The 144,179-nt window shown below is 38.9% G+C and overlaps 1 protein-coding gene and 1 long non-coding RNA gene across 18 annotated transcripts in view; both read left to right on the forward strand.

Moving 5' to 3' along the window:
* Positions 1-10,607: 10,607 nt before the first annotated feature.
* Positions 10,608-84,628, forward strand: Rbm26 (RNA binding motif protein 26). 17 transcript variants are annotated; one of them, XM_021227239.2, is made up of 24 exons: positions 10,608-10,748; positions 29,980-30,098; positions 30,589-30,725; positions 35,029-35,117; positions 36,012-36,229; positions 37,531-37,791; positions 38,430-38,669; positions 39,047-39,217; positions 39,555-39,695; positions 44,590-44,701; positions 45,878-46,037; positions 47,132-47,296; positions 47,786-47,917; positions 49,094-49,165; positions 54,106-54,231; positions 54,560-54,634; positions 56,146-56,313; positions 58,309-58,413; positions 62,861-63,061; positions 67,374-67,460; positions 74,343-74,456; positions 76,052-77,218; positions 77,814-77,872; positions 81,541-84,628. In XM_021227239.2, the coding sequence occupies exons 1-22, from the start codon at positions 10,678-10,680 to the stop codon at positions 76,139-76,141; spliced, it is 3,054 nt and encodes a 1,017-aa protein (XP_021082898.1). In that variant the 5' UTR covers positions 10,608-10,677; the 3' UTR covers positions 76,142-77,218; positions 77,814-77,872; positions 81,541-84,628. The 17 variants fall into 17 exon arrangements, with proteins under 17 accessions (XP_021082898.1, XP_021082901.1, XP_021082899.1 ...); XM_021227242.2 differs by having other exon boundaries at positions 81,544-84,628; XM_021227240.2 differs by having other exon boundaries at positions 77,817-77,872.
* Positions 84,629-90,995: 6,367 nt separating this feature from the next.
* LOC110340899 overlaps positions 90,996-144,179 on the forward strand; it is a 73,882-nt gene continuing 20,698 nt past the window's right edge. Inside the window, exons 1-3 of the long non-coding RNA XR_005874829.1 lie at positions 90,996-91,125; positions 134,662-134,739; positions 142,987-143,111. This is a non-coding gene — a long non-coding RNA (uncharacterized LOC110340899). The remainder of the gene's footprint in view (positions 91,126-134,661; positions 134,740-142,986; positions 143,112-144,179) is intronic.

Genomic DNA, 144,179 nt, shown 5'->3' on the forward strand with positions numbered 1-144,179 from the left:
CTATAACTGAATATTGAGAGTGAAGGTTCATGGAAACATGTTGCACCTTACATGGAACCTTCCTTCTGATGATTAACTGATCAGAACTTCGAAGGTTGTGGAGAGGTTGGAAATATGCAGGCCAGAGCCCAGTTGCAATTCATCTTGGGCTCCCTTAGCCTCTCAGTAGACATTCCTTCTCTACCTCTGTGTTGTCCCTATGCTCGTGGCTATCAGATGAAACCTTTTACATTGCACTCACTTAGACTATGAGATTCAACCAAACCAAAAGCTAAGAATATCATCAGACACCATCTGAGGCCTAGAGCAAGAGTTCCCTGCCTTGCTGTAACTAGTTCTTCTTCCCAGAGATTGGGAGTCCACGGCCATCCTGTTACAGCCAAGCTGACAGGCAATAATGATTAACCATCCCAGAAAACAAGCAGTTGACGGAGTTCATGAAATACTCCCAAGTGTGACACCTAGAGGACTGTCATAGTTCCAATGAGAATGGCCCCATGGGCTCATAAGGACTGGCACTATTGGGAGTTGTGGCCTTGTTGGAGTAGGTATGGCCTTGTTAAGTATGTCACTGGAGGCAGATTTTTGAGGTCTTAGAAGCTCAAGCCATGCCCAGTGTAGCACTCTGTTCCTGCTGCCTGTGGGTCCAGATGTAGAACTCTCAGCTCCTTCTCCAACACCATGTCTGCCTGCCTGCCACAGTGCTTCCTGTCATGATGCTAATGCACTAAACCTCTGAATCTGTAAGCCATCCATATTAAATGTTTTCCTTTGTAAGACTTGCTGTGGTCATGGTGTCTCTCCACAGTAATAGAAACTCTAAATAAGAAAAGGACCTTAGAGGTCTCCAAAAGAATGCAGGCTATTGCCGTTACTCTTGATTACCAACCATAAGTGCATGGCTATGCCCTATTGCTGAAGATGCTACACACTTTAGGTGCAGGACGTGGAAAAATCCATTTAAAACCATTTTCAACTTCAGTCCTTGCTGGCTAGTTTTTGTAGTGCTAGAAAGTACTATTCAGGCTCCTAGGTGCTACAAGTTACCTAGTGGTCTTGCCAGGCATTGGCTCCTGCATGTAATTAACACCAACTTGTCTGGCAAGTTGGCATGAATAGTGGCATGGCTGCTATGGGGTAGCAAACCGCTTTCCAGTTGGATTTGAAGTCTGTTCCACAGGAGGGAATTCAGGAATGGTAATGTAAACCTGGTCAAAAGTCCAATGCTGAGAAATATGTAAGTCCCAAGGTAGGATCAACTATTGTCATTTTGATAAACAGTCATATATTCAAGTTACACTATTAACATGTAAATGAAGCTCTATATTACCTCATGAATACTTTTGTTTATACTCTTAGACCTGGGCTGCTCTTAGCCTTGATCAGAGATGCTTCTCTTTGGCAGTGGGCAGCAGTCAACCAGCCCGAGTGTTGAGGATAAGCGACTGTGAATGGTCAGTCTGAAATAGCTTTATTAACTCCTACCACACCCCCCACTGTGGCCAAACCGAGGCTCAAGGCAGAACTACTGTTAGAAGAGCTGGGGTGCCCAGGGGTGCTTTGAAATGCCACCTTCTGGAAACGGCAGGGCTGCTGCACTCATAAACTCACACAGCAGCTGTGGTTACCTGCATGAGACCTGCACAAGATCAAGCCACCTAAAATTCTAGCAAGGATGGGGGAGGAGCTCATGAAACCCTATCTCAAACTGGGGAGCTATTAACAGTTGATAGCTTCTAAAGCAGGAAGAACCGTTATATTGGGGATGCGTTTGGCCACGGGTAGGTTGTCCATGCTCCAGTGGCTAGTCCCACGTGTATATGGCCATCACTAATTGGACTTGGGTTATTTAAAAAAATAAGAAAAATTCGTGAAGTTTGGAGGGGATGCTTTGGGTGGGCATCCAGAGTGGGATAGAGGGGAACAACTGAGGGTGGACATTGTGGTGGTTTGAAGGAAAATGGCCCCCATAGGCTCATACGTTTGTATGCTTAGTTCCAGTTAGTGGAACTGTTTGGGAAGGATTAATGGGTGTGGCCTGGCTGGAGATGGTGAGTCACTAGGGGTATGCTTTGAGGTTTCCAAAGCCCACACCAGGCCCAGTCTCTTGCTTTTTGCCTGTGACTTGCGGATCAGATGTGAACTCTCAGTGCCGTGCTGGCTTGCCTGACACCCTCACTCACTGCCACAATGTTCATGAACTAACCCTCTGAAACTGTAAGCAAGCCTTCAGCCAAATGCTTTCTCCTCTAAGAGTTATCTTGGCTATGATGTCTTTTCACAGCAATAAATCAGTGAGTGACTAAGACAAGCATGGTCATATTTCTTATTTATTTATTTATTTATTTATTTATTTATTATTTTGCCCTTTTTAAAATTTTTTAAATTTAAATTAGAAACAAGGTTGCTTCACATGTCAATCCCAGGTCCCTCTCCCTTTCCCTCCCCTCCTCCCATGCCCTTCCACCACCAGCCCTCAATACCCCCTCATTTCCCCAGTGAGGATGAGGCCCTCCCTGGGGGATGTCCATAGTCTGTCATTTCATCCAGGGCAGGGCCTAGACCCTCCCCCAAGAGTCCAGGATGAGAGTGCATCTCTCATTGTGGGATGGGCACTCAAAGTCCATTTGTATGCCAGGGATAAATACTGATCTAATACCCAAGGCCCAATAGATTACCTAGGCCTCCTCACTGACTCCCACATTCAGGAGGCCTAGTTTGGTTCTATGCTGATTCCCCAGCTGTCAGACTGGGCCCCACTTGCCCAGGCCAGCTGTTTCTGTGGATTTCCCCAGCATGGTCTTGACCCCTTTGCTCATCCCTCCTCCTTCTCTACAACTGGATTCCAGGAGCTCAGCTCAGTGCTTAGCTGTGGATGTCTGCATCTGCTTCCAGTGCAGGTCTATTCTGTGGGATGCCTATGCACACACATGAAAATGTTGTGTTCCTGTTAGTTTATACTATGCTAACCTAAGAACTTTGGAAGTCACAATGTATTTTAAAGTTAGCGCTTACCACATTTCATACTACTTAACCACATCCCAGGTGCTACGTGGCCATGCATTGTTGAGGGCTATGACAGTAGACAGCGCAGCTTTCAAACCTTATGGACAACATCTCACGAGAGCATTTAATTTGGCCAATATGTGTCATCTCACGGTTACTGTTCTCTTCTGTTCAGGTTCTGGTTTTCAAAATAATGGCCTTGAATATCAAAAGCCTTAATTTAGGTTCTACATCATTACCTTCGTAGCAGACAGTTCCGTCCTAAGGCTAATGGAAACCAAGAGTAACATGCAGAGGTGGACTGACTTCAAAAGAACATTTAGTTATTTCCCCCATTCAAATTAGAAAGGGGGGAATGGAAAGGAAGCCCCTGGGTAAAGTTTTTACCTTTTGATGTTTCAGCTGTTCTTGGCTTAAAACATGGAGGCACTGCACCGTAACTATTTGCTGAAAACTAAGAAAGAAACTGTTCGGTAGAGGCCCTAGAAGCAACTCTATAGGTTTCATGTGTGCCAGCCTGTGAATGGCTACTTGTCATGGGATCCCATGGTAGAAGGGCGTGTTTAGCTTTCTTTGGGGAATAGAGCTTTTTTTTCTGTCTTTTTTGAGGGCTTCTTCCTTTTTTTCTTTTCCTAAAAACAGGCTCATGGTGTAGTTTGGCACTCCTTAAATCAAGGGTGACCCCATTGGAGATCCTGACTCTACCCCCAAGTGCTGGAGTTACAGGCATGAGCCACCATGCAGGGCTGAACTATTTAAGTTTAAAGCTGGACAGATGGCTCGGTGGCTAGAGTGAGCCCTGCTTTCCAGAGGCCTTGAGTTAGGTTCCCAAGCCAGGCAGCTCACAGCTGCCTGTCACTTTAGCTCCAGGTAGATCTGATGCCTCTGGCCTCTGAATGCACCTGCACCCACACACACATATACACAACACATACACAATTTAAAAAAAAACATATAATGGGGGCTGGTGAGGTGACTCAGAGAGTAAAGGCACTTGCCTAGCAAACCTGATGATCTGCGTTTAATTAAAAAAAAAGTAGAGAACTAATTCCTGAAAGCTCTCCTTTGTCCGACCTCTTCATGTATGTCATGGCACCTGTCATGTGCCTACACTCACACATACATATCACACACAATAATAATTTAAACACAGAGAGAGTGAACTGTCAGATGCGACATGGCGGTTTCTCAGAATATTCTGAGTGATCAGATTCGCTCACAAAGTCTGAGCTTTACTCTCTAGCATTACTTCACTTAGTATGCAGGGAGAGCCTACTGTGTGTTTGGCACATTTCCCAGCACTGAAGACACAGTAGTCCTCAAGAAAGCCAAGTCTCTCCTTTCATGGCCCTTGAACTCCAGCCTTCTCAGACTCTGTTTTTTCGGTCTCTCTTCCTTAATAAAGAAATTGAAAAGCCTTTCTTATTATGGGACCTTCAAATACACTCAAAATCTGAAAGAACCTACTCTTTCCTCATCGTACATTTTCATCAGTCATGAATTCATGGCCAGTCTTGTTTCCCTGACAGCTTACTCTTTCTACTTATGTTCTTTCAAAGGATTTTCACAACAAAGGCTTTGCACCACTTCACTGACAGTTGCTTTTTAATGCCACCGCATTTTCTCCCTTGGTTACTAAGATTTATACTTCTCTGGCATCCTTGTGAAAGTCTGTACACTAGACCACGTGTAACGATTGTGAAATATATGTATATACGCATCCATGCAGCATGACACTCCTGAATTAGGGAAGCAATTGTTTCAGTTTTCCATGGGCAGGGAGAGAATGCCACTGAAGAGCTGATGATTGCCCTTAAGCCTCTTATACCGGAAGAATCACAGTCCTGCGAGGGGGAAATGACAGCTTGCCTTCTGAGTCCAGATTACACCATCAGCAAGCTGTGAAGTCCTGTCCTTTGCATTACTTATGTCTGCTGCTAGTATTCAGGCATCCGTACTGGTCTGTCCTTGGGGTTCTGACAGGATAAATCCTCAGCTGCAGCCACTAAGAGCACCACCTGTGCACATTCACTATGCTCCCATTTAAAAGGACCCTGCCCACCTCCCACCCTTCTCTCTCTCTCTCTCTCTCTCTCTCTCTCTCTCTCTCTCTCTCTCTCTCTCTCTCTCTCTCTCTCTCTCTCTCTTTTTCTCTCTCTCTCTTCTTCTTCTTCTTCTTCTTCTTCTTCTTCTTCTTCTTCTTCTTCTTCTTCTTCTTCTTCTTCTGTCTCCCCCATTCCCTGTCTCTCTTTTCTTTTCTGCTAGTCCTGGTCCTGTCCCAGAGGTCAATCTCCCCTCCCATCTTTTCCCATTCCCTTTTCCCTAATTAAAAAAAAAAACCCTCCACGCTCTGTCACATGGCCTCTTTCCCTCTTGAGCTGCTTTTCTTTTATATATTTAATTTTATTTAACTTTTTACCCGTGTTACTCCCAGTTCTCTCTTCCTCTCCTCCTTCCCCAGCCCTCTAACCCTCCCAAGCCTCCACTCCATCCCTCCTCCGCATCCCAGGGAGGGTAAGGCCTCCTTAGCTGCTTTTTAAACTACAACACTCACCACAGAAAACATTCTTTTTCTTTGCTAGCTAGCAGCAGTCAGTCTGATTAAGAAAATATAGTCCCATATGTATATACATATACCTACACGTATAAATATGCATATATGTGTGCAATGACAATTAGTGAAAAAGAGACCATGAAGTTGAAGGAGAGCAGGGAGGAATATCTGGGAGGAGGGGATGGAGGGGAGAGGAAGGGAGAAAGGTTTCAATTAAATTATAATCTAATAAAATAAAAAATGAAATAAAGTGAGAAGAAAAAGAAAAATACATTCCCTTTATAAATATGATGTTGACGCCGGGCGTTGGTGGGGCACGCCTTTAATCCCAGCACTCGGGAGGCAGAGGCAGGTGAATCTCTGTGAGTTCGAGACCAGCCTGGACTACCAAGCGAGTTCCAGGACAGCCTCCAAAGCCACAGAGAAACCCTGTCTCGAAAAACCAAAAAAAAAAAAAAAATATGATGTTGACATTATTTACAGGTAAACAAAACCTCTGGTATTATTATGCTGAGTAACAGTTTGCCTAGTCTAAGGTTCAGCTCTGAGAAGTATGTGGAGGTGTTCTCATGGCTTCAATTTGCCCTACAATTCTGTGTATTCCTCAGTAGCATCTCACTGCAGCAGCCAGTCCAGAGAGATCTTGGTACCCTTTTTAACCTCACAATCAACTCAGTAGCCATTCTCCTCCTCAACCCAACTTCATACTTTCCTACTTCTGAAACCTTTTTAAAGACCTTGGCTTTTGAGTCCAGCTGTGGTGGCACACATCTTTAATCCCCACACGTGGGAGGCAAAGGCAGGTGGATCTCTGTGAGTTCAAGGCCAGCCTGATCTACAGAGTGAGTTCCAGTACAGCCAGGAATATAAAGAGAAACCCTGTCATGAAAAACAAAGCAGCAAAACAACAACAACCAAACCTAACCAACCAACCCAACACACAAACAAAAAGATCCTGACGTTTATTTGTATCAGGAACATCCTACAAGCTATCATATAAGCCTGAAATGTTCTGGTATGTACTTTGCTTCACCTGGATAGTTTCTTTTATTAGCCATCTTTTTTTTTTTTTTGGTTTTTGTTTTTTTTTGTTTTTATGAGACAGCGTTTCTCTGTATTGTTTTGGAGGCTATCGGTCCAGCCCGGCCTCAAACTCACAGAGATCTACCTGCCTTTGCCTCCTGAGTGCTGGGATTAAAGGCGTGTGCCACCACCACCCGGCCTTAGTCATCTTTCTTAATCATTGAAAGTTTCCTATCCTTAAAGAAACTGTGCATAGCTGGTCAATGGTGGTGCACTTGGTTAGTCCCAGCACTCGGGAGGCAGAGGCAGGCGGCTCTATATGAGTTTGAGGCCGGTCTGGTCTACAGAGCTACATAAAGAAAACCTGTCTCAAAAAAACAAACCAACAAATCAACCAACCAACCAACCAAACAAACAAACCAAAAAACCCAACAGTTAAGAAACTGTGCATGAGCCTTCCTTGTCTGCATTGCTGTAATGATCTATATTTTCTTCTATGCCTGATGTCTAAATATTTGTAAGATTCAAGGTTCTCATTTAGCCAGGTTTAATTTGAAAAAGAAGCACAGAGAAGAGGCATTTACACAACAGAAATCAAACAACACATTACTGGTGTAATCATAGACAAATTGACCAAGTGATTAGGAAGCCATAACCTCAGTCATATGTAAGTGGGAATGTAATATGTGATAAATAACACTTCCCATCGATGTTGGAATAATAGGCTACCGAGGGGCACTGCAGAGAAAAACTAGTTCCACTCCAGGACAAAAAAGGAGGCCGATGGCAGTGTCCGCCATCTGCAGGATGCCCCACTCCAGGAGAATAAACACTTACATGTGATTCTCCAGAGACAATGAAGAGCTGTAAGACGAAATTGAAGAAAATATAGATTATCTTTCTGATCTTGAAATGCACACTGAATTTTTAAACAAGGCTCTAAAAGCATTATTGAGGGGATGAGACTGCATTCACCACCTACGTGAGTAAACTGTAACTGTGACAAGTATAGCCCTCTGACTCCTGGGAGAGGGGAGGGAAAGACTAGACAATTCATGACAAAAGAGACTAAAAAGATACAAACCTGTAGAAAATGTATCGTTCTCTCAGTAGCTGAAACAGTTTCTCTTCTGTTTCTTTCTGACCTAAAGGGAAGCAAAGATCTTTAACATGTTTTTGTTGTTTCAGGTACTGTGCTAAGTCAAGAAACATAAAAGAGAATTGATGCTCAACATATTTGAAGATGATTAAGATTAGAAAACTAAATAAAGACTGTAGAAACCAAAAGACTGTTAAGATCATTGCCTGGGCAGTCAGGGAGGAAATGGAATGTGAGCAAGGAGGGATATTATCCTTTGCAAAGAAACAACATCAACAGTGACAGGGTCTTGCAAGAGCAGCATATGTTGGAAAATGTGTAACAACAAATGCTGGGTTCTAAGATGTCCACGCTGGTGGTTAGTAGTAGTCTTTGAGGAGTACAGATTACCACATTAGCCAAATTTCTATGTTGGAAGATAGTCTAAAGAAAATGAAGCAAAGAAGTAATACAGATTGAGTAACAATCTGGGAAGCCCAGCATGGGAGCAGCAGTGATTAACTGCAGAGTGGTGACAGGCACCGTCCCTACAGGAGGGAAGGAACTGCCATCACTCTCAGGAAGTTCTCCTGGAAGTGTAGGGCTTCCTTTTGTCGGTCAGAAACACAGTTGACCCTTGTTACTCTTTAGAATTTAATTGGTAGGTTTTGCAGTGGATATTTGTGGCCAAAGGCTGAGTGGTGAAAACTTCAGGTTCAATGATGTGTATGTTCTCAGCTGAGGTTGGGCAAGGGGAATATCCTGCCTCCTTTTTAGAGTTCACACAGTGGAAACAAGTGCTCATTTTTGTGATCTACCTGGTGCCGTGTTTTCTTTTCTTCAGTTATGAGCTTTTTGCTGATGATTTCACTGTTTAAAATGTCCATGTACTCCATATGCAATAATGAACTACTCTCCATGGTCCCTACATAAGAAGGGTACGATGAGAAGCCAGGAGGTAGTGGTGCAGCCAGGTGGTGATAGCACACACGTTTAATTTTTAATCCCAGCATTTAGGAGTCAGAGGCAGGCAGATCTCTGTGAGTTCGATGCCAGGCTGGTCTACAGAGTGAGTTCCAGGACAGGTAGGGCTGTTACACAGAGAAACCCTGTCTCGAAAAACCAACATCAACAAAAAAGGATGTGATGTATTTTACAGAGAAAAGTACATGAATTATATGGGCTTTGTTCAAACACGTGTCACAGTGCCAGGGAACATGAATTCAATGTTAATTAATCAACAATACTCATAGAGCCTTTAAAAAGGAGCACATGATTCTCAGCAATATAACATTTATAAATAAATTTTATATGTAACCCAAAGTTTATCATTTTGATAGTTGTAAGAGTACAACTTTATGGTATTAGATACAGTCAAACTGTTCAGCCATCAACACCACCCATCCCAGAACTCTATTAATCATTCCTAACTGAAACTGTACCACTAAGACAAATTTTCCCGATTCCCTTCCTCTTTGCCTCCCTTTCCATCTTTCACTCCCGGCAATCACCATTCTACATCGTCTGTCTCCTGCTCCCTCTACAAGGTCATCTATCTTTCCATATCTGGCTTATTTCCCTTAAATCACTTCAATCAATAACTTGGTTATTCATTAGTTTGGTTAAATTAACGTCTGGCATAAGACACTGTGTTTTAGAGCAAACGTCTAGCTTTGTATTTTATAGTCTCAGTTCATTCTAAAGGACACTCCACTCCAGCAAATGATAAATTCTGTCTCATCAAGAATTTCTTTTTGGTTCATCGTGTCTTTAGATTGTTAACTATTTTCATCCCACTTGTAGTCTATGGACTTTAGTGTCTTTGCTAGTCTCTTAATAATATTAAATAATAAAATCAAACTTGTTGGACCACCCATGACATATGGGATGTTGATTCCGTAAGCTCTGCTTTGGTACATTGTAATGTCTTGGACAAAGTGTTGAGTCTTTTTCTAAAGGAACAGAATTTAAAACGTAACAAAATTGTCTTTAGCGAGGTAGGAAACCCTCAAGGTTAACACCTGTTTGCGGGGCATCCATGGGTCAGTTACACCTTTGCCAAGAAGCCTTGTACTTTAGGCTAAGGAGGCCAAGCCTCTGGGGGTCTCAGCGGGTATCGGGGCAGTCTGTGTTGACCCGCCGTGTGCACAGGACAGCACACCCGGAATCCGGTGCTGGGGGAAGCGCGGAGATTGCTAAGGCAGGCTGCACGGCGCAGGCAGACACCTGCACACCGCCGGCCGCCATCCCGCCGGTTCATCCCTGCAGACGCAAGCACCATCCTCCTGGCGGGAAACGCTTGGAAGTCAGTGGCCTTTCCACGCTCGGGACCTGAGACGGCGCCGTGGTCACTCATGACCGGGGCCGATGGGTTAAAAAAAAGGGACTAAGGCCTCAAACCGGGAGAGTACGAACCCAGACGCCCGCATCTGCCCCAGCCGGCCGTCGGGCCGAGCTTGCGTCTCTTCCCAGCATGCTCCGGGACTCGCCGCGAGAGTTGAATAAATTCTCGCGAGGTTTACCGGCAGCCATCTTCTTGGGGGTGCTGGAAGCCGGGAAGACCCCCCGAACCGTCCCCACCGAGGCGCCCTCCGTTTTCTCCGCCCGTCTCCCCCCGCTCGGCTCCGCCGCGTTGCCAGCCAGCAGCCCGGGACCGTCGCGAAGCCGAGAGGAGGAGGCCCCCGGGGTCGGAGCGCGCGCGCGCGCGGCCGGTCCTTCGGGAAGATCCAACCCGGGGGAGCCGGGCGAGGGGGAGGAGGGCCCCGGGGAGACCGTTGCCGCCTCAGCCCGGGCCGGGCTCCGCCGGCGGGAAGCTCCCGGGGAGCAGGCGGGCGCGCGGCGGCCCCGGCCGAGCTGCTCGGCGGGCGAGGAGGAGCGCGGCTCGCGGGAACCCGCCGGCGGCGGCGGCGCCTCCCACCGCGGCCCACGCGGACGGCGCGCGGAGGAGGGGGCGGCGGCGGCGGCGGCCGCGACCCGGGCGAGCGCGGCACGGTGAGCGGCCTGGGCGCCGCGGTGGATGGTCTCGAAGATGATCATCGAGAACTTCGAGGCGCTCAAGTCCTGGCTCAGCAAGACCCTCGAGCCCATGTGAGTGCCCCCCTCCCCTCCCCACCCCCGGGGGCAGCCGTGCCTCTGCAGGGCTGGCGGGGCGGGCCGGCGGGCGCACGGAGCCGGGCGGGTTTTCTTCCCCCTCCGGTGACCGCGGTGGACGCCAGGACGGAGAACCGGGGTGGGGTGGGGGGGTCCTAGGGCTCTGTTGTCTCCCCCTCCCTCCGGCCTCGCGTCCAGGTCCGAGGGTCGCCAAAGCCGGCGCCGTGCGCTGTTTATTTTTATTTACTTATTTGTCTATGTGTTTATTATCCTCGATCTGACCCTTGAACCGGCGTCCGCTGCTTTTGTCGTCCCGTTACGTGGGGACCGGTAGCGCGCTTCGCCATACACCTGTGCCTCCGCCGGCCCGCGGGGTCGGTGTCTTTGCTGTCGGTGAACGCCAGCACACGGTCCTGGCCGCAGGTTCTCTCACGTCGTCTCTTTGGACCAAAGGGAATGAATGGCTTGTACTGGGCGTCAGGGCAGTTGGAGCTGAAACTTGAGGTTTCCCCTAACAGCCCTTAAGGAAGAAAGGCCACGTCTTCCCTGTGTCCGGCTCACACGCACCTCTCTGAACTGATTGAAGACGTTAACAGGTGCGAATGTGCCCAGCAAAGCACCCGCCCCTTCCACTCATAGACCTCACTTAGAGAAGGAAAAGAAAATCAGGTCTCTATCCATATGGAATATTAAGCAGTTTAAGGAGGAATTCAGTAGTTCGACTGTTGAGTTGTCTTAGATTGGAAAATGCAAGGGACGTTTTGCGGATTTGTTCAATGAAAAATACATCGTAGATGAATTTCTTTTCGGTGCGGTTGATTTACGGTAACAACAAAATACAGCGGCAGATGATTCACCCATTTAATGTATGTATAAAGTTTTTTTTTTTACAGTGTGCTGTGGGAAGCTTCGGGACTAGTTAGGATTCCCAGGTTAACAAGATTCAATAAGGTGGCATTATAGATATGACCACTTATGACCATTGTGATAGTAGGGGTCGTGTAATCGTGGTTAGCATAGGGGCTGCACTTGCTGGGAGTGTCAGCACCGAACGTTTAGCAAAACTTTCGGACCCTTTTGAGCTAAGAAGTGTTCGCAGAATGAAGAGCAGATGGAAGGTTCCTGTGGTTTGTGTAGAGGGAAGACAAGTAGAAGTAGGCGGGGCCAAACTGAATGGGAGCTTTTAGGTCAAGGTCAGGAATTAAGATTTTATTTAACACGTAATAGAAAGATGGGTTATTTAAAGCAGGCCAGGACGGGTTTGACTTTAGATATGTCTGTTTTTTGGAGACTTAAGGGGATAAGAGTGAAATGAGGGAGGCTATTTGATTGCTGTAGAAAGAGACGGTATTGGATGATAGCGGAGATGGAACCAAGTGTACTTCACAGAGAGATCTGATGAAGCTTGCTGAGAGAGCCGATGTGGGAGGCGGGGAAAGGAAAACCAAGTACGGTGCCCCAGAGTTAGTTTCAGAAGCTCAATGATGATGTAGAAGGTTGGGGTGGGGGTTGGTAACTTGATCAGATTCTCCAGACCGGTGCGGTAAGTTAGAAGCTCTGAGATTTGGCAAGGTAGTTGCCCGGAGAGGAGTAGAGAGAAGCTCTGTTTCAGGGAGCTGGAGAGTATAGCCTAGTGGTGGCATGTGTGACATGCAGAGCCATAGATGAAATATTCAGGACCCTCCACCTCGGAATGAACAGAAAAGACATTTTCCTCCAGTGGATTGGAAAGTAGCATGTAACAGGTGAGAGGGAGGATCCTAGAGCCCGTGACTAACACCGAGCGGTGCCACTACTACTCACCCACCTGTAAAGCGGGGAAAATAATGAGTGTATTTAAAGAAAATCTTAGACTATTGCCCAGTTTGTAATCAGCACTTTTCAAATCAACTTTATTGCCATTTCATGGTTTTTCACCAACCTAAAACTATAAATACTTAGTGTGTATGTCTCTAATTTTTTTTTTTTATGGTTTATTCGACACAAGCTTTCCCTGTGGCTTGGGAGGCCGTCCTGGAACTAGCTCTTGTAGATCAGACTGGATTCGAACTTGGAGAGATCCACCTGCCTCTGCCTCCCGAGTGCTGGGACTAATGGCATGCGCCGCCACCACCACCTGGCTCTCTAATTTGTTTTTAATTAAAAGAAGCATAGTAATTAGATGTCTGTTACTTTCCATGATTACAATAAACAGTTCTACTAGTAGAGTCTACACAGTGACCCTTTCAAATATACATTGCTGTACAATTTAGCTCTTGTTCTTGTTCTTTTAATTTGCTCGTGTTCTCTATTCTTCTTAGGTGATGACTACAAAAGCTCAGTTATTTACTGCTGTTGGTTCCTACATTGGTGCCCCCCCAAACACAAACAGTGTTTCTCTGTGTAAGAGCTCTGACTGATCTGGTACTTGCTTTGTAGACCCGGATGGCCTCAACTCAAAGAAATCCTCTTGCCTCTTCCTCCTGAGTGCTGGGATCATAGGTGTGTACCATCACTACCGAGCAAATGTCTTTTTGTGGTTTTCTTTTTTTTTTTATGTAAAGAATTTTTTGCTTACTGTTAACATGTAATTATAAATTCATACTATTTGAGGAAGGATTATATGAAGGAACTTTATGTAGTTTTTAGCTATTCACCATAGTGAAGTCACTTTTTTTTTTTTGACTAACCTGAAGTTTGAATGTATTGACAAATTTTTGAGTACTTTGTGCTGAGAGTGAGGAATAGAATGTGGCAAGGTATAAAATAACTGTTGTCATTTGTTAGGGAAGAACGATGCTGAGCAGGGAATTATAATACCGTGTGTGGTAAAGAAGTCCAAACTGCTTTGGAAATACATAGGTGGGGGTCAAGAAAGGCTTCTTTGAGATGGTAACATTAGATCTCAGCTTGGATGAAGAGCAGCTTTCTAGGTTTTGGAGAACAGATTGTATGAATCTTAAAATGCGTTGGGGGAAAATTGTTTGGAGGAACTGAAAGAGATTGAAAGAGCAAAGGAAGGACTGATCTGGTTAGGGACGGAGGGGCCAGGCCACACAGGACTTTGCGGAGTCAGGTTCATCATTTTGTGGTTATTGAAGCTTTTTTAGGAAGCCTGGGAAGGGTTTAGGGTAGGTGAGTTAGAGTGATGGAGAATGGGAAGCCGGGTTGCATTTCCAGCTTGAGTGGCAAATGTGTGCATCTGTTTATTCCATTATAAGATTTGTAGTAGCAGAGCTCTGTTCTTTTTCCACAAAAGTTTAGATATTAAAATCTCCTCCCGAGGAACTTAGAATTGATGTCTTTTGATTTCAGCCATTTACTTATTAGTCAGTTCTTCCTCCATTATTAGTGTCTTTTTGGTAATGTGAAATACAATATATCTCCACCTCAGTGATTCAGCCTTAAAGTTAGCATATAAAGCAACAGACTTTATCATGGCATTTCCATGTATGGATGTACTTTGTTTTTATTACCCCTGGCTCTGCCCTTGACCCCACTCTCCCCATGTTGCTCTCTCAGCTAGTCTTCCTGTCAGTGGGCGTGTCCTATAATCCTTTACCTCCCTTCCCACCCTCTTCCCACCTAGAATCTCTCTCTCTCTCTCCCTCCCTCCCTCCCTCCCTCCCTCCCTCCCTCCCTCCCTCCCTCCCTGTCCCTCTCCCTGTCCCTGTCCCTGTCCCTCTCCCTGTCCCTCTCCCTCTCCCTCTCCCTGTCCCTCTCCCTCCCCCTCCTCTCTCCCCTCTCTCACACACACACACACACACACACACACACACACACACACACACACACTTAGATTCTGCTGATGAGAGAAGAAAATAAGCAGTCTTTCTCATTCTGAGTCTGGTCCACTTCACTAAATACAGTGATCATGTTTATTATACTTGATGTAAATGTACCACATTTTCTTTACCCATTCACCTGTTGGGTAGTTGGCTGGTTCTGTTTCTTAGCTATTCCTAGTAGTGAAACAGTAAGTCTAGATGTGCAGACGTCTTTGTGTTGTTTAGTTAAAAGTCCTTCTGGTGTATAGCTGGGTCATACCCATTAAGCTCTTCGGGAACTTTGTGCTTTCTTCCATAGGGGCTGTACCGGTTTACATTCCCACCACCATGTAGATGATTTGTCAACTCACATCCTCACCAGCATTTGTTGTCACTTGTTTTCTTTATTTATCTATTTTATGTATATGAGTACTCCATTTGCTTGTATGCCTGTATGTCAGAAGAGGCCATCAGATCCCATTATAGATGGTTGTGAGCCACCATGTGGTTGCTGGGAATTGAACTCAACCACTGAGCCATCTCTCCAGCCTGTCATTTGTTTTGTTTTCTCTTTTTGAGACAGGGTTTCTCTGTGTAACAGTTCCGGCTGCCCTGGAGCTCACTCTTGTAGATTAGGCTGGTCTCGATCTCACAGAGATCCACCTGCCTCTGCCACCTTAGTGCTGGGATTAAAGGTGTGTGCCACTACTGCCCAGCTCATTTGTTTTCTTGATCCTGGCCATTCTGCTTGGGGTGAGCCCGAAACTGGATGCCGGTAGTCCATATCAAGTATGTTTTCCTACTGCTGTACACTTTATGTTTTGAGACAGTCTTTCATCGAATCTGGAGCTCCTTGATATGGCTAGGGCTTGATGGCCAGTGAGCTCTAGGATCTACCTGTTCACCACCTCCAACCCAAGCTCTAGTTTATGTCTTCATACATTTAAGGCAGGCATTTTACTGATCTCTCCAGTCTCCTGAAAGTATTTTTATTTGTTTCTGCGATGGCTAAGGTTATTTATTGGTCATTTGTATTTCTTCCTTTAAGAACCATCAGTCCATTTATTGGTTGAATACTTTGTGGGGGGGAGGTTGGGTTTTGCAGTCCTTTATAAAATCTTGTTATTAACCCTGTCTGAAGTATAGCTGGCAGTTCTTTTTTCCATTCTCTAGGTTCTCTCTTCACTCTGGTTATTGTTTCCTTTGCTGTCCCTCCTAATTTCAGTTAATCTCATTTGTCATTTCTTGGGATTATTTCTGGTGTATTAGAGTCCTTTTCAGAAAGTCCTAGCCTATACGTAAATCCTAAAGTGCTTTTCCTCCAGCAAGACTTCAGGTTTTTTTGTTTGTTTTTGTTTTTCGTTTGTTTTTGTTTTTTGTTTTTTTAATAGAAAAAATTTCCTTCATTAGTATTTTGTGGGCTTATGTGATAATTTTAAAAATCAGATTTTTTTATATGAAGGGATTCCTTAAGACGCAGACAAATCCTTTAATTTTTAAGAGGATAAAATTGAGAGACAGACTTTGGAGTTTAGTTGTAAAGATGGGAATGCCTTCGTTTTTGCTTCTGCAGCTGTGCATTGCTGTGAAAGTAGGTTGTGTAGTGGAAAAAAGCAAACTTCTTGGCTTCATAGGTCAGTACTCTGATTTCTGCCATCGCTTAGCTTAGTGATCTAGGCAAGTGAACCTTCCTTCCTTTACTGACATAATTGGGGAGAGTTGTTTCCTTGTATAGTTAGAAGAGAAGAAGCCACATTTAATAGTCTGCCACCTTCCCTTGTTCCTTAAATGCTGTGTGACTGAACACAAATAGCTTACATGACTACTGCTGCTGCCATTAACATCTGCACGTATCCCTAGTGTTTCCATCCCTTTTATTTGGTGAGTGCTATCTCTGCTTTGCAGGTGATGATGACTGTGAGGCACTGAAGTGTGAAGTAAAGATGCTAGTAGCTCACAGTTAACTAAATTCAAGTCTTATTTATACTCTAGAACAGCAGTATTCAACCTGTGGATCTTGACCCCTTTGGGGGTTGCATGGTCCTTTCACAGGGGTCATCTAAGACCACTGGAAAACAGGTCTTTGCATTGGATCCATAGCAGTGGCAAAATTACAGCTGTGAAGTAGCAGTGAAAATAATTTTATGGTTGGGGGTCACTACAACCTGAGACATTCTTTTAAAGGAGATTGAGAACGGCTTTATTGAGCAGAACATGCACAGCTCCAGAGCCCTGCATGTTCCTGATAAAACGTTGCTGCATGGTAGTGTGGATAGTATTTTCTTTCCAGTGTGGCATACTTTCTGTTTCAACTTTCATACGCAGTCACCCTTTTGAAAAAGAACGAGGTTCTAGAGCATTACACACAGTTTGGGAGATTCCCCCCCTGGAGTTTCTGTAATACTTTTTTTTCTTTGCTTATATATATTTGCTACTAACATGTACTTTAAAAAACTCATTAAAATTTACTTTTTATTTTGAATTATGAAAAAATTGTTCTTTTGTGTTTGCACAGTGATCTTTTTACCCCTTAACCTCGATTAGATTTTCTTGTTAATTTTTGCCCTACTGCTGAGTAGTTCCTTTGGCATAGTAATCAGTTTGCCACATTAAAGAAGAAAGTCAAGCAAAAATAGCAAAAGTTTTACTGTAATTTTCTTACAGTTGCATTCTTGCTAGTTACCACTTACAACCTATTATTATGAGCATCTAATTTCTGCCAAGCTAAACTTTGTTCTGTATTACATTGTTTATATTGGCCCCCTTTCTCCAATTTTTAAATAGTAAACATTCATTGACAGCTTATTCTCTTTTGATCATTTTGTCTTTATTGAATGTGAATGAGGTTCTGTTAAAGATGACAAAATGAACTTTAGTTAGCACACCTTACTGGCTACGAATTACGTTTATCTCCTTAACTCTCAAGACCGTACTCTGTTGGCACCATCCTATATGAATATAGCCAGTAAAGGATGGCACAGACTCCAAAAGAAGACATTTTGGTTCTGAAGCCTTGTGTGGTGGTGCTTCCTGACTTCACATCTTTTCTATGTATGTGTGTTGTATGTCAGTACTAAAATAGAGATCTGATGTGATCCCTTTCTGTCTGTTTGGGTTGTGACTCTCCAGCATAACTCTTTAATCACTTGTGTGTAACTTATGACATGAATCACATGTAACATACATGGTTAGTAGTTAACTGTTACTTGGTTTAGCATCATTGTTGACATCTGGCAGGTGAAAGCCGACTTTGCCTCTTACAGTTGGCCTTCCTGTTCCAGGTAGCACCTAGTACACTGTGTGTGATGTATACTTCAGTATCGAGTGTATTGATTGAAATGTCTTTGTTAGCTGAAAACCTGAGCGGCCAGCTCGTTTGTATAAAACTAAAATCCACACTATGTTACCTTAACTTTCAGAGTAGTTGACATGAGCAGCATTAGAAATCTATTCTTTGGGTCTATTTTCTCTTTTATTTCGGCATTTTCAACATCTTTTTGTTTATTTGTGTGTGCTCAGGCACTGGCACATGGTGCAGTTAAAAGATGACCTGTAGGCAGGTCACCAAGCTGGGCGGCAAGCACCTTTTAGTGGCTGGCCGTCTTACCACAACCCTCTTTACTTCATAGTAATATCAGAGTCAGAATTTTTTTCCCATTTTGTTTTGAGACACAGTTTGACTTTGTAGCCTAGCAGGCTGGCTCCAGTCTTCCCAAAATCTGGAATTTACATGTATTTGCCACTGTGCCAGGCTAAGATTAGAAATTTGAAGCTTAAATTTAGTTAAAATAGTTTAGTGTTTTTTTGTTGTTTTTTTTGGTGCAGAGCACTGACATTCATGTTTATTAAAGAAAATGTTGAATGTATTAAAGAAAATGGATCTTTGCACAAGATAGCCCTATTCATGGAGCTGGACAAAAATATTGGCCATGATACTTATGTTCATTACTTTCTTTATATCCTTGACTTGATAAGTGGCTCTCAAGACCATATTTTATTGCTGAATCCTATTTGAATTTTCCATTTGAATTTTGAGTTAACTAAATTTAGTGGGGTTCTTTTTTTTGTGTGTGTGTGTGTGTGTGTGTGTGTGTGTGTGTGTGTGTGTGGTACTTCTCAAATAAAATTACTTAATATCTGTAAACCACAAGATAGGGAAAAGTATTGGTAGAAAAATGGATGTTTCCTTGTTTGGTGTATACATGTTGAAAATGGCTAAGTCAAGCTTGAAGGTTTTTTTTTCTTCCCTTTGTTCCAAGTTTTTTTCTTCCTTCTTTTGTTCCAAAGAGAATGAATGAGATGAAGTGGGTGATGATTAGCTTTTCTTACCCTCTCAGTACCTTATTTTTGTGAGAAAAAATTATTTTTAATGTATGTCTTAGTTAGGGTTACTATTGCTGTGATGAAACATGACCAAACACAACTCGAGGAGGAAAGGGTTTATTTGGCTTACATATCCTGAACTATAGTCACAGTCGATGGAAGCCAAAGCGGGAACTCAGACCAGGTGGAAACCTAGGTTGCTTAGTGGCTTGCTCATAGAACCCAGGGCCAGCAGCCCAGGGAAGTCCCCACCTCCAAAAGGTTGGCATCCCCTGTTATCACTAAATAAGACCTGCTTTCACCTAGTTTCACAGCTGAAGTCCCCTTCAGATGAATGGCCTGTCAAGTTACCCTAAGACTACCCAGGACAGTGTTCAGATAATCATTTGTTACCAAGAAAAAGCTTATTTTTAATTTGATTTCTGTTTGTAAACAATGGAGTAAGTTTGAGATTTTTTTTAGTGCACCTTTCTGAAATACTTAGGTAAAAGCAATTATTTTACCATTTTCTCTGGTGAGGTCTTACAAAGGTTAGATTTTTTTCCATGTCTTATAACTAGCATTTAACACTTTCATTTTGCAACTGCTAGTAATATTTATAAGTATAATTGAAATCTATATAGCTCTGAACCGTTTGGCTTGCTTTAGATTGGCTAAGATGGCTTCTTAGTGGGCTGTCTTTTGGTCGCTAGAGGTGCACTCAAAGGAGACAGTGGGAACTCAGCTCCTTTTTCCTTCTTGTTCACTTCTCAGTCATGAGGGAAGTGGGCACCTCCTGCTTTGCCCGGGGGTCTCACATGATGTGCTACCCTGCGTAGGACAAAAAGCCTCTTCTGCAATTGTGTGGGCCTTCCTTAAGGTACTCATTAACCATAATCACTTCTCAAAGGCCCACCTGGTTCCACCTCCTGACACCTCGCAGTGAGGCTTCATTTCTACTTTGAGTAGAGACACGTAAGCCATAGCAGGTGAAAGATGTTTTAATCACTGTACAGTAAGAATGAGAACGTCCTTGAATGCTTTAGAGTGAAAAACAGTGCTTTTCACATTTTGTCCTTGAACATTCAGTACCTACGTACTTTTTCTAATTTTTAAAATTAACAAAATGTAGTTCACTATCCCACGGTTTACATCACTGTTTTGTTCTTTAGGTTGTTTTCTGTATTTTAAGTATACAAATAATTCTGCAATGGACATCTCCTATGTAGTTTCTATGTGGGTACATATTTTATTAGGAATTGGTTGACTAATGTGCTTTTGAAAACTTTATTAAGACAGATACTTAAACAGAGCTGTGATGGCACACGCCTTTAATCCCAGCACTGGAGAGGCAGAGGCAGACAAATCTCTCAGAGTTCGAGGCCAGTCTGGTCTACACAGCGAGTTCCAGGACAGCCAGAGTTGTTATACAGAGAAACCCTGTCTCAAAAAACAAAACAAAGCAAAACAAAAAGATGCTTGAAAGCTGGGCCAGGTACTTTCTTGATTCTTTAAGTCCAGCAGTTCAGGTAAACTTGTTTTATGACGTTACACATTTTATCATGGTCAGTAAAGTTCTCCTATCTTCTTATAACAGTCTATTTTTGTAAGAAGTGACAGGTGATAGTGTGTCAGTATAAATTATAGCCTAATTTGAGTTTTCAAAAATTTCTGCATCCTGCCATTCCTGCACTCCCCCCTGCTGCTTTCCAGTCATCTTTTTCAAAAATTGCTAAGGAAAATTTAGTAAATTTTAAGTGGAGTCATTCATTACAAGCGGGGAAAAATGATGATTAAAAATCTAACAAACATAAGCATGCAGTTCAGCAGATAATTATGGTCTTCATAGCACCTCTTCTAAATATAGTAACATATGATCTTTAAAGATTGCAAGTGTGCTGGCCTTGGTGGTTCATCTTTAATCATAGCAGTCTTGGGGGTGGGGTGGGGTGCAGAGGCCAACCTGATCTACACAGTGAGTTCCAAAATTTGAGGTCCTGGCGGGGAGTGGCAAGGAGTACCTAACTAGTGAATAAAATACAAATGACTACAGACAGGGAGCCTTAAAATCCCAGTTATTTTTGGAGTTCATGCTGCTGCTGCTTTGTCCTCCCCCTTCACTAAACACTAGACTACTTCAAGGAAAGGCTAACAATACAGTTTAGTACTGAGTGAGCTAGACAGGATATAGCATCTAAAAGACAGCAGACTTTTTTAATTAAAGCATTGTCTTAGGGGTGAGTAACTTTTATCAGAGCTCATTCTTTGGTAATTCCACTTATTGCTGTTGAGACAGGGTTTCTTTGTGTAGCTCTGGCCACCATGGAACTTGCTCTGTAGGCCAGGCTGGCCTGGAACTCAGAGATCCACCTTCCTTTGCCTCTGAAGTTCTGGGATTAAGGGCATGTACCATCACTGATAATTCCCAAATATTTTACTATGCTTGACAAGTTAATCAAATGCATTCTTACTTGTAATTCCAATTTGGCAGAACATCTGTTTTCTTATAAGAAACAAGATTAATATCCTATGTCTTGAGATTTTTTAACTGAAAAATGCCAAATAATATTTAAAGTAAAAAATATTTATGCATACAGATGTTTTACCTGCATTTATGTCTTCACACCATGTGTGTGCTTTGACATTGGAGACCAGAAGAGGGATGTGGAGTTACAGATGACTGTGACAGCAATGTGGTACTGGGAATTGAACCCTGATCTTCTGGAAGAACAGCAAGTGCTCCTAACTGCTGTTCTCTAGCTCTCAAAACAAAACTTTTTTTTTATTACATCTATTTGTATATGTGTTTGGGTGTGGTGTGGGGTGTGTGTGTGTGTGTATGCTCAAAGCACATTATATAACATAATTATATGAGATTGTGACAGAACAATTTTAAATGCATATAAAAACATCTGTTTATTTGATCTATAGTGGGTTTGTCTATAAACTTGGAATGAACAAATGAAGAAATCACTAGCTGATGGATGAATGACAAATTGTCTTCTAGAGACATTGTTCATTTTCTGTTTTACAGTAGTTTTGCAGATTTACATATTGTATTTTGCTTTGTTTCTTTTTTTAATAACATTATTCTTTATTGATTTTTTTTCTTTTTAGGAATTTCACATAATGCACCCAATTTCACTCACCTCCCATTTCCTTCATATCTGCCCCTGACACAGGCTTCTGGAATGCTAGGCAAGCACGCTACATACTGAGTTTTATCTCCAGTCCTTGCCTTTATATTTTAGTCTACAGAACCATTTCCCTTGGATAACTTTGCCTTTTCTTCTTGGCATGGTAAAATGCTCTTAGTCTTTTCTCTCTCCTTTTAGTTCCTGAAAAAAAAAAAAAAAGGATTACCTCTTAGTTTCTTTGATAGTTCAGGAGAATGTTAGCAAACTCTACAGGAGACAGTCTTCTTCATCTGTGAATGGGGATAAAAACTAATATATACTAATATATACCTAGAGTTTTGCTTTGGACTTTGTAGTGGCTTGAAGAATTAAGAGGTGTTGTTTTGTTGGAGGGGTGTGCCAGTGAGGGTAGGGTTTGAATTTTCAAAAGGCTTGTCACCATTCCAGGTGTCTCCTGCCTCCCACTTGCAGATCAAGATGTATGAGCACTCTCCTGTTTCTGCCACCATGCTTTGCTCAACCGTGCTTTTGTTTACCCGCGGTAGACTCTAATCCTCTGAAACCATAACCCCAATGAAAATTTTTTTAAGATAAGTTGCCTTAGTCATGGTATTTTGTAGCTACCCAGTTTTATCTTAAGAGTGTGGTTATATTATGTTACACTATTTGCATTTACTTTGCAGTTTGTGTGTGTGTGTGTTTTTTTTTTTTCGAGACAGGGTTTCTCTGTGGCTTTGGAGGCTGTCCTGGAACTAGCTCTTGTAGACCAGGCTGGCCTCAAACTCACAGAGATCCGCCTGCCTCTGCCTCCCGAGTGCTGGGATTAAAGGTGTGCGCCACCAATGCCCTGCTTCAGTTTGTGTTTTTGTTCTTTAAAATTTTTTTTGAGATTGAAATTAGATAATTTCTCCCTACTCTTTCATCTGTCTAAACTGTCTTATGTAGCCTCCTTCCCTTGCTCTTTAAAGTTCATGACTTTTTTATGTATATGATTTCAGGACTGACCTTGAGTATTGGATAAGCAGTTGTCATGCTCTTTCTTCCCTGGGGAAGACTATTCCTCCTGTTACCAGCATTCCTCAGTTGTCTGTAGTTCCTTGTCTGTTTTTGAACTGAACTGTGTAAACTCTGACATTGATTTTTTTTGTGGGCGTGGGTGGGTATTGTCTTGGAGTTAAACTTTAACTGTAATAATTTATAAACCCGCGCTTCTCAGTTGTGGTGTCAAGTTATTTACTGAAACTCTTTCATGGTTTTTATGAGATCTTAATTTGACTTCTTTTTTTCTTTTTACCCAACTATATGTCTGCAGGACCAGATTTCCTTTCATATATGTCCATTAAGCCAGCATATCACAAGAGATTAAATATAAAACTATACAGCCTGTATTCTATTAAGCCAAGCCTTTAAGAATATGTGCAAAAATATATGAAACACTGTTACTCTTCTCACTTTTTAAGAGATAACAGTATTTAATGTCCACTGAAGTTGTCAGTCCTGGTGTTCTGAACATCTCTTTAGCCAGCTGCATGTAGAGTCAGTACTACCTTTGGATTTACACTTATTTGCACCAAAGACTTCTTTCTCTTAATTACTGAAAAGTGTTTATGCTAATGTTATTTTTTTAAAAATATTGATACTGGTAGATAGAACCCTTAAGCTCTTTGGAGTTCTAATATTTAAAGCAGAGAGATGCTTAGAAAGCATTTGAAGAACTATTCTTATAAAAATAAGGAATCACCATTTCTTGGGACGATTTAGGAGAGTGAAAGAACTGACTAAAAGCTTATTGTGATTACAAGAATTATGTCATAATTACAAGAATTGTGATAAGCTTTGATAGTGAATTTAGTGAAAACTGTAAAACACTGAATGCAAGTTGAGAAAGACAACAGAAGATAAAATGTCCTTGTGTTTACAGATGGGCCATATTGTTGTAAAAATAGTACATTACCAAAAGCAATCTGCAGATTTAACTTAATAGGCATCAAAAGTCCATTGACATTTCTTGCAGAACTAAAAGAAAAATCCCACAAATTTATGTGGAAGCAACCTGAGGAAAAGGGGAAAAATGGAGGCATAACAATACCTGATTTAAAATTATACTCAGAACTACAATCAGCATAAAAAACCAGTACGGTAATCACAGAGGTCAATTTACATAGCTATGACCATCTTTTAACAAAGGGGTCAAAATTTTTTGGTTAAAAAATGACTCCTCATTGTATTGAAAAACTGATTAGCCACATGAATAAAACTAGGTCAAGTTTTTAAAAATATTTTATTTATTTGTTTGTTGTGTATGCAGTCTTCTGCCTGCATGCCAGCGGAGGGCATCAGATCTCATTCAAGGTGGTTGTGAGCCACCATGTGGTTGCCGGGAATTGAACTCAGGACTTCTGGAAGAACAGTCAGTGCTCTTAACCTCTGAGCCATCTCTCCAGCCCCTAGATCAACTTTTATTATATGGTATATATATAAAAACGAGATGACCTAATGTAAGAGTGGAAATGTAGAAACACTAGAGGAAAACACAAGCAACATATTTCAAGATCTAGGCATGGGCAACAGTTTTCTGAGGGCAGGCTTGGATAACAAGAGTTGACAAACTGGGTGGCATGAAATCAAACTTCTGTATAGCAAAGAAAACAATACAGTGAAGAAACAGCCAATAGGAGGAGGAAAAAGTTGCTGCCATGTGTATATCCAGTGGGATTAGTATGCCTAATACATAAAGAACTCAGATCACCAAACACCAGAAGAATAAATAACCCAGTCAGCAAATGGTTGAGTGAATTGAACAGTTCATAAAAGTACAGGCTTCTTGGTCCACTGAGATTTTAGCAAGCAAGAGCTTTTGCTGCCACAAAGTAGTCTACCACCATACCTTCCTCACCATGATAGACTGTGTCCTTTAAACCAGGAGCTGGAATAAACATCTGCTTTCAGTTACTTCTTTTCAGATATTTAGTCACAGAAACAAGGAAATAACTAATGTAGAACAATCAGTATCAAAGAAATGGAACTGTTGCTGCAAAAGAACCTGATCATGTGACTTAAGCCTTGTGTACTAGTTTGTTGAAAGAATGCAAAAAGAGTTTGGACCTGCAGGCTGTTGAAGCTGTAGAATACTGTAAGCGGTGCTTGATGGGTTGAGTTCAGAAGACCAGAATACCAAGAGACATGGGCAGTGGAAACTAGGGGAATTAGGGTAGTCTGTTTGTAGTCTGATAACAGCTACATTCTGCTTGAGTAAAGCTGGTTTCATAGCTCTCAACCCCCTCAATTCTGACACTCCTTTTTGCAACAGAGACCATTTCAGTAAACTGCAACTTGTCAGAAATGCAGAGAACAACTAATTGTGGGATGCCTAGCCAGCTCCAGTGGATACATCTACAACACAGCTCTTGTACCTAATCAAGGAACATCTTGGAAGAGGGGATGGAAGGATCATTAGAGCCAAAGGACCCCAAAAGCTGCTGTGAGATTGTGTCTCCTAAAAATGACAGCAAAGCCTGCACTACGCTACCTCGACAGGATGGCTGCCTAAACTGGGCCTGAACTAGGAACAACACTAAGTAGACAGGATAAGGTGGAAAGGCGAAATCTCATGGAACCCTACCCCCAGAGAAAGAACGATGGAGGAATGCTGAGAGCAGGAGAGTTAGGATGAATCTCTTCCTTGGTTGCTCAATATCAGGTGATGAGTCCTGAAATCATTCGTACAAGTAATATTAATTAAATGGACTCATCAGGTTGTATCTGTGTGTTACTTACTGTGTCTGTACGTGTATGTAGCAGTAAGAGAAAAGGGTCCCGATCTGAGGCACATGGAGGAATTGGAGGGGAAAGGTGGAGAGTAATCAGAGATGACACCTGCTATCGACCCCTCTCCTCCACATACCCGCACTCATGCAGACTTACACCGCACAAAGAAGTGCTGACTCGGGTGAATGGCAGGGTAAAGAAGGACTATGTATTGCTAGTCTTGCCATTACGGAAGTCAGTATGGAAGATCTTCAAAAAAAACTAAAATAATACCATAGGGTCTTCCTGTACAACTCCTGTCTATGCCATCAAAATCAGGAGTGATGCTTGCAATGCCCCTGTTATTGGAAATACTAACTGTAGCATATTACAGCATCAGCCTGTGTTCATCAGTGGATGAATGGATGATTTGGTATTTATATAAAGAAGTAAGTTATTCAGCAATAGAAAAGAACAAAATTCTGTCATTTGTAGGAAGATGGGTGGAACTGAAGATTACATGTTAAGTGAAGTAAACCAGACTCAGAAATTATTACTGGTTTCCTGTCTTATTCAAAATCTTGTTTAAAAACTAAGCCTGAAAGTATCTTGGAAAAGGAAGGAGATTAGAAAGTATATAGAGGGAGGGGAACGAAATGAATATGATCAGATTATACATTATGCATATATGAAAATGTCAGTGAAATCTACAGTTAATATGTCAAATGGATTCTGATGGTTATAAAAGAGTATATAAATGTATTTTATAACCTTTGTGATGCAGGTGCTTCATAATTCTTACAGCCTTTATTATAAGTGAGTTTATGTGTAAACATTTTGCTTTATTTGAACAAAACAGTATAATAATGAAGCTATAGTAATTAAATTTCATATTCCATGTATTACGCCTTTTGAGTGAAAAAAATTTGTTTTTGAGATGAATTTCTTGGTGTAGTCTTGGCTGTCCTGGAACTTTTCTCTGTCCTAGAACTCACAGATAACCACAAGCGTCTGCTTCCCAAGTACTGGGATTAAAGGCGTGGGCTACCATCACCTGGTTTGAAATTTGAGTTTTTGAAAGAGTAATCCGAGTATAGAATATAGAATTATGACTTCGATGCAAATTAGATACTTATCATGAATATACAATAAAAATTGATTAGAGCAGATGTGGGTTTATATCTGTGTTCGTAAGCTATTAATATATTGAAGTTTTCATTCCCACCCCCCGGTAATCTTTCTTTGAAGATTATTGAAAATGGAAGCTTGGGTTAAATTCCATCAGTGTTCTACTGAAGTTCTAAAAAGTTCAGGACGGTTGAACAGGACCTTTTAAAAATATTGTAGCGGCGCCGGGCAGTGGTGGCGCATGCCTTTATTCCCAGCACTTGGGAGGCAGAGGCAGGCGGATCTCTGCGAGTTCGAGACCAGGCTGGACCCATAGCCTCTGAAACAATACAGAGAAACCCTGTCTCGTAAACCAAAAAACAAAACAAAAAAACACACACACACACACACACACACACACACACACAGAGAGTAGTGGCAGCTGAGTGGTGGTGGTGCATGGCTTTCATCCAGCAGAGGGAGACAGATATCTGAGTGTGAGGTCAGCCTGGGCTACATACAGTGTGAGTTCCAGGACAGCCAGGGCTACCTAGAGAAGCCCTATCTTGAAAATGAATAACAACAACAGCAAAATTACAGTAAATGCCAATGTTTTTGTACTGTCAGTACCAGTCTTACATCGTTAAGCTAAAATACAAATACGATGAGCACGTTAGAGGATTGCTTGCAGCTTTTCTTTTTAGGCTCAGTCAAAAGTCACTGAAGCTGTTAATCTGGTACGGAATTCAGATGTTTTATGTTCATTTTACTGAAATCTTTCTTTAGTGTCAACTGTTTTCCTACCTTGGGTTCTTCCTGGTCTTCTGCTGGCCTGGGCTGTCCTTTTTACAAACAATCATGACGTGTGCTTACATTCATTTCTGATCCTTGTAAGAATTCAGCCATCATGTGGGTAATGGGAGTTGATCTTGTTAACCACTAAGTTATTTCTCTAGTCTGAAGTAAGTTTTGAAAGAAGTTTTCATAACTAACTTCAAGTCCTGCTTAAAAATGGAAGTAGAATTATGAGAAAAATTGATGTGTAGTTATTAAGTAGCAAGATGTTACCCAACACTTAGCAACAAAGCAGACATTTATGATTTTTGAAGTTTTCTTTTCTTTTTTTTTTTGGTTTTAGGAGACAGGGTTTCATTGTATTGTTTTGGAGGCTACTAGTCCAGCCTGGCCTCGAACTCACAGAGATCCGCCTGATCTTTGAAGTTTTCTACATCTGGGACTTAGGATTAGGTTAGTTGGCTATTGCTGTCTCTCTTGGGATTGTGGTCAGACTGTTATTGGACATAAAGCTTTAGGTTGTTCTTTTGGGACTTCAGAATCTGTTTCCAGACCTATTTACATGGACTGTTTGCAAGTTCCTTGCTAGCCATTGCCTAGTGCCTTCGTTTCATTGTCCTGGGATAGTCTGCATGATGCTGCTTGAGTGCCCTTGGACATTGAATATTCAGATTCTAAAAGTGACAGGAAAAAAAAAGCAAGGGTAGGCCACAATGCCATTTTCACCCCTAGCCCAAAAGTGAGACACGCCATAATGTCTGCCATGTTCAGTTTATAAGCAGGTCTTTAAACTGACCTATTCTCAAGTAGGGAGAGAATTAGGTGGTAACTCCAAAGGGAGGAATGAGGGGTTATTTTGAAATTACCACAATGATGGAGACTGAGATTTCCTTACAGTATAGGAAACAAATGTAGTTTCTGGTGTGGTGTGTATGTGTGCGTTTCTGTGAGTGCATATTGCTTGTGGTGGCTGTAGGTCTACGTTGATTGTATCTTTCCACCGTATTTTCTATTTTTAGTTTTAGGCACAGGATCTCTCCCCACACCTGGAGCTCATTGATTTTTGTTAGGTTGGCTAGCTGGCCACAGCTACACAAGTCTGCCTGTGTCTGTACCCACAGTGCTGCAGTTCTGAGTATGGCTTGGCGACATGTTTTTGCTTTCCTTTTATGTGGGTGCTGGGTATCTGAACTCAGCTCCTCTTGCTTGCACAGCAGGTGCATTGTGGACTGAACCGTTTCCCCGTTTGTTTTTTGTTTTGTTTTGTTTTTGTTTTTAGACAAGGGTCTTTATGTAGTCAATCCTAGGCTGACCTTGAACTCAAGAGTTCCACCTGCTTTTGCCTCCTGAGTTCTGGGGCTAAAGGCATGCAAAGCACACCTAGCTAATCTCTTGTAACTTTGATCTCTTAATATATATATTTAAAAGTTCCTGTTAAATTTTGTATTGCCAGTATCTTTAAAGAAAATCTACTTACATTGTTATGAATTAAGTAGCTGTTTTTGTGCTAAGCCTTCACGTTAGATTTAAGCTAGGTATCTGTTTCTAGGATTTTATTAAATGGATATTAGAAGGATCCTGGAAGCAAAGGCCTGGGTTGTGTGAGTTTGAAAAGTTTAGAGGCTTTGTGAAACAGTGGTCTTTGAAAAAACGAGCTGGGTAGCGTAGAGTGCAGAGCGTCAGCTAAGGCAGCTGACTTGGGTTGCAAAAAAGACTGTTGAGAGGTAAAGCTACAGAGGGTTTTTACAGAAAAGAATATGGGAGGTAGATAGGAGTTTGTGGTGGTAACACTAGGCATTTAGAGAAATAACGCGTTGCTGTCTGGGTTCTGGGCATTTCTTTGTAAAGTCCTCCATAGTGGTTAGAAGTGTGAGCTTTAGAGTAGAATATTTTTGTTTTAAGTATTGACTCATTTACTTACTTGCTTAACAGTCTTAGGAAACCTGCTTAGCTTTTTCCCCACTCCGTTTTTCAGTGAAGTGAGAGCTTTCCATGTAATAGTAGAGCTGGCCTGGTTTATGGAATAGAATGAGTTCAGTAAAGCTAGCTATTGCTATTATTTTGTTGTTTCATTTGTAAAGTGATCCTTAATTAAATAACACATTTTATTTAGGTGCTCTTAACCACTGATCTATCTCTCCAGCACCAGTGACATGCTTTTAAAAAATTATGTTTTTAAGAAGTGATGCAGCATGTAAAATGTATTAACATAAGGAAAATATATTCATTCAGGGCCTTTCATGAGTCTGGTGTTTATATATATATAAACAATATATATATATATATATGAACTCAATTATATGTCATAGTTTGCAAGTTTTAACTCAGTTATAGACTGTGGAGTTATTTATGGGTAAGTTTCATTCAGCATTATTATTGTTTTTTTTTCTTTAGCTGTGATGCCGATCCATCAGCTCTAGCAAAATATGTTTTGGCTCTGGTGAAGAAAGACAAAAGTGAAAAGGAATTAAAGGCATTATGTATCGATCAGCTCGATGTATTTCTTCAGAAAGGTAATAACCTTTGGTTTTAAAATACTATTTGAGTAAGTTATTTAAAATAAGATTATGTATAGAATACTAAAGGAATTTAGTTCCTAGTTGTAACAAAGCTTTTAGCTGTAACAATGTTGAATACACATATTACTGATTATATAAATGGCTTCTTTCCTCAATATCTTTTATACTTGTTACATAGATGAACAAACATACTAAGAAAATGCCTATTTTAGACAATACTAAAGAAACTTCTTGGAATGTTGTATAGGGCATGGTTTTCAACTTTGTTGTACACACACATATACAGAGAGAGTCATGGATGGCAGCAGCTGACTAAGGCTTTTTTCATTCTAGTCTTGAAACTTGACTGAAGCATTGTCATGGGGCTTGTACTGCTTGATAAGCTCTTGGTCAGGACATTATGAGACTGAGTGTAGAACTGGGGAATTAAGTCTTTCTTATTAAATCTCTTTTGTTCTGAGCATGCTTTTGGTTTTATTTTTAGAGACACAAATATTTGTGGAAAAACTTTTTGATGCTGTGAATACAAAGAGTTATCTACCTCCTCCAGAGCAGCCATCTTCAGGAAGCCTGAAGGTAGACTTTCTTCAGCACCAAGAAAAAGATATAAAAAAAGAAGAGGTGAGAATTTGTTATATTGTGTTCATTCCTTAAGTTCCTAGAAGGAGTAATCAGTTGAGTTTTCTTTTCCGAACTTTTGTATTAGGTGTCCTAACTTCTCCAGGAGTGTTTAGTAAACTTAGAATTTAGTTGTAATCATGACTATGATATAGTTAATTCAAAAGAACTAAAAGTAGCAAGGAAAAGTGGTTTGAGAGGAAGTCTGGTGGAAAGTGAGTATGGGCATCTAGACTCAGTGGAGTCCTATGGAATGTGCTTATGAAAATCCCCTAGAAATGAATTGTAGCAGCATGCATTGTAAGGAAGAAGCCAGAGACTTAGTGCTCTCTTTTTTGAATAAAAAAAATTCATTCTGTTTGTGAGTGTTTTGCCTGGGTGTTTGTGGACCATGTATGTGTGTGCCTAGTACACATAAGCCTCGAACTGGAGGTATAGGTGGTTGGGAGCTTCCATGTAAGTGCTGGGAATTGAATCCAAGTCCTCTGGAAGAACAGCAGTGCTCAGTTTTTATTTGCAGTAGGCACCTTGCTCCTAGCTTAGAACAGAATTCCAGACTCCCAAAACAAAAGTAGAAGCAAGTTTTGTAAATCACTGTGTTTTCACAAGCAAGTACAGTGAACCATTCTTATCAGGACACTGTAGTTACCAAAGTTTGCAGAAGATGGCTGAGGACCAGTCTTGTAAGTAGGCCCTTTTAAAGCGTAGGGTTCCCGGTTTGCTTAGAAGTCCACTACACTGTTGTGGAGTCTTGTAGTTGTGTTCATTGGGATGACAGGAAATTTGTGTCTGCCCATCTTATGTCTCATCAGAGAATATTTTCTTTTTTTTTTTGTTTTCATTATTTAGAGAATACTTTATTAGTTGTTGTAATCAAACCCATGTAGATATTTACATATTTAAACGTTGCATATTTAATACAGTGCATTACCCTGTACAAATGGAATAAAATTTAAGTTCAACATTTCTAGACCAATGTGGCTGTTAATTTCTGTACAATGCCAACTCAACACGGTAAACTGGGATACTTTTTTCCAAAGTTGACAGCACAGCTGAAGTTTCTAAAAAATTCAAATTATATATGTATGTGTATATATGTATGTGTATGTATGTATATATATATTTTTTATATAGAAGAACAATAATAGCTGTATGTTATGCGTCAATAGCAGCAACAGCTTTTCCAGGTTCTGCAGTCATTTGAACAAAATTGTAGAGAGATCCAGCACACTCCATTAAAAAAAAAAGTATAAAACAAAATCCCAGAAAACAGCACAATTCTGTTACTCTTGTGGTACCTGGCACCATTTTGTTGTTGTTGTTTTTTGTTTTTTAAATTAGTTTCTCAATCATCATCTGGAAAGAAAACATTCTGAGCAACATCATTAAAAACAGCTCTAATAAATAAAGCACAGTCACTACCTCGTATTATAAAGCAGGCACAAGCTATTTTCCATTTACAGAGGTGTGATACAGTACTGTCCTACATCTGTACCACTAGAGGATACAATTTGAAAGGCCTTATTTGAGATTTGGTTCTGCTTTTCCCGCAGAGGGCCCAAAGGATGATATGACACAGCTCTGTAAAGGGCAGTTAATGGGAACTTTGACAAAGCAATAGAAATGACTTCATACTTCAAAAAATTTGGAAGTTTTAAGTTGAATTTTGTAATTTGTATTTACATTTGCTTAATAACCTTAATAATTTAGATTTTCTCACTTTGATGAAAATCAAGATGACTGAGGATGGTTGTGCCAGAGAAAAAAAATAGTTGGCATTCATACCAAATTGCTTTTTTGTATTCAGCTAGTTTTAGTTTGGATGAGTGTTGGTTTTGGTTTTCTTGGGACAGGAACTGCCCATTCCTGTCTTGACTGGAACTGGATGATTCTGCCTCTACTGCAGTTGTATGTCGTTCATACTTGTGTGCTGTGTGTGGGCATTTGCATGTGAGTGGCAGTGCCCACGGTCAGATCTCCTGAAGTTGCAGTGACTTGAGTTGCCTGATGTGGGTACAGGGAACCAGGCTCAAGTCCTCTCTACAAAAACAATATATGCTTTTAACCACCAAGCCACCTCTGTAGCTCCTACATACCAACCAGTCTTACTGCAATTTTGGCTCTCTATATAACTACTCCATGATGTTGAAAATGTTAATTTCCTTAGCTTAGTTCTATTTGGCAGTGACATGGAAATGCTACAAGTTATGGGGAAGAACAAGTAAAATAATGTATGGACAGCAATTGGTATAATAATTGGCACAAGGCAAGTTCCTTAGTGAATGACTGTGCTGTCACTATTGGGAGACCCTTAGTGAATGAATGACTGCTGTCACTATTGGGAGATCCTTAGTGAATGAATGACTGTGGTGTCACTATTGGGAGATCCTTAGTGAATGAATGACTGTGGTGTCACTATTGGGAGACCCTTAGTGAATGAATGACTGTGCTGTCACTGTTGGGAGATCCTAAGTGAATGAATGACTGTGCTGTCACTATTGGGAGACCCTTAGTGAATGAATGACTGTGCTGTCACTATTGGGAGATCCTTAGTGAATGAATGACTGTGCTGTCACTATTGGGAGATCCTTGTACTGTGGGAGACGTGAATGTGACTTTTGTTTTTTCTTTCCTTCCTGCTAATCTGTCCTCAGGTAAATAAGATAGCTTATTGTATAATGATAGATACATAGTAATGTGTAGTAATTCTCAAAATTATTTTTACTCTCTGGACCTGAATATATATTTTGCACACATGCACACACACCATCCAATTCAGTTTTATCTGCAGGAGAGGATCATAATATACTCTTAAAATTGTTTTGTAATGCCTGACAGTATAGTAGATAAAATGTAAGGATGACACCATTGTACTGATTATCACTTTGCCCACAGGAGACATAAAATGATTAAATTTTTGCCTGCTGGTAGAAGTTTGGTTTGCTTCCAGTTAATTTCGTATGTGTACTTAAATGTCCATATTTACATACGCACATTCCTCTGGGAAGGAGGAGAGTGTGAGAGATCAAGCAGCACCTGATACTGGTGACATTCTATGTCAGTTTCTGACACATCTGGAAGTATAGGTGCATGCCACTATAGGTAGCTTTAAATCGTATTTTAATTCTTAAGAACTCTTGAGTTTATCTGGGCCCCTGTCTAGTACATGATGATGGCAAAGGCTTAGTATTCTTTTTTTTTTTTTTTTTTTTTTTTTTTTTGAGACAAGGTTTCTCTGTATTGGTTTGGAGTCTGTCCTGGAACTTGCTCTGTAGACCAGGCTGGTCTCGAACTCACAGAGATCCGCCTGCTTCTCCCTCCCTAGTGCTGGGATTAAAGGCATGCACCACCAACACCCGGCATAAAGTTGTTATTTTTAATATTTTTCTCAACCATTTGTGACAGGTTTTTGTAGATGAGTTTTTAGAATTATCAAAATTGCCACATGGTGTGAAAACACTAAAAATTTCTGCCTGGGCATGTATTATAGTGTGTGTGTGGTGTGTAAAATATATTGCTGTGAGTGTATGTAAGATGGAGTGTTACTTGTTTTACTTGAAAGAATACATTATGGCAAATAGGAGGAGGAACATGTACAAGGAGATTTGGATATCCTAAGACACATACCTGCACTTGAGGCTGAGATATAAGGGTTTTAAGTTTCCAGTCAGCCTTCGCTATATAGTGAGTCTAAAAGTTCTAAATAAAACTGCGTCTGATAGGTTTTGTTATACTTGTTTCTTGTAGGGATTGGCAAGAGAATTTGAAGTGAAAAACAACTGATGGGGGCCAAATTGTTGAAAGAAGCATTTTTCCAAGTTAGGCTTGTAGAAAACAGTAATAGATAGTTGAATGATGCTCTAGAGTGACTCTCATTTTGTGTGGTTATTGGTATGTTATACTAAAAAACAGCTTCATTTCATGGTATTTTCTCTGTGTTTGTTTATGACTTGATTACTACTGTGTTCTGTGTTCTGTGATGTGAGACCAAGTCCATGAAACAGAAGCATGACTGTATGTTTTTGAAATAAGGAAGACATTGGCTTTCATATGTTAAAATGAAGGCATTCGCTTAAATTGTCTTTGTGTTGCTATTATCTAAAGGATTTATGACTTTACTGTTCAGTTTTAACTTTTTGACAGTTACAGGTTATAGGTTAAAGGGTTGTATTTGGTAGAGAAATTAATTTTGCTTGAATATTTGTGAATAATTTGTGTTTCTATTATACAAATTAAGCTTAATATTAAGTCATTAAAATAGTAACGTGGCAAATAATCACTGTAAAATGTCCATTTTTTATATTAGCTCACAAAGGAGGAAGAGCGAGAGAAGAAGTTTTCCAGAAGACTGAATCATAGTCCTCCCCAGTCCAGCTCCCGGTACAGAGACAATAGGTAACTTATTGAGACATTCTTAATGTTTAGGTCTTCTTCTTCCTTCTTTTTTGTTTTTTGAGACAGGGTTTCTCTATTGCTTTGAAGGCTGTCCTAGAACTCACTCTGTAGACCAGGCTGACTTCACACTGACAGAGATCCGCCTGCCTCTGCTTCCCGAGTGCTGGGATTAAAGGTGTGCACCACCAATCCACCAATGCCTGGCTGGATTTCTTCCTTTTACAATGACCATATTTTACATAGGGACAGGTAGCATTTACATTTTCTTTGTTTTCTTTTGGATTTTTTTTCTTTTTGAGATAGGACTTTCCCAATTGGGTGGTGTACAATTCATGGCAATCCTGCCTCTGCCTCCTGGGTGCTAGGATTATATTGCAGGCATGTGCCATGGCTATTCTCAGCACTGCTATTCTTTTATTGGTCCAGGAGAGTGTAACTAGGTCCTTTTCTAACAGGAACATCTAGGTCCAATGTATGTGCGAGGGGTAAGATTTAGAACAGTGCTTTGTGTATTCGTTGCTACTGACACTGCTCTTCCTCCCTTCAGATCCAGTGGCTCCAATGAGAGAGTCTATTTGGGACTTTAGGTTTTTGGGGGAGGAATTGAAGGCTCCCTTTAGTGTGATTATTTTTTTCTGTTATGGTGTCAAAAGTATTAGGAGTATGATACAAGTGATACTAGCAAATGTGATTGTAAGTATAGACTGTTTATAAGATACATATTCTATATAAGAGTTAAGAAATGAGTTGATTTACTTTTAAAAGAGATTTTAGCATAAGTGAAGTTGCCTGTGTATGTATTATGACAATGACACAACTTACATATTTGGAGGTTTTTTCCCCCTTAGATTTACTTCAGCATTATTCACATAATGTGATGATACATTTTTTTAGAAGCCGTGATGAGAGGAAAAAAGATGACCGTTCTCGAAAAAGAGATTATGACCGAAACCCTCCTCGAAGAGATTCCTACAGAGACCGGTATAACAGAAGGCGGGGGAGAAGTCGCAGCTACAGCAGGAGTCGGAGTCGGAGTTGGAGTAAAGAGAGGCTTCGTGACAGGGACAGAGACAGAAGCAGGACGAGGAGCAGAAGCAGGACACGGAGCAGGGGTTAGTGATCCGTGTGTTTGTGATTTGGTTGCAGTTCTTTACTGTAAAAATCCTTCCATGAGACTCGGTGTATTGTCTTTTATCTTTCCTGTCCACCTGCCTCTGCCTCCCAAGTGCGAGGAGTAAAGGCTTGTGCCAACCCTGCCCTGCCCAGCCTCCTACCGTGACTTTTGAGAATGCCTCTTTTTCTTTTCTTTCTTTTGTATACAGGTTCCCACTGTGTAGACTTGACTAGCTCAGAACTGGTTATGTACACCAGACTCTCCTCAAACATCCAGAGATCTGCATGCTTTGCCTCCTGGGTACTGGAATAAAAGGCATGCTCCTCCATGGCTAACTTCTGGGAATACTGCTTTAAAAAACTTTATTACTTATTTTTGTTTTTTGTTCAAGACAAGGTCTCACTATATAGTTCTGGCTGTCCTGGAACATACTATATATAGAACAGGTTGATTTTGAACTTAACCTGCCTCTGCCTTCCAGGAACTGGGATTAAAGGTGTGCACCACCAAGGCTGGCGTGTGAATGCTCTTTAAATTTTTCTATATAAGATTTTTATTTCAAGTAAATTGACTAATCTTGACACAATGTATATTTATTGAGCAGTTTTATTTTTAAAAATTTAAAAACACTTCTTGGTAATACGTAAATACAAAATACTGTTATACTGCCAGCTCCTCCCACATCTATTCCCCTCACTCTTCAACCTGATGTCTTTTTAATATTTTAAATAACCCACCAAGTGAAATGAGTGCTGCCTGGATGTGCATGAGTCTACATCACAATCCATTGTAGCACAGCCAACTTCTCCTAGGCGTGCTGCTGAAGTAAACTTCCTTGCCTTGCAGCCATTGGCCTCTGATAGCTCCTGAGCTAAGAGTGGGGCCTCCTGAGTCCTCCTCCTCTCCATGGTGGAGTTGCCTTGATTGGCAGGCAACCACATTGGCTGCGAGTTCATGAATGTAGTGGCCTTATGTTCAGAAGGCATTATTTGACATCAGTCTTCCTTGTTTTCTGGCTCTTAACAATCTCCTTGAATTGTGGCTCTATATACAGTCTTTCTGTCTCCTTAAATACTTGGGAAAGGCTGTGACATAGCTGTCCCATGTAGGACTTAGCACTCCAGTTACTTATTTTCTGCACTTTGACCAATGAGTTATTAAGTAACTTTTAAAAGGAGAACATTTGTGCCTAGTTTAGACTATTCTATATGTTTAGCAAAAACTGTCACTGTATTTTTAAGATCTGGGTATTTTTTTTATGAATATAGTTTCATAAGTTATTTCTATGTTTTCTTTCAGAAAGGGATCTGGTGAAACCTAAATATGACCTGGACAGAACAGATCCACTAGAAAATAATTATACACCAGTCTCTTCGGTGTCTAACATCTCATCTGGCCACTATCCTGTGCCTACTTTGAGCAGCACCATAACCGTAATTGCTCCTACTCACCATGGTAATAACACTACTGAAAGTTGGTCAGAATTTCATGAAGACCAGGTAGATCACAACTCTTACGTGAGGCCACCAATGCCAAAGAAACGGTGTAGAGATTATGATGGTAAGTTACTCAATTATTTTATGATGGATTTGTTTGTATTTTCACCTATTTTATTTTGTGTCTATATTTTGTAGGCAGACATTTGTATTTCTGCCTAAATTATTTGTTTAGATTGTATAATTCAAAAGGAAGGAGTTACTTAGTGATATTAGAAAGGATAGGTTAGCTTTTACACTTTATGAATTTCATAATATCTTCCATTAGTTCGCTGCTATTAACAACTTAGATTGTTTATAATATTGTTGGGGTTGACAAAAAATACCATCTGAGTTACTTTTCAAGGAGTTTGCTCACTTGAACATTTTTGACCAAATCATTCTTTAGAAATCAATTATTGGAATATATGTAGGGCCTATAAAAGTAAGCATATCCCATGTACAATTTTTCAAAGAGAATCAAAGATGTTTAAGGATTTATGATAAAAGATTATGTTTAGTATTGAAAGCATAGTTGCAATGTGGTTTTAGTGTAAAACAAGAGATTTAAGAACTAGGTGTATTATCTAATGATAAATATCTGACACAGTTATGTAAGATTATATTATATTACTTAGTATGCTTATTTGCTGTTTGTTAGCTCAGAGATAATTGTATTTCCAGAGCTTTTCACATTTATTTGTAACAATCCTTTGCTTACAGAAAAGGGGTTTTGCATGAGAGGAGACATGTGTCCTTTTGATCATGGCAGTGACCCAGTAGTAGTCGAGGATGTGAACCTGCCTGGGATGCTGCCTTTCCCAGCACAGCCACCTGTTGTTGAAGGACCACCTCCTCCTGGACTGCCTCCCCCTCCCCCAATTCTCACACCCCCACCTGTGAATCTTAGACCCCCAGTTCCACCTCCAGGTCCATTACCACCCAGCCTGCCACCTGTCACAGGTCAGCAGATCAATTTGTTTCCTGGTATTTGTTTCTTTTTATTAAATTAATAATTTCGTGCTTGTTAACAATTTATGAAGTAAGCCCATTCATGCCTGGTAGAAACCAAGTGTACTCCCATTTGGAATGAACAGTTCAGCCTTTAATGAACTTGTTACTGTGACTTTTAAAAGCTTGTGACTTATATACATTATGATCTGCCTATAGTCCTTCATAGTTTGCAGCAAAGGCTGTTTTGGAATAGATTAAGAAAAGAATACTTAGCATAAAAAGCTAGTTTACTTACAAGAGCTTGCTCTTTATAGAAAACCTTTTAATTAATAAAAAGAATATTAGGTTTGAATATATAATAATTTATTTCATTTGTTTGCTTTCAGATGATATTTCTTATTCTTTGGTTTTGACAGGACCACCACCTCCACTCCCTCCTTTACAGCCATCTGGCATGGATGCGCCCCCCAACTCTGCAACCAGCTCTGTTCCTACTGTCGTTACAACTGGCATTCATCACCAGCCTCCTCCTGCTCCCCCTTCCCTTTTTACCGCAGGTACGGTTTTGGTCCCCTCTAAATTCGTAATGCGATATAGTTTTAAAGCAGAGCTTTAAACGTATCTAGTGACTTAAAAATACTGGACAAAATTTATCACTAAAATTACACAGTACAAGGTGGACTTGATGAATTAATAGTAAATCACTCAATTAAGGTCTTTGGAAGATTTCTATTGGTAACATTTTTTGTTATTATGTAACTATTATACTTAAAATACATTAATTTTATGTTTATTAATGATAAGTTATATTACTTTTGTATTGTCAGTGTTTAAAAGTTATCAAGTGATTTTTCTTCTGTAACTGTTATTTAATTACAGTTTTTGTGTTACCAGATACATACGATACAGATGGCTACAATCCTGAAGCGCCAAGTATAACAAGCACTTCCAGACCTATGTATAGACACAGAGTGCATGCGCAAAGGCCTAACTTGATAGGACTGACGTCAGGGGATATGGATTTGCCACCCAGAGGTATTGTGAGCAGCCTTTATTTACTTCACAATGTGAATGGTGGTAAAGCAGCGTGGGGTGTAGCGTAGTAGCAGGGTGCTTCTTATCATGCACATAGCTCTGTGCTGATCTCTAGGCAGGTAAACAAATGACAGAGAGAGGGAAGACATAAGAAGGTGTGGTGATGGTTTGCTCCCTTGGTTCTCTGATCTGTCAATTTCATTTTATGAAATTCCCCCAAAGCGTGTATCTCAGATATATTGTTTGTTACAGTTTGATTCATTTGTGATCTCTCTGATTCACTTAATCCAGAGACTTACAACCTGTGGGTTATGATTCCCTTTGACAAACCTCTATCTCCAGGAGTTTTTATATCACAATTCATAACAGTATCAAAATTACAGTTACAAAGTAGCAACAAAAATGATGTTATGGTTGGGGGCTAACCATAGCAGGAGGAGCTGTATTAAAGGGTCACAGCATTAGAAAGAGTAAGAACTCCTAGTTTGGATAATGAAATTATGTGCTCTATATGCGATTTGTACACTTGACATGCTAAAATTTGACGCTTTTTAGCACAAGGAAATGTGGTCTAGCAGTTAATTCATCTTCTGTATTCTAGGACAGACAGATTTTTAGCTAAATTATAAAGAAGTTAGAGTTTAGACTGAGGCAGGCCAGCAAAAGTTCTTTAATAGCGTTACACTGTGGCAGTAGTTCAGTTTGAAACAGTGTAGTAGATAACAAAGGACATGAAAGATTGTTAGAAAAAACATCATGGAGGCAGAAATAGGTGTTTTATTTTAATCATGCCATTTGAATTTGCTGTCTTACATAGAATAAAATATCAAGACTTTTCAGTTGCATATACATGTCCAACTTAAATAACTACCTATGTAGAGTGCTAAATTTAGGATTACTTACAATTTGAGGTTTTGTGTTTATTTATTGGAGTCTGTCGGATTCTGAGTATCTTCCTTCTATATTTGGAAAGCATGTTGTGGTTGGATATGATATGGAGAACATGTCTAATTCAAATTTATATCCTTTGAGGTATCACAGAATCTGTTCATATGTTTACCCTCTTTGAGAGCCTTAATGTGTATGTTTCTATCCAATATACTGTTAAATTCTCCCTAAGGTAATCCAGTAATTAATCATCAGTGGTAGCAGGAAAAAAAAGTTTCCTTTTTTAGTTGCTTCTATGTATGAGACATACACATTGCCTATAATGGAAAAGTAGCCCCTTAAGATTATAGTTGTTTGTAATGTTTACTAATCCTCTGAATTTCTCTCCTGCCCTGGTTAGTTTACAGAAACCTTTCTTTCTTTGGGTCAGTTTAGCACTTAGAAAGAAAGAAGTACTTTTTAATGATGTGTTAAGTACACGGATATGAATGTGAATGGATGTGCCCAAGCAGTCCAGCAGAGGGTGTTGTTTCAGGTGCTAGAGTTACAGTGGTTGTGAGCTGCCCTATGTGGGTACTGGGTACTGAACTCAGGTCATCTGCAGGTTAGTACTCCCTTTTAGACACTGAGCTCCCTGTCCAGCCCTATATTTTCATTAAAAATTCTTTCAAGATTCCCTGGTTTTACTGGCAACTCCTACTTCATTCCTGTTTTGCTTCTTTGGATTGGCATAGATGTGTTCTGCTAATGAGTAATAGTATTTCTAAATCCAGTTCAATGCCAGATTGATTTCTAGTTGTGATTGAGGGAAGGAAGAGAGACCAAATCCTTTGCATGTAACTTTTACCACATAGCCATTGGCATTATGGTAATTTCAGTTATTTGTGAATAATGTTGCATGATTCAAAAGTGCTCTTATTGGGGGGCTGGAGAGATGGCTCAGAGGTTAAGAGCACTGGCTGCTCTTCCAGAGGTCATGAGTTCAATTCCCAGCAACCACATGGTGGCTCACAACCATCTATAATGAGATCTGGCGCCCCCTTCTGGCCTGAAAGCATACATGCAGACACAATACTGTATACATAATAAATAAAATCTTTTAAAAAAGTGCTCTTATTGAGAGATAAAATATACACTTAGTTAGAAATATGAATGTATTTTCTCATAGTCATAGTTGTATAATGATTATTTTAATACTGTTCTAATATAGTGTATATTGTGTGATAGTTTGGAAATGCATTTTGCTTTAATAACGTGGCTTTTATTTGTCAGCTGATTTAGGAACCCATTTAAATTGAGGGTTGTTTGTATGAATGCCATGTCTTTTTTCAGTCCTTTTTGTTTTTCATCTCAATATATTCTTACCAATCCCCTTTTTAGGTTTCAAATTTCTTATTCTGGATTTATACAGTTGTATAAAAGGCTTGTAGTAATATGATTTATTTAATTATACACTTCTGGAAGCCTGAACCATGGCATTAATTTACCATGGGATATTTGGTAATCAGGCATAGTCTTCATACTTTAAATCTTGGTATGGATTAATCATTAAATAAAACATTTTGGACCCTTTTGATGCTATAGAATTCTAATATAAAAATGACTTATTTGCTCTCAAAATTCTTTTTATATTTCTAAGGATGAGAACTGGATAGGTGTTCCCACAGGTGGATATAGGCAGGAATTATCCTGTGTTGTCAGTCTTAACCAGAACAATAGTATAGAACTGATAATAGTAGTGGAAATGGTATGTGTATATTATTAGATACATTTGCTAGTTGCATATCATGAGGCACTTTTGTTTTTAATACTTATTTTCAAGTAAATCTTAATGAAAGTGAATCTGAAAGAGAAAATAGAGGTGTAGCAAACGCATCAGTTACTGGGTGAAAAACACTTTATTGTGTTTCTTAGCTTTCAGATAACAGAAGTATGGTAAAGTGGAAAAGGATATCGGATAGCTCAGAGATTCTACAAAAGAGCCAGTGAGCTAAGTATGGGAAGCAGGACTAAGACAGTCCTGCTGGAGAGCTGGTCATGTGAGTGCACTACCACCTACAGAAAGCACAGCTTGCACTTTGGTCCTTTCCCACTGAGATCAGTATGGCATGGTGTTCATACAAACAGTTCAGACAATACACTGACAAGTCAGTCAGCCAGAGCAAGGGGACAGTGAAAGCATACACAACTTACACGTCTGAGAAACTCAACTCTCTGTCTCAAAAAGGAAGGAGGAATTGTCGGAGTTCACAGGACAGTGATGACAGTTGAAGAATTTTAAAACAGGTGACAGAGCTGGTCTAGAGTAGCAGCAGTGGGAACTGAGAAGATTTATATTTAATAGAGAAAATTGACAACATGATTTACTAAATGTAAAGGCTGAAATCAAGTACTAGTTTCTGTGTTGGCAATTGGCAAGTGATAATACCATTTGTTACAAAAAGAACAGATTGGTAGAAAAATTGTAAGTCACCTATTAGAAATACCCGATTTGAAGTCTGAGATAGATGAAGACAGCTGACTAGAAATTACTTATTTTGGAATCGTGAATACGGAAGTAAAGGATATTATGATCCACACTGACTTCTGCATGGTTGACGACCAGAGGAACAGTTTTTGTCTATTTTCAGGTCCTTCCCCCCATTACCCTGAACTCTGAGAAAGCTGGGAGAGATAGATGAAAGAAGGACGTTAGGGAGATACTGGAGTGAGATGAGGGCGGGAGTCATGCTTACATGGGGGCTGAAAGCAGTAAAGCCCAAAGGCCACAGACTAAAGGGGTTCCCGAGAGCCCTAAGAGGGAACGTAGTCAACACTAGCACATGTCTCTTGGAGGCCAGTTAAAAACTGACAAGTAGGACTGCTCCTGCAGAAGACCAGGGTTGGGTTTCCGTCCCAGCACCCACGTGTACCTCACATCTGATGCCTCCTTCTCTTCAGGCACTAGGCATATGCACAGTGTACGTATGTGCAGACAAAGTACACATACATAAATACTGAAATAACCCTGAGCACTCATATTCTTAAGTGTCAGAACGTGATATCGGTTATTTCTTTTTCTTCCATGAACAAGTGTAGTAATTTGAATGGCTGCCAATTTTCAGGACTAGTGAATGAGTGGGTGTGGTAAGGAAGAAGAGATAGTGAAATGTAGGTATGTCTTGTGTGTATTTTAGGGGCTAGCTGTAGTATATGGAGAGAAAATAGAGCAGGGGGAAGGAGAAATTTAGCAAGTTTTCTTCTTAAGTATGGAGTGCTGGGAATGTCGAGGGATGTAAGCTGTAATAGCAAGTGTTGATGGGATGGGATGTTCCAGTGTCACAGGAGAACTAGAAAACTGAAGAAAGCAGCGGGGCTTTGGGACATAGACTGGAGCCTCTGTCTTTATGTTTAAATACACGACAAGAGAAATCTGGAAGTAGAAGCCCAGTTAAGACAGCAGGCTACATAACAAGTAAGGCAAACTTGTACTATAATTGCTTTAGTACAGTGTTTGTAAAATACTGGTTAATAGATGTCTGTAATGCTCTACAACTACATTCAGTCTTAAATATGTCTTAAAATATAGTTTCAGTTATGTTAGCACACTGTTATTTAAACAGTATTATTACGGTTTGCCAATTTGCAAGGTAGTTTGATTGTTATGTTTGAGCTTATAATTGTGCCTTTGATTTAAAACTATGAACTTAAGGTCTCAAGGTGACTTATTTGTATATTTATATTTTGGTTTTATGATGAGAGTGATGGCAAATTGGAGGAGTGGCATGGATTTTTCTTTTAAAGAAGTAGCCTACAGAATCACATTTAGCATAAGTCTTGGAGCTAAGTGTGAAGTAAAAATATCTGAAGTAGACTAAAATTCCCTTGAACTACTGTATTTAAATGTATATTTACCCTTTTGCTTATAAAATATGTTCATTTGGATAAAAAGCCTAAACACTTTCATAGAAGTAGCTGACATAAACACAAAAAGTATTAATGCCTACTTTCTTTTGTTTTGACACAGAAAAGCCTCCTAATAAGAGTAGTATGAGGATAGTGGTGGATTCAGAATCAAGGAAAAGAACCATTGGATCTGGGGAACCTGGAGTTTCTACAAAGAAGACATGGTTTGATAAGTAAGCTGACAGAGTATTGAAAATTCTTGTGGAACATTGATTATTGCTGGTTTATTATTATTATTATTGGTTTTTACGAGACAGGGTTTCTCTGTATTGTTTTGGAGGCTGTTGGTCCAGCCCGGCCTCGAACTCACAGAGATCCGTCTGCCTCTGCCTCCCGAGTGCTGGGATTAAAGGCGTGCACCACCACCGCCCGGCTTATTGCTGGTTTATTATAACCATGTAATCTTTTCTCTTAAAAAAGTTAGGTTGTACAGATCTGTAAGCTGTCCTCAGCTATAATTTTATTTTTCTACAAGTTTTAGAGTTTGGTTTGGCACTACAAAGCTATTTTCTTATAAAAGTGGCATGATAAGTTTTTACTCTTTCCTCTTTCACCTCAGGTAGAAACAACTCCTTATACAAGTTAGATGTATTATTGAGTAGAAGATGTATACAGGATAGTTATGAGCCTTGCTCCAAAGAGAAAGGATGTAGAAGATCTTAGTGGAGACTTCCTCACCATAGGCACTTCCTACTAGGAACTGCAAAGGGCTTTGGGGGGCCTGGAGAGGTTGAAGAAGGTACTGAGTAGATCAGAAAGAACTTTGAAAAAGGAAGAAAGTCGGAATATAAGAGGGTGTAATATTATGCATATATTTGCATATATGAAGAGAGATTAGGGCCACATTTAATAGTGCAGAAGGAGTAGTTTTTATATCTGGTTTTGTGATTAAATCTGTGGTAAAGGGGAAGAGATCATTTCATTGGGTCACAGATAGTGTTTCCCCTAATTTTATTTCTTCTTAAACTAGAAACAGGTTGAGGTGTCATCTTTATATCAAAAATTAAAGTTACAAAAGTCTGAAAATGAAATACCTTTTAGTAAGCTAACTTGTAGAATAGAAGAATTGTATGTACATTTTGACTAAATGCAGGTAGTAGTATCTTTTTGGATAAAAATAATTAACAAAAAATGAAAATTGTATAAATAAAAGGCTATGGTAAAACTTCTCATATGACTTCCATAAAAGACACTAACTACTAATTTGGAAACTGAAAGAAAAAACTTCCAATTTTGAAGAAAAATTGGTTATATTAAGAATATTCATTGCACCTGTAAAAATTTATTCCTTTGTAGTAGTTGGAATCAGGATTTAAAAATATATTGACCAACTTGATTTTTGCTTACAGACCAAATTTTAATAGGACAAACAGCCCAGGTTTCCAAAAGAAGGTTCAGTTTGGAAACGAAAATACTAAACTTGAACTAAGGAAAGTTCCTCCAGAATTAAATAATATCAGCAAACTTAATGAACATTTTAGTCGATTTGGAACATTGGTTAATTTACAGGTAAGAGGTGTGGAATGGTATTGTCAGTAATTATTTAAAGAGCTTAAGAAAACTTTAAATTAGAGAAATTTAAAGAATTTGTATAAATTGTTTGTTACTATGATGCAATGCCTGAAGTAGGCTAACTTAATAAAGAAAGGAGATATTGTAAAACAAAGTGGTGATGCTGCTGGTTTGGCCTCTGATAGATGGATGGGCCAGAGGATTCAGTGGTCAGACTCACTTCCGCAGTTTTCTCTTGGGAGAGCTCAGGCATCTCTGAGAGCTTGTGTCTTAGTTAGGATTATTGCCTTGATGAAACACCGTAACCAAAGCAACTTGGGGAGGAAATGTTTTATTCAGCTTATGCTTCCACATCACAGTTCATCGTCGAAGGAGGTCAGGTCAGGAACTCAAGCAGGGCTTGAATCTGTAGGCAGGAGCTGTTGCAGAGGCCATAGAGGAGTACAGCATACTATCTTACTCAGCCTGCTTTCTTACAGAATCCAGGACCACTAGCCCAGGGAGGATCCCACATCCTTCCACATCAGTCATTGGTTAAAGATAATGCCCTAGAGGCTTGTGCACAGCCTATGGAGGCATTTTTGACATTCCTTCCTCTGAGATGACTGTAGCGTGTGTCAAATTGACGTAAAACTATTCAGTACAGTTTGTAATGGCAGCTCCTCTAAATGATCTGGTAACCTACCACTGGCCTCACTTCTTCAAAAATTCACACCACATACCAGCATTGCTGTTGGCACTAATGACTTGCTCTGACCTGTCTTTGTTCTGTAAAACTAAAAAATCACAAAACTGCTTCCACATTGAAATCTAAATCTTTGTTTCATGGTCACTCAGATCTGGGCCTCAAATAAAGTTTTCTCTTACACCCTTAAACAAACAAGTAAATAAGTACAAAGAACCTTCCCATGTTATTTGGAAGCAGCTATGAGGGTGACCAAGTTGGCATGTTGTATGGCTAGCATAGGTATAAGGAGCTGTGATGATAAGCTCTTCAATGGAACAATCAGCATTTCACATCCTGAGAAAGTGACTGTCTAAAGCCATGTATTCCTTTAGAAGTAAACTGTCCTCAATATGCTGAATCTTAGGTTGCCTATAATGGTGATCCTGAAGGTGCCCTTATCCAATTTGCAACATATGAAGAAGCAAAGAAAGCGATCTCAAGTACAGAAGCAGTATTAAATAACCGCTTTATTAAAGTTTACTGGCACAGAGAAGGAACTACTCAGCAGTTACAGACCACTTCCCCAAAGGTAAGAGAAATTGGTGTGAAGTCTTGATTTCTTGGGCTCTTTTAACAGAGTTTAAGCAGAGGCTTGTGAGCCAAGTGACACCTGGTTTTACTACTATAGAGACTTGAGACAGTTACTTCTCCCAACTATTCTTTCATTAGTTTGTGAGGCTAGTCTTAGTTTAGAGAATTACAAGATGGTTGTGTAACACATCTAGAATAGTTCCTGGGAAGTAATCATTCATTAAATGATGGCTGTGTATTTCATAAGTTTACCCTATACGGTCATCTTAAGAATTCTTTTTTCTTTCTCTTCTACCCCCCCACCCCTGAGATATAGAATAGTCTAGTTTTTTGATTGTTTAAACAACCAATCGAAAGATTGTTGAATTTGATTATAAAGCTACATTTTTAAGCTTTCTTTATATGGTTATATAAGTACAAAATCACCCTGTTGGATTTTATCTTCCTTTACTAACTAGCTTGTTTTTATTTTTTCTTTTGTTTTGAGGTAATACAGCCGTTAGTTCAGCAACCCATTTTACCTGTTGTGAAGCAGTCTGTCAAAGAGCGGTTGGGTCCCGTACCTTCAGGTACTGTTGAACCAGCAGAAGCCCAGAGTGCTACTACAGACCTTCCCCAGGTAAATAGAAGGTTTTGTCAGCAGGTCTGTTATATATTAATTTTCCTTTGTAACTAGAATTATAGTTAATGATATGTGTGCTGCACAGAAATATGGTATTTATATTTTTGAACTCCACCTATAAGTTAGTTTTACCATAACATTTTCATTGCCTTCTGCTAGAAAATTTAATCTTAAATTCTTTTTCCTAGTTAATACTTACAAGAAAGGTCTCTTTTTCACTTTGTGGAGGTGTATTTAAACAACTTTGCCTGAGTAATTTTCAGTACACTAAATCTTATTTTTTTCTATTATCTTTTTACTTAGAGTTCTATCTCCGCTAATTATGCAGTAGAGTGAACAGAAAACATTTGAGAAGGGAAGACTTAAGCCATCAGGTTACATGTGCTTGATTGACAATCTGTTGCTTTAAGAACTCACTTGCCCTGTTTAGAACTTTGCATCACTTATTACTGATTGGGATTCTCTTCTCCTTATGTCATTTCTTTTCCAGTTCCATATTTGAGTGCCAGTTTCTTGTTTCTACACTCGCTGTCTCAGAGATTTAGCTTGCCATTTTCTCCAGGTGTTTCAAGATTTGCTGTACAAAATTGGGTTAGGGCATAGCATCTTACTTAGCTAATGGATGCCATGGCAGATGCTGGTTTTGATAATTCTTGATGAATAGAGTAAGATGAGATTCTGTAAGATGGTTCAGAGTGCAAATAGATGAACTGTTATTTTTAAATTGTATCTAAGTAATCACTAAGTATAGTGTATTTAATTATAAACATACTTCCAGAATGAATGACCCTTGTTTTTAAGCTTATGAAGCAAGCTCATACTTTAAATGTTCACATCTATTTTAAAATGTACATACTCTCTACTAGTTCATATACAGTTCCGGGAGGAACTTTAAACTACTTGAGGACATACTTTACATTGTAATTTTTTATGGTTAAAATTAAAGACTGTTTAGAATTTCGATACATATTTCCTTCTTATCCTTTTCCTTTCCCCATCCTCTTCTTTCTCCTTGTTTCTTTCTCCCATTTTTTTTTAAAGGCCCAAGTTTCTGTGGCTAGTATTGTTATGCATTATCTCAGTATATATTAGTAGAATCAGGATGTTCAAAGTCCCAACAGACGTAATATATGTTTGGGGAAACACTGAACATGTCCGTTTTAATCTTTTTAGAGTGTAACTAAGTTATCTGTGAAGGACAGGTTGGGTTTTGTATCAAAGCCATCTGTTTCAGCAACTGAGAAGGTAAGAATAGCATGATGTGTTTGTCTTGGCTTCATAAATGTTTTTCAGGTGGCATCTTCATTTTTAATTTTTTTCATAGCTCCAAACTCCTGCTTCTTAATAGTATTGATAGCTCTTACTCATACCTATTTGCTGAAAAAGAAAAATATTAGCCTAGCTACCTTCTTTTTTACATCAACATTTTAATACTTGCTTCCCTTATTCCTGTGTGCTTCATTCTTCGTTTTCTTTTATATTTACTTTCTAAAGAGACATTGTGCAATTTAGCTTGAAAACTCTGATAGTGAATTAGAAAGGATCATGAGCTAGGAATATTACCACAATTTGACACCCAGCTCTTTGTTTACTAACTGCATGGTAATTGGCAGTGCATTTAATATTTCTGAATCTTTTTACTTAATGGTAGACTGGTGATGTTAATGTGTCTGTATTTACTTAAAAGTAATTTGTAAGTGGGAAGGATGATACTTTATTTTGACTAGTTTAAAGTTATTGCTGACAGTTATTTATAAGAAGGTAAATACAGATTGTTAAGACTGTTTATGGATTTCCTGCATAGACATGTGGTATGTTGTTTTCATGTTGAGGTAGGGTCTTTGCTGCTAACATTGTTTTGTTTGAAACCTGTGAAACTATAAGATGTTAAAGTTGAATGATCTAAAGAGCAACTGTAACAAAGCACCAAAAGATTTGTTTCTCTAGTTTGTAGCCCATGTTCTTTCTAGTCGGAAGACTGCAGAAGAAATGAATGTTGAAAATGAATCAAGCATTTAGCCGACCTGCCATCCATTTGTTCTTTAGAGTACTGTTTTATTACTTACTCAGTAAAGTTTGGCATTGCTAGAAATTTGAACCTCAATCTGCATCAGACCTTCCTCCTGGGCATCTCAGTGCCTAAAATGAATTATTTTCCATACAGAAGCTGATTTTAGTTTCCAGTCCTTATCTTTAGAAATAGTTGTCTAAGTAGTATAGTCCTAAAGCCTTTATTTATAGTATTTATAGTCTACTACTTTTTCTCTACTGCCTTCAGTTTTCTGGCTTTTGACTTATCTTAGCTGGTGTCTTATTATTCTCCTCTTGAAACTTTTTGTTGCCATTCTGTCAGTACTATTCCAGTGCTTATTTATTATAGGGAATTTGAATTTATTGCCTACAATTACTTTGTTTAGTTCACAGTTCATAGACTCCCTTCCCCTCCCAGTAGTTATTATTACTTCTGCTGTGCAGTGTATGGTATCTTCCTTGAGTGACTTTTTGTGTATTGTCTTGGGCCAGTTTCTTTTCTAGCTCACCCTTTTCTCTTTGTTTATGTTCTACCTCAGTCTAGCTCTAGCTTTCCCTGGAGTGCATTTACCCTGCCAATCAAATTTCCTGGTGTCCAGTATACCAGTTTTAGATACTAATTTTGTTATAGGATGTTCCTTTTTTTAAGTATTATTATTATTTTTCAAGATAGGATTTCTCTGTGTAGTCCTGACTATCCTGGAATTTACTCCATAGACCAGGCTGGCCTCAAACTCAGAGATCCGCCTGCCTTTGTCTCCCGAGTGCTGATTAAAAGCATGTACCACCACCGTCTGGCTTAATATATTTTTTAAAATCTGAGATATATAGTATCCTGTTTTCATGATGGAAGTTAACATTTGTATTTGGAATTTTTCAAAATGGGAAGTTGTATGGTATAATTGAGCTACATTTCAGTTTTTCATTTAGCCATTTGAAATGACATTGAACAAATCCTCTTGACTCTAAAAGAGAGGTGCTATAATAGCCTTTTGATTTTAAATTTTGATTTGATGTCAGTTTTGCTGATGTAAATCCAAAGATTGATAGAATACATAAACCTTTTTTCTCCTATGATTTTTCTAGTATATTGTCCTCTGTGAAGAATTCTTGGGCTTTTTTTTTATTACAGGAAAATTTGACTAATTTAAAAGATGGGCTGCACTTTCTGGGAACTATAGTTTATAGGAAAATTGATTATGAACTGTAAATAATTTTTCTTTGTTTGTTTAAAATGTTTCTAAGATAATTCTTTCATCATATGGAAGATCAAAAAGTTGAACTCATGGGGCAACGTAAATGATGGTTGTTTTTAGGGTGAGGAAGTTTTGAAGATAATGGCTAAAGGTTGTGACATAATTTCAGAATTTATGTACAAAATGGTACCCTCCATTAAAGATTGTGGTTTTAAGTGTTCTCAAAACCAAATTATCAGGCAGTGCAAGTGTTAGTTCAGTTCAGCCATTTTACAAGAGATATACACACACACACACACACACACACACACACACACACATATATGTATATATGTACACATACAATGTATTATGCATAGCCTATGTAAATTTTTACAAGTTTTTTAAAACTACCTAGTATTGTTGAGAAAAAAAAATCCTGTTTGGGGCTTTTTTTTTTTTTTTTTTTTTCCGGAGACAGGGCTTCTCTGTGTAACAGTCCTGGCTGTCCTAGAACTTGTTTTATTTATAGACCTGCCAGCCTCTGCCTCCTGAGTGCTGGAATGAGTGGCGTGTGCCAGCATTGTATGGCTCATCAGAATACTTTATAAATGAAACTTTGAAATCTTGTTTTCTCATCAGAGTCCTCCACTCGGTCAGTGTTGTGGAATGCACAGTGCGCTGTGATAGAGTATTGTAGATAGGCATCATGTTTTGCTGAATGAATACTTAGTGAGAACACTGAACATATTAATCTTCCTATCTATATAGTATAGTCCCTCAGATACTTTTAAAGTTAAACCACGTTTCTTTACTGCTTTAAATGCCTGCTAGAGCTACTTACTTTAACATGTCTGCATTCTTTTATATTACATTTCAGTTGGAGCATTACTTATTTTAGAAATGAAGCTTAGATGACTTCAAAGTAATCCTAAATAGTAAACAATTTTGTTTTTTACAGAATAGTCTTTCCCTCCCATTGTAGTAAGAAAAATATTTGCTTTTTCTGCTTACTAATACTAGAAGTAGAGATGTAGGAACTAGAGAAAAGGCTCAGCAGTTGAGCATTTATTGCTCTTATCCATGACCCAGGTCTGTTTTCCAGAACCTATGTGGCAGTTGCCAACCATCCTAACTTTAGAAGGTTCAGCAGATCTGGAGCTCTCTTCTGACCTCCTTGGAAACCAGACATGCACATGGTGTATATTTCTACCATACAAGCAAAACACTAATACATATAAAATACATTTAGACAAAAAGGAAGAAAAATGAATAAATGGATTATCTTTTAACAGTTTATAGAGAATTGTCTTTTGTCTTGGTCATAGGAGATATTAATAAATGCATATCACATGATAGACCTTTTAATTCATCTTCTAGGTTTATATTTGTTACTAAAACCGGACCAAGGATATGATAAGAAAGGAAAATTACAGACTAATACCTGTTATGAACATAGGTACAAATACTCCAAATAAAATATTAGTAATTTCCAGTGTATGTAAGATACATAATAATACATCATGGCCAGGAGCGATTTAGTCTACAAACTCAAGATGATTTAACATCAGGAAATCTGTTTAACTGACTATATTAGCTTTGTAAGGGAAAAGGAAAACCTTGCATGACTACTTTGGTAGAAAAATGTTTGGTGAAATAATTAATACTCTGCACAGTGGAATAGATAGACTTCCTACCTTGCTGAAGAATGTTTGTACCCCACCTACCAAAACTAAGATTAAGCGAGTGCCTCCCATGTGTCAAATTCAGGAAACAAAGATGTCTAGTCTAATCACTTTCAGTTTTTTTCTGTAGGATTTAACCAAACCCTACAAAAGTAAACCATTATAAAGATTTGAAAGGAGAAAATAAAACTTTATGGGTGACATAATTATTACATGTGTAGAAAATCGAAAATAAACTTTGAGACCATAGGTGAGTACAATTAGATCTTGAGAACGTAGGCTACTATTATGTCACCATATAAAATTACAGTACATGAAGAAAATTGGGAAACAAACATGCTTCATGCTTTGTAGTCTTAGAAATTGTAACTTAATATTGCCTGTTGGATTTATTGACTTGTACTGTTTTCATTTTAAATGTATTAATTTATTTATTGATAGTGCTAGAGGTCAACCTGGGACTTTGAGAATTGTAGTAATGCCTTCAGTTTCATATGTAGTTCTAAGGCTGGTCTTTAATACACTGTCGGTGCTTCTTCCAGATCCAAAGTGGTGGATTTACAGGCATTTGTCACAAGGCCTGGATAAATTTTAAATCTTGAAAAATGTGGATATTTTTTACTATTCTAGTACTTAAACTCTAGAGCTAAGTAGATTAAAATAAAAAGCAGTAGATTTTTGTTTTCAGGGTCTTACTGTGTAGATCAGAAGGAAGACCCTACCATCAGTTTTTTCACTTTTTAGATAGTTAATGTTACCTAACTAATGGTATTTTTATATCATGGGTTAAGGAATAAAATTGTAAGTGGGCAGGAAAGAAAAATGATTAGTGCTTTGGTTTGTGCTACATCTCAGCTTACCTTAAGAGGTTAAGATCACTTTAAGCAGAAAAAATGTGGCCTTTATGGGATGGAGAATGATTGCGACATGTATTTTGGAACTACCAGATTGTAGGATGACACTCAGTTGTTGTTGTGTTTTAAAGTAGAGATAGGCACTAATGTACTCACAAACATTTCCTGAGAAATACAGTCATGGCAGTGTTCTTTCCCCTTTGATTTCAGGGTCTACATGTTTCACTTGGCTTTTTGTGTTATAGGTGTATTAAGTCATTTTTGTTTGTTTTAGGGCTTATTATTCACTCATACCATTCATTTCAAGTCATGAAATGTAATTATGCATTTAGTTCAACATGCTAGTTTTAGGTAGAAATGCTTTGAAGTTTAAGTTTCTTAGAAAGCAAGACTTAAATTAGGAATATAACACTTCTAAGAGACTGAATTTGTGTTGGTAGGTGTTGTCTACATCTACTGGCCTCACAAAAACAGTGTATAATCCAGCTGCTTTGAAGGCTGCACAAAAAAGCTTACTGGTTTCTAGCCCTGCAGTTGACACTAATGAAGCACAGAAAAAGAAACAGGTAAGCACAGATAGTGTCACACACAAAGTCTGCACACAGGAAGACACATCCTTCTGCCCGCTTGTGCGTTTGTGCTTGTGTGTGTCTTAAGGAACTTACCACAGGTAAGAGGGGGGATTGATCTGTGTGTAGCAATAAATACCTCCCTTCCCCCAGCTTTTCTGTGAAGGGATGTTTCTTTGATCTTTGACACTTTCATACATAGTCTACCCTTTTCACATAGAAACTTAGTGTATTGCTTTTGTTGGGACGCTTCTTCATTGAAACCCTCTTCTTTTGTATTGCTTTGTCTTTAGATGTCACTCAGATGATATTTTGATTCTTTTAGGAGGCACTGAAACTTCAGCAGGATGTAAGAAAAAGGAAGCAAGAAATTTTAGAAAAGCACATTGAAACACAGAAGGTAAAATAGTAAAGTATTTGGCACAATTACTAATGTTCTTATTTTTAGTAAATTTAATCGAATTAGTTCATATTGAGAAGCAGATTTACTGTAATTGGTAGTGGTAAAAGTGAAAAACTTAGTATATCATTTGTTATGTATTGATTTATTAGCATTGGAATTGAAGAAACTTATGAAGTGTGGGTACAGTTTATGTGGAACTATTCATTAATGTGAATTGAAAATAAGTTTATTTAGCTCTGTTACTTTATAGTAGTCTGGTCAGTGAATGTTAAAATGAAATGAAGTGTTTTTCTCATTGTTGATACGATCTTCACTAATTTGGGATCCTCTACTCCTGCGTTATACAATAGAGTCGTCACAAACCACATCCAACTCCAAATTGAGGTGAAAATGATAGTTACATATCAGATTTCAAAGATGTAGTATGATGGGGAAAAAGTCTCAGAAACTTTTTATTGCTGTTGAAATGTACATTTTGATACTTTAGGCTAAATTACTGAATTAATTTTTCCTCTAATTTTTTTAATGTCATTGATAAACATATTATGTGTAGACATGGAGAGATGATTCAGTGGTTAAGAGTATTCACTACTACTATTCCAGAGGACCCAAGTTTGGGTTCCTACACCCATGTCATGTGTCTCACAATTGCATCTAATTGTAGCTGCAAGGTACCAGACCTTTTAATTTTCTTTTTCATGACAGGGTTTCTTTGTGTAACAGTCACGGCTGTCCTGGAACTAGCTTTGTAGACCAGGCTGGCCTCGAACTCACAGATATCTGCCTGCCTCTGCATCTTGAGTGCTAGGATTAAAGGTTTTCACCACCACCGTCCAGCTAGACCTCCTTCTCTGACTTCCGTGGGCATCTGTCTGCAAGTGTGTGGCACAGGCACACACTTGTATCAATTGTAAAGTAAATCTTTAAAACTTATGTGGCTGGGATTTCTTGGTTGACATTTTTTGGGGCAGATTGCTCTAATTAGTTCTTGGTGTATTTTGTGATGAATATTAGTAGAAACATGTAAAGATACAGCAACAATGTTTTGTTGGCACAGTGGTGCATTACTATAATCTCAGCACCTGGGGAGGCTGAGGCTGTCAAATTACTTAGTTTGAGGCCAGCTTAGGCTACAAATTAAGATTGTCTGAAAAAAACTTGCAGTAAGATTAGAAGATTATTTTGTATATACTTCAGTAAAGCGAAATCACAATGCTTGATATAAAAAACTGAAGCTATCTTAACTCAGAGAACATAATTCCATGTGATCTCCCATCCCAGTTCTCTTGTTCAGAGCTTAGGTTCTCAGAGAGCCAAATAATAGTAAAGTTCTTCACAAAGTAAACTTGTACTTATGCCACTCTTAGCTATCAAGTCTGCTCTTCTGTCTTTATACACTTAGACTTTGTCAGGTACATTGAGAACAATAAACTAGAAATAGTGTTTGTTTTAACTGTTAACTGTATTTGCTTTGTTGTCTCTTATGTTTCTATTTTAAAATTTACCAGATGCTAATTTCAAAACTAGAGAAAAACAAAACAATGAAGTCTGAAGATAAAGCAGAAATAATGAAAACATTAGAGGTTTTGACAAAAAATATTACCAAGTTGAAAGATGAGGTCAAAGCTACATCTCCTGGACGCTGTCTTCCGAAAAGTATAAAAACGAAGACTCAGGTATTGTTTTCTTATCAATAGGACTACTTGTGAAGACTCAAGCATGGGTCTGGAGAGATGGCCTAGTGGGTAGTGCACTTGTGGCTCTTCAGAGGACCTAGGGCCAGCTCCCTCTCTTTCGGCCTCACAGCTGTGTGTAGCTCTAGTTCCAGAGGACCTCATGCCTTCCTTCTCCCACAGGCGCACCGAGTGCACTTAGTGCACAGACGCCACACCCGTTCATAATACACACAGGCAAGTCTTCACAAAAGAAGGCTTTAAGGTGAAATCTCAACAAAACACCCATGCATAACACACAGGCAAGTCTTCACAAAAGAAGGCTTTAAAGTGAAATCTCAAACACTATTTTTAAGTTGTTAATTTAGGATGTATACTTATTCTTCATAACTCTCCTACTTTTTTGTTTTTGTTTTTCACCTTTATTTTGTTTTGTTGTTTTTATTTAACACAGAGTTTTTCTTTGTAGCCCTCAGTGTCCTAGAACTCAATCTGGAGATCAGGATGGCCTTGAACTCACAGACATTCACCTGCCTCTACCTCCCAAACTTGGGATTAAAGGTGTGCACCACTACTGCCAGGCAACTATCCTACTTCTTACAGTTGTGAAATCTGCTATTAGAAAATGATTATGGATAATTTTGGAAAGATAGTTTGGGACAAAGTGATAATGGGTACTTGATAACTAGTTAGTGATATAAAAGGCTAATGATGCCGGATGGTGGTGGCGCACGCCTTTAATCCCAGCACTCGGGAGGCAGAAGCAGGCCGATCTCTGTGAGTTCGAGACCAGCTCGCTCTACCGAGTGAGTTAAAACAATACAGAGAAACCCTGTCTTGAAAAAAAACAAAACACACACCAAAAAAACAAACAAACAAACAAAAAAAAACAAAAAAACAACCAAGGCTAATGACAGGAAGTAACCTAGCATCACAGTCTAGAAGAATTTGCAATGGGAAAAATTCAGGTGTATTACTTTGAATGATCCAAACAAATAAAGCAAGATGTTTTCAGATGGTTACAAATGATAAAATAGAGGTGGTATAGTATTTTCTACTCCATATGTGTGTATACACGTCTACTTCATATATATATATACACACATATATCTCCACAATATTTCTAATTTTAATCTAAATCACATGCTTATTCTTTTTTAAAATTCAGTTTTACTGCCAGTTTCCATAGTGACAACTTGGTCCCATAACATTCATTCAGATAGACCTGCAATATATTCGGAGTAGTTCCAAAATTATTGTAGTACTGATATCAACAATTAATTGGTTTCAAATTTTATTTTCATTCTTTACAAACCAACTGTATTCCATTAGATATTAGGTCATATGCTATCATATTGTTTTACTTCTCGGTGTTTTTGTAAATACTGTTAAATAAATTTAGGTCTATTTCTGTTAGTTTTCAGTTTTGTTCTTTTGGCTCCAGTTTTTACTAGATTCAATTTTTTTAATAAGTAATATTAACATGGTTCAAAAGTACATAAAAAAGATAACACATAGGAGACTTTTCTCCCACTTTGAGCCCCTGACAATCCCTAACAGCACTCCTTGTATGTAACCATCAATAGTTTGTGTTTTATCCTCAAATCTTAGATATATGTATTTACCTACATTAAGATGTACTATATATTGCTTGCTAGCCCTTTGGGTTTTTTCCCCCTACAGAAGTTATTGCATTATTAATTCATAGAACTCATACCTTAGCTGTGGTATAGACAATGGATTTTAGGGAAATGAGTGAGAATAAGAATTAGGATATTTTTATTAGAGTAATATTACACGCAGTAGAAGAGAAATGTTGGTTCGCACGGTGATACATACCATTAACCCTAACATTTATGAGGACAACACAGGAGAATCTTGACTGTATAACTGGCTGGGGGAATGATACAAGTAAATATGAGAAAAAGCATCTTGTAAGTAAAAATTCTACATAAGTTCAGAATATTCATTGTTATTTCAAACATTAATGACTTTCAGATGCAGAAAGAATTGCTTGACACAGAATTGGATTTATATAAGAAAATGCAGGCTGGAGAAGAAGTCACTGAACTTAGGAGAAAGTATACAGAATTACAGCTGGAGGTATGTTTATTACAACTACACAGTTCACTTCAAAGAAACATAGAATTGTGGTTAACATGAAAATTCGGGGGGTCTAGTTAACAGTTACTACCGGGTGTGTGTGTGTGTGTGTGTGTGTGTGTGTGCATTTGGATAGGTGGGAGGAACTAGACTCATTGATTTTTACAAAACTGCTAGAGAAAATATTTTCAGAAAAACCATTTTGCGCCAGGTGTTGGTGGTGCACGCCTTTAATCCCAGCACTTGGGAGGCAGAGGCAGGCGGATCTCTGTGAGTTCAAAGCCAGCCTGGTCTACTGAGGGAGCTATAGGACAACCTCCAAAACAATACAAAGACACTCTGTCTTGAAAACACCAAAAAAATTTTTTTGCATAAACTTGTTTATTCATTTGCATATGAATGTCAGAGGACCATTTGTAGGGTGTATTTTCTTCTTTCACCATGTGGGTCTTGGGCATTGAATTCAGTGCTTTGGAACCCCTTGCCCCCGCCCCCAGACAACTTGCTGGCCTGGGAAAACTTAACTGCTTTTACCTATGTACCCTGGTGTCTCCATTTCTAGTGATTCTTATTTCTTTTTTGGCTTTGTTCTCTTTTGCTTCTAGGGATAAAATACAATTAAAGGCTTTTTAGGTATTTATATGGGAATAGTTTTTATATCTTTAAAGTCATATAGGCATTGTGTTGACTTGCATAGAGCTGTAAATCTGTTTAAACACATGCTTATTTAAGTTTTGCCTATAGATGGTGCTGTGGGTGTTTTAAAAGAGAAAATAAAACTACGTAATTTATAATTTAGTTACATGGTTATATGAGAAACTCCTACTAGTGAAATTGATCTTTGTTACAAAATGTGGATGGTTAATATTCATTTAAAATATTTAAAAATAAGTATTATATCACAAAATATAAAGCTATATTAATGCTACATTTACTATTGCGTGACACATCTAAGGTCTGTTATTTTAACATTTTAGGCAGTTTTTGCTTAATTTGATTATACTTTCTTAAAAGCTTGTTGACACTTTTAGCCCCCCCCAACCCCCCACACCTTACAATGCAGTAGAAATCTGTTTCATGCTATGCAGGAATTAAATACTTGACTTTTGGCATCTACTGGACGTGTCCTAGGCTACACTTATCTGGGAGTTAGTAAAAGGTGTGAAATATTGTCCTAAATATGCATACACTTGCATTTCTTTGAAACATGATCTGGTTTGTCTCCGTGTTCTACCCAAAACAATGGGTTTCTTATATTAATTTTAAAATTGTTTTCTCCATGTGAATATTTCATATCATTAGTGATGTATAAAACAATAACATTGCAAAATTTCTGACATAATTTTAATAGATAACACAAAAATGTACTATTTCATGTGTTGCTTGTTGTAATTTAGCCAAAGGTGAAATGGTATTTTCTGATCTTGTATGGCTTTGGTTTTCAGTAATAGTTATGTATGAAGTAGTGTAGTAGATGTCAGAATATGCTCATCATAATAATTCTATTGTCATTAATAGAGACTTGTGAGCAAAGATTCTTAAATACATTTTGAAAAGGTCATATTGAATATGTTGTTTGACTATAGGATTTATTGGAGGCTTTTAGTTTGAATTTCTAAATTATAGGCTTGATGAAGCTTAATTTTCACAGAATATCTTTGTGTCATTAATACTCTGTAGGGCATACTTTTGATATGTTTAATTTTAATAACCTTTCCACTTTCAAGTTTATTTTAATTTTTTGATTGACCAGTTAAGAATTGTATGTGTATAGTATATAATATGATGTTTCAACATATGTACATCATGGAATGAGTTATCAAAATAATCTATCCATCACTTCATATATTCAACCTTTTACGAAAATGTATTTAAAATTTTTCTTAGCTTTGCAAATACATCATCTGTTATCATTTGTACTCACCGTGCTGTACAACAGATGTGAGAATTTATTCATTGCACATTTGATTAGCGTTTTCCCATTCTCACATAGTCCTTGGTAATAACCATTCTTCAATTTCTGTGAGAGTGCTCTTTTAGATTCTGTGTGTAAATGAAATCTTGCAGTAGTTGTCTTTCTGTGCCTGGTGTATTTTATTTATCATTGGTTTTTGATTTTATGTTTATTTTTGACACTTACGAATTTGATGTTTTTACTTGGGTATCAAATATCCTTATCAGCATGTTCATCATTTTGCCTATCTTGCTTCTAAAGTTTGTATATATAGTTACTCAAATTAGAAATATGGATGGAGTCTTGATTGATCCCACCCTTTGTTCAACTTCTGTATTCAGTTAATTACCAAATTTTAGGTGAGTTGCTCCCAAATTTTTTTAATCTTACCTTTTGAATGAGTGTTTGCCTCCATATATGTGTGTATGTGTCCCACATGCATGGATAGTACCCATGGAGACCAAAAGAGGGTATTGGATCTTCTGGAGCTGTTGAGTACCATGTAGATGCTCACAGCCGAACCTAAATCCCATGCAAGAACCTAACTCAGTAATTTACCTTTCTAGAAATTGAGCTTGGGTATGTGGTTTATGTGTATTTGTGTTTATGTTGCATGTGTGCATGGTGCTAATGCATGTGTGGAGGCTTGAAGCCGAAGTTAATGTTGGGTATCTGCCCCAAGCTTCACTGTTCTTTTTGTCTGTCTGTCTATTTAGAGACAAGAATTCACTGAGTTTAGAGCTCACTGATTTGACTGGCCAAGAAGGCCCAGGGATCTGCCTGTCTGTGTCTCTCTGGTGCTGAGATTACAGAGGTACACTATGATGTTGTCATAGTCAGGGTTTCTATTTTTGGGAAGAGACCATGGCCATGGCAACTCTTAGAAAGGAAGTCTTTTCATTGGAACTGACTCACAGTTCCACGCTTTAGTCCATGGAGGGAAGCATAGTGGCATGCAGGTCAGCATGGCGCTAGAGAGATAGCTGAGCAGTCTGTCAGGACCTGAGACAGCAGGAAGACACAGTGACACACTGGACCTGGCTTGAGCATTTTGGACCTCAAAGCCCAACCCAATGACACATTTCCTCTAACAGTCCCATAGCTGCTCCAACAAGGCAATATCTCTTAATAGTGCCAATCCCCATGAGCCTACGGGAGCCATTGTCTTTGAAATCATTGCAGATGCCCTTGTTATACGGTGTTAGGGGTTGGACTTAGGCTCTCATGCTTACATGTTAAACACTTAATGACTGTGGCGACTGCACAGCCTGAAATTGTAGTGATATTTCATTTGTAATCTAACAGATAAAGCTTTTCTGGAGATGAGAGTGCAGAGCTAAGCAACTAGTTAGCCACATACCTGGCCACTAGGTAGCCATAGAGGACAGGCAGTGGTGGCCACACCTTTAATCGCAGCACTGAAGAGGAAGTAAGGCAGGAGCTCAGGGCAGTCTGAGCTTTACTGGATAGCAGGTGGTCTGCGGACAGGATCTGCCCCTCTTTGGTCTGAGCCTTGTTAGAGGTAAGAGCTTTCTTGTGGCTTAGCTTCAGCTTGAGCCCCAATATCTGTGTTTGTGTTTTTATTATTCGTGCTACGTGAAACTGCACTTGAGATTAAGGCCTACTAACACAGGTGTTGCTGAGATGTTTGTGAAATGAAGGAATGGTGTTCTACACGAAAGCAACGGTGTGGTGGGATACTAACGTTCTGTACTCTGTGCTGTGTAATGCATTGGAGAAAACTTACTAAACCAATTGAGTCAACAGCAAAATAGAAGCGTTTGTTTGAAACTATATAAAGCTTGAAGGGTTAGGATATAGTTCAGTCTAAAAATGTCTTTATTATTTATGAAGGTCACACTTCAGTCTGTATTAACTAGACTTTTCAAGGAACTAAGAAATGCAGAGTTACACAGTCCTGTGTCTTTGATGGCCTAGAGTATGAACTTAGTTTGAGAGGGAAGAGGGCTGAGGTGGTAAGATGACTCGGTGTATGAAGTTGATCTGCCGACTGATGACTTGAATTTGTTCCCTGTGACCTGTTTGGTGAAAAGAGAGGAAATAATGTAATAAAATGCTAAATGCTTTTTAAGTTGTTATATTGTGAATACTTTTAGAAAGAGTACATTTAATTTTTTTTCTTTTTTGGTTTTCTGAGATGGGGTTTCTCTGTGTAGCTTTAGAGCTTGTCCTGGAACTCACTCTGGAGATCAGACTGGCCTTGAACTCACAGAGATCCTTCCTGCCTTTGCCTCCTGAATGCTGGGATTAAAGGTGTGCGCCACAAATGCCTGGCTCATGCTTCTTGAATTTGTCGCTAATTTTAGAATTTTTGATGTTATATAATTTCTAAATACTTTAACACAGGTGTAGTATTCCTAATTTGAAACTTGTTATGCTCAACAAGGAAAGAAAGTCAATGCAAATATTTCAAAATATGAAACTCTAAACTCAGAAACACAGTTATCACGTGTAACCTCTGCTGTTTTCTAGGCTGCTAAAAGAGGAATTCTTTCATCTGGCCGAGGTAGAGGAATTCACACAAGAGGTCGAGGTGCATCTCATGGCCGAGGCAGGGGTAGAGGTCGAGGGCGAGGTGTGCCTGGACACGCTGTGGTGGATCACCGACCCAGAGCATTGGAGATCTCTGCATTTACAGAGAGCGATAGAGAAGATCTTCTTCCTCATTTTGCGGTATTTACTTGTCACCTAGCAAAATAATAGTGATAATTGTTACTTAGCTTAATAGATATAGTGAAACAAAAAATGTGGACATGAATTAATTTGAATCCATTGATAAATAAGGCTTTCTTAATGTATTATAAAATAGAATCAGGGTCTTTTTGTTTGTTTGGGAGAAATTTTATGATTTCTTTTTATTTTTTTTCCTCAAGACAGGATTTCTCTGTGTTGTAGACAGGAAGTTTCTGTCTTGCCTGGTCCTGCAACCATTTAATTCCAAATACACACAACGGCTTATATTAATTATAAACTGTTTGGCCGATGGCTCAGGCTTCTTATTGGCCAGCTCTCTCTTAATTATTAACCTGTTTGTATTAATCTATGTATCTCCACTCGTTCTTGACTTACTAGAGAATGCTGGTGGCTTCATGGCGTCTTGCTCCAGACTCATTCTCTGCGTTCCTTTTCCCAGTCTGATACCCTTACCTATACTTCCTGCCTGTTTACATCCTGCCTATCCATTCGCCGAAAGCAGCTTTATTCATCAACCAGTAAGAGAAACATATATTCACAGCATACAGAAGGACATCCGTCATCATCTTCCCTTTTTGGTCTAAATAAAAAGAAAGGTTTTATCTTTAACATAGTAAAATTAAATATAAAAATGCTTATCAAGCAAAAAATATAATTAATATTTAGTCCACTAACATTTTGCAAAATTTAAAGAAAATATTCTATCATCTATCCTATCTTTGTGACTCTAAAATTTCATATGTAGCTTTATATTTTATCATAACTAAGGAAAACCATAACTATCCATCTTCAACTCCCATCAGAGACCCCAGAAGAATAATATATAAACTCTAGAATTGACACAGAGACATCTTGTTGCCTGGACAATCTGTCATGTTGGGCCATCCCTCTTCAGCCCATAAACCATAGAGTCTGCCAGACTTTTCAATGAAGCAGTAAATTTGAAGATCTGTTCTGCCTTGTATTTGCAAAGTTTGTCAGTTGCCTTTTCCTATAAAGTGGGAACTCTGAGGAACCATCCTGTCTCTTGGCAAGCTCAGTAGTCACTTTCCTTTGTAACCTACTTGTCCATTTGGACAGCGTGCTGTCAAGCAGTCCAAATGGTTATTACTGCCATGTTGAAGGCAAACTCCATAATGAGTTTCCTCGGTGCCCATCTTCCTCTCTGACGTAATTGGTGTTGCCAGGAGTAGTTGTGTCTCAATGTCATGAAAAACCGCAGTGAACCATTTTAAATGCCAGATTCTATAGGTCTTTGAAAGGTTTTGAAGAATGCTATCCATTTGAAATATATCTCTGTATATCTAGAAAACCTAACTAACCTAAGTTTTGACTATTATAGGTTATTATCTGTAATCTGTATTTAATTATACATTATATTTTTAAATGAGCTATATAAACCCAATACCCAAACAAGAATAGAAATATACATATAAAAATTGACTTTAAATTTGTATCAATAAATCAAATTTCATACCAAAGTATTCATTTCTATATCATACTCTTTTTTCTTTATAAAGAGATTGACCATCATCCTTAACCATTTATAACCAGCCCCATTTAAATGAAAGAATTTATAAACAGTATTTGGGAATTTGGGCGTAGTTCTCATGTAGACGGAAGTTTCTATACTTACCTTGCTACATCCTGCCGAAACAGCTTTATTCATCAACCAATAAGAGAAACACTCACAACAGACAGTAGGACATTCCCATTACTGTGTAGCCCTGGCTGTCCTGGAACTCAATCTGTAGACCAGCCTGGCCTCAGATTCAGAGATTCACCTGCCTCTGTGTCTCAAGTGCTGGGATTAAAGGTGTGGGTCACCACCAATCAGCTAAAAATTTATAATTCTTAATCTAGATATGCCTTTAAATATTAAAAGGTTAATGAGATTTAAGCTTTGCTGTTTCAAAAGGACCTTATGAGTAGGTTTGTGTTGATAATTAAAGGGAAAATTGGCATGTTTCTATAAACCATTTACATCTTCAAATAACAGTAAATATTAAGCTCTTGATGGAACTGAAGCAAGATGCACTTTCGATGTATGATCTAAAAGAAGGGTGTAATTTAAGAGAGTTTATCTGATGACACAGTGACTTAAAAGAGAAGATTCTAGTTCCTCCATTGTTTATTTGAACTTCCTGGAATTCAGTCTAATATGCAGAATGGAGATTGCACCCACCTTACTCTCTCAGTTTTTAGTGTTGTCCTGAACTTCAGTTGGTAAGCATCACCATGACCCTGGGTACTTAGCCAAGTGCATCAGAGAGACAGAGTCGTCAGTTGTTTACTCACAGAGCTTTAAATGCATTGGTTTGCCACTTACACACCCCAGTGACCCTGGCAAGTGATAGAAAGATCAGTGGAGAAAGGTTAACAGTTAGTGAAACTGAGAACCAGAATAGGTATCCAGATGCTTTCATCTTTTAGAAATGTATATTTCAGTGTTTGGCCCTCATACCAAGCTTATATATAGTTAATACCTATTTGAATGTCAAGAATTTTAAAAAGAAATGATTGCTCATCGTCTATGAAATTACTAAAGTGGTTAATAGTTAAGGCTGAGAGTCTGAGAGTCCTGTGCTGTTGGATTCAGAGGCATAAAGACGAGAAGTCGAGAGGTGCTTGGAGATGCAGCCCTGCCCTTCCCCGCTCTTTTCCCATTTCACAAAGCGAAGGAGGCCCAGCTGACTACAGGATAACCCAGTTTATCATAGTCGTGTTTTGCTAAGATGAAGGCATGTGAAAAATAAATATTCAGAAACTTAGAGTGGATATTGTTTCATAAACTTGGGCGATTTTGAGCTGCAAGTTAATAGTGGTAATTTATATATGAAAAATGCTAGTGTTAACCAAGAGTACACATTTCAAAGTTTAGCTTTTTTTTTAAATCTCTGAGCATAAGAGAGGGTTGGAGATAAAGGATCATTGACAGAGCAGTTGTGGTTAGAAGTACTTTTTAAGATTTATCCAGTTAAACCGGTAATAACAGTAATAATAAAAAACAGCTGGAACTAAAAGGGGATATTAGGAATTATTGAATCGCCACTGATTTAGTCAGGGTTCTCTTCAGGAACAGAACGTACAGAATGAGTCTTAATGTAGAGAGACGGCACTTATTATTAGACTGGGTCACAGGCTGTGGTCCAGCTATACAGTACATTACCAAGAGTGGTTGTCTGTACCAAGGGAAGGCCCAGGAACCCAGCAGTTACTCTGTTCACAAGACCCATCTCAGCTGGTCTTCTATACACACCGGAATTCCTGAAAGTAGACTGTTGCTGCTGGACAGGAAATGGACTTGCTAGCGAGAGTGACAGCAAGTGAGAGAGCCAGCTTCCTGCTTCCATGTCCTTTATGGAAGCTGTCGGCAACAGGTGTTGTCCGAATTGAAGGTTTATCTTTCTGTGTCAGAATGTCTGGATTAAAAGTGTGGTTTTCCACTCAAAGATCTGTATTAGATGGGGGTTTTCCTATTTCAAATGATTTAATTTAAAAAAAAAATCCCCTCACAGTTGTATCCCATCCTTGGGTTTTAGTTAATTCCAGATGCAGTCAAGTTGACACCAAGAATGGCCTCTATTATGCCCCTTTTTAGATGAGGAAATGAAATCTGAAGAGATTAAGTAACTTGTTCAACTTTATATAGTGCATAAAAAGTTGTGCTTATTGAGTTTATGGCTTTAGTTTTATTTTGGGATAGAAGGAAAATATTAATACTGTACAAAGAACTATTTTTTTGTGGTAAAATGGCTGTTTAGAAAAATCTTCCGTTATGCGGGAAAAATGTAACAAAGTCCAATTAGGCATAGTATAATATACTTAGTATTTAGGTATTGTAAATTGTGTTTGCCATAATGAAATGCTCAGTTAGTTCTATACTAATAATCAAAAGCCTGCACCTTCATCTTGATCATTTGTTGACTGCTTGGATAAATTGCTTCTTCCTTTATTGGAAATGATTCTAGAATCTCATAGTTGTGGTGATGCAGCATGCTGTTTAAGAACAATTTGCCTTGTCCTGAGGTCAGAGTAATAAGGAAGGTTGGTAAGCAAGCTTAGCCTTTGGTCATTATTTTATCCATTGTTCTCAAACAGCATAATGTCTGTCACTCATTGTGAAAGTATAGGACTAGAGCTGAAATCGGAAGATAGAGCCAAAGGAAATAAGTTTCTTAATCTGTATGAATTATTATTCTGGTTTCTGCTTTATTACTATTCTAATGCAGTTGGGGGATTTAGATGTTTCAGAACACTTATTTTGAGGAAATAATTTGTTAATTTACAGCAATATGGGGACATTGAGGATTGTCAGATTGACGACTCTTCACTTCATGCGATAATTACATTCAAGACAAGAGCAGAAGCAGAAGCTGTAAGTGTTAAAATAATGAAAGCTTCAGACTTAAATGATTGTTATTTCCTTAAGTTTTAACATAAATTATTTTTCAAGTTTACTGAATAACTGTACTTTGACAAATAAAGTATTTTTCTAGTAAATCTGTATGTAATATAGTATAATAAATACAATATTAGTGTGTATAGATTAGACACCAAGTTGAATTTAAAATTGCATTAACTTGATGATGTTGTGAGTTCTTTTTCCAGAAGTTAGGACCACCACTCTTTCCACTGCTTACTTTTGATCAGGCCCAGAACAAAGTCTGCAGTAGTAGAATGAATGTAAGAGTTATCCAAGGTAGATGCAGACAAAGTATAATTCTGATGCCCACCCTTTTATTTACCCTTCACCGACTACTTCCTGGTCCCCGCAGGATAAAGTTCAAGAAGCATCTCTAGTTTAGCCTTAATACACTGCTGCTATTTGTCCAAGACATAAAATGTGCCTCTAGCTTTTAGAGTCCTTGCAATATAGTTATCTGAATCGATATGCTTTGAATTTGTGTTTGTTTGAAAAGGGATCTTTATGACTGTGTAGCTGTGGCTATCCTAGAAGGAACTATGTACTCCAGACTGGCCTTGAACTCACAGAGATCCGCCTGCCTCTGCTTCTTCCCAAGTCCTGGGATTAAAGGCGTGCGCCATCATGCCTTTGCGCTGCTCTAGAATTGACTTTCAAAAGACAACCCAGAAGTATCTTCAACTTATGTGTGTGTGCACATGTTTGCATTATGTGATCACACATTTGTGTGTGTACCTATATATGTGTTCATGTGCTTGTAGAAACCAGAGATCAATGTCCGATGTCTTTCCCTTAATTACTCTCATTTTATATTGAGGTAGGGTCTCACTGAGCTCAGCTTGATCCAAGGATTCCCTGAATTCTGGGATTACTGATGGACTGTCATGCCTCTGGCATTTACATGGGTAATAGAGATTTGAACTCTTTTCCTCATGCTTATATGGGAAGTACTTAATCCTGTAAGTACCCACCTGGAACGTGCCAAGTTCCAGGATAACCAGGGCTACACAGAGAAATGCTGTTTTGAAAAACAAACAAAAGGTCTTTTTTTTTAAACATATTTGAAAATATGATCATTTAAAAACATGTATAAATGTGTTAGGTAGAACCTTAATATTTTCTCTGAGAGATGTTAACAAGCACAAATTTGAAATAAGCTTTCATAGAGTGAGCATTTCAGTGACAAGTAACAAACATCTCTTTATTTTCCAGGAAATAGTGATATTATTTTAAAAAATGTTGCTTCCAATATCACCATGTTAGTGAGTCTCCTGAGAACTGTGTGTATACATGTGCTTAGAGACAAAGAGGTTGATGTCTGGTTTCTTCTGTTTATCCACCTCATTTTTTGAGGCAGTAACTCAGCTGTTTTGGCTGGACTGACGGGCAGTGAGCCCCTGAGTTTGCTGCCTGTGCCTGTCTCTGTATGGCAGTGCTGGTTTACAGACATGTGCTGCCTTCTCTCACGGTGATGTGGGTGTGGGGTCTGAATGCACATCCTTGTGGCTGCTCAGCATGCCCTTCAGTGACTGAGTCGTCCTCCAGCCCCTGAGGACTTCCTGTAGACATGGGCCGTTCTCAGTGCCTACATTGCACATCCTTGTGGCTGCTCAGCATGCCCTTCACTGACTGAGTCGTCCTCCCGCCCCTGAGGACTTCCTGTAGACATGGGCTGTTCTCAGTGCCTACATTGCACCTTCACAGTCCTCAAAGTGAGACCCAGTCGACAAGCACTTCTTCCATTGTCCTGCCCTTTCTGCCTCATCTGTATGTGTATGATGAACACAGTAACACTGGAAAATAAGATTCATCCCTGACTCACATGGTTGAGTGAGTGACTAATGTTAGGTCTACTCACGTAATGAAATGAATTACTATTTCGGTTATATTTACTTCACAAGGTCTAAAGAGAGTATACTGTTACGTAAACATTTGAAATTAAGTTCTGAATTGGTTGATAATGAATATTTTTGAAGCTAAAAACACCTTGAAATTTTGAAAATAATGGAAAATTAAGTTGAAACTTAAGTAAGCAAAGTATAGATAATTATTTTGAAACTTATGAATTTCAGAGAACAATGTTTAAGAATTTAAAATTTGATACTTTGACAAAAGAATGACATTTTATCGTTCTAAGGAAGAATATAAAATACATAACAAAACTGCTGCTTATTTTCACCAGTGTTTTGTAAAATGAAGGAAATTTTTAAAAAGTGAAGGAAATTCTGTCATAAAAGTGTAGAACACCGAGCCGGGTGTTGGTAGTGCACGCCTTTAGTCCCTGCACATGGAAGGCAGATGCATGCAATCTCTGTGATTTCGAGGCCAGGACAGTCTCTAAAATAATGCAGAGAAACCCTGTCTCGAAAAACCAAAACAACAAAAAACCAAAAAAGTGTAAAACCATAAATTCAGGATAAAGGATACGACATTTTGACAAAAGAAAGTTGTTAGCTTTTGCTAATGTTCTTATTTTCTGGTCCATTTTTCTATATGAGTCAGTGACCATTTTAATTTTCTATGTTCGGTATTACATCAAGGTGAAACTACTGTAAGAATAGTATTACTGAGATACTGAATTTAAAAAGCAAGAAGGAGTTTCCCAATGAAATTTCACATGATATAAAAAGTAAAAGTGTAACCAAAACATTTAAGTTGTGGTTAATGTTTTGGCTTGCTTGACCTTTTTTGCCTTTATAAATTTATTTTTATTTTTCTGTATATTTAAGACAATTTCATGTATTCCAAGGTGGTCTTGAACTCACCGTGTAGCTAAGGATAATCTAAACTTCTGGTCCTCCTCCATCTCCTGAGTGCTAGGTTTACAGCACTGTACCACCGTGTCTGTCGTATGCAGTGCTGGACACCAAACCCTAGGCCGTGGTTATGTGATAAGCAGTCGGTCTATGAAGTGAGCTGTCCATAATTTTAAAAATTCAAATTGGTTTTAAATGAAGACTTTCCCTCCCGTATTAATAATACTTTTTAAAATCATAATTAGAAAATTGAGTTTTTTTTTTTTTTTACTATAAATTAGAAGTTTTTATTTTGTCCCTAAAGCCTGGGTTTGGTGACACATGAAACCTGCCAGGGCTACATAACAGAACCATCTCAAAGCAACAATAAGAAAAGCCAAACCAAACAAAAAAACAACTTTTCTAGAGGAATCCTAGTAATGTGGAAGATTTTGAAAACAGTGGGTTTTTAACTGTGTTTATAGTGAGATGGAGGTTTTTCCTACTTTTTTGTTTTGTGCATTTTTATATTTAGTCCTACTTCCATTAACATTCCTACACTACTTAAGTATCATATAAAAATACTTGTGTGATACTTGTTAACATTTTACAACTGTCTGTGAAGTTCCTTTTTAAATGTAAAATGTCCATGATGCACTGGCAGAGCTCTTGCTATTCTCACTTAATAACTGTATGAAAACAGTACGAAAGCTTATGGTATACCATCAACTAGCCCTTGTCAAAGGTCATGTGATACTACATTTGGCCACAAGTAGAAATAACATCAATTAATGACCACTATTGTATGCATTAGTGAGGAATGGTATTTAATTCATTATAAATTAGAATAAATGTTGAAAATAGAGCAAAGTAGAATTCAGAAATAGGTGTGTGTTATGCATATGTTTGGATTTTAAAGGATCACATAAAAGCACAAAGTAAAAACATTCAGTAAATAATATTCGGGCAATTGATGGAAAATGATATTTGGGCAACTGATGGGGAGGAACCAATATATATATCTCCTTTTCTTAAGTTTTAAAATTCAAGTTAAAACTGAAAGACACTAAGTCTATGGGAAATCTGAGAACAGCTTGACTTAAAACCCAGGACTGTGCCTTAAGAAAACCTAAAGCAGGTTGAAATGATGTCTCAGCAGTTAAAAGTGCCTGCTGCTCTGCAGACCCAAGTTGACTCAAAGCACCCATGTAACTGATTATAACCACATGTGTACATGCACACACACACACACACACACACGACAATAAACATAAAGCCTAAGTACCTGTGAAGATGGTTCAATCAGTAAAGTGCTTGTTGAGTGAGAAATGATCTAGCTTCTGGTCTCTAGCACCCCAAAAAGCTAGCCATGGCAATTGAGAGTCTGTAACCCCATCGTTGGGGAAGTAGACACAGCTAGAACCTGGGGCTTGCTAGTAAGCCAGCCCTTCCAGCCAGATGGATGGGCTTTAGGTTTAATAGGAGATCTTGTCTCAAAAAAAATGAGGTGGGAAGTGACGAAGGAAGACATGTGTCACCTGCTGTTCTATATGTATATCTATGTACATACATGTGTTCTGTATACATATGTGCATATATATGTATGCTCAGGCATTCAGACATGCACATACAAATAATAAGCAGATACATAAGGCTTTTTAAGTCATGGCATGATAATTTACAAAGGAAAAGGCTGATAAGTTTTAAACTTTTTGTTAAAATGAAAGAATGATGACTTCTAAAAATATAATAAAGAAGCAGACGATCTGGCAAAAATATTTTCCTATAATTAAGATAAATTTCTGTTCTGCACTGTTTAAACAGTTACAGAGGGGCTGGAGCGGGACTTGGTGGTTAAAAGTGAATGCTGCTCCTGCACAGGACCCAAGTTCACTTTCCAGCACTCACACCTGACAGGTCACAACACCTGTGACACCAGCCCCCAGGGACCCTGTGTCCTCTTGTGACTTCCACTAGCTCTGTTCTTGTCCCAAATTATTTATAGTGATGGCTGTCTCTTTGATGATAATGATGATCATGAGTAATCATTTTTTATACTGTGTGTGTGGTTTAAATTTTGTATTTTAAAAATATAAAATGAAGCCAGGCATTGGTGGCGCGCACCTTTAGCCCCAGCACTCAGGAGGCAGAGGCAGGCGGATCTCTGTGAGTTAGAGGCCAGCCTGCTCTACAGAGCAAGTTCCAGGACAGGTTCCAAAACAGTACAGAGAAACCCTGTCTCGAAAAACCAAATAAAAAATAGAGTGGGTGGGGCTGGGTGGTACACTCTAATCTCAGGACCAGGAAGGCAGATCAGAGTTTGATGCCAGCCTGGTCTATAGAACAAGTTCCAGGACAGCCAGGGCTACACAGAGGAGCCCTGTCTTGAAAACAAACAGAAACCCTGTCTTGAAAAACGAGAGAGGGGAGAAAGAGATAAAATGGGTGAATTACAGGAAGAATTTCTTATGCTTTAAATTAGCAGAAATACATACTAATTTCTTAAAGACTTGTTATAAATAAATTTTACTACAGTGAAAATAATTGTGGAACTTAATGTTTCTTGTAAGAAAAGTTTAGGTTTCTTAAATTTTCATCTTTAGGGAACAAAATTCAAAGTTATTTCACAGGTTTATATAGCCTGATTTGTTAAAAATTTCTAATGAACAAAATTTATTAAAAATTAAAAGAATCTAGTTTGAAAAAAACCAGTAACCAAGAGCAATGGTGATAGTGATGTTTTTGAACCACTGAACCCTCTATATCGTTTTAAAAAAGTTAAAACTATATTAAGTTAAAAGTTCACCTTACAAAAAATGCATATTGAAGGTAGAGATTGGATAAAATTAGGCCATTAGAAATATTTGCCAGTGCCGGGCGGTGGTGGCGCACGCCTTTAATCCCAGCACTCGGGAGGCAGAGGCAGGCGGATCTCTGTGAGTTCGAGGCCGGGCTGGACCGATAGCCTCCGAAACAATACAGAGAAACCCTGTCTCGTAAAAAACCAAAAAAAAAAAAAAAAAATTTTTTTTTGCCAGTAACCTAGTTTTGCAAAGGTTGTGAGTTCAAGTCTAGGTATGGTTACACAGCAAAGATTTTTTTTTTCCACAAGTAAAGCAACTCCACACCCAACATTTACTGTATATATTGCTGATCATAGTTTTGTACTTTTTATTTGGCTAAGTAGAAAAAACGTTTTTTGTGTAATATACATGTGGCATATGTCATTCCTAGTAGTAATCTGATTTACTTTATATAATGATTTGAGCTTCAATTTTCATTTTTTTCTGAACTAAAAAATGCATATGTATATATTTAAAGTTTGCACATGGGGGCATTAATATCACTTCAACACAAGCTCAGATGTCATAGAATATATAATTGTTTCTACACTTCATATTATTCTGTACTTTGAATCTGTGCTACAAATCTTTTGTGACTTTGTTGCTTTAAAATGTTGCTAACTTTGATTTGTGTTCATTCTTGTTACTTTAAATGTGGTGTTTCCATAACAACTGCTGACTGTAGCAGGAACTTAGACTTGAACATTTATTGAGTTCAGCTGTCATCACCATCAGTTACAAAATGTTTTTAAGAAGTACCGTGCTTTTCTGTAGTAAGTTCAGAGCTGTGACCTTGCTCTGTCCTTAAGGTGTTTACAGTTTGTGTTAGTTATGCATCATTTTACAGTGGTTTCAATCATTAATTTGAAAATAATCTGACACTGTATGCAAATTAATTTTTGTTAAAGGTTTCTAATTACTAGTTACTATATATGTATATATCAATTGTAAACGAATAGAGTGAAGTAAAATTCATATAGTCTGTTGACCTTAAAGTAGACATTGATTCATAAACTAGAACCAAAATCTTGATGTATTTTAGGATTGTCTAAATAGTAGTTATCATTGTACTATAAACTGGTAAACTCACTGTTTTTTACTCAAATTTTGACCAAGAGTGGAACAGTACTTGATTATGAGATATTGTTGTTTATTTTAAAAATATTTTGCATCACTTTGATTTTTAAGACTTAAATAAATACAAATTATTCAGAGATTATTAATGTTCTTCACTCCCATATTCTTAATTGTTTTAGGCTGCAATTCATGGAGCTCGTTTCAAAGGGCAGGATTTAAAACTGGCATGGAATAAACCAATAACTAATATTTCAGCTGTGGAAACTGAAGAAGTAGAACCTGATGAAGAGGAAGTATGTTATTTTTTTTCACTTGTTTTCCCGTCATTCATAATTAATTTATAAAAGGTGACTTTTTTATGGCTGTGATTTTTAACATAATATTTTTATTCCTGAGCCATATTCTAGCCAGGGGAGATCAGATAAATGCAGACAACTTTCTATTTTATGGATTTATGAGACTTGTGGATTGCTAACCCCCAAAGCATATGTGATATCAGTTTTGAGTTCCTCTATAAGATAATAATTATTCATTAGATTTTTATCCACAGGAAATCTTGTATTAATATGTTAAGTTTTAGGGTATTTATTTTATTCAATTGCTGTATCAATATTTCAGCTTTCTTTTTAAATTCATACTGCTTGAGTACATTAGAGTGACTACCTGCTATGTGGTAGATTTTGTGATAGGCACAAAAATGAATAAGACACGGTCCCTGTCATCAAGGAGCTTATAATCTGGAAAAGAGGGTGGTGGCAGAAACAGAGGACACTAATTACAATAATAAGTATAGTGATTTACTGAATGAAGGTTTCAACAACATGCTATGGGAACCCTCAGGAAAGAATGAATGTGTCTGTCCAGAATAATCCTAAAGGTTTATTGCCAATAGAGCGGAGCCCTGAGTGACAAAATAGTGTTCTATAGCTATGAGCTGGGACTGGGAATGTAGTTGAGAAAGGCATTTTCAAACGACTTGTAGCTTCAGGGTAAGATTGCATTTTTCTCAGCTAACAGAGGCTATTTCGTGAGCTAAAGGTATGGCAGATAGACAGTGAGTTAAAAGAAACCCTTGACAAAAAGATTTAAAGTAAGCAATTTTGGTTTGCTTGATCATGAAAAAAGTTATAGGAAAAATTTGAAGAAGTTAAAAAAAATAAAGGTAAGGTAAAGAAACGAAGATTCTGCTTTACATTTGAGTTCCATAATGGTGCTTCATTTCGTTTGAAGAGCATTTCAAGTCTGTTATGCATATCCATAGTCAAATGCAAGAATAAATGTGTATCTGAAACTCATGTACATGATTTGTCATTTTATATTTTAGATTATACCTTTGTCCTTCCATGAGTTTGAATTGAATGGGGAGAAAAGCAGGAGAGCTCCTGGTATTAGGTATTTTGAAAAGTTGGGAAAGCAGTCTGAGAAGCTTTTATGAAGGGAATGGGAAAAGAAAGAGGTAGCTTGTTTTTTCCTAAAGAAATTTATATGTAGCAAAAAATTTAATTTATAGAATTTTTATAAGCCATTGGTGGTTTTGAGTGCTGAGAGTTAGGGTGAATCAGGGAAGATTAATGTATTCCTTTTTTAAAAGAAGCACTGAGCAGTATTTTGAAGTAAAACACACAGCATAACTTGTTAGAGTAGGAGAAGTGGCATGTACAAAATCTTAATTTGATATTTATTGCTTACTTCATGTGAGCAGTAAAACATACTGTAGAGAGATTGAGTGGATAAGGACTGCATTACTTTGTTTTCTTAAATGTTCTAGCTATAGAAATAACCATTTGTATTCAACTCTTGAGAAAGTGTTTAAAAGTATTACTTTTTTCTTTTCTTTTCTTTTCTTTTTTTTTTTTGGGTAAATTCCTAAATACATCTTAACCTAAAGTTTCAGGAAGAGTCTTTGGTGGATGACTCATTACTTCAAGATGATGATGAAGAAGAAGAGGACAACGAATCTCGTTCTTGGAGAAGATGATTTGACTGATCATTGATCTGCATATGCTAGAACGCTACCTGTGTTTCATTAGTATTACCTAATGTACTTTTACATATTTGTACAAACAATTTTTGGTAAAATATGATGAAGATGGATTTCACAAATAGATAAAAGAGAAGAAAACTACCTTCTGATCTTGTATTTTGAAAGATTGATGTTTGCATTTTATTTCAGTAAACAGTTGCTAAAGACATCACAATAGAACATATGCAATGTTTTTATTACATCTATTGAACATTACAGAATTCTTTGGGTTATTTGTAAATTAATGAATAGATTTGAATACTTATGACCCATTACTTGTTATAACATAGAAGATTTTGTTTTACTCCAAATAAGGAATGAATTTGCATTTAAAATCTTAATGAATGTTTTCAAAAATGAATAGATGACATAGTACTCTAACTAAAGTCTCCAAGTTATGTATTCATAATATTACATAGTAGTGTGCTTAGGCTTTACTATGTATTAGCCATTTGTTGGATTTGTGTATGTATTTTATCACATGGGTGTTAATGATAATGGTGTATGACTGCTTTACATATGAGTCCTTATGCATCTGGATGCTAAAAATAAAGTGGAATGGTCTCCTAAAAGAAAAAAGAAAAGAAAAAAAAAGCAATGAAAAAAAATCCATTGACAATGTTCTTTGATTTTAAAAAAAAAAGAAAAACAAAACAAAAAAAAACAAAAAGAGAAAAAAAAAGAGAAAAAATGAAACAGACCATTCCAGATGGTGATCTACCTTTCCCTGACTATCAAAAGGAGCTATAATCTCTAAATAATAATGGTTATTGGTACCTTTATAATGATGTACAGTCCAATGTTTAAAATTTATACCACTTCAGTTTGGTTTGATCATATAAATTTTCAACAGATGTCTTAAAATTTAAAAGCAGGCTGATTAGTTTGGAACCAGACTTCAAGTAGCGCTAACATTTGGTGAATAAGACAACTTCATATTGCATTTTGGATGTATGAAAGAAAACTTGACCATTTGAAGATGTATGAATAAAGAAATGTACTATAGATACTACTTTAGGAAAACACTGTTTGGTAAGTGTTCCAGTATGATATTTTAAGTGTGCGTTTACTATACTTATATAAAATCCTTTCACATTTGCAAAAAATAATTGTGATTTTTTTTAAAAGTAGAATTCTCTGGCACGTGAATATAATTACTGAATGTTAACTAAACCATTTTCAGGAAATAAATATATTCTTTGTAGAATAAGGGTAGGAGATATCTTTATATTTATTTCAAGTATTTCTGCTTCTCAAGATTATAGTAATTTTTCTAAAAACACATTTTAACAAAACCACTTTCTTCCATTTTGGGGCCAACACAACCAAAACCTAATCCCAGCAGTATCGATCTCCTGCTGTAGTATAGCACAGGTGGTGATTTTGTGTCTTTTTCCCCTTAATATTGGGGTTATAGTTGTATGTTTTTATGGCAGTACTATTTTATAGGAATGTTTGACTTGGAGTTAGTACACATTTATATATAAAAATTCAAACTCAGATTCCACTTGCTAAAATAATGACTCTTAAAATTTTAAAGACTGTGATATATTTTTATGTAGTCTCTTATGTGTTTACTATGTGCTATTCTGATTCATTAGGTAAGTTTGTTTTCTTTTCTTTTTAGTAGTCGTGAAAGATGCCAAATTGGCAGAGGCTCACGTTTCTTCTCTTTACACCAAACAGGTATTATAAAGAAAGTAAATCTTTCCAAGGCCAGTTAAATCTCCATTCTATTTTTGGCTTTATGATTGAATATAGTTTCAAATTTTATTGTAAATTTCCCTAGAAATATAACGGAAATTGCTTGCTCTGTTCAGTTAAGCTCATAAGTAGCTCTTCAACTTCCCTAATCCTTAAGAATTGAAAATATTTTAAGGCACGGTGCTTTGAATGAATATGAAGACCATCTGTGACTCAGCATGGTCCCTAATGTGAGGATTTTGTATCCCTAGTATTTATTAGACCACAGTTATATGTTTATAAGAATTAATCTGGCTTTAATTATAAGTGTTATTTAGTGATACATTTCTATTAGGCTTTTAATTCATGAGTATGTTTATAAATATTACTACTCTATGTCCACGTTTATGTTTCTCATTTAAAACTGAAAACACCTTCTAAGTAGATGGTAGTTCTCATTTTCCTTATAAGAAAACAAGCTGCTAGAAATGGAGTGGTTTACCTAAAGTTTTAGTGAGTAAGTGGAAGTTCTAGATAAAGGCATTGTGATGTCAGTACCAACTTTACAAAAAAAAAGAAAAAAAAATCACACAACTCTGATGATGTCTCCTTCCTTTTTACTGATCAACCACAAGATTGCTTATAGTAACAATGATAGTCTTTAATCTCAAAATACTGCACAGTAGTAGTGGACTTCCTGGTCATTAGATAGTTCATATGTTTACCCTTTTAAAAAGCACTTTGTTCATATCTGTTATAATATTTAATGTTGTAATATAATTTATCTGGTTTATATGTTTGTCTTCCCCGATAGATTGATTGCAAGCTCCTCTAGGAAGGGGACCATGTCTTATTCATCTTTTTATCTCTAGTGCTTATATTATAGTAAAACCTGGGTCATGTGAGCACTTAGATGTTTGTCGGATGAAATAATGAATGGATGCATATTTAAATTTATAGTAATGAGGTTGACAATTAACCTCCCTTGTTAATTCTTATCAATTTTCTAAAAATCTTTTTGGAGTTTCCTCAGTCACTGGGGCCATTTTATTATTTAGGGTTATGTGGGGTTATAAGTAGTGATGGAGGCAGACACCTATAATTAGTCCTGACATTTTCCCAGTTAAGGCATCTAGATTGTATATTAAATACTGTAGTCATTTCTAGGGGTTAATTTATCTTTGCAGTTTTTGTTAGAGTGCATTGTTAGAAATGCTGAGAACCTCCGATCTAGACCATCTCACTAAATTTCTTTTGTTTTGTAGGTGACCTAGTTTAGAGAAGTGGACAAGGATTAAGAGGTTCACCTTTTTTGTTTTCAGCTCTGTTGTAGCTAACTCTGTGGACAGGTCTTTTGCCTTACCCAGTGTTTTTTCCTTATGTATAAAACAAAGGGCTTGACTGGATGAACTCTAATGTGTCTTTTATCTCTACCTTGATGATACATTAGCATTTGATTCCAAAACAATTTTATATCTGTAATCTAGTTTTTCCTACCCGATATTCTTTTTCTCATCAGTGGAAACAACATAGCTTTGATTATAATAATTTACATGATACCTCTTACTGAGGTTTTATATGTATGTTTCCAAATGCTTGCATTTGCCAAATACATTGTATTTCGCCAAAAAAGTGCAAGTAAACATCTGTGTTTAGAAGTTCTTCCCATTCTCATTTATAACTTTCTCGTTGCTTCTCAACTTGGTTTAAAAATAAAATATTTACCTATAAACCATTTTTCAACAAATCCAGATTTATATCTTTTCCATCATCCATTTTTCCTGCTACAGTATGTCCCCCAAAAGTAGAAGCCTTTTAATTCTACAGTTTGGTGCTTTGTTGTACACATCTGGTTATCCATATAGTAGAATTGATAATGGGGAAAAAGATTAAAGGCAAGGTAGGCAACTGCAGGGGAAATTATATTTCTTTTTAAAAGATTGATTAGGATTACTTCAAGGGATGGTTGTCACTTTGCATCATTTTAATCTCTAAACAATGTTTTAAGTGTTACTGGATAATTGTAACTTTTTTTTAAACAAATAAGTAACTAAGGCCCAAAGGCTCAATGAAAACGTTGCAAGAAATGGAAGACTATTTCATAGGTTCTGTTTTATTGTAATGTGGTCAAATGTAACAAACCAGCAGTTTACTATGAAGATAAGACTTCACTGTTTTGGCTGATTACTTGTAGCAAGTATGGCTAAGCCTCAATGAAGAAGGTATCTTGTTTCCAGAACTGTTTTCTGGGGAGTGGGAAGATGGGCTATATTCCAATTTTACTTGGAACCCTAACCATTGTGTATAATGGCTCAAAAAGAAATCAAACGTTTATTTATTTGGTTTGTTGTGGCTGTCTTAGAGTACTAGACAGATCTTATCAAGATATATTTCCACCCTTCCCACAATGAATATAGATTAATTATAGAAAAATAGTTCTAGTATTTATATAGGTATCTGTAGCCCTATCCCCTTAAACAGTCAGTAAGCCTTCAAAACAAGGTTGTCCTAAAGAAGTTTGAATTATTCACCCTGGGTTTTTCTCCCAGGACATTTTTTCTTCTAAAATCCTTTAAACAGAAAAATGAACACTTAATAATAGATTTTAAACCACTATTATAAAAGTCAAAAAGAAAACACCCTTCTCTTATATATGAGGAACTCAATTTTTTGTCAGTTCCTTGAACTAAAGGAGCTTGCTTTACAGTATGCATGCGATAATGTAGAAAAAAGTGGTGGTATTTTGTGTGTGTGTGTGTGTGTGTGTGTGTGTGTGTGTGTGTTATCACACAGAATTGTAATATTTTAAATAGCTACCCAATTTTTCTATGAAAGGAAAATACATTGTTGGCCATGATTGCCATTATTAGTATTTTCTAATAAAACCATATATGCTTAGTAAAAAGAATATCTAACTTGACATAGTTTGTTAGTATTCTATGTTCATTACTTAAGTGAAAACATTTTTAAATTTTACTTTTTTGTATCAACTTTTTGTATTTGATCTTTTCTAAATCTCCCTTCTATTTATTTCATCCACTCATCTTACCCATTTAAAGTCTTCCTCATATGCCAGGCACTGTGTCATTATGTGTTCTTTTTAAAACTTTTGTTGTTGCACTTGGTGCTTGGTTTAGAATTTTGTGTCACATAGGGTGACTAAAGAAAGAAATTACCATTGTATGGAGTTTAAACGAATGAGGTATCCTTCTAATTATTTTGGTAATCTTCATTTTGCTAGCCAGGTGGTGGTGGCGCATGCCTTTAATCCCAGCACTCAGGAGACAGAGGCAGGTGGATCTCTGAGTTGGAGGCAAACCTGGTCTACAATGCTACACAGAGAAACCCCGTCTCAGAAAAATGGGAAAAAAAATGTTTTTGCTTTTGGTTTATTTACATTGACTTGAGGCTTGTGCATGATTTTTAAAAATTTCTTTACTCACAGCTCTGTATAAAAATACCACCTGACCAGTTAGTACATTTTCTAGCACCCTACCCCACCCCCCAAAAATTTTCAATTTTATAGTGCTGTGACTTTGATACCTAATGTTTTTGGAAAGCACAATGCAGAGAGATTTTGTTAAAAATCACTTTAGAATTAGTTCATACTGCAGTTCAATTTTGGGGTTCTTTTGTTATTTAGTTTTTTAATAAGTGTTCTCTTTTTCCAGCAGAGAGAGAACATCACTGCCTGAATTTAGCTTTGTGACGACATGAGCAAGCGCTGTCGTGTCTGTCCTTTCGGAGGCGACTGTTAATACCATCATCCTGTCATGTGGTTTGCCCTTTTCCAATCTGAATGATGTTTCCATGTTCTATGGTGACCATTTTATCTTTACAGTTCTATGAGTACATCTCAGCCACAGGTGTATCACGTGTGTCATCTTTCTGACCATATTAACAACATAACGTTTTCTTTCCTTATTTTATAGCAATTTAATGTGTAAAATACCTTAAGAAGGAACAAGGCCTTTTACTTTCCTAATGAGATATATTACATCTCAGCCAAACTGAGAATTGTGTCTGAGAAATCTATATAAAGTCATAAGAGCATTAATTGAACAGATTAGAATGAAGAAAATTAATTAAAAAGTTAAAAATAAGTTTGGCTGATTTTTCTTATTTTTAGGATGTATTTATTGAATTAGGATAACCAGTAAAAGTAATTTTGAGAAGACTATAAAGTACTTTTTACATATTGTAATTAATTTGTCTGTTCTTGTGACTGTATTAATTGATGTAATTGCTTGGGCCACTTCGTCCAGTGAACTTTTGTTGTTGTTCTTAACTCTTCAAAAACAAGAAAAATAATTTTATTTCTTTTCAAGTAATAAATGATGATCTATGGGTTCTAAAGTTGAACATCTACTAAATTTGTCTAATTTACACAATTTTCATCATTTGTAATCAAGACATCAAAGACAATCTTACAAGCAAGGGGAAATAGTGTTATGTGTTATTTTTAAAGACTAGTTTTCAGCTGCTTTAAAAGGGTATGTACTAATAATAAGCAATATAGCTTAAATTTAGAAAGTGGAAATTTAAAATTCTCATTCTAAACATTAGGAAAACCCTTTTGTATAGTACACCAGAATTACTTTTTCCCTAAGTTATTTTCAGTATTCATGAATAGATTCTTTAGAGGTATTTGAGAAATGTAATAGGCACTCTTACCTAGAAAAATCCAAATTATATTGCTTCTGCCTTTTTTTTTATTTCTTTGTAAAAGTTCTACTCAGTCATGCTTTCTTATACAAAGCTGATATCCTACAAACACTTTTTCCCTCTTGAGTATGCATTGTGATTGTCTTCATGAAAATAAAATGTAACAAACTCAGTAGTCATGTTATAAATTATATGTCTTGATCTACATTAGTTTATACATGCATGGATAAAGGAAAGGCATATATTTAATTATTACCTAATAACCTGCAAGACATTTTGTTTATCCCCCTACATATACTTTTTTTGTTACTTTTTGGGTTTTTTTGTTTTTCGTTTTACAAATTGTCAGCCATGAGGAATTCGTACCAGAGTAGTTGATACTTTTTATTTTCAAACACGTCTTTACAGTGGTAGTGTTGTAGCTGCTTAAGTTAGAGCCAAAGACCCTGGTCTGAAGAGGCTATACCTGCCAGTAACTCTTTTGATGGATTAATTGGTGAATGCTACCACATATTGTCACCTTAAATTTATTTTGCCATTCCTTTTTTCTTTTGCTGTTGAATAAAAACAAAACAAAATGGATAGACCCTTGGGAATCAGAGGCCAAGTTGATGTCTCCTTAAGATCAGTGCATTTCTTTGAAAATTGTTGGGAGAATCAGTTGGTCAGGTACATTTAAGTCCTTATCCATTGTTTACTAGAGACTCTCCTTTAAAATGTTTTCCTGAATAAACTTATAGTGGAGCTATGTGTTCATAACTGTACAGGATCATTTTTTGTGTAATTGAATGGAGCAGTTTACCTCTGCATGACTGCATTATGGAAGCCTTTTATATATCTTTATATTTTTCAATATACTTAGATTTTACACTATTGGTCGCTCTAGTCATGCTATATTTGTTGTTTTTTAAAATAGAATTTATAAATATTTATGCTCAAAATACAGATCAATTAAATATTTTTGGTCTTGTTTACAAGATACTTTAAAGTGATACAGTCCCCTCAAGTGTCTTAGGAAACAGTCATTGGTGCTACTAAACTTTTCAGTGTCATTGAATCTGTTGTCTAATCTTTGCTAGGCTTTAATCTATTATCACTTACAGTAATTCAGCCACCTGCAGAATTATAAAGTGGTATATGTTGAATTGGGGTAAGAGCCCAGCCCCATTAGAGAACACCTAATCATTTAAGAAAAGATGCAGAATGACTGTATCCTTATTTGTGCCCAGCTTCTCCCAAAAGAAAATAGTTTATTTTCATAAGAGGAAGGCTATTCATTTGGTTAGAATTTTAAAATGATATATTCAAGCATGTTTTTTCCCTCATATTTGAAATAAAAACTTTTCTAGTCCTAAAATAATTATGTAATTTTTCTCTGCTTTAAATTGCCATCTGTCCTTTACTCAACTGAAGGCAGAGTATTTCTTACAGATATTTACAGACTATTTGATGAGTTACAAAGAAATGAGTTACTGTATTGTATAAGTTTTCCCTTGATGTGTATTTTTCATTTTGCCCCCAAGATTCTAGTCTAGCACCTTAGTGAATGTTCTTAAGATACAGTTAAGTATCAGCAAAGCATTCATACATGTTTACTTTTGATTCTCAGAATCCTAATCCTGTGATAATACTTCAGGACATACTGTCTGGCACAAGATTTCCTTTAATAAGTGGTTTATTTTAACTCAGTTTCTATGGACTGTTGTTGAATCTGAAAACACCAAAGGAGTTTTTTTCTTGTCTGAAGACTGGGTTGTTCCAGTGGTTAGTACCTGTGCCCATAATTATCCCATTTCATGAATGCGTGTTGGCATGGGGGAAATTCCCTGCTCTTTGAGTGGAGCGAAAGTAACTGGTTAAGCTGTAGCAGCTTCCTTGTTTATTTTTAAAAGTGATGATAAAACTTGAACTGAAAAGGTAAAACTTGAACTAGAAAATTACTCTTGTATGCACAGAATGTTTATAGTGACTGTTTTTGTGGGTTGTCAACACTTCTATTATTTATAGTTGAATTATGTTGTTTTGTTTATTAAATATCCATGTTTATTATTTTTATATTTTGAAAATTTTAAAATAAAGGTCTTAATAAAAACAGTTGTTAATGTTTTAAAATTGCCCTACATCTTATAAAAGTTATATTTATATAAGTAAGACTTGTATCTTCCATGCACACACAGTTGACACTTCTGAAACTTTAGTGAACAGCCACGTTTCTTCTTCCAGTCTCTACCCTCTGTCACTTGAAGTTGTTTAAGGTCAGCCATTATTCCAGTGTGTTACTAGCCCCAGTGCACAAACCTTATTATCATTTGTCCTTAGCGCTTGCTTTTGTAATGCTGACTTTTCTTTCTGTTCCATTTGCTTGCCAAGAGAGTTCTTCCTGTGTTGAGTGATGCGGAGAGAAATGCTGCAGTGATGACTAAGAATGACTGCTGTGGAGTCTAAAGTGAACTGATACATAGAATGACTGCTGTGGAGTCTAAAGTGAACTGATACATAAAATGCTTCCACTGGCGACCCACACACTCGCCGCAGTGCTTGCAGCTCCCTTGTAAATGGCCACAGAGACCCCTGCCCCACTTGATCTGATTGCCTGTCTTTCTCACATTCAGCACGCTCCTTTCATAGGTAATTCTATTACAAGCACTCCATATTCTTTTGGGTTTCATTGAGCTGCATATGTATCTATCACATGAAAAACTCGAGGGTAATCTGTCTGCTTGTGACAGAGTCTGGGCATTAAAAATACATCTTTATCTTCAAGGATATAAATGTTGATAATCTATATATAGAAGTTTAGTTTTTAAACTAAAATTTCTTAATAAAATGGTGCTTGATAAAGTTATTGGTAAAATTTGTAGCTACATACATGAAAACACATACATGCACACAAATATATAGCCAATCCTGTGGGTATTTTCAGATTGTGTTGTCAGTTTCTACTTTACCCAAAAATATTTCTTCAAAAGAATGATTTTGCTTTGTTTTTTTTAAAAATTACATGTAGTTATGTATTGTAGGAAAGCTAGAATTTTTTTCTTTTTCCTTTTTTATTCTACTCTCATAGAATATATTCCAACCGCAGTTTCCCCTCCCTCCAGCTCTCCCTTCCTTTCTCCCACATCTGCTGCTCCTCCCTTTCCCTCAGAAGACAGCAGGACTCCCAGTGATGTCAGTGGAACACTGGGTAACAAAATGCAGTAAGACTAGGCACAAAACCTCATGTCAAGACTGGATGAGCTAACCCAGTAGTAAGAAAAAGGGTCCCAAGAACAGGAAAAGTCAGACACCCCTCCTCCCTCGAAAACCCCAAGCTAAACAAGTACAGCATGTATGCAGAGGGCCTGGTGTGGACCCTGCAGTCTCCACGAATCCTGGAGAAGCTAGAAATTGAAAAATACTAGATTATGTAATTTATACTCTTGGCATGTGTATTATAATTTAATCCTTCAACTATGAATTAGAGTGAAGTAATTCCTGCTCAAACTTCATAGTGTGGGCAGAAAACCTTTAAATAGCTTTACCCTTATGATTGTTTCTTCATGACTTTCATTCATTCATTCATTTGGTTTTTTGAGACAGGGTTTCTCTGTGACTGGAGGCTGTCCTGGAACTCGCTCTGTAGATCAAGCTGGCCTCGAACTCACAGACATCTGCCTGCCTCTGCCTCCTGAGTGCTGGGATTAAAGTCATGCGCCTCCACTGCCCGGCTCTTCATGACATTCTTAAAAGTTTACAACCTAGAGATATACTTTGCATTTGATCTTTTACAGAGTATAGGCATGTAGGTTCTTCATTAATTTGGATTTAGGAGTCAAAAGTACAATTTTCTTTGCATTTCAGTAGAATTCTTTGAATTCATCTGTTCATGTCACAACCACGGTATCCCAGAACATAAGCATTGATGCAGGAGTGACTCTGTTGGTGATGTGTTTTGCAACATACAGTTGCCAAAATTTCTTTTCCTTGTGGCTGTAGTTTTTAATAATTGTTCTGACAGTATTAAATATTTTAGTAAAAGATATGGTAAATGCTCATTTTTATTCAAACAGCTGATAAAATCCAGGTTGGAATTTCAATCTCTAAACCGTGCTCAAGAATACACAAAGCTCTGCCAGATTAAAAAAATTGTTAATAAATTTTTAAATACCATTTTTAATTGTCTAACCTGCTTTTCTCTAGAAAATAGTTGCATTTTGAATGAAGTCCATGGTGATAAACACAAAACATCAAATAGACAGTGAAAGAAGAGTAGAGAATAGTTGTGTTACTCTTTTTCTAATGCCATCAAAAGAAAAGGCTGTTTTGGTGTTCTAGAGATCAAATTCAGGGCATGATAAGCGAGTGTTCTACTGAGCTTAATCTCCAACCCCAGAAAAAGAATTTAAAATAGTTACGTAATCTGTTTTGGTTGGAATATTTTCCTGGGTTATCTACCCGATGGTTTTATTTAACTAGAAATAGGAAGACTTGAATGTAATATAGTATGATTGTGGTTTAAGTAATTAAAGGTTTGCATTGTAGTTTTACATTCTATAAATAATGAATACTTACAATGTGCATTATTGGAGTTAATGCAATACATCTTTTATTCGGTGCTCTGTAAAGCATGATTCTTAGCAGTTTTAGGTAGGATGGAGGCATAGTCACATGCATCCAGGCTGATCTGGACCCCCTTTATTATCTATGGGAGACAACATGCTGGACATGAAGTTCAATGCCTGTGCCTGCAAGGAAAGGAAAGGGTACTACCAACCACGCTGCATCGCAGTCTCTCTTCTTAAGTCACTTTTTTTAAAGTAAACTTATAAAAGTTCCTGATACTTTTGAAATCATGTAATGTCCAAATATTTTCATTCCAAAGATTCATTTAAAGAAGCATTAAGCAGGAAAATTTAGAAATTATACATAAAATTGCTGTGGTAGACTGAAAGGGCTATAGTAATTTTTAGCACAAGCTCTTAATTGGTGGTAATAATAAGTACTCGAAGGCAGATAATTGGGTTTAATGCTGAAGATCAGAGAAGCAAAGCAGCCAGCCACTAGTGAGGTCTTAACCTTTACCAAGACTCAAACCAAGGGGGCGATCCTGTCCTCAGGATGCATCCTAAGGCTGCTTAGACTGCACTGCTCCTCACCTACCAGAGGAAGTGGGTGATAATTAAACTAATGAATGTTTGCTTTACTTTACCAGTCCTCACCTTAGCTTTAGAAAGCTGAAGTCATCCAAAGGTGGGAAAGAGAGGCAAATGTCTGGTTGCAACTTAGCAGCTGGAAGGAATCAACTTCAGGGAGCTAAACTTGGGTCAGGTAAAAAGGCTTCCCATAGGAAGTTCAGATAATACCCAAAACCAGCAATAGTTCTGTAGGGGAGAATAGTCATAGAAAAGGCTTGTTATTAGTCTGTGGTAATAGATATGAGTCCCACTTGTTTTTATATGGTATGTTGATAAGTACACTGATCCTATCTCTTCATTCGCTCTCCCTTTTCTATTTTCATGGTGTGTGTGTGTGTGTGTGTGTGTGTGTGTGTAAAGCCTTTCTCCAAGTTGCTTACAGGGTTATGGTTGTTTACAGGATTATGGGTAGCTATACTACTGAAGAAAACAGCCCTCTTGCAACCATTAAAGAGCTTAGTTAACTGAGAGTGGCGGAGCCTCATGCACCCTTCCCCACCCAAGATGGATGGAATGTCTCCTCACTCAATCCTTTGCAGGCAGTCACTGCTGCCAAAAAAATTCATAGCTTCAGTAGCCATGCAGTACCTAAAAGATAACACCTACTCCTTTCTCACTTCTTCCTGCCTCTTCTCTTTATTCCCTGAGCCTGCGTGTGCATGTGAAATGCAGATCCTAAAAGGCATTTCCCCCTACACACCAACAGTCATAATCTCAGCAGTTGAATTAGTTGGGTCTTGCTGTAGTAATGGAGTCCCATTGTAAAAAGAAGCTTCTCTAACCGAAGCTGACAGCAGCACTCACGTACTAGAATAAAAATATTTAGAAGGCATTTTGATGTATACAATATGGCCACTTAGTAAATGGCAGTAGTCACTTGCACTATATACTGTGGCCATCCCAGCTATGAGCTTTTGACATCGATTTACAGTGTCAGCCATGAATTCCCTCCTGTGGAGCAGTCCTCAAATCCAATAAGGTTGGTTACCTCCATAACTCATGCCAGTGTTGCACTGGTGTGTGTGTGCATCGGCCCTAGCAGTCAGTAGTGAAACATTCAACATCCACAGCTAAGTAAAACTGTAGGTGGTGATCCTCCTCGGCAGTCTTCATGACACTTTTCAACACATAGAAAGCTAGCTAGTAGGGAGCAAGCCTCTAGCCCAGTTTCAACTTAGTATCTAAGTCCTGCAATAACAACAAACTGTGTCTTCAGCAATAAGATGTTAATCTACTTCCAGTGGGCAACCAACAGCAGTTTAGGGGGACCCAGGGACTTCTCTAACCAAAAAGTCCTGTGTAGATAGCCCACCTCTGGCATTGGGGGACTTTGATTTAATAAATGGTTTCTGGGAGAAGCTTTAGCCACTCAGAAAATATATTCATAAAAACATGACTAAGGGGATCAAATACAGTGCATTTGAAACACAAAGGCATTATGACTCTTTTGTAAAGATGTAAACCAAGTTTCAGATGAGAATTTAACCAAGAAGGATGAGAGTCTGGAGGTTAAGGGTAAAAGGAATTCTCCATTTAATCTAGGTAGGATAGTTTATGTCATCAATTTGAAGACACTGCCTGCCATAGAGGGAGAAAGATTATGTGTCCAAAGTGAAAGAGAATGTTTCTCATCTGGGGATGAGAATGATTACGGTTTTTTCTTTGTTAAAAATGTATATGTCTGAGATAGGTATCACATACTGTCAAAGCTGGTTTCAAACTCAATTGAAAAGATAATTCTGTCTCAGCCACTCAAGTAGCAAGTACCTAGGACCGCAAATTCATGCCACCATTCTAAGTTTGTTTATATCTTAAAAGGTTTCTTTGTAAAATGATTTTGTTAGTGTTTATATGAGCTACAGGCATGCAGAAGCCCATGGAAGCCAAAAGAGGGCATGAGATAGAGTGGAATTGGTGGTTGTGAGCCATCATATAGGTGCTAGGGACTGAATCTAGGTCTTTTGCCAGAACAGTAATTACTTTTAAGTGCTAAGCTGTCCCTCCAGCCTCCCCTCTAGTTATGAAAGCCAAAGAAGGTTAAGCATATGCAGACAGAAAATACATATTTACAATTTTAAGTTTTTTTAAAAAAACATTTTGCTGTGTTGCTTAAGCTGTCCTTGAACTCTGAGACTCAAGTAGCCCTTGTGCTAATATTACAGGTGTGTACCATTGAAGACTTTGGGATTTTTCAATGTAGCAGAAAAATAGGAAAGCAATTTGCAAAGCAGGAGAAACAAAGGGAAGGCAGAGACTTAGTAGTAGCATGAGCAATTGAGGTGAGGAAGCAACCACTCTGATTGGAATTAAGGCCTTGAGATGGATTCCATGTCTTGACACCCCTCAGGTGGCCAAGAACCTAAGGCTGGATATGCCATAGGTGTCGGGGAAAATTAAATAATATTCTGCTAAAGAAACAAAGCAATAAAGTGACTCCTAATGGTGTTCTGGTGTACTCATAGGTCAATGTTATGCTCAGCCATCATCAGAGAACCATTTTTCTTGGCAGTAGGTGAGAACACAGAACCAACTAAACAATGTGCAGAGACTTTGACACATTGCCCTAAATGGGATGTCTTCATCAAACCCCTCCCCTCAGGTTTCGGGAGCTATGTGGAAAAAGGAGCTAAAAGAGTCGGGATGGATGAAATAGTGTCCTTCAGACACAATAGGACTGATGCACATATGAATTCAGACCGGCAGTGTCTTGGGATTTCTGTTGCGGTGAAGATACATCATGACCACAGCAACTCTTACAAAGGAAAACATTTAATTGGGTAGCTTAAAGTTGCTACGTTCATTGTGGTGTAACATGATGTGTAGGGTAGACATGGTGCTGGAGAGGTAGCTGACAGTCCTATATCTTGCAAGCAACAAGGAGTAGTCTGAGTCTCTGAGTATGTCTTGAGTGTATATGAGATCTCAAAGCCCACCTCCACAGTGACATACTTCCTCTAGCAAGGCCACACCCCAACAAAGCCCCAACTAGTAGTGCTACTCCCTTTGAGGTCTATTTTCTTTCAAATCATCACAGGCAGCCTGCATGGTGTCTGCACAGGTGCGAACTAGGTAGGAGATTCTACCATTGATCAAGAAGGTATATGCAGCTGACTCCTGCCTTGCTAGATAAGTCAAATTGACATTAGCTGGAGTCACTTCAGAGGAGGGTGCCTCAACTAAGAAAATGCCTCCATCAGATGGGGTTATAGGCAAACCTGTAGGGCATTTTCCTAATTAGTAGAATTCATGGTCTTGAGTTTTATAAGAAAGCAGGTTGAGCAAGCCATGGGGAACAAGCCTGTAAGCAACAATCCCCGTGGGCTACATCAGCTCCTGCCCTGAGGCATCCAAGTTCCTGCCTGGTTTGAGTTCCTGTCTTGACTCCTTTCCAGGATGAACACCCATAACATAAGTGTAAGTCAAATAAACCCTTTCCTCCCCAACTTGCTTTTTGGTCATTGTGTTTCATCATAGCAGTAGTAATTCTAAGATGCAGCGGAGAACATAGTTTTCCTCCCTGGAATCTCATATTAACCACTCTTAAGGGCAAGACTCATGCCCAGTAGTAGATGACCAACACAAAATGAACCTAATGGTGCATTTCTACTTTTGGGCATTTTTTTTTTTGGTCTTACTGGTCTTGCTTGTTTTATTGTTTACTGAAGTAAGAGAAAGGGTATGGAGTTGAATGGGTGGGGAGGATCTGGAAGGACTGGGGAAGGAAAAGTATTGCTCAGAAAACATTGCAAAAATTTTTAACAAAAAGTACATTCTTTGACAATTTTATGTATGAATAACATGTATTGTGGTTTTTATAACCCCCTTCCTTAATCTTCCCACCTCTGTTGACCTCTCTTCCCTAAAAGTCCTTCCCACATTTACAATTTTTCTGTCTTTTTTTGAAGGAGGAATGTAGTTTGCTGTTTAGTTCACTTTCCATGATTTCTGACCCACCTCACACACTTTTTCCTGTCCTTTCCTGTTACACTTGTCCAGTCTCTTGTCTTGCATTTCTCTGTTTGGACACTTTTCTGTCTCACTGATCTTTTGCTTGTATTTTACAGTTTCCAGTTTTGTCTTTTAAATCCACCTCCCCCGTGTGTGTGCATATGCACACAAATTTCTTGTGATTTCCCTTTAAAAAAAGTTGTTTTAGAATTCCAGACATGGTTTTTAGCTATCTCACTGATTTAGAGGACCCTGGTTCCTCCAGAATTGGGTACCCTAAATGTGGCAAAATACTGCTATGACCTGAGTTTTAGGATTATTAGTGGGAATAATAATTTCAGTAATAAATTATTAGTGAAATATGTATATTAAGTTTTAAAAAACTTGAATTTGCTAATGTGGAAAACGTTTCTACAGTTTACATATATATTGCTTTGATGTGTTTTTCCTCCAGTGAGCATGTTTTCATGGCATTAGTAAGAGAATGTGTGGTGTGTGTGTGTGTGTGTGTACAAATTTCTTGTGCTTTTTCTTTTTTAAAAAAAAGCTATTTTGTTTGCCTGTTTTCTTAAGAGAGAGACAGAAAAGTAGGGAGGATAGGGGAAGACTTGTAGGAGGGAAAACTATGATCAGAATATATTGTAGGAAATAAATTTAATTAAAAAGTTCAGCCTCAACTGTACCCCTGTTCTGTGAGTCTTCTATTTCAGACTCATCAGGATCTCTTGAGTCTTTCCTGCCAAGCACAAAACTGCACTATAATCTGAGGAAGTCAGAGGTCTATCCCTGTCAGTGGGTTCCTGAGGCCCAGGGCACAGATTCCATCAGAACTAGACTCGAACACTTCTATTTCCTATTTGAACTCCTCAGACTAGAGGATATGCAGGCATTTTCCTACCCTTCCCATTATGTGATCCTTCTGTGCTCTCTTCATTTTTTCCCTAATCTCTTATTTAAGGAAGAAACTTCTCATGAATATTCATGCAAATAAATACTCAAAGGACTAGCAAGAAACATGAAATGACTAAAATGGGAAGGGTTTTTAAGAGAGACAGAGGGAGGGAGAGGGAGAGGGGACAGACAAACAGAATCTTTGAAAGACTCTTGTGTGTGGTAAGAAGTTTGAATTTCATCCTGAGATTTGGGGAGTCACTGCAACTCTTTGAAACTTAGGAAAGAATGGGATAGAATGGAATGATCTGAAGAATCATTCTGTTTTTGTTAAAAATGATCATTGCAGTGGTGAGAAGGATGCAGCAGAGGCGTCTTAGGCTCTTTAGGGAAGTCTGAGTTGAGCAGTAGAGTTGCTGGTTATGCGGTATCCAGAAATCATGGGACAGGAAGCCAACTTGCATGACAAAAGAATGAGTTGACTTAGTTTCTGACATATTACTCTGTGACACTGCGGAGTTTCAGAATAGAAACATCCAAAGGACATGTCTACAGCAGTCTGGGCTGAAGACAGATCTGGTGACCATATCTATGGGTGAGATTGTGTGGGGTGCACATGTAGCAGACTAGGAATAGAAGCCTGGTGAATTCCGCAAGGGCTAAAGGAAGAAAACATGTATGTGGAGTGGATAAAGACTTTGTAGCAGAAACGAAGTGTGGACTGGTGTCTCTCTACCCACCAGGTCCTGACAGCTGCTTATGAAATAACCACTCAGATACATAATATATATTTATAATTGTTTGGCAATTGTCTTAGGCTTCTGCCTGGATAGCTCCCTCTTAATCATTAAGTCATCATTAATAATCTATGTATTACCACATGGCCCTGGCTTACCGATGATGCTCAGATCTTTTGACCCCCCCCGGTGGCTACATGGTGTCTGCCTTTTGTCTTCCTTTTCTCTGTCTCTTTGTTCAGAATTCCTGACTAGCTAAATTCTGTCTGTCCATTGGCTGAAACAGCTTTCTTTATTCATCAATCAGTAAGAGAAACACATAGTCACAACACACAGGGGACATCCCCATCACAGTAGTGTCCAGTAAGTCAAGGAAGGAGGGAACATTATAAGTGATTGCTTAGCAAGTCAGGTACTGAAGAGGAGGCTTGGAGACAGTGTAACTGCATACACACAGGACACTTCTTAGGGCCAGAACTGAATTCTTCATTTTCTTTTTCTGCTGTTCCTACTCTGTTCTGTTCTTTCACCCTGATGTTTTCCTTCTTCTTTTTTTCTATTTCTCTTAATTTTTTTATCTGTTTTATTTTGGTGATACATTGCTTGTACAAATAAAGCTTGTCTGAAGATCAGAGGATGGAGCTTGCCACTTGCTAACCATAGAGGTCTTGAGGTCTGTACAGACAGACAGGAAGTGAGATGGCTGGGTGGAAACAGGAAGTGAGATGGCTGGGTAAAGAGGATATAAGTGGGAAGAAACAGGAGTTAGCTCACTTTTCTACTGGAAGCTAATAAGGTAAAAGTGGCTTTGACTTGCTCTATGTGATCTCAGCATTTTCCTCTATATCTGGCTCTGGGTTTTTATTATTTAGATCAATTAAGAACTCCATTTATATTTTATACCTCCTAAAACAAAAATTTCTATGCAAGAAAAGATTATCACACAACATAGTTTCCAAAATCAAATTAAAATCTTTAGAGAGGAAGAAATCACATTATGATCATAAGTTACATGTTTTTCCTAGAAACCCACAAGTAGTTAAACATTGTACTTTGTATTAATTTTCCCACCTTAACATTTTCACACCAAAGAAATGATTCTTTCATAATTTAATAAAGTTTGAAGCAAGCCAAGTATATTTCAGCTAGTTCCTTTTGTATTGGCAGATCTGTTTGCAGTTACAAAGAAGGGTCAACCATTTTATTATTTATATCAAAAGGTAATCCTATAAAAATCTTAAAAGAATCATAAATGTAAGCTATCATATATAAAAAACAATCATTCATTTCTACTTTAAGTCCTCAGAGTACACACCTACTCTTCAACAGTTTTTTATTAAATTATACCAGGAAGCTGAGGGTAAAAATGAGTACACAAAATTAATCATCACCTTTGATCACCAACCCATCTTCACCAATAAAGGCACCTCAGCTAATAATAACCAGGATGCTTTTGTTCTTATTCCTTTACTTTAATTATTCCTCACTCAAATAACAAAAGTGTGCCTTTCTAAACTTTAAAAATGTTCCCAAAGATTTTCTGCATCAAAGCCACTAACAAAATCATTCTCAATCTAACTTTACTAACAATCTACATCCCTAAAATTGGTGAATGAATCATTAATCTGTTCCAGCAGCAATGCTTGGAAAGTATCAGTCACTATTATTTTAAGTACCAGTGATACCCTCTTAGCAATAGAAACCCTCTTTGAGTTTTCAAATAATTCACAAATTATGAAGGACATGGTGACCTTGAAGGCAATAAAGTCAGTAACACCATGAGGTCTTCTGCCTCTCTAAGGTACTCCCATTGTGTCTATGTTAATCACAACTACTTTTCATGAGTACAAAGCTATTTTCTGTTCATCTCACATGGCTCATGACAGTGGCTTGTTTTAGTAAGATGTCAAATTTGATCAAGATGGCCAGAGTCTACATATCTGGAAATGTGTAAGCTCCATAGGTAACAGAATGATGATGTAGGATGAAGAGGAACTGGGAGAAGGTAAGAGTAAAAGTTGGAAATGATGTATGTGCACAGTCAAGGGAAGGTAACATTTAAGCTGGTGGCTCAATGGTTGTGGGTAAAAGAAGAGTAGCATTTAGGATGATGGGTACAGTTGGATAGATGTTTGTGAACATTCTTTACAGAATGAAGGAAAAAAGGATGGAAGGAGGAATGATGACTGAATGCTTTTGTTTATAATCGGTGAACCACTCATGTTGCGTTGTGAAAAGGGATGTTAGACAAAGGCTATAAAAAAAAACAGCTATAAATAAATGATGGCCAAAGCCGCATCTTTTAAGACATGTTCGGACATGATTGAATGGTTTCTTATTGGTAGTGTAAAGAAAATTTCTGGATCAGGAATTCAGTTATGCAGGCCAGGTGGTGGTGGTACCCACCTTTAATCCCAGCATTTGGGAGGCAGAGGCCGAGGCAGATGGATCTCTGTGAGTTCGAGGCCAGCCTGGTCTACAGCATGAGTTTCGGGACAGCTACGGCTGTTACACAGAGAAACCGTCTCGAAAACCAAAACCAAAATAAATTCATTTATGCTAGGTGTCCCCTAAATAGTTGGATTTTCACATGAACAAGCAGGCAGTCCTTGTATTTGGATATTCAGATTCATGCTTCCTTTAAACAGTACCAGCCCCTCCTCCATCATGTTATTTCTTGTTTTAAAACTTGTCAGATCACTAGCCCTATTTTATTCTATTTAAAAATACTTTATACACACACGCACACGTGCACATGCACACACACAAACACACACACAGGGAGGGAGGGAGGGAGGGAGGGAGGGAGGGAGGGAGGGAGAGAGCAAAGCATGTAGTTCTGTTGATCTCCTGTCTCCTAAAGAGCAACTCCTGAAATATTTTACCAAAATAATTAAAATGAAGCACTTTGGCAGCTTAGAAATACAGGATGAGAGTTGCTGCTATCTGGGGGCTGAGAATAGATTTTTTTCCTGGAAAACAGTTGATACTTTGATTTCCAAGGGAACTGCACAGGGCTGGTTGGGAAAGTAATAAAACACACCAAAGGAAGGCGCCTACGAGCTGGAAGTGGGAGAACTTGTCTCCTTTCCTTCTCGGCCTATACTTTAGAGTCTAGCACAGTCTTTTCAACTGGAAATTAGTTGTCAAGTCATTCTGAGAATTTTCAGACACCAAGACCTGTTTATTACAGAAGGGATGCTGGGAAGCTTGGATCCAGTCTGAGAGATAGTAAGTATCTGCCACTGTTGTTACCAGCGTGTCTCCTTGCGATTGCTGGCAAACTAGGACCACTAATATCTTAACTTGGAACCCCACCCTCATCCCCATGCCGGAAAGGCACATCTCCAAGGCCACTGTCATGAGACCGCACATGTAAGAAACAGGGATCCAGATGGACATATAGAGCCCAGGTATTAACCAGGTATTAGTGACAACTATTTCTTTCACAGAAATTAGCCATTTTCTTTGCAAAAGTATCATGGCTATTTTCTAATAGTTTACTTCATTTATTTTCCTCAGATGACAAATCTCTGTGTAGTTCCGTGTCCAAGACCTTTCTCTTGTCCTTTTTCTTGTCTATTTGCAGACAGTGGGGTTGCTTTTCTTTTTGTCTCATTTGCCTTTTCATTTCTAGTAATGAGGTATCTTGGGTTTTAATTCTTGGAGGGGATTTTTCTGTTTCTCTTCTCAAAGCAAAGGAGGTTAAAGAATATGATATTTTGTTTCAAACCCCTGTATTTTTTTTCCCTCATCCCCTGTTGACTGACTTGGAAGAAACAAGTCTATTCCTCTGGAGAATTTTAAGCTTGTGCTGAACAGAAAGCAGTAGCCTATGATTACTTTTGGTAATCTTGTTTCCTTTGGCATACATTCTTTGACATGGGCACATCTGTGCATGGTAAGATAGGAGTCTATAGGAACTGAACGGATTGAAATACCACTAAAGCTGTTCTTAGCTCCCGGTTCCCCTTTGTACTAAGGATCAGTGTTTGCTCAGCGAAAAAGTAAAAGTTTATAAAATACTGCCTCCATAGCAATGGAAAAAAACAGGCTTTACAAGACTTATTAATTTTATACCTGTTTTTCTGAGCTGTGTCTTAGACATGCTAAGAAGCTATGAGAAAGATGAAAGTGGTTATGCCAATCAGTTTATTTGATTTCTTTTGTCTTCTACTATTTTTTAAAGATTTATTTTTGTTTTATGCATGTGAGTGTTTTATCTGAATATATATATGTGCACCAAATTTGTGCCTAGTGCCTATGAAGGTCAAAAGGGCTTTGGATCCTTCAGAATTACAAGCTGTTGTGACCTTCCATGTGGGTGTCAGAACTGAATGTGAGTCTTCTGTAAGAACAGCAAGTACTCTTAACTACCCAGCCATCTCTTCAGTTCTTATTTTACCATTTTTTTAGAGGCATGCTTTCAGAAACTTTACTTTTTGTTAAGAGAAGCTTTTTCCTGCTAGCCGCTTTGGTTTATCACCCGCCAGTTGCCTGGGCTCTGCCGCGTTGTAGACCCCAAATAAACACACAAGACGCTGTATTAATTATGAAGCTGTTGGCCTTGCTTGTTTCTTACTGGCTAGCTCTGACTTAAGTAATTACCCCATAATTGTTAATCTAAGTATTTCTCTTACCGGAGAATAGTTCCAGGCTCCTACCCCAATGGCGTTACATCTCGACTCCCTTGTGTTTCTCCTACCCAGAGTCCTCCTGGACTCCTAGTCCCTCCTATCTAGATTCCCTATTGGCCAGACAGTACTTTATTGACAAATGCACAGGCAAATAACAGGACTTCCCCAACATCTCCTCTTTTCTGTTTAAACAAAAAGAAAGGTCTTAACTTTAACACAGTCAAATTGTATATAACAGAACAGTTATCAAGTAAGAACACAGTTACAACATTTTGTCTATTAACATTTAGCAAGATTTAAAGAAAATATCATCCATCCCATCCTTGTGAGTCTAAAGTTCTATATGTAGCTTATCTCTTATCATAACTAAGGAAAACTATAATTATAACTGTCTTCAACTCCCTCAAAGACCACAGAAGGATAATATATAATCACTAGGATTGACAGAGACATCTTGCTACCTGGACAGTCACCCAAAGTTCCTCTGTAACGTTGGGGTATCCATCTTCAGCCCATAGGCCACAATGTGTCTGGAACACTTCTCAGCAAAGCAGGAAATTTCAAAACTGTCCATCTGCATCAGCAGTCTGCCAGCCATTTTTCTGTGTCCTGCAGAAAGTCTCATAGACTCTTACATGAATCAGGAACCCTGTAAGACTGAGTTTAGCAGTCACTTTCCTGTGGGTCCTGCATGTCCCGTTTATACAGCAACAGTCAAACAGTCTAGGTGAGAGCAGTTTCTTGCCCAAATGGCTAATCTTTCCATGTTAAAGCAAACTCCATAACAAGTTTCTTCGATGCCCATCTTCCTCTGTAATTGGTGTAATTGGTGCTGCCAGGAACAGACATTTCTCATTGTCAAGAAAAACCCTAAACCATTTTAAATGCCATTTTCTGAAGGTCTTTGAAAGGTTTGAAGACTATCTCAAATATATTTCTGTATATCTAGAAAACCTAACTTACCTAACTATAAATTCTATTATAAGTAACTATCTATAATCTGTATTCAATTATGCATTACATTTTAAAAGATCAGTATAAGCACAATACTTAATCAAGAGGAGAAATATAAGCATCACAAAATTGACCTTGAATTTGTATCAATAAATGAAAAACAATACCCATACCATAATTCCCGTTTTTACCATTAAAAAATATTGGCTGTGATCATTAGCCAATTATAAACAACCCCATTTAAATGAAAACAAATTTATAAACAAGATGGGAATTGGGACGTCGCTCATTCCAAACTGCTTCCTGCTGGAAGGGGGCGCTGTTCACACCATGGGGATCATGACAAATCTCAGAAACCTGTATAAGTCCATATTTTCGGGGTCTGTAAGACTGCATCATCTTAGCTGTTTCAATTGTTGGAACATCTGATCCACTGCTTCTGGGGGTCTTGGTTCGTCAAACCACAGAAGCCTGGAAGGAATTCTCAGCTTTTCATTTTCTGTGGAAACATAAATAAAAACTCCTTTTCTGAGTAACATATCCTTATACTTAAATTTTGAAGTCAATGCATTTTCAAAAGATATAAGTTGAATTAATTCAGCAGCATTTATAATCAAGTGTACTTTAGCATTTGTTCCTTCCTTAGCAATGAAAAAACTGAAAAACACAATAGCGTACAGTATCCAGACTCTGTGTGATTTCCATCTTTACGTGGCTTATTTATTTATCTATTATTGCTTCATTTCTTTCACTTTCATTTATTTTTCTCTGAGACAGGGTTTCTCTTTGGAAATCTGCCTGCCTCTGCCTCTGGAGTAAATCCTACCGGCGTGCGCCACCACAACGCCGGCTTTTATATTTATATACCACTTTGCTGTTTTATTTTCTCTGTTAATCTCACGTATATTTTTAAACACACTGTAAACCTTTAGAGGTTTTCTTTATCCAAGTCTGACTTTACTGTAAATCTTTACGTTTTTCTGGCCACGTGTCTTATCTGTAAAACCGCGGCTGTTTTAAACTGCCAGTTTTTCATCAAGATGGCGGGCGTAAGCGTGACTCCAGCTTACCGCCTCAGTCCATGTTGACATCCAGCAAATGCTGCCATTTTCAGCTGTACGTACACACCTTTCAATCGTTAGCAGAGTCTCTTAAAAGAACCTTGTTGGTTTTTTTTTTCTTTTTCTTTTTCTTTTTATGCTGAGTCAGGAAGACTCCAGTAAGCGAGCCGCTTGAATCTCAGCTTGTTGCTAGCAAAACAGAGCACACCTGAGAAAATGCTGCTACCAAAATTCTGTGCTTCTCTCTGTTCTTCTGTTTCTAAAATTCCTTTAAATCTTTTGTTATTTTGTGTGGAAATTCATGATCCCACTCCTGATCACCATTTTGTTAAGAGAAGCTTTTCCTTTTTAGCTGCTTTGGTTTATCACCCGCCAGTCGCCTGGGCTCTGCTGCGTTGTAGACCCCAAATAAACACACAAGACGCTGTATTAATTATGAAGCTGTTGGCCTTGCTTGTTTCTTACTGGCTAGCTCTGACTTAAGTAATTACCCCATAATTTTTAATCTAAGTATTTCTCTTACCGGAGAATAGTTCCAGGCTCCTACCCCAACTTTTGATTAAAAATAGAATATTTAAACAGTCCATAGATATATGATGTAATATAATAGCATACTATGTAATATAGTAGCATACATACCCATATATCTATATCTGTTTTCTGGCTAAAAGGGGCAAATAGTCATTGAAAATGTTACTCTTTTTTTTAAAGATGTATTTATTTATTATGTATACCGTGTTTTGCCTGCATGTATTCCTGTAGGCTAGAAGAGAGCACCAGATCTCATTACAGATGGTTGTGAGCCACTGTGAGGTTGCAGGGAATTGGACTCAGCATTCTGTAGCCAACGCTGTTAATCTCTACTTTAACTCTCCAGCCCCCCAACTTACCTTTTTGTAGTATATGTACACACACACACACACACACACACACACACACACACACACACACACACATTATTGACCAGCTATAGAATTAAAGTGTATTCTAATATGCAATGTGTAAAAAGAGACTTGGGCTAGTTGGGTTCTAGTTCAGGCTTTGGATACTAACCAGCTCTGTGACTGAAACAGTTTTTTTTAGTTTCTTGGAGTCTTACTTTGTTCTCTGCAGCAAGGGAAAAGGAACTAGATCAATATCATGTAGGATTCATCTTGAGAACCAACTCCCAAAAGTGGCCTGACGAGTGCTAACCAGGAAATTGTAAGGCAGAGTGAAGACTTGGTGAGATAGAGCACTGTGATCATGATCATGAAGAACCAGCCTTATGTGCCGTATGTTAGCTGTCTCCCTAGACTTCACTGCCTTCAAGGCTGCTTGTACTCTGCTCTATAATTCATTTTATTTGTCTTCTAAATTTAAATCTATAAACATAAAACAACCTGGAAGAGCAAATTTTGGAGTTCCTTCATTTGAGTATGGATTTTGGAAAAAAAAACATTTTTTTTCTTAGAAGTAAGAATTTAAAAAGTAGTTTCTGCCAAAACTTTTTGGGAAGTATTTTAAGATAATGTAAATTTATCTTCCTTCACCCTTTCATTCTCTCATGAAATATTTATTAAGTGCTAACTTTGAAATTGACACAGTGCTGGGTATTGAATATTTGCTGAATTGAATTGAAATGGGGATTGAAAGGTGAATAAGATGCAGTCCTTGCTCTTGTGGAGTTCATGGCCCAGCGGGGAAGGCAGACATCCTGGAAGACAATTATAATACCACATATTAAATGCTGCAGTAGTCTTGTGAAGCTCAGACAATGAATGACTAACTTGTCTCAAGGAATTTGCTGCGGATTCCTCAGGGGCAGTGACATCTGAGCTCAAAACCAATAGCAATGAGTTCCTTTCGAGGATAGCTTATGTGTTTTGACACTAATGAAAATAGAATTTCTCTCTACAGATATTTGTATTTGGAAGGTTATTTTTCATAAAGATGGAGTCAAGAAAATTGAGTCATCATATTTAGTAATAATTTTGGTAATTGGGGAAGATGCTATGGCCAGATGAGAGGGGTCTGGAAATGTGATCTGACTGCCTGGGAGATAAAGGATGAGGGGTTTCAGATGAACGCTTGCATATCCTTGGATGAAGATTTTGGGAGAGCATTCGCAAGAGAGGTGACAGAGGTATGCATTAAAACTGGAGGCTCAGAGGGACAGGAAGAACATGGGCTGGCTGAGAAGGGAAATGGTAGCCAAAACAAAGGGCCTCTCAGAACACTTAGCTCCTCCATGGATATGGCAATAGAAATAGCATCACATTCTGGAGCCTGGCATTAAAACTAAATATGAGCTAATGAAAAGAAAGTTAAATAGTGACCAGTCTTTTATATAACAGCAGCTGAAAACCTCAAAATTGATATGTGTGAAAAGGATGACATAAAGAGAAAGGAATAAAACACAGTCTACTATGTAGATTGTCTTGTCATCTCCAGAGATGTGGGGAAATTCTCAGACCAGAGGCTGTCTTAGAGGGAAGAGATCCAGATTTGCCTCCCCCTCACAGAGCTAGTAGAAGCTATGGAAACCAGAAGAAACCACTGTTCTGATCATCACCATGTGGCAGGTTTATTTGTTCTAGACTATCATATGATTAAACACATATGACTAAAATTGATATCTAATATGAATGGTTAACTATATTAGGTAGGCACTCACCAATATGGAGATTATTTCATTGCATGATTCTTAATTTTTATTAAGAAGTTATAGTACATTAAGAAAGTAATATTACAATTAATACATACATTGTTCCTCGTGGAGGCTCTGAATTGTGAGCATGTGTAAGCATGCTTATAGATGACACTTAGCAGCTGGATTTGCTTTGTACATGGTCTGTGTCCATGTTGGCAACAGATGAGCCTGCATGGGCTATGATTTTATTTTATTTTTTGTAGTTGCCTGTTTCCTCTCTTGTCTGAGAAGTCAGTCCATTTAGCCCACTTGTAAAAGCACTGAACATGCATCAGGTTTTTGTTTTCTAAAAAGGTAAAACCAGCTGTGTTAAGGGTGACACACACACTGATGCTTCCATCCTGGCAGAGGCGGCAGGAGCCAAGGTACCGTAGTTTCCTGCTCCACCCATGGAACTAGTACTAGACTGGCTGCCTGTGCTTGGAGTCTACTGCTGCATCTTCCCTCCCAGTGACAGGAGCCAAGGCTCCCTAGTCTCCTGCCCCATCCACGGGCCCAGGTAAACCAGGGCCCATTTCTGGACCACCTGCACCTGCCTGGGCCTGGGCTCTGCCACTAAGGCTTCCATCCCAGCAGAGGTGGCGGGAGCCAAGGTACCATAGTTCCCTGCTCCACCCACGGAACTAGGACTAGACCTGCTGTCGGTGCTTGGGGACTGCCATGGTGGCTTCCATCCTAGAGGCAGGAGCAAACTCACCCAGCATCCTGGTCTCCTGTTCACCCATGTGACTAAGATTATCAGGGCCTGTCTCTAGGCCATACTCCTGTGTCTGGGGTATACCAATGGGGCTCCCATCCATCCCAGTGGGATCCAAAGCACCCCAGCATCCTACTCCCATTTCTTCACCCACGAGACCAGGAAGTAAAGAGCTTCCAGAACAGTGGGCTTGCCTACACCCACCAGAAGGGAACCCTGGTCCCACACGCATCAGGAAAGGAAGAGGCACCCTCTGGAACCCACTGTAAGAACAGATGGGAAGGAGACAATATAAAAACACAAGGAGCAACAGAAAAACCAATATGACACCACCAGAGTCCAGAGTCCTTACACCAACAAGACTGGAACACCCCAACACAAATGAACTAGAAGAGAAATCACCCTTTACAATTGCCGCAAACAATATAAAATACCTGGGGGTAATGCTAACCAAACAAGTGAAAGACCTGTATCGAAAGAACTTTGAGTCTTTAAAGAAAGAAACTAAAGAAGACACCAGGAAATGGAAAGATCTCCTATGCTCTTGGATAGGTAGGATCAATGTAATAAAAATGGAAATCCTGCCAAAAGCAATCTACAGATTCAATGCAATCCCCATCAAGATCCCAGCACAATTCTTCACAGACCTTGAAAGAACAATTCTCAACTTTATATGGAAAAACAAAACACCCAGGATAGCCAAGGCAACCCTGCTCAACAAAGCAATGTCTGGAGGTATCACCATCCCTGACTTCAAACTTTATTATAGAGCTATAGTCCTGAAAACAGCTTGGTATTGGCACAAAAATAGACAGGTAGACCAATGGAATCGAACTGAAAACCCTGAGATTAATCCACAAACGTATGAACACTTGATTTTCGACAAAGAAGCTAAAATTATAGAATGGGAAAAAAAGCATCTTCAACAAATGGTGCTGGCATAACTGGATATTGGCATGTAGAAGACTGCAGATAGATCCATGTCTATCGTCATGCACAAAACTTAAGTCTAAATGGATCAAAGACTTCAACATAAATCTAGCCACACTGAACCTGTTAGAAGAGAAAGTGGGAGGTACCTTTGAACGAATTGGTACAGGAGAATGATTCCTGAACATAACACCAGTAGTACAAACACTGAGATCAACAATTAGTAAATGGGACCTCCTGAAACTGAGACGCTTCTGTAAGGCAAAGGACATAGTCAGCAAGACAAAAAGGCAGCCCACAGAATGGGAAAAGGTATTCACTAACCCCACATCTGACAGAGGGCTGATCTCCAAAATTTATAAAGAGTATCAAGTCTTCTAAACACCAAAGGACCCAATTAAGAAGTGTGGGGCTGAACTAAATAGAGAATTCTCAATAGAGGAGACTAAAATGGCTGAGAGATACTTGAGAAAGTGCTCAACATCATTAACCATTAGGGAAATGCAAATCAAAGCAACTCTGAGATATCATATTACTCCTCTCAAAATGGTTAAATCAAAAACACCAATGACAGTTTATGCTGGAGAGGATATGGAGAAAGGGAAACACTCCTCCACTGCTGGTGGGAGTGCCAACTCGTACAGTCACTTTGGAAATCAGTATGGAGATTCCTCAGGAAAATGGGACGCAGTCTACTACAAGACACAGCAATTCCACTCTTAGGCATATACCCAAAAGATGACCATTCACACAACGAGGATGTCTGTTTCACTATGTTCATAGCAGCATTATATGTAATAGCTAGATCCTGGAGCAACTTAGATGCCCCACAACTGAAGAGTGGATAGAGAAAATATGATACATTTACACAATGGAGTACTACTCAGTGGGAAAAATGGAATCTTGAAATTTACAGGCAAATGGAAGGCACTAGTGGAAACCATCCTGAGTGAGGTAACCCAGACACAAAAAGACAAACATGGTATGTACTCATTCATATATGGATTTTAGATATGGATAAGGGGAGTGTCAGCCTACAATCCCAGTGCCAGTGAGTCTGGGAAACAAGGAGGTTTCCAAGAGAGATGCATGATACCCCAGAGAAATAGAATGAGGCAAGATCTCCTGAGCAGATTGGGAACATTGGGGGAGGGGAGAGGGAACAAGGAAAAAGAGAGGGGGATAAAAGGAGGGGAGAAGAAGGCATGGGGGTGCAGGAAGGTTGAGTCGAGGTAAGAATAGAGGAGAGCAGGATGAGAGATACCATAACTGATGGAGTCATTATAGGCTTGAGGAGAGAGCTGACACTAGTGAGATCTCATGAGATCTACAAGGATAACACCAACTAGAAAACTAAGCAATAGTGGAGAGACTACATTAATAGCCCCTCATTGATTATAAGTTTGATGAATACCTTATATGACATCCTAGAACCTTCATCCAGTGACTGATGGAAGCAGAGACAGATACCCACAGCTAAGCACTGAACTTAACTCCTGGAACCTAGTGACAGAAATGGAGGAGTGATGAGCAAATGGGTCAAGACCATGATGGTGAAACCCACAAAGACAGCTGACTAGATAAGTGGGAGCTCTTGAATCCCAGACTGATGGCTGAGAGGCCCACAGGGGACTGATACAGACTTCATGAATGTAGTGTCAGTGAGGAGGTCACAGAAATCACAGGGGCCTTGGGTAGTAGATCAGTGTTTACCATGGTGTATGAATGATCTTTGGGAGCCCATTCCAAATAGAGGGATGCTCTCTCAGCCTGGACACATGGGTAAGGGCCTAGGTCCTGCCCTGGATGAAATGGAAGACTCTGGAGATCCCCAAGGAGGGTCTCACCTTCCCTGGGTAATGAAGTGGGAATGGAGTGAGTGGCTGTGGGGGTTGGTGGAGGGAGGAGGGGTGGGAGAGGGAGCTGGGATTGACATGTGAAACATTCATGTTTCTAATTTTAAATAAAAAACATATTCTGTACACATACAAAAGAGAGTGACATACCTCATATTCCAGACAGCATAGCATGTGTGCTGTGTCTGCCACATGAGGCTTCTGGGTATATCATCTGCTTTTAAAGTGAGCACACTTTGGAAGGGGATCAATGAGTGATCATTTTCTGATATAATTCATGATATCCTTCTGTAGATTGCATTGGAGCTGATAGCCAAGACAGGGCCTTTCATTTCCTGTATATCATGTATAATAGTTAGGCAGGGTTAGATTTAGTTAAATTAAGATTTTAATTCAGACACAATCTATTCACTTGAAAGTTTTTGTGTGTATGATGCATGTTTAATTTTGGCTAACTTTTTCTTGCATTTTTGTTGTATAATCTAAAATAAAATTCTACAGAGCATAGAATGAGTTTTCTTTACTATATAAAGAATGCCTTATTTCATTCCAGAAAAAATGTTAGAAACCACTGAAGCTATAAATTCACATTGTAAAGTATGTGTAATTCCAATGACCCAGCAACCCAACTCCTAGATATATAATACTCCATAGAAATAAAATACATACTTACCCAAGTAACATACAGAGTAAATACCAGAACAAATGTATATGTATAATTGTAGCTCAAACCAGAAAAACAACTCCCATGCTCATCAATGGTAAAATATTCTAGATATATAATGAACTGCCATATGAAAAACAACTCCTATGCTCATCGATGGTAGGATATTCTAGATATATAATGAACTGTCATATAATGAGAAAGAATAAACTATGAGTAAATTAATAAAGTAAATAAAATATTGACTAAAAAAGTTATCTCTCACCACGAAAAGGACCCCAGACCATAGTGTACAGATTTTATGTGACTCAATTTGTATAAACTTAAAAAAAAATAAGCTCAGTCAAGGGGTACACACAGACTGAAGTGCTTCTGTTTTGAGGGGTTAGGTGGACAGGCCTGCTCAGGGTTCCATGATCATACTTCCTGCCTTGATCTGGGTGGTGGGCACACAGCTGTGTTTGTTTTATACACTTCACTTAGAAAATGATGATTGTGCCTTTTGTAAATGTTTATACTTTTTCTCCTTTATGGTCATAGATATTGAGGCCTCATACTTGGGTGGGTAAAACACTCTGCTGCTCATCCACATCCCTGGCCCCATTTTTTAAAAGTTTATATAAATGTTATTTGCAAGGATTAAGTAGCAAATATATTATTCCAGCCTTATAAAAATGCATTTAATAATTACTTTTTAAATTTACTTTTCATTTTACATATCAACCCCAGTTCCCCCTCCCTCCTTTTCTCCTGCCCCCACCTACTCCCTTCCCACTCCCTGAGTGTATTATTTATTTATTATTCATTTGGAAGAATTTAATCTGAGGACCAGGCTGGCCTTGAACTTACAGAGATCTCACCATATAGCCCACTCCAACCTCAAACACAATATTCTGTCTCAACTTCTGATGGACTGCGGGTGTGTGTTGCCATGCTCAGCGAACATGACACATTTTATTGTTGGACTATGCAAATAAATTATGTCCAGGTTTCTTATATAGTGAGAAGATTGGTATTGGCTGGTAGAATCAAATGTAGGAAATATAGCATTCATGTCTTTATTGTGTTGGATATAGATAGTCTACAACTCATTCCAACAGAGTTTGCCTTTGTCCTATCTCTGCTCTCTGCTTATCTTCATGTTGTATTAGGTGGTGTGTCATTCTTTTTTATGAAAAAATTAGGCTCATGCTCTCCCTTTATGAGTATAGCCATAAAATATATAAATGTGGGTATTGTTTCTGTTTTTGACTGAAATCTCATGTGTGTATGGTGATAAATGAATCAAGTCAGCCTGGTGAGATGGCCCAGTGTGAGAGCACTTACTGCACAAGCATGAAGACTTGAAGTAACCAGAACCACACAAAAAGCTGAGTGTGGCTGAGTGTACACATGCACACAACCCCCCCCCCTCACACACCAGAGGCAGGGGAGAGACAGGGAGGAAGGGAGAGAAAGAGAGAAATTGTAAAGTTGTGTTAAAAAGAACTGAGAGGTGTGGTCATTTTCAGATTAGCACTGACTGGGCATTGCAAATCACTCTGCTAAGAACTTAAAGGAATAGTACAATCACCCGATATAAGGGAAGAAAACAGGCTCTAATACGTTTCAGTCATCTTACTCGACAGAATCATTGAGCATTAGAGTTAGATGATACTGGAGAACAACACCTGAAAATTCGGGGAAATGGTTCCCTAGGTGCGGGTCTTCAAGCGCCAAGGCCTCATGGAGAAAGGAAATCTCCCCTCTTCACTCTGCGGTCTCTGCACAATGAGGAAGGATGCATGTATAGATAACTTGCTGTGCCAGCCTCACAGAGGGCCCCTGTCTTGCATTGAATTCCTTCCTATTGCCCTTCACTTCCAAATCTCCAGCTTTCCTCCATTCCTAAGGCTGGTGGCCTCGGGGCTCAGCTTTGCAATCTTAGGCACCTTCCAGTGCAGGATAAACATGTTGGCTTTAGGTAAATTATGAATTCTGATAATATAAATTTGGTACAATTTCTCTTTTTCTTTTATCTTTTTGACAGTTTAGGCTGGGGCATAAAGCATAATTATATTCTTAGCATCCTCCCTTAGAAGTTTTAAATCAGTTCATGAGGCTTTCAGCATGGCTTCTGCCATTTATCCATCAGCATCCAGTCCATTTAATCCCGGACTCTCAGCCCAGCAGCCCTAGCCCCTGTTGTGAGTGATTGGCCTGCTCCAGTGCTCCCAGCTTCTCCTGTCACATCGCATTTGCATAAAAGAGGACAGATAACCAAATTTGAGCACACAAATGAAAATGCTAAGCGCTAAACCTGTCACAGTTGTTGTTCAACTAATTGTGAAAAATTTGATTTGCTTGCCTTTCCCTGTTTGTCATGTGGACCCCTTCTCAAATGCACCTTGGCTCCAGCCTCTGCCTGTGTAGCTTTGAAACTCTTGAGTGCAGGCAGCCCACCCCGGGGGTTACTTACCTCTCCTCCTAGCTTTTAATGTTGGCTCGTCTTCTGGACTAAATTAGGCCACCATGGCAAACAAACACATAATTAAAAGAGGAAGAAAGACAACTGCACTTACCCTTCTTAAATTGATTTCCATAGTGCTAGTGAATGCCTCTATGTGCCTCCATTTCAAAATGTTCTTTCTCTTTCTATAACCTTTTGGTAGGGGAAATTTAAGGATGGGTATTGTCGAAAGCTTTATGTGATTTTAAAACTTATGTGCTATTTTGTTTCTTATTTTGTGTTCCTTAAATAACAAAGAGTGTATAATGGATCCTAAAAAGCATATTCCTATTCCTTAATACCTGACCTGACATAATGGTATACATTTTTAATCAAGGTTTAAAATGATTCCATTTGAAATAGTATTAGAAACAATGGATAAAATTCCTTTGCCGCCAACACTCAATCACAGGAGCTGTGTTTAAATGGTACGTAATGTGAGTGCTTTGATAATTTGTACTTGTAATATGCACAGTCTGTTTCAGTATTTGTTATAAAGATGCCCAAGCTATTTTCTTTTTACAGGTATTAGCTTGGTAATGTCTTGATGCCCATTAAAACAATGCATGTGGTTTGTCTGTAGTCAGTACTTATTTTTCTATAGCCACACAGGAAAATGTCTCTATTGTTTAAAACAACACCTCTCTTTGGTTTCTGCACTAACTTTTTCCCATTGTCTTAGATGTGTAAGTTCAGCGTCAAGATGGCATTAGCTACAGTTGAAATGTTTTAAGGTTGAATATGCCTTAAGTTGCCTTTGAGGATTGGAGAACGATAAGTTTGAGACTGGGTTAAAAGGAAATGTGACATTATAGTGACAGTTGACCTGCAAAACTTGAATGTAACATCATTTATTGCACTATTCCTTTGGGAATTAATTTTTTAGCAGGCAACGAGAAGTGGATTAATGGAAAAATATATATGAAGGGTGTACACACACACACACACACACACACACACACACAGAATATCTAGTACAAAACTGTTCCAGTAACCTAAAGAAAACAACATGCTGCACTTTATGCCATAATTTTCTGAATGATGAAAAATTGGGTATTCACAATTGTCTTAAAATGTTTCATTCCAATTTAGATAAAAGGGGTTAGAGTATAGTGTGGAACCTTACTATGTTAAAGTGTAAATGACAAACTTAGGTGTTCTTTTTTTGACAGAGCTAAGGGAATGATTTTGTTCCTCTATCACTCTTTGTCATTGTAGCTTCTCAATGAGTCTTTGCATACAAATTCAAGTGGCTATAAAGGAACAGCAATGGTAGAGTTACTTCCAGGATTGTCCTTTGGTTTCCTAAACCAAGTGTCTGGGAAAATCTCTCAAACACCTTTTACCAGAGAGGTCACTTATGAAAACACCACACAGCCTTAGACAAAGGAGTAAACTTAGAACTATTCTACTTTTATTCCAGCTTAAGTTGTGTTATTTCTCTCATACAAGATTTTGTGTTCCTCATTCATGATTTGATTTTGTATTGTTTTAATTGTGAATTATGTAAAACTATGGAGACAGCATCCGCACTGTGGGTAATAGTTTGAATCTTGTGTCATGCTTACAGCAGCTATGTGGTCTTCTTCATTCCTGCGATCTTACTTATTAGAGAGGATGGTGCTATCCTCATAAAATAGCATTACTTTTATTTTTGTAAAGATTTATTTTAAGTGTGTGTGTGTGTGTGTGTGTGTGTGTGTGTGTGTGTTTTCTACTGTCCAACCGAGCAGAGGCACTGGATGCCCTGGAGCTGGAGTTACAGGCAGTTGTGAGCTGTTGTGGGATATTACCTTAAGATGTGTTACATTTATTTATGCTGTGGAACAATTGCTTAATGATGCAATGATACTCTGCATTCTTTTATGGTACATTTGTTTAATTCTGTAAAGTTGTGTTATTTTGCCTAAAACACTTGATTGGTTTAGTCAAGAGCTAAATGGCCAACAGCTAGGTAAGAGAGAGAAATAGGCAGGGTTGTCAGGCAGAGAGAATAAATAGGAGGGTTAATCTAGGCTTGAGAGTGAAGGGTGAGGAGAGAGAACAGGAGAAGGAGAGGAAGACACCAGGGGCCAGCCACCCAGCCCGCCATGGAGTAAGAAAGAAAGAACGATATATACAATAAAGAAAGGTAAAAAGCCCAGAGACTAAATGTAGAAGAAGAGAAACAGTATAATTTAAGTTAAGCTAGAAGAAAAGCTGGCTGGACCAGCCCCCTCCCCACAAGAGCAAAACAACAACAACAACAACAAAACAAAAACAAAAACAACTGCAGTGAGCCTCTGGAAATAATGTTTTGAATCAAACTCAGAGCCCCTGGAAGAGCAGCACATGGTTCTTAAACAACAAGTCAATCAACAAATTGTCTCTCTAATTTGTACTTTAGAATTTGCTAAAAAAAAAAAAAAGGGAAGGGAGGCTACAGTGAATATGGGATTAGTACAGTGCTTTGAAATTTTACTTTTGTGAATTTTTATTTTTAATTGATGTATCAAATTACATTTACTTGTTTACTATGTGTTGTTTTAATACATTCATACTATGATGGCTAATTTTGATTGGATCATCAAACATGATTTCATTGAGAAGATTAGGTTAGGAAAGCACATCTCTAGGCAAATCTGTGAAAGCATTTCTAAAACAGATTAACTAAGGAGGGAGACCCTCTTCAGATGAGGATGACATCATCTATTTGTGGCTCCAGACCTAAGAAAAGGAGAGGTAGGAAGAAGGCTGTTAGCACGTACTTTCTCTCTCTGCTTCCTGGTCGCCAAGAGGTGCAATGCCATGCTCTGCTGTGTCCTGCCTGCTCTGATGGATTGAAATTTCAAATGTGAGCTAAACTAAATCCTAGTTCTTTAAGTTGTTTTCTTTAAGGATTTTGTCCCAGAAATTAAAGTGACTGGCACCTATGTAGTATTCAGTGTTCACACCACTGAAGGCATACTTGTTTGTTCAAACAGTTACCTCACAATGTATTACTTTTGAACACTCCAAAGTTTCTAAGCAGTCACACTTAATATCTTATCACATTAGATGATGTTCCATAGTACCTAGAATTCCCCAACTATTCATATTACTAATGGTTTTCCTTCCCCAAGCTTGGGTGTGTGTGATGTTGGGAATCAAACCCAGAGCCTCAAACATGTTTCAAGTGTTTTACTGCTGAGCTGGATTCCCCGCCCTTTCTTGTGTAAGTCCGCGAACCTGTCTGGATCTTTATTCCTGTCTATCCCTGAGCTGGATTCCCCGCCCTTTCTTGTGTAAGTCCGCGAACCTGTCTGGATCTTTGTTCCTTTAGGCTCCTTCCCTCTCACCCCCACCGTTGGTAGGTCTCAAAGTTCTCAGAGGTGATCTTCATGACACATATGATGTTTTAATGCATGTTTTTCCTTTGAGTCTTTGGTTATATTTATTGTGTGTGTGTCTATCTTTGTGGGGGTACACGCATGCTACAGTGCATGTGTGGAATCAGTTTTTTTCCACCATGTGTGTCCTGGGGTTGAATTCATGTCATCAGGCTTGGCAGCAAGTTGCTTTACCCACTTAGCTATCTTGCCGGTCCATCTGTTACCTTCTTAAGATAGGTTTATAAACTTAGCACAAAGTAAAGGGTTTTCTGGCAGCACTGTGTACATCAGTTCCTTTATACTTTGTTCTAATGCATCCTCCCCCTGTGCCCCCTTGCACTAATGGTTCTGTTTCTTATTCCAGATAATCCCTCCTCCATTTTGCTTTCATGCCACATGTACTTACTCCTTTCTGTGGTAAGCAACATTGCAAAGTGCTTGTCCCCAAAGACAGAGCCACAATTCACTGTCTGTGATGGCCTCAGCCCACTCTGTTGTCTTTCCAACACTGCCTGCCTGTGTGTTCCTCACCTCCAGTGAGGGTCCAGGGTAAACTCTCTGAACTACTGCTGCAGCCTTGCAGTGCTACGCTCAACAACTCCTTTCTTGTCTGTTTCATAGCTGAGTAATTCTTCCCCATCTTTTTCTCATGGCACGGTTTACCCTGGACCCTCACTGGAGGCCATCATAGACAATGAACTGTGGCTCTGTCTTTGGGGACAAGCACTTCCATGGCTTTTTAAAATAAAGTTACAAATTTTTCTAATGTAAAGAGTTATAGCAGCTGTCACCCAGCAAGGTGTATGGTTTTTCTGTTACTCTCCTAGGTGAGGGGATGGCCTGGTCCCAGGAAAGCAGACTTCCCACTCAGAAAGGTCAAGGACAAGTCCTGACGCCGACATTGTGTGCCCTCAAATAGATACCATGAGCCTCTTTTGGATAAAAACAACTGTGCCACAGTTGCATGGCGGCTGTGACAGAAGGCATGTGCAGTGTTCTCCAGTATCAAGAATTGAATGAGTAGCAGCTTACTTAGTCAGTCTCCATGACATTCTGATTCTTGCAAATCAGCATATATTATTTGCAAATACATTACCATCTATAGACCATTGTGAGTGACTGAGTTTCCACTATCCATCCTCCGCTGAATTTAATGTTTTATTTTTGGGAATAACTTCTGCCTATTGATGCTACCTAAGCAGCAACAACAACATCTTTCTTTGTGATTTTATGATATTCCAGATTACTGTTTATACATACATAGAATTTTTAAAAAGGATCTAGCTTAAAATGTGGTAAATACTGAAGCAATCTATCAATTAATATGGAAATATGAGTTATTGCTTTAGAGAAGACATGGAAAAAGAGAAAAAATGTTTATGGGAACATTTCTCTTCCCCATAGAAAAACACAATTTCTGCACTTGAGTAGCTCTAAAATATATTCACAGTCTTTGTATGGACAGGAAATATGGCAAGAGAAATAGTTTCTACATCTCTTTGTCTACTTATGTTTACAAGACACTTTCTATTCCTCTTCCCCTGTCTAAAGTTTTCATTGTAGAAAAAATTTCTCTGATCTTAGAAAACTTACAGGTAAGAAAAGCATTTGTGGAACATAATAGGCAGTGATTATGGATAATGCCTCTTTAAAAATGTGTCCTAGACTAGGATGTTCAAACTAAAGTGGTAAGGAAAATATAGATTGTTCATGAAAACATTAAGATGGGCCTGGTGGTATGTGCTTTTTGATTCCAGTATTAGGGAGCAGAGGCTGTGAGTTTGAGGCCAGCTTGATCTGCACAGTGATTTTAGACTAGGTAGGTCCACAAAGTGAGAACCAATCTCAAAACACAGTAAAAGATTAGAAATTTAGCTTAAACAACAGCAAAAACACCACCACAATGTTAGGAATTGTTATGGCTATTCCTGGTTGTCAGTTAACTCCGACTACATCTAGAATTAATTAAACCCAGACAGCTGGGTACATTTGTGAAGGATATTTATCTTAATTAAATCATTTGAAATAGGAAAGCCTACTTTTTTATTAATGCAATTCTTTTTATTGATTCCTTGGGAATTTCACATCATGCACCCCAATCCCACTCATTTCCCGGTCCCCATGTCTACCCTCCATCCTCCCCCCAAAGAAGAAAAAGAAAAGCTCTTCACTCTTCCACCTTTCCCCCCTCTCTATCATATGTTCTTTGGTTGTAGAGGCCTTGAGAGTTTTGCTGTGTCATGCAGGATACCTTTTGCCAAACAGCTTTTCTTGCAAATGTTCATTGCAGTGGGGTTGTTGGTCTGATTCAAGGCCTCTGGCTTCTGGTAAGCCATCAATACTGTATCCTCACCAAGAAGCTTCTCTTTGATATCTTGTTGTTATCCTGAGTTATGGAGATCCTGCAGCTATGGTTCTACAGGACCAGTCCCTTCATGTGCTCCAGCAGGTCATAGATGGGTAGATGTTGGGGTGGGCAAACTCAAAGCCCTGGATATGGGCCTGGGTCACAGCTGAGTTGGTCAGTCGAGGCCTCCACTGGGACAAGGATGAGAGCAAGCTCTCCTGGGCCCAAACCATTGGGTCCAGCTCTCCCACAAACACGGTGAGGGCCAGGGCCAGCTTACCTGTATATGGAGCCAGTTCTCCATTGTGGGGAGCTGACAACCGACAGTTCTCTCAGGGCTATCAAGGATCATCTCTCCTGTGTGCACATCACTGGGGCCAGTTTTCCCAGAATGGAGAGAGGCAGCTCTTCCACTGAGGTGACCTGTGACTGGTGATGGGTGGGACCAGTGCCCAGGCCACTGGGGCCAGCATTCCCATGGCCCCTGGTGGTAAAATGGGCCATGGACATCAACGCAGACTCAGGCTGCATTAGAGTGATGGACCCAGACATCCAGGTCAGACCTGGTGTCATTTGGCCCCAGGTGGCAATGTAAGCCACTGTTTGTCCCTGCCTTTGTGTCTTCTGTTCCACTTCTCCCCACAATGGACAATCCACTCTGTTTCTTCTTCTCTCCACCACTTACCTGTTCATCACAGAGGCACCTGTCAGCCCAGGGCATGAGGTGCTGGGAAGGCTAGTGGCTGCCTTCTGCCCACCTGGGGAATGAGGCACCAAGTGGGCCTATGGGAAGACCCACTTTTAATCCAGATCTTTTCAGGTAGGAAAAGCTACACCTTTTATCTGAGCAACACCGTCTGTTGGCAGCCTATACAAAGAATATGGAAGAAGGACGCTTTGCCTGCTCACTCATGTTAGCAAGTCCATTCCTTCACTGGCATTAGAGCCTACTTCTTTGGGATTCCAGTGTGTACTGAAGACCAGATAAGACATCCAGCCTCGTGGACTGAGTAACTACTGGATTCTTGGACCTTCTATTGGTAGACAACCATTGTTGAACAGCCTGGCAGCCATTCTAATAGATCCCCTTTCTCTCGCTATATAGATTCATTCTGTAAGTTATGTTCCTCTAGATAACCCTAGCAAATACAACTGTAGCATGATAAATAAAAGGCCTAGAGACTGATATTGGGGTTCAAGCTTCAAGCTGAAGATCAGAAAAGCAAAGCATCTGGCCACTAGCTCTTACTTCTATCTCAGGTTGAAAGGTGATCCTGACTCCACCAAACCTCAGACTGAAATCCCAGACTGCTTTGCTCAACTCATTGTGGCTGAAGAATCCTGAGACTCAATGTCTTCCTATCCTCAAAGTGTCTGGAGATGAGTTCCAGCTCTGAGACCATGTTCCTATCTTAAATACCTCTCATGAGTCCTGGGACTAAAGTCGTGAGCTCCATTACTCTTATATTTTTGGCTATGAGCCATCTCTCTAGCCCTCCATTACTCTTTTAGACTGATTCAATCTTGTGTAGGCCTGGGTGACGTTGGACTCGGAGAGATCCATCTGCCTTTGCCTCCCGAGTCCTGAAATTAAAGGTGTGTGCCACCACTGCCTGACCTTTATAGCTTGTGGCTGACTTTGCTTTCAAATCCTTAGGCACACTTTAATCATAATATATATATCACCATACACAACCATTAAAATATATCTGATTGCCTCAGAAAGATAATACATGTTTTTTCCCCCCGGGAATAGAATTTAGGTCATCAGGCTTGGTGCGAGGTACCTTTACACACCAGACCAAGAAGAACATTTATTTTTGATTTTTCGAGACAGGGTTTCTCTGTGGCTTTGGAGGCTGTCCTGGAACTCACTCTGTAGACCAGGCTGGCCTCGAACTCACAGAGATCCACCTGCCTCTGCCTCCTGAGTGCTGGGATTAAAGGTGTGCGCCACCAACGTTCTGACCTTTTGGGTTTTAAGCAGGAGGTGTCAGAAAAGTTACCACAGGGATAACTGGCTTGTGGCGGCCAAGTGTTCATAGCGATGTCACTTTTTGATCCTTCGATGTCGGCTCTTCCTATCATTGTGAAGCAGAATTCACCAAGAAGAACATTTTAAAAAAAGAAAAATCACATTTTACTGGCATATGGGACACTACTTTTTGAGTACTCATACTCAGGTATATCATTTTTGCAGAAATGCCGTAGTTCAGAAAGAGTTTATCTCCATAAACTTCTGGAACAAGTCTAAATGACAAATAGAATTTGCCTAAGTGAAGATGAGGAGACGAGAAGCCAACTAGGTGGAGACATAGATGAAGGGTAGAGAAAGTAAACAATCCTTTGGTGATGGGTTGGATGTGAAATGTGCCCGCTCAGCCTCATGTGTTTGAATGTTTCGTTCCTGCATGGAGATGCTTTTCTGGGGGGGTTGTGAATCCTTTGGAAATGTGAAGTCTTGCTGGTGGAAGTAGATGGCAAGGGGTAAGGCTTTAAGTTTCTTCTCACCTCTGGTGTCCACCTATTTTCTTGTTCTTCCTGGCTCAACGGCCGTATGAAGTGCTCCAACACATGCTCCCAAATGGAGACCAACTAGAAGATAATTTTTGCCTCAAATAAAATGGTATTGAAAAATTGAAAAGACACATAAAAGAAAGATTTCGGCAAAGAATAGACCTACAGAACAGACACAAATTGGAACTAAGATAACTGAAAGCTTGGATATTCATTTATTTCCAATGAGCAAAATGCATATATAAGAGAGAGAATTATGAGCATGCATTTTTTTTGTATGTGAGTTAAGACAGTCAAGGAATATAGTATTTATTTTGCTGAGGTAAGTGATGGGAGGATTCGGAGATTAAATGTGAGTGGTACATAGAAGGGGAGTTAGAAAATGATGAACAAGAGTCAGGGGATAGACTTTTGCTCTAGCCATTTGACAGTGAAAGGTAAAATAGGCTACTGAGGTAGCACAGGAAGTGGAAAAGTTAACTTAAAGCATTGTTTTGTAGACAGAGTTTTTGTTCCACCTGGTCCTGTAGCCGTTTAGTCCCAAATAAATACACCAAGGCTTGTATAAGTTATAAACTGTTTGGCCAATGGCTCAGGCTTCTTATTGTCTATCTCTCTCTCTCTCTTGATTATTAACCTATTTCTATTAAACTGTGTATTGGCATGAGGCTATGGCTTACTCATAATGCTCTGGCATATTACTCCTTTGGAGGCTACATGGCATCTCCCTTGGTGACTCACTGCATTCCTCTTCCTGGCATTCTCTTAGTCTGGCAGCCCCACCTATACTTCCTGTCTCTCTAATGGCCATCAGCATTTATTCAGGAACCAATAAGAGAAACATATATTCACAGCATTCTGAAGGATATCCCCCATCATTGTTTAGTCAAGAAAAGAGAGTTTGAAGAATCCAGTGGAATAGGGACACTCTTTTGTCTATGGGGAAGATGGTTTCTTATTGGTTGTTCCCCAGCCTAAAACAAATGGTATCAGCCAGCCTCACATATTAAGTTGGATTTGAGAATTAGGCAAAAACTGCATTTTACTCTTGGGATGGAATTCCATTTCTTGAATCTGGGTCACTGAGAAGAAGCCATTATAGATGTTTTTACAGTGTCTTCTCTCAGGTTACTGATCATCTATTCTGGAATCTACTTAAGACGATGACAGCTTCTTGTTGAGAAGTCATAACTGCCAAGGCCCAGTGACTTGAACAGTGATTAGTGTAGACATTTGTAGCAGATACCCCCATGCTCCCATGATAATCTTGTTCCCTCTTTTATGGGAAGATGAGTGAGCTGCTACCCCTACTGCTCTGATATCTCAGGATGACTGGTTAAGGCGAGTGAATAGAGGTTAGTAATGGCAGCATTCTGGCCTGTTCTTCCCACCCATGGCAATCAGTCATGAACAGTTCACTCTGCTGGTGTTTCCTTTGCGGTACAGGTACTTTTTATTTTCATGTAGTGCTGGAGGCCACAGCAGAGGAACAGCAGATGGCGGTTGACTTCAGGGTGTCAGCACACCAGGAGGCAAATGTTTGATGGGTGAATCTTGGATAAGCAGGGCCCCAAGATCACAGACTCCAGAATGTCGTTTGTTTCCATTGTGCTTTTACATGCTTGCTGCTGCTGTCTTTCTCTGGTATCTGATATGGTGCGGATGGGTGTGAGGAGATCCCCATTGCCTGTAGTGCAGTATGTTTATCTCGTGAAAACACCCCGTTCTACTGGCCATTTTTACCTGTGGATTATTATGAAAATTATTTTTTCTTAAGCTTTACTGTCTAGTTAATCACAATAATGTTATTTAAAATAGAGTTTTGATGATAGAAAATAAAACAAGGAAGTGCCACACGGCTAGAACACATGAGTTTCTAATTGAGGAGCTGTATAAACTGTGGCTTAGGTTAATGGTTAAGAAAAACAACTGAGACCCAGTAGCCCAGCTAGTTTAAACTCTTTTAATCTTAATGTTGGGAGATGTTTTTATATGTTTCAGAGTGCATCATAGCTGAAACACAGCTTTGAAAATAAAGTCATACTAAGATGTTTTGTTAAATAACTTACAGGTGAAAAACCCATGAAGATAATCAAAAGTTTTAGAAAGGAACATATTTGAATGAGGAACCTCTTAACGTCAGGGAACAAATATAAAGCAGCCCAATTATTGCTAGCTGACCTACATTTCTTGTTAGGATTGTTTGATGACCAAAGGAGATGATTAATTTGTTATTTATTTCTGTCTTCAATCTCCTGATATAAAAAAGTATTGGTGAGTGGGTATGCACCCTAAAGATTTAAGATAGAAATGACTGATTTTTTCATATGTAAAAGTTTGGATTTGTGATTCTTTTAAGATTCCTTATAAGATTATCTTTTAAGATGAGCAATAAAGTGATTGCTCCTTTCTTTGTATCTGCAAAATGCAGCCTGCTAGTAAAAGAATACTTTGCTTCTTACACCGTTCATCTACAAGTTGCTTGGGTATGAATGTTTGTGGATTTTTGGGATAATTTGTTTTTCACCTGTAATATGTAAAATGTTTAATCATGTAAGGGATATGGAAAACATTCTGTTTTTTTTACAGGTATTCATTGTAATCAATCACTTGAAAAACAGAATGTAGCCACATTGTAATTTTTATATTGCCTGAAAGTCTTTGCTGGGGTATATAAGCTGTGAGGGAGAAAACAGAGTTAAAATGAGTCAGATGAAAAACATCAAGAATGAGAGAGTTAGAGGGAAAACATAAAATGAGAGAGCCAGAAAGAGTTAGAAGGAAAACATCAACAATAAAGATAGAGTTAGAAGGAAAACATGAGGAGTGGGCGAAGGAAATCACCAGGAAAATAAAGAATAGGGAATACAAAATAAGAATAAAGAAAAGGCCTGAAGGAAATCAAGAGAGTGTGTGAGTGTCTCTTCCCTTTACCACCCAGACAAAGAAGTTGTAGTATATACCTCCTGACTCCATGGATCCCCTTTGAGGCTTACACTGCTGGAGGCCGCCCCCCCCCACCAGACAGCAATAATTTAGTTTCATATTTGGTACTTGGAGTTAGTATTGATGTTCTATTAAGAAAGTTCTTGCCTACCCAAATATTATGAATGGTATATCCTATGTTCTCTTGTAGAAACATGCCGTTGATTATGAGAAAGGAGTCCAGCCCCAGTGTCCTTCATACCAGCTAACATCTAACAAGCTAACAGTAGCTACTATCACTATGCTCTTGCTGGCTGTCAGATCCGTCTAAGCTTTGAGCAACCATGCATTAAGCTCTGTTCATTCCCTTATATAATCCCAGGGTGCAAATAAGTGACACTGCTTGCTACTGAGGTCATATTATAGATGAGAAAACTAAGGATGAGGAAGATTTATTAATTTGTCCACGGTAGATTCATGTTCAGAGTCATAACTGTATGATTTTAGATTCTCCATGTTTTAACACCCTAAAATGACTTTCTAATGTGTCCATGAAAGGTGATCCATAAGGAATGCTCTTTATCATGGATCCTGAGATTTTTTATTAAATATGTATGTATGTGTGTATATTTATCTATTTATTGATTTAATGTGTGTGTGTGCAAGAGAGAGAGAGAGAGAGAGAGAGAGAGAGAGAGAAAGAGAGAGAGAGAGAGAGAGAGAGAGAGAGAGAGAGAGGTGTGATGTGTGTGGGTAGAGATCAGAAGACACATTTGTAGAGCCATTTTTTATGGGTTCTGGGGATGGACCTCAGGTTGACAGGCTTGAACAGCAAGCAGCTTGCCCACTGAGCCATCTTGTTGGCCCGGAGCCTTTGATTTCCAAGAGTAAAGACTGGCTTTTTCTTCCGTTACATTTTACAACTACAATTACATCCACCAAACCTTCATACTTGAGGTAGTCTCTTCCAGTAGAATTAATGAATCTTCAAACAAGAAGACAATTTCTTTAAGGACAGGACACATCACAGTGAGGGATGTATCCCAGCTCTGCCTGCCATGAAGCCTGAGGATACATTCAAAGACCAATTTAGAGTGTGAGCGTAAGAAAAGACATTGCTTATTTAGCAATAACTGTATGTATGACTTTTGTGGCTATTAAAGTGACATCTTTTAAAGGATGCAACACAACTAGGTGCAAAGATTTTTAAACAAGGTTTGAAAAGTAAAAAATGTCTGAGTTGTTCACTTCTTTCTTGTATCTTAGACAATCTTTTGTAGGAGAGAAGAATGTTGACAAAGTTAAACACCAGCGGTTACAGGATTGACTTCTAGTGTTTCACACATTTTTCATTAGCTGCTTCTGTGTTCTTGTTTGAGGCATATCTCAGTAAAGTGGGTATTGTCTCCCTACAGGCAGTGGTTTCGTCAGTTGTGTCAAAATTCTTGACTCTAGCTCAAACAATGGCTAAGTAGTGGGGCTATGCAAGCCTGAGGACCCAAGTTCAGATCTTCAGTGTCTACATGAAATGTTTCCCAGCTGTGGGGAGGCAGAGGCAGCGGGATCCCTGGGGCTTACTGGCCAACAGTCTCGCCAAAATGCTGATTTCCAGGCTCAGTGGGAGAACCTGTCTCTAAAACTGGCATCAGCCATGGCATCTGACATTTCTGAGCATTAAAATGTACCAGTACACCAGAAACAACTTAACAGTGTGTTAAATGCCAGGGCATTTCATACCCATTTCTCATCTTAAAGCTAATCTTACATAATATTTTTCTACTGTAAAAATTTAGATATACTTTCTGAGACACAGAGAGGTGTCAGGCAGCTTAGCTGAGGACACACAGTGGTGTGCAGAGCTGAGATTCAAGCTTAATTCTGTTGGACACTAAGACCTGTGCCTTCCTTTTCTATACCAGCAATCCTAAGAATGCTTTAGATCTATACTTGCGGTATTTAGTGACACGAACGAGATGCACTATGATCATGTAGCATTGATTTGTCTTTCCTAGCTACTTCCTTATGGGAAAAATGGTTTTTCCATCTGCAGCAGCGATATGTGATTTTACTTAACATGTATGCGTTTCTCGAGTGGGTAAAAGTAAACAGATAAAGTGGGAACATTGTGAAGAATGAGGGTGCTGCAGCATATGCTAGCCCATACCCCACTATGACTGATGCAGGACTGGAGGAGGGCTAGACTATAATGCTGTATGAACAGGAAAATGATGACTTCTGGATTACGTTATCTGTGTTAGTCATTCGAGAGCTAGACAGGCTGAAGCTCTACTATCTTGTCACTCAACCTGAGTGGGAAGGTTGAGAGAGGCCGGGCTCTGGAGAGGTTCAGAACCTGGGCCTTAGCCTGTTGTGTCCCATATATTACATTTGCACTGCAGTTTCCCCTTTCTCCTTGCCTCCCAGCCTCCTCTCCTCCCCCTGCACCTCCCATCTCCCCCATCTCCACTCCTCTTGCATTTCTGTTTAGAAAAAGGCAAGCTTCTCAGGGATTTCGATCAAACAGGCATAAAAGTTTCAGTAAGACTAGGTACAAAACCTCACATCAAGGCTGGACGAGGCAGCCCATTAGGAGGAAAAGGGTCCCAAGAGCAGGCAAAAGAATCAGTGACAGCCCCTGCTCCCACTGTTAGGAGTCCCAAGAGAGATCAAAGCTACACAGCTACCACATATATGCAGAGGACCTAACTGAGACCCATGCAGACTCCCTATTGTCTATCCAGTCTCTGTGAGGCCCTCTGAGCCCTGGTTGGGTGATTCTGTGGGCTGTGATCTCCTGGTGTCCTTGACCCCTCTGACTTCTTCAACCTTTCTTGCCCCTCTTCTGCAGGATTCCCCCAGCTCTGCCTAATGTTTGGCTGTGGGTCTCTGCACCTGCTCCTATCAGTTACTGGATGATGCCTCTCTGATTATAATTATGCTAGGTTCTAATCTGTGAATGAATATAACAGAGTACCATTAGGAATCATTTCATTGATTTTTTTTGGCCACTTGTGTTTGCTTCTGTCCTAGGTCTCTGGGCTCTCCCGCCTCTGGGTCCTGGACTTCCATGCATGTCAGGCATGGCCCCTTTGTGACATGGATCTCAAGTTGGGCCAGTTATTGGCTGGCCACTCCCACAAGTTCTGCACTGCCTTTGCCTCAGCACATCTTGCAGTCGGGACACATTGTAGACTGATAGTTATGTGACTGCGTTGGTGTTCCAGTGCCACCACTGGAAGCCTTGCCTGGCTACACAGGATGGCAGGTTAGGCTCTGTGTCCCCCATTACTAGGAGTCTTTATTAGGTTCACACTGGTGGATTCCAGGGAGTTTCCATTGCACCAGGTTTCCACCCCACTCTGGAAATGCTCTCCCCCCATCCCAGGTCTCTTCCAGGGATAGAGGGAGAAGGATTATTGCTTTTAATGCCCCACCCCACCTATTCATGGGAGCACAGGCAGTCAGGACCTATGGAGACAATGTGTGTTGTCTGGGACGGTTACTATGTTTTTTTGTTATTCAAATCTAGTGTATGAAAATCCAGGCTTATGTAGCAACCTTATTCCTACAACAAGAGGGTTGTTTTGCTAAATAAAGGACTCCTTGCAAGGGGTTCTTCAAGAGGAAACATTGTTACTGTGGGGTGTAGGAAGTTCATTCCAACTTTGTAGAAACTCTGCTGTGGTGAAGAGTTTTGCCTGTTTTACAATGAAGACAACAATGTGACTATTTTAAAAAGTGCACTTTGATCCTATAACATTAAGAGTAAATGGATGCTTTTTTTCTCTCTGAGCATACAATGAAAACAAGTGTAAATTAAACTTTAAGCATTTAATAGGTATGGCCCAGGGAGGCAAGAATATTTCTCCAACCAGTTTTTAAGCTCTTCAACTTTTTGTTGGCTACTGTATTGGTACCTAACCTACTATGTTTATTTATCATCTTCTGGAAGAGATATATTCTCTAGTAATTCTTAAAGGACAAAGGCTATTATCTTTATCTTCCTATTATCTGACAGGATCTGGCTCATAGTAAGTACTGCTATCGATGTTTGCTGAATAACTAACTAAATACCTTCTTTAATTTTTCAAACCAAATTTCCAATGCAAAAAAGCTTTCCCAGTGAGTTTTACCTCTGCCACTCACGACTTTCTTTTCAATTTATCACTTCTTCTCTTCAGCTGCACCTTCGCTAGGTTGAACACTTAATCCTAGGTAAATAAGAAACTTCCAGAGAGCCAAGGCATCCCTAAATTGTGGATTCTGTGACTGATTAAGAAAAATGAGTATATCCATATAGTTAATAAATAAATTCTAAGCAGCCTTCACATAGTTGCCTAGTTTTAAACCGCTAAGTACTTTTGTTAAGTACTAATCAAGTTTATTTTCTGGTCCATGCCAAGCAAGTAAGAAGAACTGTAATTTTAGGGGAATGCCAAAGCCCCCATCAGAGTGCTTTGAAGTGCTTTTGACTTTATTGTCTATGAAGAATGCATGCTTACTGTGTTTAAATGTCAGTTTTATAAAAGCCATGTATTTCAAACGAGGTTGTCAAGTAGTAGGATGTGGATTTGCAAAGAATTGATTTCTGGTTTCATGTTCCCACTTTCCAGGCATTTGTTTCTTCAAGTAAATTTCTGTCACACCTCGCTTCATCCTGAAGGGATATCCTGATACACATAGCAAATTCGGTACCACTTGTGCTTTTGGAAGAACTGGGTCCCCAGAGCCCCTTGTCCCCTTGTCCCCTGGATGAAAGTTTACGCATCATTCCACATCCTTGAAATTCATGTGACAAGACACAAGTGTGGCCATGTTTGCATTTTCCTGGGAGAGTACAAAACTCACAAAGCAGTAGGAAGCAGATGCGTTTGCCTTCCTCGGATTAGCACTTGAACTCAGTAATAAAGGACCTGCCAGTAATTAACGACCTCAGAATAATGAAATGATTACACAGAGCACCAAGAGGCCCAGCATAGCTAGGGAAGACAGTAGCTGGGCTTTGCCCTTCCAGATGTTTGCTTTTGGTACCTGCAACAACAATGTTCTTCAAAAGTGCCTGGATGAGGCATCTTTGTTTAGATAAAATACAGGACTGGAGTCTAGTGTAGTTGTAAGTTGTATTTCTGGTATGTTTTGGAATATTTAGATCAGGATTTTTTTTGCATTCCTTGTCAGGTAGAGAGGATCCATGCAAACCAAATTTCCAGTGAGTAAAGGTATGCAGGGGGACCAGCCATTGTCTAGCAAACAGGCCTGCAGATGTTCTCCACCTCATATTATTGTAGTCTGTTTCAAACAACACTTAGAGCCATTCAGATGGAGGGGAGTGAATAGGGATGAAGAGACCAATTAACCAATTTTTCTTGGCCTTTCCTCACACACAGACACATTCTGTACAACACCCTGGTTTTGATGTATTATTTTAATTAATCCTAGTCTTTTGATCCCTGCGAAAAGAAGGTTGGCAAATGTAGCAGTGCTCGGGAGTTTCTTTATCGTAAAAGACACATAATTTCAAGCATTTAATAAGGTAGATTTATTCTGGGTAGTTTAGCTTGCACATTCACTCAAACAGCCCTCCCCAAAGACAACATTAAAAATGTGATTAGTTAGCTGCCATCAATAACACAAAATAGGAAAATGCTCTCTGAAGGGACAGCTTTGTGGAGGGCACTGCACAGTGTGTAGTAAAAATATATGGCCTAATAAGTTTACATTTGCAGGCTCATTTGTTAAAACTCTTGAATTTCTAATTTGTGTCGGAAAGATAAATGGATGGAGCCGCGGTAAAGTGTGAGATTAATACTGATGGATGGGGACTCAGTTTTTTGCTGGCCTCTTAGTTCCACACAACCCAGTAGGCAGTTTACAGAAGAACCAAATGTAGATACAAAGAAGGCCATTATTTACTCTGGTTGAGACCAATTACTAGCTATTTTGTTCTGTTTGGCCCCATAGTTAAGGAAATTCTACATAATTTAATTACCATGTGTCAGCAATCAAAGCCTACATTTATAATTTGATGTTTCCAGTGTTGGCCCCCAAGCTTCCTTCTGTAAGGAGTGGTTACTCTTGTCTGACTCTTTGGATTTCACAAGACATTTCTTTAAATATTTTTGGATGAAGCTTGGGAAGAAGGTGGAGGTTCTAAGGGACACGTAAGAAGGATGGATTTCTCCATACCCAAGGGGGCAGGATACAAAAGGAAAGTTATGCAGGAAACTGGTCACAAAAGGGGACATTTAATGCCTCTTGCCGCTCTATTCCTTGTACCCACTTCTAGCGAGGGCACAGGGCACAGTCTGCAGAGCCTCATGCAGTTCCCCTTGCATGAAGTTTCCTGAGTGTCTCCTGAGTTTCCTGCAGTGTGTCTCTCTGGGGCCTCAGAGCAGGAATGACAACAGGGCCCAAAGACAGAGGAGGAGGGAAACCAACAGCAAAGAGTACAAGCCAGGTGTGGTGGTGCGCACCATTAATCCCAGCACTCAGGAGGCAGAGGCAGGTGGATCTCTGTGAATTTAAGGTTGGCCTGGTCTACAGAGTGAGTTCCAGGACCCTGACTCAGGAAAACCCAAAAGACATGTAGTAGACATGTAAATTGTAGCTTCTTTATCGAAAGCCAGGCATATACACACCATGAACCACACACACACACACACACACACACACACACACACACACACCATACCACACATACATACTACACACCATAGACACATATCACACTACATCATATACACCACACACACACCATACCATACCATACCACAAACATCATACATACCACACACACAACAACATACACCATACCACACATGCTATCCCTTTTGTTGAATATTATATACAAAACCCAGAAAATAGTCTCCAGAAGGAAATTTCCAATCATCCCTGAATTTTCAGGAATTGTCTCAGAAGATCTCAAAAGGTGTCTAGTGCAGAGGAAGTAACTAACTAGGAGAGCAGAAGAAAACCTAGGATCAGGTCTAGTTGCATGGTGCATATAAACTGTGCGGTGAAAATCTTACTTAGATTTTCTACATTACCAGACAGGAGAAATACTTTTATAGGGGCTCTGTGAAGAGGAAATGGGATAAATAAAACAGTGGCTATTGTAATTTGAATGTAATTGACCCACAGGGAGTGGCATTATTAGGAGGTGAGGCCTTGTTGGAGGAAGTGTGCCACTATGTGGATGAGCTTTGAGGTCTCCTTTGCTCAAGCACCATTCAGTGTGACACCCAGACCACTTCCTGTTGCCTGTGGGTCAAGATGTAAGAACTCTCAGCTTCTTGTCCAGCACCTATTTGCCTGTATGTTGCCTTGCTTCCCACCATGGAGATAATAGACTGAATCTCTGAAGTGTAAGGAAAACGCCATAATTAAGTGTTTTCCTTTGTAAGAGTTGCGGTCATGGTGTCTCTTCACAATGACAGAAACCCTAACTAAGACAGTGGCTTAGGATGTATTCAGTTCCCAGTCTAACATAAACTAGACTGAAAAGTGGTCTCAAGAAAAATAAAAAGCAAACAAAAAATCAAAACAAACAAAAAAACCCACAAAAGCTTACAGGGATGACTCACTGGGTAAAGTTGTTTTCTGCCAAGCCTGACAATTTTTTTTCCAACGTAATTTTTTTTCGTGGTTAGCTGGGGATTTCATATAATGCATCCTGATTACACTCACTTCTCAGTCCTCCCAGGTCCACCTGCAACCCACTCTGTGACCTCCTCACAGAAGAAGAAGAAAGAAAAGAGAAAAAATTCCAAATCCAGCTTGTGTTGTCCATATACTCCCTGGAGCATGGCCAAACCCCCAATGGCCAGCTCCTTGAAGAAAACTGAGTTCTTCCCCATCCCACCCCCCACCAGAAGCCATCAACTGTGAAGAGCAACACTTCAGCACCCCATCACAATTTTTAAAAGTTCTCCAGACTTTAGAGAGATTCACAGAGATCCACCTGCCTCTGCCTCCTGAGTGCTGGAATTAATGGTGCGCACCACCACACCTGGCTTGTACTCTTTGCTATTGGTTTCCCTCCTCCTCTGTCTTTGGGCCCTGTTGTCATTCCTGCTCTGAGGCCCCAAAGAGACACACTTTTGGGGAGTGGGATGGAGGTGGGGGGAGATGTTATCATAGAAGTCTTCTACTTCTCTCATCCTCAATGTGAGTTTGCAGTCGTCATTGATACCACTGCAAATGGAGCTTCCTTGCCTTCTACAGATCAGCACAGATCAAGGACCTCCACTTGGTTTCCAGGGACATAATGGACCGTGGGCCTCAGCATGGTCTCCAGTGGCTTACAGACCTTGGGCATCCACAACTGGACCACAGACATCACCACGGTCCTTGATGGCAGCAAAGGCCATGGACATCAATATGGCCCCCACATAAAGATGGAAGATTTACAGAACCCACATAAGGATGGAATAACTGACTTCCGCAAGTTGTCCTTTGGCTGACACATACACATATGACACAAAGTGAAAGGAAATGAAACAAAACAGCCTTAATAACTCTAACAGGGAAATTCAGAATCAGTCACTGTAAAACTGTGGTGTCGTCTTGTGAGTAGGTCCTGATGTGAGCCACAACATCTCTATTGATGTATCACTCGGTTGCTCCCACTTGTTGACTGACTCAGAGGGCCTGCATGGTGGGCGTTGTGCTTACGGCCAGTTGTTTCTTCACATGTAAGAAGTTTGGGTTGATACTCTGCAGTACACTAGCCTTAGTCCTTCAGGCCTGCACTGTTTCTCTCCTGAGCCCCAGTAGCAATTTTATTTATATTTATATTGTTTTTTTTGAGATAGGATCTCCCTTTGTCTGTCCTGGATAGTTCTGTGTATCCTGTAACTTGCTATGTTACTCCTGTAACTTGAACTCCTGGAGATCTACCTGCCCCTGCTTCCTGGATGCTGGGATTAAATGTGTGCGCCACCCTGCCTAGCTCAAGGAGCAATTATAATTCTGCTCTATCCATGGAGGTGTTTGAGTAAATCACATCTATCTACAGCATGGCTTGGTCTTGAAGTGTGACTGGTGCGGTGAGTGAATGAAGAGGCAGTAGACACTGAAGAAATGACACACATAAAGAAAAGCTGGGATCAGTGGGCTATGTTCTCTCTGATGGAGGTTATCTTCTGTGTGCAACTCAAGGACCTCAAAAGCACAGACACCAGAAATAGCAAAGTTTTCTCCAGCTGAGCTCAGAAGAATGGCATTGGAACTTGGCTAGGTAGATCGGGATGCTCTTGAATATCCAGAGGTCTACTTGCCTCTACTTCCCAGGTGCCAGGATTAAATAAACATTTTCTCTCATCTAAGTACTATGGGTGGTTGACCACAGTGTACACAAACCAGAAACCACAGCTTCCTCTGCCCAGAAGACTAAAACTGAGTCTGATTTACTGAGAGACCTCCCACTGAGACAAGCTAAGTCTTCTTTGTGCTGTACATAAAATAAATGGACTGAGTTTTGGAGTCAGTTTTTAAAAGAAGATATACAAATAAATAATGTGGAAAGTTAATTTCTCTAGCAGACAGAGAAACTAAAAGCAAGATATCTTCCTCCCTCCTTCACCCCTCCCTCCCTTCCTTCCTTTCTTCCTTATCACCTGCTTAGGGTTGGTTTTAAGTTGTGTAGGGTTCGGTATGGAAAGTGATGATTAGACTCGGGTATCTCTTTTAGATAAGTTTAAGGGTCTGGATGGGAAGGGTATGGTTAAGATGGGATATAGGTAGACTGACGTATCTTCTTGTGAACTAGTTTTAGCAACTGTTAGCTATAGATAAATTGTTAGATTCTTGTATGTTGACTGAATAGTGTCGTCTTTCTGTTTATGATGTTTTGCATATAAATATAAAGCTATCATTATGTATATATTTTGTATATTGATGCAACTTAGCATATTTTATCAAATTGCACTTTACAGTTCTACCTGTAGTCAAGACATTTGAGTTCTATCTGATGTATATATATATATACATGTATATGTGTGTAGTTATATTTTTGAAGTCAGTATCGTTGCTAAATTATTTTGCTTCAGCCATTGAGCAACTATGTTTCTGAGAATTACAGATTATAGTTACCCATGCTTATTATACCTATGAGGTTATTCAGACATAGATATTTGATCTTCAAATATTTCAAAGACATGCAGAATATGGCATTTAAATGTTTTATTATCAGTACTCTGTTGACTTGAGGCACTGATGACACTCCATCTGGAGTTCATTCTCTTCTTGGTTACTGGCCTCTTGAGCAAAAAACTGCCCCCACCTCGACTGCTGACCTTGGACATGCTGTCCCATCTGAGCTTGCAGGAGATAAACTTAAAGGAGAACTGCAGAACCTTGCCAAGTCACGGTAAGACAGTTTTTCAATTTCCCTGCTTCTGAGATGGTCCATCTGATACTTTAGGCCTTGGCCAAAGTTGACTTCCCAATGTTGCTGTGAGACCTTGGGTGACGGTTCAGGTAGCCTGCTGATTCTGTCTTCACTTGCACCTTTGGGAGTCACATGCTTGCTCTTCCTAGTTTTGTTATTTTCCTTCTCAGGTCTTTGATGATGTTGAAGACAAGAGAGTCATAGCAATATCCTCTTATGCCTTAGATTTAGACTTTCTAGATTAGGGCTGGCATCAGAGTATTCTCTGTCATGCCTTCATCCTGATACTGGACATATACACTGAACATGTATTATATATCTATTGCTCGGTGTTGCTCTTGCTGGTAGTAGGTGCTAACTTCTGTATGTTTACCTTGCCTTTTCCTGGAATATACGTGACATTTGTTATCATTGTATATAGTTTTTGCATCAAGCTTAAGACCTTCTTCTTTAGACTAAAAGGGGAATTGAAGACATCTTGTCAGTGAACTTGTAACAATGGCCACACCTCTTTGGGCATGGCCTCAGACAGATGGAAGCAGAAAGAGAAGATCTTGAGGAATAGCTTTCCTTGGCTTGCTCTTTCTGGCAAGTCAGCGGATCCAGCAGGGAGAACAGGGAAACGCTTTGGCAGTTCTTTGTATTTTTTCTGTGTAATTGTTTCCCAATAAACACCCATTTATCATTTATCTTGGGTCTAGTGATATAATTACACCCTCCCTTCCTTCCTTCCTTCCTCCCTCCTCCTTTCCCTCCCTTCCTTCCTTTCTTCTGTCCCTTCCTTCCTTCCTTCCTTCTCTTCTTCCTTCCTTCCTTCCTCCCTCTCTCCCTCCCTCCTTCCTTCCTTCCATTTTCCTTCCATTCACCCTACTTCCTTCTTCCCCCCTTTCTTTTAATTTTTTTTAATCATATTTTCAAAATTTTATTAGGCTGGCCACAAACCCACTACATAGCACCGGTCATCTTCGAACTGACAACTGTCTTCCTTTCTTAGCCTCCTGGTATCAAGATTATAGGTATGTGCCACCATGCCTAGTTCATTTTTTACTTTCTTCTTCTTTGAGGATTACCTCAGATTTGTAGCAATCTTTCTGTTTCTACCTCCTAACTTCTGAGATGATAGGCATGCATCACCACGCTGTCTTTCAGATCCATTAACAACCATGTTTGCTTGACACAGGGTCTCAGGTTTCTCAGGCTTGCCTGGAACTCTTCTTTCTCCTGTCTCATCTTCCCTGGTGCTGAAATTGCAGCTGTGTATCACTGCATGCAGGCATTCTTTGGCTCCTTAATGAAACAACAGGAACACCTAAGCAGGTGATAGTTCTCAGCTTTCCTCAGATCAGAAGTCAGTGTACAGTGTTAATCTAGATACACCGTACTCCAGTGAGTGTATTGTATCTGGAAGCCACACTCTGCAGCTGTGAGCTCCTTTGGTCAGACATTCAGAAACTCACATTCTTGTGTCAATAATCAATAACCCCAATCCGCCAGAACCAGGCAGCTTGTCAGGCCCTTGCTTAATCAGAGTTTTAGGAAGGATGAAGTCTGTAATGAATTCTTATAAATTTGCCTTCAATCCTCCCGTGGCTGATGACAGCCTTGCATATGTAGATCTGCATTTGCTGCTCAGTGGGAGAGCGTATTTGACATTTCAAAGACTACAAAATATGATCTGGAAAATAAACACTGCTGTAGTAATTTTGATGGTTGATCATCTGTTTAATGTAATGTCAGCTAACTTAGAGACTGTAAACTAGGCTGGCTTGATTTGTTATCAATTTTCAGTGCTGTTTAGCATCCTGAACAAAAAAGCAAACAAAACAACCCCCCTCCCCAGAAGATCCAAGGAGAATGAAGCATCAGGATGGAGTTTTATCTTTATGAGACGAACTGTCAGGTGTTTCCCAGACTCTAAATGTAGGTTGCTTTGATTACTTCTAAGACACAAAAAAAGCACTTTATGTTTTCAAATGCAAGGGAATGATATTCCAGACAAAGAGCCTATTGACTACTTCATTTTTGTGCTAATGTTAGTGAGCTCCAACCCAAGGGCACTAGTTTAGGCTACATTGACTCATACAAATAAGTTTTTTTGGTTGAGTTCTGTTTGATAACTTTTGTGTTTATATTATTGCTTTTGTTGAAATGCTGACATTTTTCTTTAACTGATAGCTTTAATGACATGTAAACTTGACTTGGGACTGACATTGTCATGTGTCAATTTTTGAAGATATGGGCATGTTACTTAGAATATAGAAATTTTCCTGTTCTAAATTCCATGGTTTGAAAGTCAAAGTATAAATTTCAGAATGATCTGCATGACCCAAATTTAAGAAGTGCAGATGTACACTAATTCAACTAAATGGTTACTGGGTATATACTATTGAAGAGAAGCCAGCCACTATCCTTCTCTTTCTCCTCAACCCTGCTTCCTATAGGCATCTTTTTACATCCACATCATTTGTTTCCTGTGGTATTTTCCTGTGTATTTCTAGGTAATATGCTTCTATGACTATTTCTTTAAATTGATAGAATCAATTTGAAATGTATCAATTTCAGAAACCTCCACAGACTTACCACGATGGTAGGTGAAGCTATTGCTCTTGCCAACCCTCTTGCCCAAATCAATGCAGTCACGTCACTGTTTCTTAGGACAGTTACATCATGATTTTCACAATCATATTGGACTCACATAATACAAAAGATAGAGCTCATTAAGAGTAAGATAGTGAAGGCCAGTATTAGAGATTTGGAGACATGTAGACTACCAAATGGCATGCTTGGTCAGTCACCAAGATCTGTACAATGATCACACATGACAGAATTTCCAGAATAGCCTACCTATCATGTCTTGAAAATGAAAATTTGCTGCTTACATTATATATTTCTACTTTTGAAAAAGGTGCTCTGTAGTTTTTGAGACAGGTTCTTACTAAGGCCTTACTAAGTTTTTGAAGCTGACCAGGAACTCACTGTGTAGCTCAGGCAAATTGGTAGTTGGAATTACAGCCACTAGGCCTATCAATATTTGGAATTTCAAATGTTGTTTTTCTTTCTGGATGAGTATATACCTATCATTATATATCAATTTATACATTTATAAGTTTATAAACATATCATATTGCATGTTATCATATAATATGATGACATACATTTAAATTTTATAGTATTAATATTATACTAATGTAGTTTTCCTTTTCTTCACCTCTTATATTAGTTATTTTTGTGTCACCTGCCTTTACCTACTGAGTCATTTTGTTGGCCCTCAGTTATGCAAATTAATGTTAATATACAAAACATATGTATATATCCTAACACATTATTTATTTATTATGTGTTTGTCATATATTATAATTAATGCATTATATAAATTACATACAATGAATAATTTATCATAAATATATTACATTTTATGCATTAATGTTATAATCCTTCATTTATGCAATGTTCTTTTCATCATATGTTTATCATGCTGGGGACTAAATCAAGGGCCTTGTATATGCTGGGCAACTGGTCTACCTCTGAGCTACACCACATACACACACTTTTGTGACAGAATCTCACTGGGTAGCTCACTCTGTCTTCAAACTTGAGATTTCACTGCCTCTGTCTCCAGAGTGCTGGGATTATAGGTATGTGCTACCATGTCTAGCTCACACAATATTTCTTTTCAAGCCTTTAAATCATTCTTCATGCCTTTGTTTGATACTCCATTAGAAAAGTTTGGTTTTTTTTTTATCTTCAAAAGAAATGCAATTTCTAGCTCCTTTTTAGCACTTTGATTTACACTGTAGGTAAAGCTATCCTTATTTCTTTTTTATAATAGAGTGCTGACTGCTATCTTTATTTCTTTTTTATAATAGAGTATGGACTGCTTCTGCTTCCATGCTGACTGCTCCTGTTTCCACAGTGCTTCCTGTAACTCATTCTCCACACAGTAGGTAGGTGGGATGTGAAGAGTGGAAAGCAGTTTGTTTCATACCCTGCCTAGGTGTCCCATTGTGCTGCCTCGTTCCTTCATAGTACTTATCACTACTGGATGTTATTCAACTATTTGATTGGTCATTTTACTTTCTTCACTTTTGGCATGTAAGTTCCATGAGAACCAGGGAATCACTGGTTTATTCACATTCATACATCCAAGGTCAAGGGGAGACCCTGATCTTCAGGAGGCACTTCTAAGTAATCAAGGAGTGAGTGAATACATGCTCAGTGACATGACCTCCTCCTGGGATCATGTAATTGTTTCTTCATGTTGCACCGCCCCCTCTACTCTTGTTTCATCTTAAATAGGCACTTTCTCCAAAATCTCTTAATAAAAATTCATGTTGTACAATTTTTCTATTGTGTACTCAATTTACTTAAAAGTACTCCAGAATGTTTAGTAATAGAATAAAGTGTATAATAACTATATAATTAAATGAAAATGGCTGTTTGTGAACTTTTGTATACAGCAATCTTTCTTGCAGGGGAAAAACTTGATCATGACAGCTTTAGTGATAAACAAATTGAAGTTTAATTTTATCTTATAGAAAATTCTCTTTGCTGCAGATAGATCCATATCTATCACAATGCACAAAACTTAAGTCCAAATGGATCAAAGACCTCAACACAAATCCAGCCACACTGAACCTCTTAGAAGAGAAAGTGGGAAGTACCCTTGAACAAATTGGCACAGGAGACTGCTTCCTGAACATAACACCAGTAGCACAAATACTGAGATGGACAATTAATAAATGGGACCGCCTGAAACTGAGAAACTTCTGTGAGGTAAAGGACACAGTCAACAGGATAAAACAATAGTCACATCTGACAGAGAGCTGATCTCCAAAATTTACAAAGAACTCAAGAAGCAAGTCTTCAAAACACCAAAGGATTCAATTAAAAAGTGTGGTCCACAATGACTGATGGAAGCAGAGGCAGACACCCACAGCTAAACACTGAATTGAACTCCTGGAACCCAGTGACAGAAAGGGAGGAGTGATGAGCATAGGGGTCAAGACTGGGCTTGTTTAACGCACAGAAACAGCTGACCTGAAAAAGGGGGAGCTCTTAAGAGGACCCCAGATTGATGGCTGTGTGGAAAGCATGGGACTGATCTAGACCCCCTGAATGTGGGTGTCAGTGAGGAGGCCTAGGTAATCTATGGAGCCTTGGGTAGTAGATCAGTATTTATCCCTGGCATACAAATCCCACAATGAGGGATGCCCTCTCAGCCTGGACTCTTGGGAGGAGGGCCTAGGCCCTGCCATGAATGAAATGACAGACTCTGGATATCCCCATAGAGGGCCTCACTCTCCCTGGGAAATGGAGTGGGGATTGGGTGGGGACTGAAGGGGTGGTGGGAAGGTGTGGCAGGAGGGGAGGGAGAGGGAGCTGGGACTGACATGTGAAGCAACCTTGTTTCTAATTTAAATAAAAAAGACATAAAAAAGTGGGGTACAGAACTAAATAGAGAATTCTTAATAGAGGAGTATAAAATGGCTGATAGACACTTAAGAAAGTGCTTAACATCCTTATCCATGAGGGAAATGCAAATGAAACAACTCTGAGATACCATCTTGCTCCTGTCAGAATGACTAAAATCAAAAACACCAATGACAGTTTATGCTGGAGAGGATGTGGAGAAAGGGGAACACTCCTCCACTGCTGGTGGGAGTGCCAACTTGTACAGTCACTTTGGAAATCAGTATGGAGATTCCTCAGGAAAATGGGAATCAATATACCAAAAGACACAGCATTCTACTCTTAGGCATATACCCAAAAGAAGCACACTCACACAATAAAGACATCTGTTCAACTATGTTCATAGCAGCATTATTTGTAATAGCCAGAACCTGGAAGCAACCTAGATGCCCTTCAACTGAAGAGTAGATAGAGAAAATGTGGTGCATTTACACAATGGAGTACTACTCAGCAGAAAAAACAATGGAATTTGAAATTTGCAGGCAAATGTATGGCACTAGAAGAAACTATCCTGAGTGAGGTAACCAAGTCACAAAAAGACAAATATGGTATGTACTCACTCACATGTAGATTTTAGACATGGATCAGGGGAGTGCCAGCCTACAGTCCCACCATCAGAGAGTCTGGGAAACAGGGAGGACTCTTAGAGAGGTATACATGGTACCCAGGAGAAGAGGAATGGGATGGGATCTCCTGAGTGGATTGGGAGCATGGTGGGAGGGGAGAGGGAGCTGTGAGGAGAGGGAGGGGAGTGCATGGGGGAGCAGGAAGCTTGAGTCGGGGAAAGAATAGAGGAAAACAGGATGAGAGATGCCATAATAGAGGTAGCCACTGTAGGTTTGAGAAGAGATCTGGCACTAGTGAGATTCCCAGAGATCTACAAGGATGACACCAACTAGCAATCTAAGCAATAGTGGAACGGCTACCTTAAATGTCCGTCCCTGATAATGATTTTGACTACTTCCTTATATGCCATCCTAGAATCTTCATTTAGTGACTGATGAAAGCAGAGGCAAACATCCACAGCTAAACTCTGAGCTGAACTCTGGAATCCAGTTGCAGAGAGAGGAGTGATGAGCTAAGGAGTCAAGACCGGGCCGGTGAAACACACAGAAGCAGCTGACCTGAACAAGGTAGAGCTCATGGATGGACCCCAGACTGGTGATTGAGAGGACAGCATGGAACTGATCCAGACCCCCTGAACGTGGGCGTGAGTGAGGAGGCCTTGGCAATCTATGGGTCCTCAGGTAGTAGATCAGTATTTATCCCTGGCACACAAATGGAATTTGGCAGCCCATTCCACATGGATGGATGCTCTCTCAGTCTGGACACATGGGGGGAGGGCCTACGCTCTGCCCAGGATGAAATGACAGACTTTGGAAATCCCCATGGAGGGCCTCACCCTCCCTGGGGAGTGGAGGGTGGATGGGGTGGGGGGGCTAGGGGAGCTAGTGGGGCTGGAGGAGGAGGGGAGGGAGAGGGAGCTGGGATTGACATGTGAAGCAAGCATGTTTCTAATTTAAATAGAAAAGTAAATTGTCTTTGAACACAATTGTGGTAAATATCAAAGTATATATTTGGTGCTTACACTGTGTCTAGGTATATGAGTGTGTGTATGTTTGTATGTATGTGTATGTTTTAAAACCGAGACAGTAACATAATAGTAAAATACACGATCTCTACCCATGTAAGGTGCATAGTTTGGATGTATACCCCAAAGGCTCCCAGCCAGTAGCCCTACTGGGAAGACATAGAACTTTTTAGATGACAGTCCTCCACTCATCCAGGATGTGTCCTTGAAGAGAAGATAAAGACCCCACCCCCTAATGGTTTCACTTTTCTTATTTTCATCTCCACCATGAAGTGAGTTTTTTTGTCCTGTGTTGCTACTTCGATGTGTAACAAGCCCCAAAGCAATAAGGACAGTCCATAGTGAACTGAAACCTATGAAGCCATGGTCAAGAATAAGACTTCCTCTTTCTGAGCTGCTTACCCGGGTGTTTGTTACAGCAATGGAAAGCACACAGCCTGCATTCACTCTGTAAATTAGAAATAAAAGATTAATGTTTCAGTACTGTGCTGGCTATTTTATGTCAACTTGACCCAGGCTAGAGTCATTTGAGATATGAGATGCTCAATTGAGAAAAGGCTGTATGCAAGCCTGTATGGCATTTTCTTAACTAGTGATTGACGGGGGAGGGCCCAGCCAATTGCAGGTGTGGCCACCCCTGGGCTGGTAGTCCTGGATATTATAAGAAAGGCTGAGCAAGCCATGGGCAGCAAGTCAGTAAGTAGCACTCCCCATATGGTCTTTACATTAGCTCCTGCCTCCAGGTCTCTGCCCTGCTTGAAGTCCTGTCCTGACTGCCTTCAGTGATGAACACTGATGTGGACGTATAAACCAGATAAACCCTGTTCTCTCCAAGTTGCTTTGGTCATGGTGTTTTATCATAGCAATAGTAACTCTGACTGGGACAATTAGCTGGTGTTGCTTATTCTAAACAGAACATGCTAATTACTGGAACACAACCAGAACCAAGCATGAACAGAATTCATGACCCAGTTGAGTCATGCCCAAAGTTTTCTTGCTATGTCTATGTGTCACTTTTCTATAATTTTCTTGAACTGCTTGTGCAGTGGGTTGTTATACACATTCACAACAAAACAATGAGGTTTTTCTTCCCCCAGACAATGTTCTATTGGTTTAACTTAAGAGCATGTGGCAATTTACATATAAACTGTTTTATGTTTAGAATAATAAAAATGTCAGGACAAATAGGAAATGTTAAACATGGTGATATTTTTATACCATGTAAAATTATTGCTCCATTTAAAAATTAAAATTATGAAGGGATGTGATTGATACCACACAGTGCAGTTACTACCGAGGCGAGGCAACACTACCGGAGCTGTTCCTTCATTCTCTGGCTGAGTGCTGTTTTATTTGGTAAATAATCTGACAGCTGCAATGCACTCTTTCATCCTGTAAGCCCGTATGAAGCCCGCCTGGAAAGCCGAAGAATGGTCTGGACTTATTGCCTTAGGTGTAAACACGTTTCTTGGGGATGAAGTGAAGTTCCTCTTGGTCTCTTCCTCCCACTTTGCTCCCCTTCCTGGAGTTTGCTCTGGTGATTCTCAGGTCCCCGAGGAGGCTTGTTCTCAGATTCTTTTCCCAGGTTAAACAACAAGAGTACAAGGTCCTTGGAGTGCAGACTGAAGAGACATGCTCCGACCTCTTCAAATGGAATAAAACAGACCAGACAGAGAAGGGAATGGAAAACAGGCATAGCTGAACAAAGGATGAGTCTGACAGACTGTAGATCTTGTGTGATTTACTCAAGGCTCGTGTTTTTATTCCTCCTAAATTTTGAAAGAGGTGAAAGATATGTGAGAACACCTATGAGTATATATAAAAACAAATGTGTGCATAAAACCCTGTATCTAAACCATCTGAAATAACTCAGGCCTGTCAGCTGGATTCCCTAGGAGAAAGAATTGGTGGAGAGAAATTCTTTAAAGTAGTTATTGCCTCTTTTGGGATCAGAGAATGAATTTTCACTTGTGCTTAGAGACTGCATTAATACGAGCAGTACAAAGATCTAGGTAGCATATCCCAGCCATAAAAAAAGAGATAAAACCAGAAAAATGGAAAATTTTGCATCAACTTCAGCCTTAGACAGGGGTCAACAGGGAGTTGTTGAGCGATTTTTCTCATGCACAGAGGAGCCGCCTGCTTTTCCTCGATGAAGGGAAGTGTGTGCATTTCACACCGTTGGAGCAGGCCAAGGCAAGTGTCTACTCTTGGCATTAACTCCAAGTAATGTTCCCTTGGAGTGACTCAGTTCTTGAATCTGGGTGATCATTCCCTCCCAGGAGTGTGTGCTGTCCATCTCAGCACAACCCTGGAGGGTTGAGATCCGGCACCTCAGTTTCTTCTGATGACCTTAGCCATCAGAGCCGACAAGTCCAGCCAAAGCAGCCTGTGAGGAGTGTGTCACCCCAAACCGCAAATCCTTCTCAGTTATGATTCAAGCACTTTCTAGAACCATCTTGTGGGAAGCACCCGAGAAGGATCTGAACAGGAGTAACCCAGGATTCGATAGTTCCTGTCCTCAGCAGCACACTGTGTGGATGTGTGGGAAGAAGCAGCAGGCTTCACAATGTTCGTGCCAGCTTGCTGTTGATGCTGTGATCCTCATCATTTTCCTTTGTAAAGGGAAAACAGGCTGAGAGATATTCAACAATTGGTGACATTACATAGTTTACCCAACAGATCTGGAAGTGAACTAACTTCAGGACGGAAGCATCAGTGGAAAAGAATGCCAGTAAATATTTGTGAAATAAACTGGCAGAGAAGTGGAATAATTTCAAGGCAAATCCACTGTTATTAGCATATAAATAATTTTGCTTTTGTCCAGGTTAAAATCATCTTAAAATTATGGAAATCACTTATTACCACTGACATAGTACCAATAATGGATAATGTATGTTCATAGTAAAGTGGTACTTTAAATAAAAATGTAAAAAATACGGGTTTGTCTGTATTATGTATTTAATATTGGTGAGGTTAGTAACTATTATTTTCCCTGGTATATAAAGCTAAAAATATGGATTTTTCTTTGTTATGTATTTAATATTGGTGAGGTAAGTAATTGTTATTTTCCCTGGTTTATAAAGTTATGTCAAAACTTGCCCACTGAAAGTGACTTTTAAAAGGTAAGGATTCAGTATCTTTTAATTTATACCTCTCTTCTATGTCTTTCTCTTTTCACTGCTGCACGTAATTGGTTGCTTAGTCCAATATCAGGGATGTATCTGACAAGTAACTTCCATGCCTGTCTTCCAAGAAAGACAGATAGAAAGCAAACAAGCATTTATTCATTGATGCTTTTTCTCTGTTACGCTTTTATGAGTGGCGTCCCAAGCTATGGCTTGACCAGGCAGCTAGATCTAGGAAAGAAAATGAGGAGCATGTGTCACAGGGTGAGGCAAGGTACTGCAAGGTTACACCTGCACAAGTTTGGATTGAGTCTACATAGATATTACTATAGCAACCAGAGAAATAAAGGACAGACAGGGCAAGAGATTCTGAGGTGGTATGTAGGATAGGTCCATACAGACCAAGCAACAAGCAAGCAAGCAAATTAAGGATGGGACAAGTACAAACAAAACAGTCACAATCCACCTATCAATCACCACCTTCTCACTTTTAAAGGATGATAAAATGGTTGGTCAGAGAGAAGCAGAGAATAGACAGAAGTCACTAAGAACGACATGGGGAGGAGAGTAGAAAATGATGACTAATGGGTACCAATGCACAGAGGAGGAAGGTGAGTTTAATATTCTGTAGCACAGGGTGTTACTTATTGACTGCAATACCAATCACACATTTCAGAATAGCTAGAAGAGGAAGAGGTTGGAAGTTCCTATCACACAGAGATGATAATATTTGAGGAGATAGAGGGGGTAAGTAATTTGACCATTCCATATTATAGGCATGTGGAAATTATAATATTAGACCCCATAAATAGATACAAATACCTTACCTCCCACCAGGGTATTATGGGGACCTTGGCCTGTCAATCAATTCTACAGAGATAACTAATGTCTCTTCATTTGGGAAATAAAGAAAAATAGTTGTCAGTATTCAATGAATTAAATAAGGAAAGGACTTGGGTAATAAAATGCTTTGAATTGAATGGCAACCATGGCACATTGCACCATGAAATTGGAAAATGCAGGACCGTGAGTTAATGCCTAGAAAACAAAGGTTAAAAGTTCCACACTGTGTCAAATAAGACAGGGCTGAGAAGCAATTGTTCTTACTTGCTTTCTGCTGCTGTAATGAAATACCAAACGCAAAATCAAGTCAGAAGAAAAGGGTTTCTTCCAGATTACAACTTCCAGTCTAGCATAGGATAGGTCAGGACAGGAACTGAAAACAGTACCGGAGGCAGGAACTGAAGCAGAGACCACAGAGGAGTGCTGCTTACTGGCTTGCTTCCCCTGGCTTGCCTAGTTGCCTTTCTTATTGGTCCCATACCCACCTGCTTAGGGGCCATAAGCTCCACAGTGGATTGAGCCCTCCCACATCAATCAACAATCAATAAAATGCTACACAGATGTGCCTACAGTCCAATCTGATGGAGGCATTTTTCACAAATGAGATTCCCTCTTCCCAGGTATGTCTAGGTTTATGTCTAGTTGACAAAAATGATGACATAGATAGATTATACCACTAATAGCAAGGATGTTCAGATTGAATTTAAAACATTCTAAGTCAGATATAAAATATAAAGAAAGATATAGGGTGGCATAATGGATGTCATAGTACATGCCAAGAAAATAACCACCAAAACGTAAGCCATAGATACACAGCACACTTAACAGGCTTTCATAGAAAAGGATATAAAAGATCCTTAGTAATAGCAATATACCAAAATTGCCAAGAGCATAAAGCAAGTCTAAATATATCTCTAAAGAAATATCTTGAATATGTAATGAAAATTTTGATAGAACCTGTCAAGTCTTTAGATAGTGTGAAGCATCAACTGTGCCAGTTACTCCATGTGGGCAAATTCTGGGAGTGCTCCAGTGAGTATTATAGATTTGGGTTGATGGTGTTGAGAAACGATAAATAGCCTCTGTGGTAATATGACTTTTAAGCTGAAAAAACTACTTCCAGTAACACCCAAGCATAATCATATATTCTTCTTTTGTAGAAAATACAAAATGAGAATCAGAATTGAAGCAGAAGACAAGGACTAGAAAGAATTCAGCTGACCAACAGCTTTAGGAACCCAGCTTTGGGTCTAAGAGGAGTTATTGGAAACCCAGCTGGACCAAGGTGAAGGGATGTTTAGTTTATTAGAGGGAAATGAAAAATGTTTAGATGTTGAACTATGTCAGAGGAGGTCAGATAGTATGAGTTAATGTGAAACTAACCAACTCAGCTGTGCGTGTTTCATGCTGCGTCTACAATTTAGGGCCATTTCTTCCAGGTGGTACATGCTGTAAGCACAGCCACATACAATTTTAATTTTCTGGATAATATCCTCATTCTGGTTCCTTTTTTTGTGCAGCTTTTCTGGTGGCTCAATTTGTACAGTTGTTACAACATTTTAATCCCAACTCCTTCACACTACAGGTTTGGCCCAGTGAGATGAGCATGGACACACACACACACACACACACACACACACACACACACACACACACTCACATCTCCATGTTTCCTTTAAGAGGGCTGATCATTCTAGGGGAAAGGAATATTAAGTGCTGGTTGGGCACTAAACTTTACTACTGACATTACCTATTAAGTATCTCTAAAGGAAATAATAAAATGGCAGCTTTTTAAAGCTCATGTGTGACTCATAAAATATGGCTTAAAACCTCCCACTTTATTACACTTTTACTTTTGTAATTATTACTGTAAGTGATAGGACCATGCAGGGCAATCAAAAATCAACTCTCTCAACTCCTACAAAGAGCCAGACCCCACACTGGAAGACTATCTATCAAAGTCTAATGCTTGTTGCAATAAAAGATAATCAGAGTGAATAGAGACAGTCAATAGACCAAAGATAATCTTGGAATAAAGAAATGTAGTAAATGTAATGTTAAGATCAGAGGTTCTGAGCTGGTACAACCCACTCCTGTCCTCTGTCCTCTTTTACACTTAGGGTGACTTCAGATTTGCTAAGGGTTTTCACCCTAATTTGCTCATCCAGCAAATGAGCAATAGTCATTGTAGATTAGTGAAGCTGGTGTTGGGACTAGGTGAACTGATGTATGTAAATATATTGGGACCAGGATTGATGAATTGTATGTGGCCAATGCATGTCAAATCATCATGGCTTTATTAGAGGAACGATGATAATTATTTTCTTATACATGGTCCATCAGATGGCCAAGT

The sequence above is a fragment of the Mesocricetus auratus genome, unplaced genomic scaffold (genome assembly GCF_017639785.1).
Source record: "Mesocricetus auratus isolate SY011 unplaced genomic scaffold, BCM_Maur_2.0 Super-Scaffold_2245, whole genome shotgun sequence".
Taxonomy (NCBI): Eukaryota; Metazoa; Chordata; class Mammalia; order Rodentia; family Cricetidae; genus Mesocricetus; species Mesocricetus auratus.

What these genes read in the sequence shown, in the direction of transcription:
- Rbm26 (XM_040748942.1), top strand. Translation starts at nt 10,678, where the DNA reads ATGGTCTCGAAGATGATCATCGAGAACTTCGAGGCGCTCAAGTCCTGG. An exon ending in CAGCCTGCCACCTGTCACAG is followed by an intron (nt 38,670 to 39,046) that starts GTCAGCAGATCA and finishes GTTTGCTTTCAG; the next exon opens with ATGATATTTCTTATTCTTTG. An exon ending in CCCTTCCCTTTTTACCGCAG is followed by an intron (nt 39,218 to 39,554) that starts GTACGGTTTTGG and finishes TTGTGTTACCAG; the next exon opens with ATACATACGATACAGATGGC.